The sequence below is a fragment of the Nicotiana sylvestris genome, chromosome 4 (assembly GCF_000393655.2).
Source record: "Nicotiana sylvestris chromosome 4, ASM39365v2, whole genome shotgun sequence".
Classification (NCBI taxonomy): domain Eukaryota; kingdom Viridiplantae; phylum Streptophyta; class Magnoliopsida; order Solanales; family Solanaceae; genus Nicotiana; species Nicotiana sylvestris.
In genome coordinates this window covers 100356944-100501122 of record NC_091060.1, presented here as the reverse complement: position 1 = coordinate 100501122, position 144179 = coordinate 100356944, and the positions used below count along the sequence as shown (strand labels likewise).

At 36.5% G+C, this 144179-nt stretch overlaps 10 protein-coding genes, 1 long non-coding RNA gene and 1 other non-coding gene across 18 annotated transcripts; 4 read left to right on the top strand and 8 right to left on the bottom strand.

Moving 5' to 3' along the window:
* Positions 1–5206: 5206 nt before the first annotated feature.
* LOC104235183 (uncharacterized) lies at positions 5207–6511 on the bottom strand. Its single transcript, XM_070173241.1, has 3 exons — positions 6431–6511; positions 5918–6133; positions 5207–5728 (listed from the first exon to the last, which is right to left on the bottom strand). Exons 1-3 carry the CDS (start codon positions 6509–6511, stop codon positions 5207–5209), a joined length of 819 nt encoding a protein of 272 aa, XP_070029342.1.
* Positions 6512–30540: 24029 nt separating this feature from the next.
* On the top strand, positions 30541–43292 carry LOC104235181 (origin of replication complex subunit 2-like). Its single transcript, XM_009788880.2, has 7 exons — positions 30541–30802; positions 33046–33193; positions 39712–39818; positions 39931–40063; positions 40781–41072; positions 42347–42574; positions 42691–43292. The coding sequence occupies exons 2-7, from the start codon at positions 33065–33067 to the stop codon at positions 42885–42887; spliced, it is 1086 nt and encodes a 361-aa protein (XP_009787182.1). The 5' UTR covers positions 30541–30802; positions 33046–33064; the 3' UTR covers positions 42888–43292.
* Positions 43293–44510: 1218 nt separating this feature from the next.
* Positions 44511–46552, top strand: LOC104235179 (uncharacterized). The gene is made up of 3 exons (XR_011406581.1): positions 44511–44936; positions 45719–45779; positions 46289–46552. It is a non-coding gene; the product is annotated as an uncharacterized lncRNA (long non-coding RNA).
* Positions 46553–48636: 2084 nt separating this feature from the next.
* On the top strand, positions 48637–51553 carry LOC104235176 (probable receptor-like protein kinase At1g11050). Its single transcript, XM_009788877.2, has one exon. The coding sequence runs from the start codon at positions 48813–48815 to the stop codon at positions 50676–50678; it is 1866 nt and encodes a 621-aa protein (XP_009787179.2). The 5' UTR covers positions 48637–48812; the 3' UTR covers positions 50679–51553.
* Positions 51554–52115: 562 nt separating this feature from the next.
* LOC104235175 (uncharacterized) lies at positions 52116–57426 on the bottom strand. The gene is made up of 5 exons (XM_009788876.2): positions 57220–57426; positions 55127–55285; positions 54504–54555; positions 54098–54164; positions 52116–52429 (listed from the first exon to the last, which is right to left on the bottom strand). Exons 2-5 carry the CDS (start codon positions 55280–55282, stop codon positions 52339–52341), a joined length of 366 nt encoding a protein of 121 aa, XP_009787178.1. The 5' UTR covers positions 55283–55285; positions 57220–57426; the 3' UTR covers positions 52116–52338.
* A 699-nt stretch (positions 57427–58125) lies between these two features.
* On the bottom strand, positions 58126–76787 carry LOC104235174 (protein translocase subunit SECA2, chloroplastic). 7 transcript variants are annotated; one of them, XR_011406876.1, is made up of 32 exons: positions 76531–76787; positions 76285–76419; positions 76122–76191; positions 75915–75979; positions 75522–75642; positions 75096–75187; positions 74801–74866; positions 74544–74608; positions 74387–74474; positions 73852–73917; positions 73649–73764; positions 73477–73567; positions 71623–71706; positions 71436–71528; positions 71172–71267; positions 70979–71064; positions 66817–66895; positions 66573–66686; positions 66386–66481; positions 66242–66305; positions 65795–66084; positions 64618–64673; positions 63890–64007; positions 63602–63682; positions 63330–63409; positions 60684–60738; positions 60521–60590; positions 60252–60441; positions 60042–60165; positions 59371–59445; positions 58751–59282; positions 58126–58666 (listed from the first exon to the last, which is right to left on the bottom strand). XR_011406876.1 is itself a non-coding variant. In XM_009788872.2 (32 exons), the coding sequence occupies exons 1-31, from the start codon at positions 76729–76731 to the stop codon at positions 59121–59123; spliced, it is 3189 nt and encodes a 1062-aa protein (XP_009787174.1). In that variant the 5' UTR covers positions 76732–76787; the 3' UTR covers positions 58126–58903; positions 59096–59120. The 7 variants fall into 7 exon arrangements, 6 of the variants coding, with proteins under 6 accessions (XP_009787174.1, XP_009787175.1, XP_070028233.1 ...); XM_009788872.2 differs by having other exon boundaries at positions 58126–58903; positions 59096–59282; XM_009788873.2 differs by having other exon boundaries at positions 58126–58903; positions 59111–59282.
* Positions 76788–89910: 13123 nt separating this feature from the next.
* LOC104235182 (uncharacterized) lies at positions 89911–91044 on the bottom strand. Its single transcript, XM_009788881.1, has one exon. It carries the CDS (start codon positions 91042–91044, stop codon positions 89911–89913), a length of 1134 nt encoding a protein of 377 aa, XP_009787183.1.
* Positions 91045–105078: 14034 nt separating this feature from the next.
* Positions 105079–110389, bottom strand: LOC104221239 (uncharacterized). The gene is made up of 7 exons (XM_009772258.2): positions 107883–110389; positions 107471–107526; positions 106751–107023; positions 106427–106663; positions 106127–106246; positions 105837–105965; positions 105079–105729 (listed from the first exon to the last, which is right to left on the bottom strand). The coding sequence occupies exons 1-7, from the start codon at positions 109624–109626 to the stop codon at positions 105706–105708; spliced, it is 2583 nt and encodes an 860-aa protein (XP_009770560.1). The 5' UTR covers positions 109627–110389; the 3' UTR covers positions 105079–105705.
* A 2223-nt stretch (positions 110390–112612) lies between these two features.
* LOC104221240 (ATP synthase small subunit 6, mitochondrial) lies at positions 112613–112967 on the bottom strand. The gene is made up of 2 exons (XM_009772259.2): positions 112765–112967; positions 112613–112659 (listed from the first exon to the last, which is right to left on the bottom strand). The coding sequence occupies exons 1-2, from the start codon at positions 112883–112885 to the stop codon at positions 112613–112615; spliced, it is 168 nt and encodes a 55-aa protein (XP_009770561.1). The 5' UTR covers positions 112886–112967.
* A 3454-nt stretch (positions 112968–116421) lies between these two features.
* On the top strand, positions 116422–116501 carry TRNAL-UAG (transfer RNA leucine (anticodon UAG)). Its single transcript has one exon. It is a non-coding gene; the product is annotated as a tRNA-Leu (tRNA).
* Positions 116502–116626: 125 nt separating this feature from the next.
* LOC104221241 (probable complex I intermediate-associated protein 30) lies at positions 116627–127013 on the bottom strand. Its single transcript, XM_009772260.2, has 8 exons — positions 126838–127013; positions 126642–126722; positions 124281–124394; positions 123684–123740; positions 120302–120393; positions 119362–119442; positions 117384–117482; positions 116627–117257 (listed from the first exon to the last, which is right to left on the bottom strand). Exons 2-8 carry the CDS (start codon positions 126691–126693, stop codon positions 117069–117071), a joined length of 684 nt encoding a protein of 227 aa, XP_009770562.1. The 5' UTR covers positions 126694–126722; positions 126838–127013; the 3' UTR covers positions 116627–117068.
* A 4674-nt stretch (positions 127014–131687) lies between these two features.
* On the bottom strand, positions 131688–132620 carry LOC138889897 (uncharacterized). Its single transcript, XM_070173240.1, has 2 exons — positions 132409–132620; positions 131688–132315 (listed from the first exon to the last, which is right to left on the bottom strand). The coding sequence occupies exons 1-2, from the start codon at positions 132618–132620 to the stop codon at positions 131688–131690; spliced, it is 840 nt and encodes a 279-aa protein (XP_070029341.1).
* Positions 132621–144179: the final 11559 nt, after the last annotated feature.

The window sequence follows — 144179 nt, the reverse complement described above, 5'->3', positions numbered from 1 at the left end:
ACTGAGAGGATCCTAGGGGGCACTAGAAGAGGGAGGCTTGGAAGATGAGGCAGCAATGGTTTTGAGAACCAGGTCCAGTGGGGCATTTGTAGATAGTTGTTCTTCAAGCAATTTTGTGCGAAGCTGATCATTTTCCTTTGTCAGACTGGCAACTTCTTTATTAATGGAATCGGGTCCTTTAACTACTTGATTGAGCTGAGTTTCCAGTATGGCATTTTGAGCCCTCAACCTTCTCATCTCTTCAGAAGCTGTGTTTTGAGCATTGATCAGTTGAGAAATGGTCGATATGCTTCCACCAACTCTTTCGACGCACTTACATTGTGGTTTTAGAGAAGGTTTGCTTGCGTGTGCCTACTCTGGGATTACCCAAGGGGACCTTGTAAAATCTGAACACTTGAGTGAGGAGAAAACCATATAGTAGCCCATGATTCCCACCTTTAAAGTTTGCCACCTTTTGCATATGATCTATTATGATTGCTGGCAGATTGATTGGGACAAACTCATCAAGCGCCTTCATTAAGACCATATCTGATTTTGTAGCAATGGATCGTCTTTGAGAACGAGGTAAGAGCACCTTATTGACCAGTTTAAAAAGAAGCTGATACTCAGGAAGCAATACCTTCTTATGCACTTGTTTCCTCTACTGAATAGCTTGCTCTTTCATGATAGCTCTCCTAAAGTTGACACCACAGACACCTTTGACTGAGGACATTCCTTCACATGGAATTCTGAGAAACTTTTCCAATGCTAAAGCATCGAGTACAATGTCTACTCCATTTACTAGTGCACAAATGTGATTCCCCTCAACGGTGAAGAGAGATGCGTAGAAATTTTGTACCGCATCTTCGTACACCAGAGGCATGCTCCCCTGAAACAAGTGCTCCCATTGCTGAAATTCCACTATCTCCAGAATTTTTCTCATACCGGCCATCTCTGAAATTGCTGGGTCAAATGTACGACCCCACAAAACCTTTTGAGTTTTTAATCTCTGCTACCAAAGACCACCATCACTGGGCATGGTCCTCAGAGGACCAGGTTCTCTAGTAGTTTCCCGTTTTTGTTTGTTATATCCTTCAACAAACTTTTCGTTCCAGCTTACTAGCCCCATAGTATCATCTTCAGACATGGCTTGCTCAACTGGACTCTTCTTAGACTTGTTGTTGCCCTTCACGGATGCACTATTTTGTTTCTCAATAGTTTCATCGAAAGCTTTATCCACAGACTTTTGAGCTTTTATAGATTTTTTCACTAAGGAACCAGGTTCCTTTGGATCATTTTTGTCAATCCCACTTACTGGAACACTCTTGTCAGTAACAAGTTCACCTTGATTCATCAACCTCTTTTTACTTGTCTTGACATTCCTCCTACTTTTCTGCAATGTAGACTCAAAACCCTCTTTCTGCTGTGACCTGATAGTGGGTGACTTGGAGGAGGATTCTAAGAGCTTAGGATGATCAGGAGGTGCAGAAGTAGGTTTGCCTAGAAGAGAATCAGGTTCTTCAGTAGGTTTTTCTAGGAACGTCTCATGAGCCAAAGACTCGAGGAGTACTATGGTTCTTACATCGCCGAGGAATGGAGTTTCTTCCCCCTGATACTCAGACGAGAGATATGCTCCTTCATTCATTAGACTCTCAACAACGATAGCCATGATGTTATGTGCTACTTCCTTTCCTAGTAACTCTGTGAGAGTCACTAAGTCCAAAATGGAGGAGTTCAGATACTGATCAGGATCATCCTCAGAGACCTTTGACACTTGAGAGGTGAAACACCCTGAGTGTTCTTTGATGAGATCAGAGGAATGACGAGATATAGAGTTTTCATTATATGGGAGAAAAAAGGGTTTGTCAAAAAAGGAAAGACTACAGGAAAAAAGGAGGAACCAAGTATGGATACAGTAGTATTGGAAGGATTGGAATAGTGAATCTCTGGGAATGATTTTAAGGATGATAGGGAAGTGGGAGTGGTGTTAATGGTGGGAGAAGGAAGCGATCATTCGATTGCCATTATAGGAGCATTTGGAAGACAAGTAGAGCGAGAGAGAGAGATGAAGAGAGGATCATAGCTATATAGAAGAGATGAAGGTTCGTGACTTGCTGTGAGGGAGAAAGAAAGTTTTATTGGAAAAGGGGATAATGATGAGAAGAGAGAGAAACGGGTTCTGAATAGTTCTGAAAACGGCGGTAGGTTTGTGGAAAAATGTTATTGTGCAGAGGGGATGAAGGGATTTGAAAGACAAGACATGACATGCAGACTTTGAAAAGTCGGATGATGTGGTAGTTGAGTTAATTTTGTTAATCATTTTTGAGAAGGCATGCAGAACAAGCACATTACTACTAACCAGTGGTACATGAACCTGATTCCTGATCATTTTTTTGAAAAATAAATTTTAGTAGCTCTTCTTTCGCAGTTCATAACTGTGCCTTTAGCTTCTATGATCGTCATGGGTGTTTACCTGCAATGGTATCGATGTGAGTTAGACTTTGCCAGAAAATACTTTAGCTAATTTTACCTGAAGGTTCTTTTCATAGCCAACTGATGGAGAATCAGGTTCTCAATTAGGTTTCAATAACCCCATCTTCACCTTGTTTCTTCCAAAATGTTCCCTCCTCAATGCTTTGGTGAGGATATCTGGAATTTGGTTTTTTGTGCCGCAGGACTTTTCCACAGATCAACCCTTTCTCCATATTGATCCTTAGAAGATAATTTTTCCCCTCAATATGCTTGGTCCTCTTGTTTTGAACTGGATAGAATGTATACCATCAGAAAATACCCCAAAATCTTCCAGTTGCTGCTTAATTCAAAGGGTTTGAGCATATCAGGATGCTGCCGCTACACATTCTGCTTTAGTTGTTGACGAAGCCATTGAGTTTTGCTTCCTTGTGCCCCGAGATATGAGACATGAACATGGCAAGTGAACCATTCCAGAAGTGTTTTTCCTGTCCACAAGAGAACCTGCATAGTTAACATCAGCATACCCAACAAGATTAAAACCGTCACCTGAGGGGTAATACAGGACCAGGTCCTGAGTTCCCTTAAGATATCTCAAACTTCCTTTGGCAACCTTCAAGTAGGATTCCTAAGGACTTGACTTTGGATTTTATTCTGGAGTGGAAATACAGAAGGGAAAAAAATTGATTTTTTTTTTGATTTTTTTTAATACTTGTCTAACTCTAGAATGAAAGGGAGTGATTAATTTATCAGATAGATGGGAGCTTTTGTGTTTCTAGTTTGGGACTGAGGTTTGATTGGTATGGGAACTTGGGAGGTTAATTTGATTTCCCTACACTCCTTGTTCTATTACTTGTAGAGTGCCATGAACTGCATTTCCACTCTTTCTTCAGCTTCAGTGGTAGTAAGTGAAGTACCAGGTTCCTTGTGAGAAGTGGAAGATGATGTTGCATTGTCTTTCACCTATCTCCTTCATCTTACTCATCATATCAGCCTCCCTATTTGAAACCTCTAATATTTCCCAAGAACCAGAGATGGTTCATTATATTGATAATCACTGTTTCCTCCTTGGTTAGATGAAAGTGTCTTATTGAATACCACATGAGCATTTCCTTCCACTTAGTGTGCCCTTTGTTGTAGACTTTGGGGCCTTTTCTTTGTGGGGAGTATCCTAAAAGGATTCCTTCATCGCCTTTTGCATTAAACTTCCCAAGTTAGTCCTTTCCGTTGTCGAGAACATAGCATTTTCAGTCAAGAAGGTTCTTAGATAAGTTGTCTTTGGTTTTCTTCCATTTGCTAGCTCATAGTGGGTTTTGATTCATGAGGGACCTGGTCGTACACCTGTTCACCAAGTAGAAAGCAGTATTTACTGCTTTTGCCCAGAAATTCTTCGCGATTCCATTGTCGATGAGCATTGTCTATGCCATGTTTTCCAGAGTTCTATTCTTTCTTTCAGCAACACCATTTTGCTTTGGAGTCCTTGGTGCTGAGAAGTTGTGTGTGATTCCATTTTTGTTACAAGCTCATCACATTTGGCGTTGTCACATTCAGTCCCATGGTCAGATCTGACGCATACTACCTTTAATTTTATCTTCACTTGGATCTTCTTGACAAAGGCCCTAAACACTTCGAAAGTCTCATCCTTGTTCTAAGAACCAGTGTCCAGGTGAATCTTGAATTTGACAGACCATGAACTAGGTACTTCTGAATCAATTTATTCAGAAGTGAGAAGCTTGCATGCCCCAATCTTCCACGCCAAAGTTCTGCGTCATTATTAATTGACCTCGAGCATCTCATATCACCAACTTGTAAAGATTCAAAGTCAGCAACGTAGATGTTCTTGTTTCTTTTGGCCACTAAGACCACTTTGCCAGTCACCAGATTGGTAAATGTGCACTCTTTTGATAAGAACTCTACTTTGTTTCCTTTATCGCAGATTTAAGAGACAGCAGACTGTACTTCAGGCCATCCACATAGTACACATTCTCAATTGAGTGATAGAGAGAATTCCAACTTTTCCAACACTGAGAATGTACCCTTTCCTTTTTCAATGGATACATTCCTTTCCTGCAGGGCTTTCAGTGAGAAGAAATCTATGGTGGTTCCAGTCATATGGTTTGAGCATCCACTGTCCTTGGTTCATTGCAGTCCGCTTCCTATTACCATTCCTTTTACATGCAAATTATGGGTTAGATTTAGGAACCCAAACTAGTTTGGGTCGCTTTTATGATAAAAGGGATGGATTATGGCTTTTCTAGTCCATACAGGCAATATTCGTTTCTTGCGACTGGTACCTAGTCCCTTGTTAGTAGTCACTTTGTCAGTAAACACTTTGTTTTTCTGAATTGATTGAACCCTGGCCTGACAATTTTCTATGAAGTGCCCATTGTTCCCACAGTGGGTACACAGCCAGTTATCAGGAACAGTGACGTACTTGTTGTGAGGGTTGTAAGAAGTTTTCTCCCTTTGGAACCCGATTCCCTGCCTGTTTCCACTATTATTCAAATACATGCCAGTCACAGCATCTAAGGATTAGGTCACTTTAGAGATTTCTCAAGATCAATTTTTACTTTCTCCAATTAAGCTTGAAGTTGCTGATTTTTCTCAAGTTCACCACATAGACTAGTTTTCACATCATTTAATTCATGTTCAATCTTGATGTGTGTCTCACTAGCTACTTCCTTCCCTTTCCCAAGACTCACAGTCCTATGTTCTCTATTGAGTCCCTCAATGGTTTCCTCTTGGTCAGTGATTATCACTAAAAATCATCCCTCTCATGCTCAGTAGCTGAAATTTTTTCTTCTAGAGTGTGTTTCTCATTACTGAGACCTTCTATTGTTTCCTTTAAGTCATCAACCGCTACCATCAGGTCATCTCTCTCATTTTCTACACTAGTTATCTTTTCATTTAGAGCTTCCTTTTCTTTTTCAAGATTAGTTATGGTCTCTTTAAGGTCCACTACACAGACCACCAGATCATCTCTAGATTGTTCAGCTTCTCCTAGTTCTATGGTCATGATCTCCTTATCATTATCAAGGCTATAATAAGCATCAATTAGAACATTTGCTAATGACCTTAATTTCTTAGAAGAGTAGAATTTCAGATTTCTCTGAACGTCCCTGAAATTTACCTCATCTTCTTTATCCTCATCAGACTGAGCCATCAGCACGAACAGTGAGTCATACTTTGTTGCTTCAGTTTCCACTGCCATCATGGAATTGTTTTTTGCATCTGGTTCCCTTTCTAATTCACTGGAGGAGTCTCCCCAATTAGAAAGAGCCTGCTTCATAATATTGTCAGCTGCACTTTTTCGATTGAATCATTTGTCTGGAACCAGGTTCCTTTTTGCTGCTTTGTCAGGATTTTGTTTGTATTGCTCCTATTTCACGAGTGGACAGTCTTTGATGAAATGCCCTGGCTTTCCGCACCTGTGACAGAGATCATTGTTCCTTGCCTTACTTGAACTGACCCTCTTTGGTATACCACCATTTCTTTGAACCATCTTTTGAAATCTTTTAGTAAGATAGGCCATATCACTATCTTTATCACTTGAGTCACTACTTTCAGCCTTGAGTACCAGGTTTTTTTCCTTCTTCGGCTCTCTCCTTTCACTGTCTTTCTTTCTTTTCATCTCGTATGTCTTCAGATTACTAATTAGATCCTTAGCTTCAGTGATGGCATTTACCTTACTTTCCCAAGAACCGGGTAGAACACTGAGGATTTTTCTTACAAGCTTGTTTCTAGGAATAACATCTCCAAGTGAATGAAGCTCATTTATGATGGAGGTGAATCTGGTGTGCATATCCTGTATAGACTCATCATCATTCATCCTAAAGAGCTCATACTTTGTGGTGAGCATGTCAATCTTGGACTATTTAACCTGAATAGTTCCTTCGTGTGCGGTTTGCAATGCTTCCTATATTTCTTTAGCAGTATCACAAGCTGAGACTCCATTGTACTCATCGGGTCTTATGCCACATACCAGGATTTTCTTGGCACGGTAGTTCTTTTCTACGGCTTTTCTATCAATATCGTTGTACTCTTTTCTGTCTTTCGGCGCCATTGGTCTAGTTTCTTCAAGCTTCTACATAGGAACATGTGGACCATCACAGATGATGTCCCACAGTTCTGAATCTTCGGCCATTATGCATGCAAGTCTTCCACCAGCTGTAGTATTAACCATTGAATCTATGAGGTCTGTAGGTTGATTCTCCTTTCTCAACGTTCGGTGGAGCAGCCATTGAGATCCTTTCTAGGTGTTAGCCTTTTAGAAAGAACCCGCTCTGATACCAATTGTTAGTTTGTATGAGTCCACCAAATAGTAGAGTACCTGGTCCTCTATGAGGTTAAGTTGAGAATGCTAATAAAATTGTAAGTAAAGAAGACAAGGGATTTTTACGTGGAAAATCCCATACAAGGGGATCAAAAAACCACGACCTACACTTGTAGACTTTTAACTTCACTAACTTGCAATCTCACTATTACAAGCCACTTGGTAATAACTCTATTACAAAGACTTCAACTAACTTGTGATGCTCTCATCACAAGCCACTTTGTGACTCTTCTAGTTATAAAGACTTTAAACTTATGACTAAACCTAGTCACAACATAAACTTAGAAGTTTACAGATTTTTGATTTTCCTAAGACAAAGCTTCTAAGAAATCAAGATAGGAGATACAAAGAAGAACAGATAACAAGATTACAACTCAGCTACGGATATACATAAACTCATTATGAAACTGATTCTTAGTGGAGTTGTCTTCTTGTTCTTAACACACACTAGTGACTTCAATGCCAGATGAACACTGTTATGCTTGAGAGAATATCACTGAATGCACACGAAAGTGTTGTGCCTTGTACCAGGTTGTTATACTACAAAAGACATCATAATGGTGATGTCAAATCTTGGCACACACTTCTTTCCAATGAGAAATGATTGCTGCATTGTCTGCTGCATTGTCGCATGTACAGTTGCATATAATCATTTTCTGCAGTTGCGTTCTAGATGTATAGTTGACTTGTACTTCTGTCATAGAACCCTAAGAGACCAGGTCCCTGTTGTGTTCCTCTTTGTACCAGTTGCAGATAGTCACTATCTGCAGTTACATTCTATTTGTATAGTTGACTTATACTTCTGTCGGATAACCCTAAGGGACCAAGTCCCTGTTGTGTTCCTCTTTGTGGTTGTTCACTCACTTGCTGGAGATCAGACTGAACATTGTTCATTTGAAGAGTATTCCAGGTGGGTGAGGTTCTTTATCTGGTTCTTGACAATAAGTTTGTTAGATCATCAAAACATAAGAAGCATAAGGCAAAGACATTGAAAACCCATCACATTTTTGCCATCCCACATAAAAGGTCGCATCGACCAAGCGCGTAAGAGCCTACGAACTAGCCTAACGAGCCCCAGGGCCATATCACGACTCTAAGGATTCCTACCAACTCAAAGACTAGTTCACCTGGCCAAATTCAAGACAGAAAGATATACAAAAGAAATAAAGCCACAAGGTTTTCTTTTATACACATATGCAAAAAAAAACACAATATCCATCTACAAATATGCTATGAAAATGCTACATGCAGATGGCAAAGTCTATGCCCCCACGGGGGATACGGCCTGCTTGCCTCATCTTCGCTTTCTTCAGTATCGGGCAAAAGTAACCGAGCATCACGCTCGTCCGCCCTCGCTCGCGCCAACTCTTTCGAAAGGGTGAAACCCCTAGCACGGATCTCCTCGAGGGTCTTTCTTCGAGATTTACAGCGAGCTTATTCTTCAATCCTCTCTTCGCGGTCGAGGATCCTTCTCAGCTCAGCTTCAGCATCGACAGTATCCTTTGAATAGATTGCCATCTCCTGGTCAGCCTTAGTTCGGCTCATTATAGCTTTAGTCCGAGCATCAACGATCTCAGCCCTGACCTTTGAAAGCTCGGACTCAAGCTTCGTAATCATTTTATCTGAATTGAAGCATTGTCACGAGCTAAGCTAAGTTGGGCCTCAAAAGCTGGAACTTTATCCAGAGCATCCTTCCTTTCTAAAGCCTGAGCCTCCGCCTGAGCTTTTAGCTCATCATGCCCACGCCTAGCCCGGCCAACTTCATCCTGAAGGCGTTCTAGGGCCTCCATACTTTTCTACAACTGAAATAAATAAAGCGTTAGCCTCGAAAACTAAAAGGCAGAATACATGCTCAATCGGAACGGAAAATTACCTACTTCTTCAAGTAGCTCTCATAATTCAAGCTCCGGCCCACCTCATACCGCAAGTATACCAACTCAACCTCCTTTTCATCACAAAGGAGCCTAAAGGATCTCTCCTCATCTAGAGCTTTCCGCAGCCTGGATTCATGACGAAGCATCCCCGACTTAAGCTTGTCGGAGGCCTGCAAAAGGAAACCCAATAAGAAAGGGAAGGCACGAAGCTCGAAAGGCCTGTGCCAAAACTCACCGCAAAGTGAAGCCGACAAGCTTTCTCGAAGGCCGAGCACACACCTGCCAATCCAGTTCCCTCAGCTCTAAAAGAGTCGACTCCGGTCGAGGCACGGTCACTCGGTGTATGCGACCCCGGGTTTCTAGTATCTCCTGAAGTACTGTCGACGAAAAAAGAAGGCGACAACAACGGAGAAACCCTTTTTCCAGAACCAGGAACCGCGGACGCGGCTCACTTGGATGATGCTTCCGCTCTGAAGCCCCGGTCCCATTTTGCCTTGCATTGAGCGTCGTTGCCCTGTAAAAGCATTTCTTACTTATTGTTGTCATTCTTTAGCCCGGGGGCTGGCAACCCTTCTCCCTCTCCAAAGGAGTGTGGCATAGCCTTAAAAGGCTCTCTGATGCCTACAACAGCAAGTTTAATACGCACAAAGGGAAAATGCCTCTCCAAATAAAGGAAGGGAGAGGAAAGAATAGCACAGCACTCACCATGATGTTTTACTTCCCATCTGCCCCAGGACAAAGCTCGCCACTTGCGCTCATCACAGGTTGAGTGGGTTGCCAACTTTCGGACCCAATGTGACAAATCAGGAAGGTCATTCGGTGCCCGTGAAACCACTGTAGAAAAAGAAAAGAGGGCACGATTACGAAACCAGTTTTCGCCATAGGCAAAACTGTGAAGGCACGAAATGCACCACTTACGTGTATAGTTCCATTCATCAGGGAATGGCATAAGCTCCACTGGGATAATGTCAGTGGTCCGCACTCGGACAAAGTGACTCATCCACTCCCGGTCTCCATCTTCCTCATCATCAACAATGAAGGGCGTGGTCGATCGGCATCATAAGGTTAGCAGACCTCGATGATGAAAGGGCCGATACAGCCTAATAAGATGATTGAGCGTAAATTCAAGCCCCGCCTTCTCCGCGAAAAATCTCACCATCAATATTGTTCGCCAAAATGACGGATGAATCTGCGCCAAGGTAACCCGATACTCTAAATAAAAGTCGAGCACAACTCTATCAAGGGGGCCTAGTGTGAAACGATATGTGTACACGTTCAAGAATCCATCGGCACAATCCGTGATGCCCTCACCCGGGGAAAGTATCTGTAACACTACATTTTCCCCCATACGCAGTCTTTTGTCACTAACCCAAGATGTTCTTCTCCTATCGAAGAAGCAATCTTTGAGGAATACTCTTGTTGGTCCTGAATGCCAGAGGCGGAGCTCTCCCCTCTCTGTCGGGCAGACCCCGATGCAGCAGTAATGGCTATGGCAAAACTAGAGAACTAAAGCGGGAATTTGTGCAAGTACATTAGAACTAAAATGATGAAAGGTTTGACACGGAAAAAGAAGGGCAACTACTTAAAATGGTGGGATCTCCAAAAAGGCAAAAATATCCTTGTATATATATGGAAAAAACGGCGATGATCCCCCTGCCTCAAAGCTAATTAAAAACACCTTTGCCAGTCCCAAGGTGGTACCCGACCTCGAGGATCTCCATCAAAAGGGAGTTAGGCTCTAAGAAGCCAAAAATACCTTCACTAATCCCGAGGTGGTACCCAACCTTGAGGACCTTAATCAGGCAAAAGTCAAGATCTAGGAAGCCAAAACAACCCTCGCCAGTCCCGAGGTGGTACCCGAACTCGAGGACCTTCATCAGAGAGAAGTCAAGCTCTAGGAAGCCAAAAAACACCTTGTCGGTCCTGAGGTGGTACCTATCCTCGAGGACCTTCATCAGAGAGAAGTCAGGCTCTAAAAGGCAAACGACGTCATCGTCAGTCCCTAGGTGGTACCCGACCTCGAGGACCTCCATCAAAAAAAAGTTCGGCTCCAAGGAAATAAGCACTTAAGCTCCACCCGTATGGGCTTGGCCCCGGGGTACCGTCTGAACTCGGACAAACACTCTTCCGGGATCTATCTACAGCGCCTTAAGGCTATCTACACTAAGTTCAAAGCAAGTTTTCAGGTGGCCCGAATTTGAGTGAACCTCCACTCGGGGACTTCCATCGAAAGTTCAAAGGCAGTCCCTACCCACGGGCCTCCGAACAAGTCTCCCCTCAAAGGTTACTGTGGAGCATAAGTGATGAATCACAGTTTCAAGACCCAAAGCGATACTTTCATTCGACTCGAAGTAAAGGTCCCGACGACCCAAGTTTAACGGCCCGATCTAGGCTCGATCCAAGGAATGATGAAGGACTCTACGAGAAGCCATACTGATCGATCAAAAATCGGGAAAAACCACTCACATATGGGCTCGATATTGGCACCAACCGGTAGATTCGTACATTCAGAATCTCTATAAATTTAAATAAAGAGGAATACAGCAAACATCGAAGACAAAATTGCAGAAACTTCATTGTATTCATAAAAAGATTTGGCTACAAAAGCCCACAAGGGGTCTTTATGTCTGATTACAATAGCCTGCAAAGGGTCCTTACTCAGAAACAAAGAAGCGAAAGGGTACACATATGGTAAAAGCCCAGAGCCTAGTCTACTCTTGAAGGTGCATCCTCGGCAGCAGCATCTTCGAGCACCGTCTCCTCGAGCATGCATCCTCGATGGTAATATCTTCGACCACCACCTCCTCTAGGTTCCCATCTCAATCCCACAGAGCAATATCTCTGAGGGAGAAGATGAAGAAGAGGAAAGTGGGAAGATAAAGAAGAGGAAAGTGATGCAGAAGAGGCAGAAAAAAGAGACATAGACCCTCGAAGCCAAAGGTTGAAGATTCGGCGGGCCTCAACCCCACTCGCACGGCCACTCCAAGTCCACCTTCCGGGACATTGTGCCGTGCAAGTTTAACAGCCAGTTGTGCTATTTTATCCCTTGGGAAAAAAACCCGAGGGATGAAGTGCCACACCAGGCCAGGGTAGGGGAGTGAGCAGCAGTGTATAGTCCGAACACTCTCCCGAGTAGTGGTGTAGAGTCCAAACGTCCTCCTAAGTCAAAACAGGTCGACCCCCTTATCTCATCACCTCGATCCAACGACGACAGCAGTAATAACCGTAAAAATAACAACAATAGCGACGAGATAGTATGATCTTTCTCGGCACAGGAAAGCCCAGGCAAAAGGCCATGGCATGGCTAATAAGAACGCCGCCATAAGACCTTAAGGTCAGAGACCCCAAACATGGCGGGTAGTAATGGATAAGGATAATGAGAAGAAAGGGATGGAAGAATGTTGAAAAGCACTTGAATAAAAAGATATTATTGAAATGCCCCCATTTATAGGGGATGATAGTGTGGCCAGCAATGCCATCAATGTCTTTGAAAGACGGATCGACAGGCGCACGGCAGTATTGTTGCTCTGAAGAATGGGAATCAGCAGCGCATTGAATGACGCTAAAAAGACAAGTCCATGAGATGCCTCGGTTATCGCGAAGGCTTACGTCACAAGTTGATACCATCAGTATGACGCCATCATAGGGAGACCGAAGAGTCGGATGTCAAAATCATTTCTTGTCGCTCCTCTCTAAGAAATGTGGGGACTATCTGTATACGGTGAAATCAGAGGTGCCAATTTCTCGTTGTTAAGGCATCTCGGAAGATCACCTCGAAGGCTCGAGACCACAGCCTGAGTACCCTCCCTCGAGGGTCATCGACACTCGAACTCAGGATAACGATGACCTTGGTAATGGAAGAAATGGGAAGCTCCCTAGGCACACAACTAGGACTGACAGAGCTTAGTGGACTACTCTAAGACCCGAATCAGGGTGTCATCCTGTTGTCACATCTTCGTATCTTTGTAATTAATGCTTGTTATACTATGATGGGATTCCCCTCCTATATAAAGGGGATCCTTGTCACTTTGTAAGGGGTTGTTGCTTCAGTTGCTCTATACGAAATATACAAGAACATTCTATTTGCTCTCTAACATATTCTCTTGATATTATTGCTTTCATTTATTATCTTCATATTTGTTCATAATTTATTGCTTATCATTGGCCATAAAGAGCCTCCGTTAATTTTATTATAACTATTAGTCACATTTCGACTACCTTCGATAGCTCACAGTCGAACTCCGGAATCGACCTCGAGCCCCCGAATCAACAAGCTCGAGGCCCCGATAATTGGCCTAACGGTTTGATTATCGCCCTATCCTTAGTTCTCATTTCATTTCTAAGTCTCGCATACATAGCATCAATTACTTAACAACTAGCATAAAAATAGATCACGTATTTTTAGAGTCCCATAATTAAATTAAATTTTTATTACCATTTTCACGGTAAATAATGGGTATGCGCGCGACACGCATATCTTAAGTCTAGTATTTTAAAAAGGAAAATTTTCATAAATCACTATCTTTTAGTAGTAATTAGCCATCTATAGATACCATTTGCTATATTACGGATTATAGATACTTTTTATGTGGTTATAAGATGTATTTGATGTATTTAAGCTATTGTATTCATGAACACATTAGCAAAAATAGGCGTGAATCATGGAAGTCCAGCTAATCAGTTGTTGCATTCGAGTGTATTTGACTATATTCATGGAGTGAAACATGAGGTTACGGCTGGACAGATTATTGTATTCGACTGTATTCACGGCGTGAAATGGGGGATTACACTGTTTTTAAAACGAAATGTGAATCAATTAACATAATAGATTCCTAATATGACTCAACAAACTCAATTATAACACACAAATTTTGTATTTTCAGTTATAAAAAAGATTTTCAACCGAAAAATACCCCAAAAACATAGCAATCTTCAGAGAAATTATATAATACATCTGAATACATAAATTATATTAATTAAAAAAGACTTATGAATACATTCATGGCATATAGAGAGACAGTAAATATAATAAAATATATAGAATACAGCGGGATACATTGAAATACAATGAGAAAAAAAGACAGTGAATACAATGAAATACATGGAATACAACGAGATACATTGAATTACAATGTAAAAAAAAAGACAATGAATACAATGAAATATATGAAAATACATTGAAATGTATTAACAGAAAATCAAGTTGTTCAACCCCAAACTCTATCGTCTTTGTTCAAGAACAAACCCTAATTTTCGGCGAATCCGCCGTTCACCGGAAGCCGGTAGTGAAAACGCACCGCTTTCGTGGAAATTTCACTCTGAGTTGTTTGGCAAGATGACTTCTTCCAATTCTGGTGAGATCATGCTTAACGAACTGCTGCTATATTTAATTGCACAAGCAAACATTAAGGAGAAATTCCATGGCTTTTTTGGTTTATCAATTCTATGTCAGTTGGTGTAAAGAATCAGTGCATCTATTATATGTCGACAGCTGCTGTTGTTGGTGAGAAACCAACCGGATTAAATGTTCCATAGATTTTAAACCGGCTGAAGCAGAGAGTGAACCTGCTCTAAAGTGGGCTTTGCACAAATCCGGTGGAAGGAGGAGGAGATCGAAAATTTTAATGGGATGGGGGAAGAGAATGGGATGTATCAAAGTAGAGAGAGAAAGAAAATAGTGTAACTGATTAGCGTATTTAGTGGCTTAGGGCTAGGAGGTAACCAAAATTAAATGTTTTTCTATAAACCTTAAAAGGTATCTATAGAATATAATTTTTTTAAAATGGTAGTTATTTAAAATAAATAAGGTGTTAACCTTTACTATAGGAGGTAAAAATCTCTTTTAAAAAAGTGGTCAACAAAATAGTGGTATGCCTTAGGCACACTTTGGAAAGGTTGGGCGTGTAAAATAATTTGTGTCTGTAAAAAATGTGTAACAGGAATTTGGTCCATACTTCAGGGGGTATGGTCCATAAATTCTGAATATTATTTAAATTATTTTTGAAAAGCTTATTTTTGTTAATATGGGTACACGCGCGACACACGTATTTTAAAACTAATTAAACTAATAAAGAGATCTCCAAGTTAATTAAAATTAAAGGATATTGCTAACTGAGACTTATTTACCTAAAATATTGCATATCTAACTAGTGAAATGAGATTTAAATCCTATTCTGACACTAATATTAGAGGTTGGATCATGCTGAGAGAGTTAAGTATGACCCCTTACTTGATCCAAGCAAATTTTGCATCGGTGATCATGACATATTTATTAATTTGAACCGTCCAAATTTGATCAAACTCGCCCTTTTATAGTCTAAGTTTATGTCCTTTTCTTTTATTTTTTATTTTTATTTTTTCAGCATTATAGAAGTGTGCTACACTCACTTTGCCACCTGAGTATTTGTGTCTAATAGATATAGTTGAAGTTGAGGTCAAGCATTCAATAGGAAATAATCTTAGCTGAGGTGTTAAAATAAAATTCATAGCCAACTTTAACGGGTCATATATGTATTTAGCCTATTATTTATCTTTTTATAATGGATGTTTACCTATAACAACATCATGCATCATTACACCGATATAATCTTCGTAAAATTATCTCTCTAAAGTTTAAACAATCTTATTCAAATATCTATAATAAATATATTATTTTATAAGTAGTAAAGAGTAATCTATTAACTATATCTTTTTGAAGAAATAACTTTAGTAGAATGTCACGACCCAAAAATCCCTCCGAAAGAATCGTGATGACACCTAGTCTCTAAACTAGGTAAGCCTAACGTTAACTGAGATAACATTTATATTTACTAACTTTAATTTAAATAACTCTTAACAATTTACAATTCCCAAAATCGGTGGTACAGGTCACAAGCCTTTCTAAGAGTAGTTATGCAAAATAAATACATCACTGCTCCGAAACAAAAGGAACAAATGGAAATAAGTACAAATGAAGGTGACTCCGAGGACTGCGAACGTTGTAGCAGGTTTACCTTGAGTCTCCACCGCAACGATCCGCACAGCTACTACCGATCAAATACCTGGATCTGTACACAAAAATGTACAGAAGTGTAGTATGAGCACACCACGGCGGTGCCTAGTAAGTATCAAGACTAACCTCGGTGGGGTAGTGACGAGGAACAGTCCAGACACCTACTGGTCAAATAAATTGAGCAGGATTTGATATAATAGAAACGACATAGTAATATCAACAACATGGAAAGAACAAACTACAATCAGTAGAAACAATAAAGAGAAATACGGGTGGAAACGAAAGATAACCAAATAAATTAACACCAACATAGCTGGAACACAGACAAGTAAAAATGTACTCAAACAAGGAAGGCGATGTCAGCTCAATAAATCATATCGTTTCCGATGCACAATTTCCAGCCATTCCAAACTCGATGTCTCATATCATAACCTCAATTACCAAACTTTTAGCACAACCCGGCACTTTGTGCCTACATATTTCTATCTCACTCAACAACGTTCTCATGTTACTCGGTTCATAGGGTCCATAACTAATGCAACTAAGATGTTCAAGGAGTCTGATTTACATAACATAAAGTAGAGTGCAGCTTCTAAACCGATTAGGAACTCAATAAGAAAAGATGAAGTTATTTCTAGAAATCATTTAAATAGAGAAAGTACCATTTTCAATTAAAGTACAATATCGAATGAATTATTACATTTAACAAGGAATTTAATAAATTAACTTAATAGAAATTCCATTTTTAAGTAAAATACAACCTCAGACAGTTTAAGGAAATTTAATTGAGTAACTAAATGAATTGAAGATGAAACAATTATTGAAATTTTAAAGTATTGAAAAATATGTATATAAATACGGTAAAGTATTGAAAAGACGATGGGTTTCCTTCACAAAGGATCATCGCGGTAAAGGAATCTGAACAGTTAAAATACTTGAATTGGTAACAATAAATAAGCATAGCAAACTGAAAGTGCACGGCCCAACCCTTCGTGCTTTTACTCTCGTTCTCACCATAAGAATCAATATTCACTTTTATTCTTTCTTGTTGCAGGCGTGCAACCCAATCCCATTTCAAATATTACTGTGGCGGCATATCACCCGATCTCATTTCATATATCACCGTGGTGGCGTGCCACCCGATCCCATTTTATATATCTTGTTGCAGGCGTGCAACCCGCTCCCATTTCATATATCTTGTTGCAGGCGTGCAACCCGCTCCTATTTCAAATATCACCGTGGCGGTGTGCCACCCGATCCCATTTACAAATCAACATCAATCATAAAAGAATCCCCGACAAGGGAACAAGAGTATAACAACAATATCTCGGCAAGGGAGACAAGATCTTAAACAACAACATCCCGGCAAGGAAAATAATATCATAAGCAATAACATCCTGACAAGAGAATTAACAAGTACATAATAAGGGTCACGAAAAAACCAATAAGCACGATAACCTCAACAAAACAACAAATCATAATAAGCACGTGATAACTACACCGGTAACCACAATAATTGGACATGTAACATATTTGCACGAAGTCATAGAGGAACTTACAATCAAGAAGTATCAAAATAATAAAGAAGACAATCACTTTAATTAAGGCAATTAATGGTCAATGTAATACGTAAGAATTAGAGGAAAGCTAGCAACGTCATATGGAGCATATAGAGGCAATTTAAGCAATTAGGAAACCCAATCATAACAAGATACTTTTCACATAAGGACCTAAGAACCCTAAAGGCAAATTTCCCACAAATAAGTCCGAGCACACGCTCATCACTTGCATGCATGGACTACAATTAGCATAGAAGACTCAATTTCTAAGGGGAAGTCCCCACACAAGGTTAGGCAAGATACTTACCTCGAAGACGACAAATTGATACTCTAAAATGCACTTCTCGGGTGAATAGACCTCCGGACAGCTCATATCTAACCAAAAACGACTTGAATACATCTAACAATGCAAGAGAAAACAATTCCAATTAACAAAACCATGATCCCTATACAATTTGCAAAAGTCAACAAAAGTCAACTCCATAGGCCCGCACCTCGGATCCCGACAAAATTTACAAAAACCGAATACTCATTCCGATACGAGTTCACTCATACAAAAAATATCTAATTCCGATACCATTTGGTCATTCAAATCATCATTTTACATTTTTGAAAGATTTCACAATTTTTCCCAAATTTTCCTTTAGATTCTCATGATTTTGATGTTAAATCTAAGATATAATCACAAAATATAGTTGGAAATTGATTAGAGATACTTACCCAATGATTTGGAGAAGTTTAGGTCTTTGAAAAATCGCCTATGAAGGTTTAGGATTTGAGAAAATTGAAAAATTGATGAAAATCCCGTCAAAAACCTTACTTAACAGGCCTCAGATGTCGCATTTGCAACCTATTGCGAACCCTTGCAAAATTTCGAACAAAGTAGGGCTAACAGAAGTCACATTGCGACCAAAAGTTCGCATTTGCGAACTGAGCATCGCAAAAACGATGAAAAAGTTCGCATTTGCGAATACACCAGGAACCAGCAATTTTCCCGACACAAAAATGAGCATAACTTCCTCATACGATATTCAAATTCGGTGATTATTTTTCCTATGACTTCGTAATTTCGATACAGATCTAATGGTTCAAACATAATTGAATTTGGATCTCATTTGCTCAATGTGGTATTATTTTTTCTTGAAGAAACGACGATGATGCATCCAAAAACAAGCGCAACATAGCCTAAACCTATCCAAAACTCACCCAAGCCCTCGGGGCTCCAAACCAAACATGCACACAAGTCTAAAAACATCATAAGGACTTACTCGTATGATCAAATCATCAAAATAACATCAAAAACTATGAATTTAACCTCAAAACTCATAATTTTCTAACTTTCCAACCGGACGTCCAAATCACGTCAAATCAATTCCGGTTCTCACCAAATTTCACAGATAGAAATTAAATATCATAACAAACTTGTACCAGGCTTCGGAACCAAAATACGGGCATGATACCAATGAGTTCAAACATTAATTCATTTATTTATGAGAGCAAATCATGTATAGCCACCCGCTGAAAACTTATAACAGTCGGTAGCCATAAAATTATACCATACATATTATAGCCCTAAACTAATTATAACGGCTAGCAATTGAAATTATAAAATACAACACTTCAAACAGAAACTATTGGTCATATCATTGGCCCAACACCTGAAAAGAAACCCACCAGCGATGTTATTCTCAACGAATATCCTATGTATTTTTAATTCGTTCATCCTTTAGTTTCTATTTCCTATGGTCTCACAAGCATTTCTGATTCGTCATGTGTTAATTTTTTCTTCTAATAAGTCGATAAAAAAATAACTCGAAGAAGAATTGGTGAAAATTTTATTTGGTAACTACCAAATTAAAGCATCGTCTATTTGTTGATCAGAAATAACTCCAGCAAAAATTAAATTATTTAATTTCATGGAACGATAGGAATATGTGCTATTAGAAAATAATTATAACAGGTCGACAAAATAGATTATTGCAAATGACTAAGTATTAGAAACTACTTAGTCAGTGTATACTGACTAAGTATATTCTATTACAATAATTTTACATGATACACTTATTGAATTGTAGAAGTTTTATGATTGTTCTTTCTCAGGTAAATGCATAACGTTGAAATATATACAAAATAGATTTTTACTATACAATTTAAATATAATGGACGTCACTATACAAAATAGTCTGTCACTATACAAAATATATTAGATAAACTGTCATTATACAAAATAGACTGTCACTATACAAAAAATATACAAAATAGACTATCATTATACAATTTATATACAATAGACCGTCACTATACAAAATATATACAAAATAGACTGTCATTATACAAAAAATATACTAAATAGACTGTCATTATACAAAATATGTATAAAATAGACTATCACTACATAAAAATATACAAAATAGACTATTACTATACAAAAAATATACAAAATAGACTGTCACTATACAAAATAGACTGTTACTATACAAAAATATACAAAATAGACTGTCACTATGCAAAAAATATACAAAAATAAACTGTTATTATACAAAAAATATACAAAATAGACATTTCGTATATGACCTGCATTACATATTTCATTCAATGCTTAGCTAATACTTATCATATCCAGAAGTACAAAATACAATTTAAAAAGGCAAAAAAGGGTTGCTCTATCACGTAAGGGAGGGTCGAACCTACGACCTTCAGCTTGGAAACAGACGCTCTATCCACTGAGCTACAGTCGCTTGTGTTGTAATGTTCATTCCTTTCGGCTACTATATGCAATATGTTTGGGTCGAAGGGCCATTTTCTATAAGTGGGCCAAAATATGGGCTATTAAAATTTTGAGGGGTTATAGAGGGTAGTTTTCTCTTTATTTATTTCCTTTAAAAACCAGCACAACAATTTTCTTCAAAAATTGTTTTCTAAGGCTAGGGACCTTGGAATTCAATTGCAGGAATACGTCTAAGTCCCATATTTTACCGTGGACCTCCCGGGATAGTCAAAACATAGATCCGGGTCCGTTTACCAAAAATGTTGTCCAAAGTCAACAAAAAACAAATTTTAAAACTAGAAATTATTATATTTTTCATATTTTCACATAAAAGCTTTCTGATTTCACGTCCAGACTGCACACGCAAGTCGATACACATAATATGAAGCTGCTTGTGACCTCAAACTGCCGAACCGAACGCAATTGCTCAAAACAATTAGTTGGGTCGTTACATAGAATTTGTAAGTTCCAACAAGAAGTCTGGAATGTCAAAAACTCTTGGTAACTTAGGGGTCGTTTGGTAGGAGGTATTAGAAAAGATAATGCAAACATTAGCTTTATGCATTATTAATACCTTGTTTGGTACATGTTTTCAACATGTGTATAGTATATTTGTATTAGTTATACATCATACTTGGTATTATCCTATGTATAAGTAATGCATAGAAAACCATGGCATTAGCAATACCAAGGCTATTCATGCATGCATTAGTATGGTTAAAGACAAAATTGTCCTTAAAATTCCTTAAAGCTAGAGAACATGGAGGGCCTTTTTTTCAATAATTATTTTTCTTAAAATTTATGCAATGCATTATAATTTTAATATACCACACCAAACAGCAGATAATGAATAATATCTGCATAACTAATGCTTGCATTACTAAGCCATGCATTACTAATACACCTTATTCCGCACTATTTTTATACACCCTACCAAACGACCCCTTAGAGTAAAAGAAATTAAATGATGAAGTCGGTGACTGTTTGTATTCTGGCATTTTCACATTTTCTAATTTATTAATATTGTATTAGATTTTTTAAATTTTTAATTGATAAAATATGAATATCATTTGAGATAATAAAATTAAATCATTTTATTATTTTTCAAAACATCTACAACTTGAAAAATGAGTTTTCAGTATTTTTTTCCGTTTATAGCAATGAAATAAGATTAAAGTGTCAAATATTGTTATAGTTATTATATAACAGTCAATTGTTAAAAATAGTAAAAATAATTGAACAAACAAAATAGTACTCTTTTCATTTCAATATAAATGACACACTTTCATTTTACCAACTTTACCTTTAATGAAAAGTTTTTATAGCCACACAAATATTATGACCTTACAAAGTTTTTGCCCATTAAGCTTTTAGGACCACATATTTCATAAGTCTTCTTTTTTCTTAAACTTGTGCCAAGTCAAACTAAATATTGAAAGTAATGGAATATATAAAAATGTTTCGTTGTACAAGTGTCCTTCAAACGGGCTCTTAATTAAAGGGTTATTATCAGTTTTAGCCCGCACCAGTGTCACGACCCGAATTCCCACTTTTGGGACCGTGATGGCGCCTAACATTTCACTAGCTAGGCAAGCCAACATTAGAGGATTTATAAGCCAATTTTAATCAATTTCAATAACAAGATCAATTAAGCCGAAATAAAACTAAAACTGAGTGCGGAATAACATAAAAGCCAATAATATCTAATAGAATCCGGATCTGAAGTCATAATTCACGAGCTTCTAGAATTTTTTTACAAACAGAGTCTGAAAGAAGTACAACTATCTCGAAAGAAAGAGCAGTAAATAGGGGAAATGGAAGGGGACTTCAAGGTCAACGGAGGGTAGAGGACTTGACGGACCACCTCAGAGGTCGGAAGAAGATTCTTAGAGACCACATCAACCTTTGCTGAAAGGGGTATAGGGGACAAGCAGGGCCAACAGATCTACCTCGAATCTCCAACTCAGCAAATGAGTTGTTATGCCTCACAATCAGCTGGGGCCAGTACCAAAGTATGCATAAGAAGTGCAGAGTATAGTATGAGTACAACCGACCCCATGTACTCTGTAAGTGTCGAGCCTAACCTCGACGAAGTAGTGACGAGGCTATGAAAAGACACCACATAAATAACTTGTGCAGATAACAATATACATGCAGGATAACAATAGATAAAGGCTAAACATGTACTATTGGGAGGGAACATGCAAAAAGGGTACAAGATATGATAATTACAGCAGGAAATGAAACCAGAATAGTCAATATGCCTTTAACCAGTAAAACGAATAAACACAATGAAGGAAACTGCACGGCATCACCCTTCGTGCTTTTACTCTCAACCTTACATTGAAATAATATTATAGCACAGCATCACCATTCGTGCTTCTACTCTCATTTTCATCATAAATAAATAGATATGGCATGACATCACCCTTCGTGCATTAACTCTTAAAATATGACAAGGTTTCACTCTTCGTGCATTAACTCTCACAATATGGCATGATATCCTTTGTACATTAACACTCAAATACGACACGACATCAACCTTCGTGCATTAACAATCTCGCTTACTATAAAACAATGAACATATAACAACAGGGAGATAGAATAACAAGAACAAGCCTTACGTCAACAAGGTTTCACAATACCAACCTCAACTTTAGAAACAATACTCAATTATCATAGAAATCCCATAAACGCGGAAAGAACGATCAATTTGATATGTAACTAGTTTAAGCATGGATAACATGATCAAAATAGGCAATAAATTACAGGGAACAAGTCTCACCCGCATGCTTTAACCCAACAACAATGCATAAGTACTTGTCACCTCACATATACGTTGTACCTAACATCTAAACATGTATCAAATAGGCAAACAAATCATAATTCCTCAAGTCAAGGTTAACCACGATATTTACCACGCTCCAAAGATCAACTCAAAGCTCAACCACAACTTTGCCTTTCAAACAAGCATCCGAACCAACAAAATCTAGCAAATTACCAACCAAACGATTCAAAATAAACCTTAGGAGCTACCCACGATTGCAAAACATTATTATTGAAAAAGTCAACAATAGCAAATCAGTCCCTTTGCCGTTAAATGCCCAGCCACTAACGGGTCTTTTAAAGACCAATTTTTTTTTCCTTAAAATTCCACAGCTTGACACGTGGCACATTAAATCACCCCTCTCCTTTAATATTTTTTACCCCCTTACTTATTTACCCACCCTCCCCAACCCTTTTAACATAGCCCATTTCTTTCACTCATCAAAATCATTCCCCCAATTTCCTCTCTGTTTCTAAGAAATGACGACTAGGATTTTTTCCACTGCAAACGATCGGCCATTTGAAGGGGAAATTGAAGTAGAGTTCGTCTGATTTCTAATATAACACAAAAAGGTATGTTCAATTTTATTCTTTCCTCTGTAATTAATTATTTTGGGGTAGGGTTTGGTCTACTTTGCAGTACATATGTGACTGGATTTCTATATTTATTGAGGGATATTTAATAGTAGTTTATTGATGCAAAGTTGTATTTTTCTATGATGTTATTGGAGTCATTGGTGTTTCTAGCTTAGGTGTTATCTTTATGTGGTTTCTTTATTCGATTTCTGTCATCTCCTTTTCAATACATAATATACTTTAATAGCTAATGTGGTCCATCTTTGTTTGTCTTTTTCCCCTCTTTTGCATGTGGCCTACCACTAAAGGATGATTGATAAAGTTGATATTATTTTCAATTATGAGGGTAATTGGGTACTTTCTCTTAAGTTGGTTTATAACAAGAACATGGTGCACATGTGGGCTAGGTTTGACTCGAAGTTAATGCTGTTTAGAAATATTTGTCAGGAGTTCACTTCAAAATTAGGGTTTTTTGGTGTTCAGCGATTGTTGGTAACAGGCCCTTCTGGTAGGTATTATATAGTTGAAAACGATGATGGTATTAGGGCTCTGCAGTGTCTTTTTATGTCAAAAGTTCAAAGAAATTCATTTTTTGCTGTTGATGAGTTTGATCTAACAGCCCTTGCACTAGACATTAAGTATCACACTTAAACTTATAGTGTAGATGTTGAAGCTGTCAGTGATTGTGAACATAGCAGTGATTCTTATGATTTTTCCGAATCTGATCATGACTATGATTGTGAATATATTGAGAGTATTAATATGCAAAAGAAGAGATTAGTGACAAATAATTTAGACAACTTCAAGGAATTGGAACTTGGGATGACATTTAAGGACATGCAAAAAGCTAGACAGTTTGTAAATTTCGATGCTATAGCAAACAAGAAGGGGCTGAGAGTTAAAAAAGTGACTCAACATGAACCAGATATGAGTGTGATGTTGGTTGCCCTTTTGTATGTCTTATATCAGAGGATGGTGGGACTATTGGGTTCAAAATCAAAACTTTGAACCCAAACCACAATTGTAATCCATGCTTCAAAAATAGGAGAGCTAGTGCAGCTACTTTACCTATATATTTTAAGAAAAAGTTACAAAATAATCCCAAGTATAAGGCAAAGGATATGAGAGGGGATATGGAGGATGATTTCAGTTTGAATGTCAGCAAGTCCATGCTTAAAAGGGCAAAAGGAATGATTCTTGAGAAGTTGGAGGGTAGCTTTGTAGATGAATACAATAGGCTTGAGGCATATGGGCAGGATATTAAGAAAACCAACCCTGAGAGTGATGTGATTATTAACATATCAAAGGATGCATTAGCTGAAGGGAAAAGAATATTCTAAAGGATGTACATATGCTTCCAAGCTGTGAAACATGGTTGGAAAGATGGCTTGAGACCACTAATAGGCTTGGATGGTACTTTCTTAAAGGGTAAATGCAAGGGTCAGCTACTAGTCGCTATGGGACAAGATTGTATGAACCATTCTATCCACTTGCTTGAGCAGTGGTGGACAAGGAGACTACCAGAACTTGGACCTGGTTTTGGAGCTCTTAAGAATGTCTTTGGACTTGAAAGATAGTGCTGGAGTGACCTTTATTTGCAATGGAAAAAACCCTAGTTGTTGTTTCTTAGTAACTGACAGGAAATTGCGGGGAATAATTTTGATGGGTGAAAGAAAGGAGTTATGTTAAAAGGGTTGGTAAATAAGTGGGTGAGGGGGGAGGGGCTAAAAATATTAAAAGGAGGGTGGTTTAATGTGCCACGTGTCAAGCTGTAGAATTTTAAGGGAAAAAAACTGGTCTTTAAAAGACCTATTAGTGTTAAAGGGTAGTAATAGGCTGAGCATTTAACGGCAAGGGGACTAATATGCTAGTTTGCAAACGGAGGTTATAAATGAGCCATTTCGAAGACCACAAGGGTATTATTGAGCATTTTCCCTATTTTAAATTGTGGTCTCCACTCCTTTTCTCTCTCACCCATGTGTCTGCTGACAATTCTATTTTACCCTCCTAACTATTTAGGGTTGGAAATTATTATCTCTTTCCTTTTGCCAAAAAATAAGTACAGTAATAAAATTATAAACTGCTGCGTCACAAAATGTTATAACTATCCCCTGTTTGGAGGAAAAGCTAATGTTATTGCATATATGGGCAAAGATAATACATGAATTTCTTGTAGTTTCCTTCTTTGAATCTTTTCGAATATCTTTGTTGCATAATACCAAGCCCTTTTCTTTATCCCTATGCATATGGCTATGGGAAGGAATCTCGTGAGAAATTTGTGGAGACGGATAATAATTTTTGTTTGGTGAGAACTAGCATATGCCACGTCTTTTCTTTATCATGTATCACATAAAGGGAGGAAAAAGAAATGGAGATGCATAGTTGATTGATCACGCCCAACTTTAGTTCTAAAAAGGATAAACGATCGTTGCAGATATAATTCACCGCTCATTTGATCACAATTTACTAGACATATTCTTCTGAACTACGCTAACTAGCACTAATTCACCGCTCACTAAGATTGCACCAAGGTTTCGTTATTCCTAGTCCCACTTTTAAACCATTCGTATTGATTCCTCATATACGTTAGGAGTGATGTTGTTCAATAATTACCTAAATATGTACCCTTTCCCAAGTAATACATACTAAATCGGCCCAGTCAATTGATGATCATTCAATCAAGAGCAATAAACACGGAGTTGAACAAGTAGAAAAATCCAACAGCTTAATTATATAAAAACATAATAAGAATTCATCCTACAAAAGGTTCCATCAAAATCCTAAATAACAAATTAGCTATTCATAATAGTATGCAAAACCACAATACTAGAATTCATAACCAATAATGAAAGTAGGAAGAAGAAAGTGCGAAACTCATAGAAGAATTCTCCGTCTTGCTCCTAGTGTGTTATTGACTCCTTAGGTCAAATCCCCTCTCAAAAACGTCATCCCCTCTTAGACATGCTTAGGGAATATTTATAAGTTAGGGTTGAAATCCTTGAGTCCAAATCCGGGTCGGAGTATTTTAATTCGCGCACTTTTGATCATCGTGTTATAGACCTCGTGAGGCCAGGCTTATAGCGCGGTCAGCCTGGCTACGGAGCTGGCTACGTCTGGCCTGTAGCGCGGTCAAGCTGGCTATGCTTGGTCTGTAGCACGGTTTGGGTACTTGGTATTTTTGTGCATTTTCTTCCTCTTTTTGTGCAACCTTCACTCATCTTTGTCTTCGATGCTCCTACACATAAAACAACATAATTTAGCTCAAACGTTGCCAAATATGAAATATCGATGCATGATCTCTTGTAATACTTCTTTGAGTATCTCTTCTTCTATTTATCTTAGTAGGCGTTTGGACATAAGAATCATAAAATTCGAAAAAATGGTGAAAAAGTTTTTCAAGTGAAAATGGTATTTGAAATTTAGAGTTGTGTTTTGACATAAATTTCAGTTTGAGTTGTATTTGAAGTTTTGTGAGTCATTTGAGTGAAAATTTTGAAAAACAGCTTTTTGCAGTTTTTCAAATTTTCGAAAATTTCCAAAATGTATTTTCAAGTGAAAATTAAAACTTTTATGAACAAACGCTGATTTCGAAAAAATGGAAAAAAAAAATGGAAAAATCTTCCATCAAATTTTATGTCCATACGGGCACTTATTCTGATGTGCCTTTCTCCATGAACTTGATGCTAGGTAGGTTAAAATTTCTATCAAGAAGCTCTGCCAACCATCGGAACCTCACTCCGAGGTGTATAGATTTGTCACACTTCCAGATATAGACAGAAAATTAAGTGCACGTGTGACACTTGACAACTTGCTCACGATCTTGCATGCCAAGTTAACCTAAAATATTACACTTAAGATCGTTAAGAAAATGGTAGATAAGAAAAGACAAGAGAAATTTGCCAAAGGAAACTTTTTATTGTAGAGAACTTGATTGTTTTACTTACAACAACAACAACAACAACAACAACAACAACCCAGTATAACCCCACTTGTGGGGTCTGGGGAGGGTAGTGTGTACGCAGACCTTACCCCTACCTTAGGGTAGAGAGGTTGTTTCCAATAGACCCTCAGCATCCTTCCCTCCAAGAACTCCCCACCTTGCTCTTGGAGTGACTCGAACTCACAACCTCTTGGTTGGAAGTGGAGGGTGCTTACTATCAGAGCAACCCACCTTGTCACGATTGTTTTACTTAGTGATTTACAAATGAATGCCCCCTATTTATACTAGTCACCTAGGGGTTAGTATGTAAATAATAATTGTTCCACGAGTTCTTCCATATTTACAAATAAGTACACCTTCTAGAAATTTTTATATGACTAGAATATCCTAAGGCTTTCTAAAGAGTATTCCTACCAAATCCATATATCCAAAGCTTTCCCAAGAAAACTCTCCCTATTTCTAGAATATTCCACCAAGAGCTAGTCTCTAACTTATGTAACCCTTACACATAGCAAGTATATGTGCCAAATGGATCCTATATGGCATGATGACATGGTGGATCATCACACTCTCCCCAACCCATTTATGCGCCGCCCTCGGCACAAAGCATTGACAAGTATGCGCGCACCTTGCCTTAGCATCGCTGGAGATCTTTGTCCATTAGCCATGATGTCCTATAAAGCGATTCACCTTCCCATGTCACAAGGTACTGGTCACATTTCTTCTTGCACCATATTTTACTTTGGATAGTTAGCAATGATGACCTCGATCCTCCGCCCATCGGATGCCTCTCCTTGCTCTTCGCCTGAATCTCCCCTGACTCGACCAAGTCTATTTGGTTGCCCTCCGTGGTCCCAGCCTTGCTATCAAGCTTGACCCTTATGCTTGGTGCATCATCTAAGTCTGATAATGTGCCATCACTTTGTAATTCACCATTCTCTTTAACTACGCCTGCCTACTTTTCTTGTTGCCGCCATGCTCCCTTTGAATGGCACTAAGATATGCCTTGAAATCATCCATTGCCAGCTTAGATTCTATCCGCATTCCCATTATGCATGCGGTCTCTCTTGTGTCATCCTTGTGTGCCTGCGCAAAGTTTCTGACTATTGCTGCAAGCTTCCCCAACTCTGGAATTCCCTCGCCCGATGCGGCCCTTTACAAAAGTAGCATGCTCCATTAGGCACGCACTCACCACTATTTCCCTTGTCATTGCCCTTGCACCCATGCCCGTTATGGGATGTCCCCCAACATTGCCCTCGTGTGCCTCAGCTATGACTTTCCCCTTGTCCTTGTCATGATCTCATCCACCCCACTCGGAGTTGTCCTCTTTGGACTTGGAAGACTCCATCTTGAAATCAACAAGTGAATCAACTACCGCTATGGCCTCGTCCACGTTGGCTACTTGATGTCTTCTTAACTCCTGCTTTGCCCAATTTTGAAACCCATCCATGAAGTAGAAGAGGGAATCCTCCTCGGAAAATGTCGGGATTTGCAACATCAAGGTAGTGAACTCGCGCACATACTCCCGAGGGGTGGCCGTCTGTCGAAGCTCCCTTAGCTTCCTCCTAGCCTCATACACCACATTCATCGGGTATAATTGCTTCTTCAACTCCTTCTTGAACTACTCCCGTGTCTCAATCTTGCATAACCCTTTCTCCATGTCGAGACACATCTGATGCCGCCACAATGTGGCAATCTTTGAGAGGTACAACACAACAATGTTGATTTTAGCCTAATCATCCCACACTTTGCTGTGATTGAAGTAGTTCTCCAAGTGCCAAAGGAAGTTCTCCACTTCTTGTGCGTACGAACACCTTTGAACATTGGTGTCTTGGGAGCCTCGATATCATTCTCCCTCATCACAATAATATTGTCGGCTCCCTCGGTCACACTAGCATCAACCTGCTCCTCGAGTGACTCTATCTTTACCTTCATAGCATCGATAGTACTCAATGCCTCCATGATTCTGCACTCCAAGGAAGTGATGATTTGCCTTAGCTCCATCTTAGTTTGTGTACGTCTCTCCAAGTTATTTCGGATACTCTCAATCTCCTCAAGAGTGTGCCCCTTAAGAACGCTAAGGGTGACCTCCACCTTCCCCAAACGTTGGCCAAAGACCTCCACAACGTCCATCCCCATGTTCATCTTTATCACCCACTCCATCAACGCTCGCCTCAGTTGCGGATGGTTCTTGGGATGTAAGCCCTTCGTTTGACAAAACCTCGGGCGACACCTTTTGGCTTTGTTGGTGGTATTCCTCTTTTTGTTACGACCCTTCTTACCAACAATGTCCTGGATGACGTTGGCTTGGGTGTTGGCATCGTTAATTTCTCTGTCGCTCGCCATTTCCTTAGTTGCAACATTTTCTTTGATACCATGTTGTCATGTCCTTAAACTAAGCGCACGTGCGGCACTTGACAACTTGTTCACAATTTTTCTATGCCAAATCAGTCTAAAATACTACACTTAAGATCGTTAAAGGAATGTTATATAAGAAAAGACAAGAGAAATTTGTCAAAGGAAACTTTTTATTGTAAAGAACTTGATTGTTTTACTTGATGATTTACAAATGAATGCTCCCTATTTATACTAGTCACATAGGGGCTAGTATGTAAATAATAATTGTTTCATTCCGCAAGTCCTTTCATATTTACAAATAAGTACACTCTCTAGATTTTTCTACATGACTAGAATATTGCAAGGCTTTCCAAAAGAGTCTTCCTACCAAATCCATAAATATCTAGAACTTTCCCAAGGAAACTCTCCATAGTTCTAGAATATTCTACTAAGAGGTAGTCTCTAACTTATGTAATCCTTACACATGACAAGTGTATGTGCTAAATGGATTCTATGTGGCATGATGACATGGTGAATCATCACACTGAGCTGTTTCTTTTACATGATTTTCACTTAATCTTTTTCTCCTTGTGTTTTATTTGATGTTGTAATGACTATTGTTCCACCATTGTGAAAATGGATTTATGTACTCAAATTTGTCAAAAGTATTGTTCCACCCTAAATTACAATAGCTAAACAAAAATACTAGTTATCTCAACTTAAGAGAAAGTATTAAAGAGAAACAAAATAGCTATACTAAAGAAATCTAAATATATATACTTACACCAAATAAGAAGAAAAAGTAATAAAGAGAAAAGAAAAATAAAAGAAAATAAATAGCTATTGTGATTTAGCCCTTAAAAGTGCAGCCGCAACTCTTTTCTTCTTCACACTAAACTACAGTCATTCACCATTTTTTACATTCATCTTCTCCACCCTTCAAAAACTACCATAGAAGTCTTCTTCCGTGTTCTCAATCATAATTCATAATAGTCACAGAACTTCAAAGAACTCTAGAGATTTGTTCAGGTTTACTATTTGAGGTATCATCCGAGGTTTACCGTCAAAGCTCCGGTTTTGGTCGTCGCTGTTTATTCTCAGTTCGATCATTGAGTTACAGAAGTTTTAGGGTTCATATACACCTATAAAAGGTCCATTTCTATCAACATATTAACCTTTCTTTCTTTTCCAGTTCGTTGAAGTTATTAATTTTGTCCTTAAGTATATACTGATTTTGGTGTTTATGCAAGTCATGGTGAGTTGCTTACTGATTTTCTATATTAAAATTAGTCTTTTATGATTTTGGGTGTGGAATCCTTCACTACATGATGGAAATCCGAGTGTTAACCGATATCAGTGGGGATGCTAAGATTGAAACGAGGACAATTAATAAGTTGTAGCTGTGAGGTTTACAGTATATGTGGGTGGAATTTGTTTGGTGAAATATTTAGTAGTATTAAATCCCTAAAGTCGCAGATGTTTCATGGCTTTAAGTCAATGGTCTTTGGTTGAATTCATAAGCCACATGTTTAGTTGTTCGTTTAAGTTAGTTACTTCGCTACTTTGTTTTTTTCTGTTTTAAGAAGGTTTGAGTTATTGCTGTAAGAATTAAGATGGGGTGATAGCATCAAAAATTTCCTTTGTGTAAAAATGGGCTAGTGATGGATTGCTAATAATGAGCCATTAGCTGATTTGGTTAAGCATTAGTTTAAGATACTAAAACTTGTTTTTTTACAAGTATTTTAAATTGTGTGAGAATTGATAATATCATTTAGTAGTTGTTCCATGGGCTTAAGATATATGTGGCAGTTGGAAAAGTAAGGAAAATTGGTGCCTTTTTATTGCTTTACATTTTTCATGAGTTTTCTGTTTTGGTATGACTTTATTCTATATTTTTAAAAGAAAAATCTGTTGATTGATGATATATTTGCAATGAATTTGTTGAACATGTGTTAAAAGCATGATTAGCCTTTTTGCCTTCCTAGGATAGGGGTAAAGTCTGTGTACACACTACTCTTCCCATACCCTAGTGGAACAAGCGACCCCCAACTGGTACCTTAGGCCTCGACTCTTCTTCCCTATGGTGTCTGACGTGACTGCCTGGAAGAAGATATTTGTGTTTATGCTAGTGAGAAATTATAGTGGGTATAGGAGATGAAAACGAGTGCTTCAATGGTGTTTATGAGGTTGCATTTTCATGGCTGTAAGGGTATAAAAATGGTGTCTTGGGAGTAGTTAGGACTGGTTTGTGTGAAGAAGAAAAGCTAAGTCATTCATGGAGAGCTATGGAGGAAGCTGCTTATGAAGACCCTTTTGATTGCGAGCTGCTTTATTTTTCCGTTGCTGCTGCTATAGTTCTGTGTAGAGAAGATGGTGAGTATTAAGTGAGGAGGAAGAGTGTATACTCTATGCTTTGAGGAAAGCTGCGGCTGCTCAAAACTTTAGCTGCTAGGATTTCCTAATTATTTCTTGCCCTCTCTGTCTATTCGCCCGTTGTTGAAATAAATTTTCAGTGTGTAAAACCTGCTTTTTTCATTATTAGAATAGATCTCATTTTGAATTTGAGGATTTCCAAGAGATCCTTTGAAGATTTAAGGTTTTAATTTCGGAATTCATGGATAATATTTTCCCACTTGAGCCGATTTTTTTTTGGTTGAGATTTTAGAAATACTGACTTTCCCGAAAAAAACAACAATTCAGATTCAAGAGCTTAGGAATGAATGACAATCTTGAATTTTTATGCATAGCAATAGGACTACCTTTACAAACTCTAGAATAAGAAGTATATAGAAGGAGAAGAGGATGAAATCAAACTCACCACTGCACGTTCGAGTACTTGGCTGAGAACAAACAACCACTGTTCTTTTTCTTCACCATCAATGTTCAGTTCTATGCGAATAAATACCCTAATGATGTTTTCCATTTATGCGGTGTTGGACCAACTATGGGCTTGGGCCTCGTTTTTTTTGCAACTTACTTGATTGCTTTCTTTCCTTTGCTTCCTTTTTTCTTTGCTTTTGAGATTTTTTTCATGGTACAACTTATTTAAAATTATTATCATAAATAATATCAGTTTTGGTTTATTTCAAAATACAGATTTATTTATAGCTAAAAGCATATTTCATAATTTTTAAAAATAAATACTCACCACAAATTAAGGGACCAGTATCTCTTTAGTAAATGTGGAAGAGAAATTAGGGATTGTGGTTTTTATTTTATGATTCAAAGAAAAGGTATCTGAATGAGAAAGAAGAGTGAAAAAGAAAAATAATCAGAAAGAAGATTGTGACGAGTTTAGTACCAACTTCCAAAAGGTTTTGATAAAACTTTGGAATTCAAAAACACACTTCTCTGAGATTGTGCTTGTTAACTGATTAGAGTCTTAGTGTTTCAGGTTCTCTAAATCGGAGGAAATGGATGCAAATGAGATTGAGGAAGAGGAGTTTGGGTTCTCAAGAAACTATTTTCTTGCTAAAGAAGTGGGCTCTTCACGCAAAAAGTCAGCTCGGAAGCTCTCTGAAATCGATCTTGTGGACGAAGAGGTCTGTGTTTGCCTTCTGATATCTCATGTGTTTATATTATTAGTTGCTAAATTTCAACCAAAGGTGGATTGTGAAGTACCGTTGCTCCCAGACAGGATTGCAACCTTATGTAGGGATACTTCTTTTCAGAAATTGTTTAATTGTATATATGTCTCGAATTGAGTTCACTTACTGCTGAAACATTGCATTTACACCTAAATTATAGCGCACAGGACTAGTGACCAAAGTATATGCATTTTTACCTTTTATCTTTAAGGGGTTACAGAAAGATGTTTAGCGGTTGAATTGACATTGTGTTTTTGGGGTTTTTGATAGACTCCATCTGATTGTTTCTTCTGTGATTTACTGTGGTTTGCAAATTTGGAAAATGTCTTTTGGTTGTTTGATAGACTGCCATTTGGATTGTTTCTTTTGTCATCTCCAAATAGTTAAAATTCCAAATCAATCATCTATTGTTGACTATTATTATATGTTACGGAGACTCTTCTTTTATAGTAAGTATATTGTATAGTTTACTTCCAGGCAAATTATACAATATAGTTTTTCTTGAGCTGAGGGTCTATCGAAAATAGTCTCTCCACCTCTCACAATGTAGGGATAATGTCTGCATACACCCACTCTCTCCAGACTCCACTCGTGGGAACACACTAGATATGTTGTTGTTGACTTTCGGGCAAAATGAGAAGAAATGGAGAAAAATAGTATTCCTTCATTTTTTCCTCGAATACCTTAGCTAGAACAAAAGCTGATTGTATGGCTCGTATAAGTGAATTGTTATTACATGATGTAATTTGAGAAAATTTTGTCCCATTTGTCCTATCCACTTTATTTTAGTCAATTCCATTTTAGCTAAAAGTACAATAGTAGTGGGGCACATCATCAAAAAAAAAATAATAGTAGTGGGGCAATTTATTTTTTATTTTTCACTATAACACATAATTTTCAACAACATACCCAGTGTGATCCCACTGGCGGGGTTTGAGGAGGGTGGGGAGTATGCAGACCTTACCCCAGCCTCGTGTGAGGTAGAGAGGCATAACACATAATTTTCAAGATAACAAATATAAATAGTTATTTGTCGAGTTCAGGGACAATGAGAAACTCCAAATCCAACAAATAATGAAAAGGTATTCAAGATATTTTCTTAAGATTGAAAACATACTAGTCCCCGTTAGAATTGTTTGCTTTCACATATTTGCAAGGATTTGAATTATAGAATCCTCAATACATAAATTTTTTAACATTTGAATGAAGCTAATAAATAACAATTACACAGAAAAATTGAAACTGAATTATTGCGAAACGTGTAAGAGATACTGATAGGAACCTTTACATGCAAATGGCCAGTTGTGTGTACAAATACATAAATGTAAAACCTTTTGCATTTGATTTGAGCCTTAGGAAATTCAGAGGTTAAACCCTGTGAGAAAGCACGGGAGAAAATATTATTATTTTAACAATAATACAATGAACCCTATATATATTACATATTCTACTCTTACTACATATGTTACTAAGACATATTCTATACCTACTACATATGGGACTAGTATATATTCTACTCCTACTGCATATGAGACTAAGATTATTTACACATAACTATCTAACACTCCCCCTCAAGCCGGTGCATATAAATCATATGTACCGAGCTTGTTACATATGTAACTAATACGAGAATCAGTGAGGGACTTGGTGGTGAAAAGATCTGCAAGCCGATCATTCGACTTCGCTACGAGTCATGCCAAACTCCTGGATAACTATGCTGAACTTACCAAACCACACTCGAGGAGACTGCTCTAGACCACAAAGTGACCGGCGCAAGTGACATACAAGGCCACTAGACTCCCCCTGAGCAACAAAACCAGGTGGTTGCTGATAAACATAAAGTGCATTGTTCACGATGGAAAAAATAGTTGTCAGCAGAATTTGTTGTAAATTTATATGGGTAGGCTCAGAATCACTGGACGAGTAGTTGTCCTGAAGAAGTTTTGTCAAAAAGTGACAGGAATGACTCATATGTGCCGGAAAAGTAACTGTAGCTCGTCGGAACCCCAGTTCTGGCGGAGCGTGGAGGCGCGCGAGTGACTTTTTGCCAGACCGATTGACTGGGGTTTTGTCTCCTGACTTTTCTTAAAAAGATGGTAGTGTTGGTTTTCGCACAACATTTATTGATGAGGAGATAACGCAAATCAATCTTGAGTCGTCAACCGGAAAAATGCACAGTGACTGAAATTTCTGTTCCGATGAGACTGGAATTTCTGGGGTTTGGTCGCACAAAGGTTTTAGATTTGATGGTGGTACGGGTATATGCACAGTATCACTGTAGCAGTGATGAACCCTAGGAACAAGATGAAGTTGCTGAAAAATTGCACGGCGATGAGATCTTTCTTCCCGGATGTCGTTAGAAGCTCTGATACCATGTGAAAAAGCACGGGAGAAAATATTACTATTTTAACATAATACAATGAGTCCTATATATATTACACATATTCTACTCCCACTACGTATGAGACTAGGACATATTCTACTCCTACTACGTATGAGACTAGGACATATTCTACTCCTACTACATATGGGACTAGGATATATTCTACTCCTACTACATATGGGACTAGGATTATTTACACATAACTATCTAACAAACCCAATGTTCAAAAACGAGAGCAAAATGAATAGAAACCCAGGTTAAAGGTAAAAGGAAGCATTCCTATCCCGTAATCACATAACTATACAATGTTGTCAGTTGACAATGTTGTAGCCTTTTATCTTTTGAAACAAAGAAATCCAAAAATAAAACACCCAGACTAATAGTAATCTTTCATGTTACTTTTTTGATCGATAACAATCCTTACACATTAAGTTACCACTCAGAATTCTCTGTTTTCCCTGTCATTGAGGTAGCTTCAGGTAAACTATGTAGAAAGAAAAATATAGTATTTGGCCGGTCAAGTGCTTTTAAAAAAAATTGATAAAGATTATCCAAAAGATGAAAGTAGCAGAAATGAGGATGTTGAAATGGATGTGCGGGCATACTAGGCTGGATAAAATTAGGGACGAAGATATTCGGGAGAAGGTGGGGGTGGCTCTCGTGGACGACAAGATGCGGGAAGCAAGACTTGAATGGTTAAGGCACGTGCAGAGGAGAAGCCTAGATGCCTCGGTTAGGAGGTGTGAGCGGTTGACTTTGGCGGGTATGAGAAGAGGTAGAGTGTGGCCTAAGAAGTATTGGGTAGAGTTGATTAGGCAGGACATGTTGCGACTTTAGATTTCCGAGGACATGATCCTTGATAGGAAGGTGTGGAGGTCGAGCACTAGGGTTGAAAATTAGGAGGTAGTTGAGCTTTTTTCTTCTTCTTCACTATTTTCTGTTTTTCATAGTATCGTACCATTATTACTGGTTATTGTTATTGTTTTTCCATCTAATTTCTCTTACGATGCTGATATTATTTTTCTGGCTTCTGTTGCTGTTATGAATCTATTGTCCCTTTTCGTCTTCTTGAGCCGAGGGTCTATCAGAAACAACCTTTACTCCTCCGGGGTAGGGATAAGGTCTGCGTACTCACTACCCTCCCTAGACCCCACTTGTGGAATTTTACCGGGTTGTTGTTGTCGCAGAAGCCAGTACCAAGACAGTACTGGTGCATAATACTAGGACCTTGCTGGGTATGAACCCTTTAAAACTGTAAGAATTCCAAAAACTGTAGCAGTACATTAATTACATCTATTTTTAAACTTGAAACATTCTCTTCCTTCCCCTCAAAACATCTTATGTTCCTCTCGAGCCAAGTACTCCACATTATCCATAAAGGTTATCCAGGCCTTCTTCTTTTCCTTGCTCGCTCTGCATATGCCAACTGCTCAAAGTCGTTCACTGTTTCACCCTCTTTTTTACATAAATAACACCAGCCACAAAAGTTAATACCTCTTCTCTGCTAGTTTTCTTGCGTAAGACATGCCTCATGTGCTGCCACCCAACTGAAACAAACTACTTTGGTTGGTGCTTTTTGTCTTCTACCCCATTTTCCATGGCCAGTCATTATAGTGGGAAGCCATGTTTTTTACAACTGATAGCTCGAGCTGACAGAAAAGCTGACATCCCTGCTGCCGCTCCATCTCAAAAAATCATTCTGAGAATCTATTGGTGAAACATTCCGAGTCATTTCCAGCAATCTGTTTATGCTTTCAGTATCCCAATCGTTGAAATTTCTCCTAAACTGAAAGATACAGGTGCTGTTGTCCCAACAGTCTGCTATGCTAGCATCTTTGTTCATCACTAGACTATATAAATCAGGAAAAGAATCAGGTAATGTATCATCCACAAGCCACCTGTCTTGCCAAACTTCAAATCTTCTTCCATCTCCGACACTTGGTCTGGTGTCTGCTTGGAATTCCTCCCACGTATTATTGATATGTTTCCACATTGCAGTGCCATGGGGAGATACTATGTGAGTTGTTCCCCATAATTCTGGAACCCATCTTTAGCCTTGATGACCTCCTTTCAGTGCTCTTTCTTTATGGAGCCTGATGTTCCTAACACCTCAAAAAAAAAAAAAATGGAGCCTGATGTTCCTAACACCCAAACTACCTCCCTCCTTGCCAGTGTTTAAAAAAGCGTCCGCTTCCTCGCTTTAAGCGAGAAGGTGCACGCTTCATATGGGTGAAGCGACTCAGGTATAAAAAAGCGACCGCTTCCCACTAAAAAGCGAGAAGCGATCAAGCGATGCGAAGGAAGCGATCGCTTCTATGTTTTAAAACAGACCCAGTCCTATTTTATTAAAAACGAAATCAGTTGTGTCTTTTATTAAACGAACAGCAACAGTAGCGACTAGGGTTTTAAGGCAGAGCATCTGATAGCATCGACTAGGGTTTTAAGGCAGAGCATCTGATAGCATCGACTAGGGTTCTTCTTCTTCTTCAAGTTCAAGTCTTCAACTAGGGTTCTTCTTCTTCTTCTTCTGTTTAAACGTCCAAATAGTAGCGAAATGCTGGCAAATTTTTTTTTACCTTCGGTGCTTTCTCAGAATTGATGCCATTCCTTGGGTTCTTCTTTCTCTGCCCAGTTTTTAATAGAGAATTACTGCCCTTCCTCTAATTTTTATATCCTTTATTTTTAGTTCTTATTTTATTTTAATTTAATTACTGCCCACTATATATTTTAATTTTATTTTTTTAAAATTCCGCTTCACTTCAAAAAAGCGAGCGCTTCGCTTCTCGCTTTAAGCGAAATGGGGTTGTCGTTTTTCCTCGCTTCACGCTCTTCACAACACTGCTCCTTGCAAATTCTGATCTTTTCTACTTTATCAAATGGAACTTCCTGTAAGGAGATTACCTTCCAATAAAATATTGCATCTGATCCTGTTTATATGCCCTTCCACCTTGGTTGGGATAGGTACCAATGACATTAAATAAGTCGGAATTCCATCAAGCTATTAATCAACGCCAATCTTCCACTAAAGGAAAAATATTGTCTTTTCCTTGAACATAATCTCTTCTCGCATTTTTTTTTCATTTACTCCTTCCTGTATACTGTTATCTCTATATTCTTCTCCTAGAGGTAGTCCCAAACAAGAGGTTGGAAAATTTTCTAAACTGCTCTTCCTTAGATTTATATGGAGTCCAGATAGTTCAAAAGCAATAACCATACCCTTCAGATGTAAAATCTGCTCCTTATCTGTATCTCAGGAACTTAAAATGTCATCAGCATACAATAGGGAGCCAGTTAAGTGATGGCTTGATGCAGATAAAGAGCAGTTAAGTGATTACCACAATTACCAGTAATTTCCACCCCTTTCCGCCAGTTAAGTGACACTGCTTTAGATATCATTCTGCTGAGACTTTCCATCACCATAATAAAAAGGTATGGTGACAAAGAATCACCCTATCTCAATCCACTTTGGGGAGGGAATAAAAACCAACTGGGAATCTATTCATTAAAATCGAGAATTTGTCAGTTGTCACACAATTTCGTCAATTTCATCCACCTACTCAAACTAAAGGGAAAATTCATTAGTAACTCAAAATGATCCAATAAAAAGGAACTTTGGACACTAAACGCTCTCTTCAAAGGATGAGCATAAGTTCAGCTTAACAGCTCCGAATACGCACAAGTATGTGCTGTGAACCACCTTCTGGATTTATCAGTAAGCAAAGAGGTTCGACAAAATTTATGATTTTTGTAATTAAGGAGAAAATAAGAGCTGACTTTTCATTTGATGCATTCCAAGAAGTGCATAAGGTATATTTACCAAAGAGATGAACTACTTCACGATGCAAGCCGTGACCATTCATGTGATAAAGCTATCAAGGAAATCCGTACTTGACCATTTAACAAAGGCAAGAAAGATGGAATCAACAAAGGGCTAGTGGACAATACCTTCAAAGATGAGGGATGATATGCATTTTCCATATTAAGCTGCCCCTTATACATGTTTTAATCTTTCCTGACCAATGCATAATGGATAAAGTTCCAGTTATGATTCTTCTTACTGAGAGTCCACAATGATGATTGTTGCATGCAGGAATTAAGAGAGGTGGCAACTAATATTGAGCCCAAACATGAGAAAGAAGTAAATGATTTGATCAATAGGTACAAAAGTTTGTATTCAGAATGGCTTTTCGTGCTAAGGTCAGTGTCCACGATATGCTTCTTGGATAAGTTTTTTATTTGCCTTGTATTCATTTGCCATCAAATGTAAACCTGGAAGGTTTTCCTTTCCAATCCTTTATTACTCTGATAGGTGTGGTTTTGCACTTTTGATGTATGGCTTTGGATCAAAGAAAGCTTTAATTGAAGATTTTGCCACAAGATCTTTAACTGAGTATTCTGTTGTTGTCGTCAATGGGTATCTCCAGTCAATAAATCTTAAACAGGTATTCACCCTATCATTTTCCTGTTCAAAAGTGCTGCTTGCTTGATACCTTTGTTTTAGAAAATAATTTTGGTTTAGAAAGTCTCAAAATCAGCATCTTCCATTTTGCAAATTTTCTGAAAAACAAAGTTTAGGCCCGTATTTTAGGGTTAGACAGATTACTACAAGAACACTGATCATGACAGGAGCTTTTGCTCATGGAGCTATGTTGTTTGGTTGCAAGCTTCCTACTTTAGTGCATCACATGCTCACTGACATGGATTTTTAAGTTAGCAGTAACAATTTTTGAAGTTTAGATGTTATCTGGTATATATCAAGGTAATCCCACTGGATTTTATGAGAGGGCAATAACTGAAGATATCACACTGGCAGGCACAATAAGATGGTTATGCCCAGACTTTAGTCTTAAAATGATTGAAATAGATTATTAGAGGTTGAAAATAAAGCTAAATGTTCCTTTTACTTGGTGTTATGGAAGCTATCAATAACTTAAAAACACAAATACTTTTTGAGTTCATTTGATTCCTGGTGCCTATAGTAATTTCCTTTTTTTAATTTAATATATTTCTTACTATCAACAATTATTACAGTTATTAGCACCCCCTCTTTTATGATATTATATGATAAGATCCGTGTGAAATGCACGATACCCGCGTTACTGGCACAAAATCATTCTAGTAACACTAAGAGATCTGCTATCATTGATCTTTTATTGCAGGTGGTGATAACACTAGCTGAGCTCCTTTGGGATCAACTAAAATTGCGACAAAAGACAACATCAAGAAATCTGTCTAAAAGCCAACAACCATTTAACCCCAGATCCATGGATGAGCTTCTTGCTTTTCTAGACAAACCAGATCTAGAAGATGAGTGTTTTGTTTGCATTGTTGTTCATAACATTGATGGTCCAGGGTTGCGTGATTCTGACAGCCAACACTGTCTTGCAAGTATTGCTGCTTGTTCTCATGTCCGTATGGTTGCTTCCATTGACCATGTCAATGCTCCTCTTTGTAAGTGTTTTCTGCAAACGCGTGTGTGAGCATGTATATGACATGTGCATAATAGATAGGGATGACAAGAGGCACGGGTGTAGTGCGGGTTCTGTCTTAACTTGCAAAACTTCAACCCGCCCGCTCCGCCCCACATAGCATTTTCATCCACGTCCACCCGCCCCGCACCCACACCCGCGTCGCCCCGCTTAATTTTTTCTTCTTTATTTTTCAGTTTATTTCTTTTTGATCTTTTGATTTTGGAATTTTCCGTCTCAAGTAAGGATTTAAGGTGGGTGCAACCGTAAACTGTTTTACTAGGTTTCTTTTTTCTTTTTCGGGCAATAGGCGAGAAGAAAAAAATAGCTAATAGGTTTTAAAGAACTATCACATGCTACTCACCATGTCTCAATTCCTCTGAATTTTTAGTATTTCCATTTGAGATGTTTAAAAATATATGACATTACTCTATCATTAACTTCTAAACAAGTAATTCACTATTTCAGTTATAGTGATAAAATGCATAAATCAAAACCACTGGCAAACATAAGTGATGAATTAAAGACACACAATTAATCAACATCAATGATGAGAATTGAGAGCTAACAACTACTAAAATGGCCAACAAAAGAATGTGCTAAAGTTTGCAAGTGAAGAAGCAGAAGGATGAGAAAGCTGATATTAATACTTACCCCCCAAAAAAATAGCTGATATATTAATCATGAGTGTGCAAATATGATATTGGGATTATATAGTACAACACTTGACTGTTGTAAGCATCAAAGCTCTTCTGTCAAGCCAGAGTCATTATTGCATGATTGCATCATCAGTATATGTTTCTAGCTTGGCCAAACCCGCACCAACAGCGGGGTCAATGCCCCGCAACCGCAAAAACTTTTTATTTTTATTTTTTTATAAATCAACCGCACAGGCCCAAACCCACACCACCCCGCACCCACACTGCCCCGTTGCCATCCCCAATAACAAAGGATGTCTAGAGGTGTAAGGGATTGTTTTGTGAAGTCTGTTTTCCGTAGCTTGCATGTATTGTGCCTTTTACTAATTTTACCTGTTTTAAGAATTACCAAGTATTGCTGCCTTTTGCTAATTGCTGCTTGACTGTAAATATATAGCACCTTAACTGTACCATCTGATGCTGAAATGTCAAGTTCTGGTCATTCCTTAGTATCTCTCTCAACACCTAGAACTCGAACTCTTATAGGAGTATTTATTATGTGCATGGCACATTGAAAAAAGTCTGATTTTTACTACGTTGGCTATGTCATATATATCAGTGTGGGACAAGAAGATGGTTCATACACAGTTTAACTGGTATTGGTCCCATGTTCCTACTTTTGCTCCATACAAGGTTGAAGCAATGTTTTTCCCTTTCATTCTCGCTCATGGGGGCACTGCTCAAAGTGTGAAGACAGCTTCAATTGTCTTACAGAGTCTGACACCAAATGCTCAAAATGTTTTTAAAGTTCTTGCGGAGCATCAATTGGCGCACTCTGATGAAGAAGGCAAGTTCTTTCATACGTTGGTCTCCCCATTTCTATTTCCGTTTCCATGTATGTTGAATGCAATTAGATCTATCTGCTATTAATCATTCATTCAAGTTGGACATTGTTCTTCTCAGGGATGCCAATCAATAATCTGTACACTACATGCCGAGAACGTTTCCTGGTGAGTAGTCAAGTTACTTTGAATTCACATCTGACAGAATTTAAGGACCATGAGTTGATCAAAACCAAAAGAAATTCGGATGGTCAAGATTGCTTGTATATTCCTCTTACAAATGAAGCCCTTCAGAAACTTATCGCAGAGATCATTTAATAGAGTTTCTATACGAGAGGGGAAATTACTAATTGGCAAGTTCTAGGCAGATGCATCTTTATGTATGGGAAAAATTTCATGTGCAGAAAAGTGCATCTACTCACTGCTTGTTAGTAAGTAGTACTAGCCTGGTTCTCCGCTGGCTGTCACATTGACATGTTAGGATATCTGTTAGTATGGAAAACCTATCAAGCATATTAAAGAGGGAGCAAGCTACAGAGTTCTCCTGGTTTCAGTTGTTTTACTAGATCCTCTTTTGTAAATGTTGTAACAGTAGTAATTTCTGTTAACCATCTTCTTATTTGAAGATTCAGCTTTGTAAAAAGGCCAATTACTTTGAATATAGTCTGCGTCTGAACATACTTGAAGCACTGTTTGATGTTTTATAGATTCTTGCTTCTTTAATTATCCAAGTAACTAAGGGTGAGACCTAGTGTTCAACGAAGTGGTTGAAACCATGGCATATCAGGGTTTAAATTCTAACATAGATAAAATACATTTGGTATTTACCTGTTCTGAGAAGAATTAACTGTTTGAGCCATAACATTGTCTGGGAGTAAAATGGGTATTACCTGCTCTAAAGAATGTTGGTAAAATGTACGTATTCAAACAGAATTCTAGGAAAGAAACTAGCTGGCTAATGTTTTTTCCTTTGTTGCTAGTATCCTCATAGATAAAATGATACAGATTATACCATGTGAATGAAATGTACGTTATTCTTTCAAGATGACTTAAATATTTCAAAAAAATCATTCAACAAACAAGAAAGTTCATCCCAAAAGTTATTGGATATTACGTAATAGTTTAAACTAACTAAGGTTATAACTTATATCTGTGTTAAATTATTGCGACTAAGTAATTAAATGCTTATTCCATAAGATTTATGCTCCTTCATGGCTTCATGCAATTGAGAATGGTACAAATTGTTAAATGAAAATAGAATATCATGCATGTTGATGTAAAATGCAACCAATTAAAGAATTGTTTGTGAGACGTGATAGTTTAGCGACTTTAATTTTCCTTGTGTTGGATGTTATATATGACATTGACATGCATGGTTTATTTTCTTTGGAGTGTTTAAATCTTCCTTAGTTTAAAACATTCTTCGGGCAGGCATGCATGTCTGCCTTGCTCAACAACAGATTACACTCTTCTCCCTCCCCACCTTGTAATTGCAAAACTTTGTTCCAGATTACAAGTAGGATAGCTACTACTTTCCGTCTTTTTTTTTGTGTGTAAATAATCCATCATCGCTTGAACATTGTGTAATACCCTATATTTAATAAGGATGTATTGGTCATTAGCAAATAATAATAATAATAATAATAACTAAAAGAAAAAAAAAGAGGGAGCAAATTACTAAAATAAAATAACTCAAAAAAAAAAAACAAATAAGTAAAAGCAAAAAGGGCCGAAGCCCATTTTGTCAAAACAAAAGAAAGGGCAAACCTTTGGTTGCTGCTACGTTGAAGCAGAAGCAGAAGCTTCAGTTTTGCCGAGAAAACAAAATTTCAAGAGGAAGAAGAAGAAGAAGAAGAAGAAGAAGAAGAAGAAGAAGAAGAAGAAGAAGAAGAAGAAGAAGAAGAAGAAGAAGAAGAAGAAGAAGAAGAAGAAGAAGAAGAGAGAAGAAGAAGAAGAAGAAGAAGAAGAAGAAGAAGAAGAAGAAGAAGAAGAAGAAGAAGAAGAAGAAGAAGAAGAAGAAGAAGAAGAAGAAGAAGAAGAAGAAGAAGAAGAAGAAATCTTAAATACGCACTGATTTTACGAGTAATATTCGAATTTTTCATCTGGGTTCTTTTCTTCTGGTAATTCTTTTTATCTCAGTTCATATATTTGAAGGGTTTCACAAGGTATAAGAAATTAAATACCAATAAGAACTATTCTGGGCAAATTAAGATCCAAACATGAACCCCGATGATTGGGTCTAAAATAGCTATGAATTAGCCTAAATAAGGAAATTAACATGAGATCGATATTATGTAATTATAGATTGATTGGAGGAATTTGTACGAGTTGCTTGAGGTGAAGCAGCTGTGTTTCGGCACGAGTACTGTGAGTAGTAATCTTACGCAATTTGTGTTTTCATAATTTGCATGATTTACTTATGATTTTTAATATGAATATGTTACTGATTATTTTGAGTTGCATGTGGGACAAGTCTTTTACTCGATATGATACCGAATTAGTTATTTGAGAAAATTACTGTTGCTTTAAATATTTTCGTTGTCACTAGATCTGTTTGACCGTTTCTTGAATTTACTGTTATCGAAAGGAAATTACATGATTTGATAAATACCGAAATGCCCTGTATTGTTTTAAATTATTTTCTATGAGTATATGCGGATTACAGAGACAAGTATAAATGGGAGTAGACATTGAAGGATCTTGTAGCTAACGACGGGTTCGTTAGACCTGGTGCACCTTGTATTTACCGATTACAGAGTACAACTATAGCCCTCGCTAGTGGGAAGGTAGAACTAGCATACTGTTACCGATTTCCCTCGAGTAGGGACTACCGTTATATTGGACTTCTTGCGAAGAAGTCCACAGTTATACTGATTACATGATTCGTTCATTGAAACCTCCCAAAATGTGAATATTGATATTATACAGTGGTTACCGAGCTTATTACTGAATTGTTAATTATATTTTACTACAAGAAAAGCGTGATAAGACTGAAAATTATTTATTGTTTCTGAAAGGGCATTTTTATGTTGTTTTCTGTTTGATATACTAGCATGTTTTCTGACTTGTCCCCAAATTTAAAAACGGATGTGGTTAAGTGTTATTACTCACTGAGCTAGCGATTCATTCCCCGCTAATTTTTTTTACAGAGACAATAGTTGACGCAGGCGAGGATCTCGTTAATTAGAGCGCACAGGTTGAGAATTCTTGGTGAGCCTCGCACTTGTTCGCGTGGGCGGAGATTTTTATTAATTGTTATGGTCTTTTCTTTGAATTCTTAGAATCGCTCCATGGTCATTCTTTTAGTGTCATGAGTATTATTTTGCTATTAGCCTTATGTTGAGTATCATTCTTTCTTATCAAAGTCAGAGATAAATTAGTATTTCTGGTTGTTAGTGGGTTGATTAGTAATGGTGAAGACTATTTTGGTTAATTGATAAGTTGTCGATTGTTGAATTGCTATTAGGATGTTTGGTTGCTAATTTGAGACAAGGAAAATTTTTGGGATAGTCTAAAAACAGGGGAAACTATGTCTGATTTTCTGTAAAATTACCGATGAGGCTTACTTGGGAGCACTTGCTCCTAAGCGCCGGTCACAATCCTAAATTGGGTCGTGACACATTGGCGAATCAGCCCTATACATACATAGGGGGAATAATTGTTTATATGATTTTTGCTGGTTTGTCTTTAAAGTTGTTTGGTCTGTGATGTGATTGCAGAGGATGGAGTCGTCGTTCGACAAATGAATGCTATATTATCTTGCAGCTATTTCGCTTGCCTCAGAGTTTTCCAATTGCTCTTTTCACTGGCCTCTACAGTTCAAAATTTTGTATACATGATAATACAGCATTTATTTTCTACTCTAGCTACACATTTGAGGAGCAAAGTGCAACACTAAATGTTGGTTTTTCCAATTCCTACCCAAGGAGTACTATTTATATTAGAATTTTTACCTCCTATAATAAAGGTTAACACCTTATTTATTTTAAATAAATACCATTTAAAAAAATTATATTTTATAGATACCTTTTAAGTAATGTTTATAGCAAAATATCTAATTTTGGTTACCTCCTACCTCTAAGCACTAAATATGCTATTCAGTTACACTATTTTTTTTCTCTCTCTACTTTGATCCATGTCATTCTCTTCCCCCATTCCCTGAAAACACGACTGAGAGCTCCGCTCGCCGATCTCACAACCAACGACCCCTTCTACTTCTTCAACACACCCTAGACCATGAGAACCCCAAAAACCAGCAGCATCCAACACCCCTAAGCAGCCGTCGCCAGTCCACCAGCTGCTCACCGCCGCCAGCCATCAGTCGCAGAAAAATCCAAGATCCAGCGACCCCCCCCCCCCGAACCTTTAAGCCTGAGCCACCCAAACTCCTTCTCCTCTTCACTCCCAAGCCTCCAGCCGTCGACCCTCTTCCACCAACAACACCACCGGCTAGAACACCCCGTCTCCAGCCACAGCAACCAACCGCTTCCCACCCCAAAAAAACCCTGTCACACGCCTGGACATAACAAACGCCAAAACAGGGCAAGAACCCCATTAACGACCAACACAAATAGCTAGTACAAGATTCGTAAAGTTTACGTTGCAACGCCGTTTCAAACGACAGTCTAGGTCCAAAAGCAATGTGACTTGACTCAATCATACCCAAAAACCTCCTCTCCGTTTCAATGTATTTTCAATGTATCACGTTGTATTTTCATGTATTTTATTGTATTCATTGTCTTTATTTCCATTGTAATTCAATGTATCTCGCTATATTCCATGTATTTCATTGTCTTTTTTTCATTGTATTTCAATGTGTCCCGTTGTATTTTATGTATTTCATTGTAGTCACTGTCTCGCTATATGTCATGAATGTATTCATATGTTTTTTTAATTAATATAATTTATGTATTCAGATGTATTATATAATTTCTCTGAAGATTGCTATGTTTTTTGGGGTATTTTTCGGTTGAGAATCTTTTTTATACAAGGAAATATAAAATTTATGTGTTATAATTGAGTTTGCTGAGTTATATTAGGAGTCTATTATGTTAATTGATTCACTTTCCGTTTAAAAACAGTGTAATCCCCTGTTTCATGCCGTGAATACAGTCGAATACAATAATCTGTCCAACTGTAATCTCATGTTTCACCCCATGAATACTGTTGAATACACTCGAATACAATAACTGATTAGCTAGACTTCCCTGATTCACGCCTATTTTTGCTACTGTATTCATGAATACAATAGCTTAAATACATCTAATACATCTTATAACAACATAAAACGTATCTACAATCCGTAATATAGGAAATGGTATATATAGATAGCTAATTACCACTAAAAGATAGTGCTTTATGAAAATTTCTCATTTATATTTAGAGCTTCTTACACTTTTAGCCCCATCAAAAATTATTTACATTTAGTAGCCGAAAAAATATATACAATTTGTATAATTTTTGTATATAATATATAAAATGTATATATACAATGAATATACAAAAAAAAAAATTAGCTGTTATTTTAAGAGTAGCTATACAGTGTCATTTTCCCTGCTATCTATTATTTAGTCCTTGTTGGGAATATGAGGTAAACAAATGATTATGTGAATCTGGAATATAAGTAGAAATACCACAACTAACCAAGACTTACATTATTAGATTTCCAAATTTCACATATTTAAATGTTTTCTTGTTAATACGGGTTGATTTGTTGAGGATGGACCTCTTCTATATGTGATATGTCTACAGCTTCATTATTGAATAAACGAGATCAAGAAGTTGGCATTACGCATGAAAGTAAAAGATTCTAACTATTAATACGAGTAACATTAAAATAAAAGAAAAAAGAAAAAAAAAGAAAGAGAGAGAGTAAAGATTAAACGAGGGAATCAAATTAGTTATACTTAAAATAAAGAAAGCATACCTGAGTTGATATGCAAACATCGAAAAGACTAAAGTAATTAAAATTGCAAAGAGATATTAGTCAAACTTCCAGATCTAGTTATGTTATTTATTACGTAATTCGATCGGGCTTCCCCTTAATCTAGAACTAGAACAGAGAGAAGCACTAGTGACATTTTCTTGACTATGACCAAATCAAGATTAAAAGTCCACCTAAAACTCTTTCACTTAAAACGTGCAAAATTGACCACATGAGCCAACCATTTTTGATCTCCTTTACTATATAACCCAAACTATAATTGGATAAAGGAACTCTTTGAGACAAATAAATATATAGCCATGAAACTCAACTCCAAATTTCTCTCTTACATGCTCTTCTTCATCTCATTTTCTTTTCCTTTCTCCTATGCTTTGAATTCTTCTTCATGTCCAATCAACTTTGATTACATAGAAACCTGTAAATGGGACACTTCTTTATGCACAGAAATGTCTTTAGAAAAGAGCTGTTGCCAAACTCTCCGTAGTCTCTTTGGAATAGGACTCGCTCAACACCTCAAAGAAACATCCATGTTTTATCTCCCAAACGAAAATGTTGTCGTTTCGTGCGTTTCAGACTTCAAAGCCAAGCTTTCTTCCATGTCCATTTCTCAATCTTTTGTCTCTCAATGCATGAATGAGACTAATGAATTCATCGTTAAGCCTTCGAGTTGTGGAGGGATTGTCACAATCAAAGATTGGATGGAAAAAGTTGGTCCGAATAGCCTACTTGACTCATCTTGTACTGGTGATCTTGGAGGGCTTACTAGGTGCAGTTTGTGTGTTGATGCTGGTTTGAAGATAAACAGTTATTTAGTATCATTGAATCCGAATTCGACTACGACTAATAGGTGCTTCTATTTCACTGTCCTTTATGCTGCTGCTATGGTTAATGAATTTGGACCTAAGGATCCAAGAACTGCTAGTTGTGTTCTTGCTTTGCCTTTGGCTAACAAGGCAAGGGGATCGCGCAATCTTAGTAGAGACACTCTGTTAAAATTGGTTTTCGGGTTTTTGGGTGCTTTCTTTGGGATTTTGGGTGCTATAAGTATTACTATTATTTACAAAAAATGGGATAAAAAGAGAACGCAAGATGCATTGCATCAAGGGTATGTGACTAGTGTTAGATCCCAAATTTTGCCTAACACTGGTGCTAAATGGTTTCAAGTAGGAGAGCTTGAACAAGCCACAAATGGATTCTCCCAAAGGAATATGATAGGCCAAGGAGGAAGTGGAACTGTCTATAAAGGGACCCTTTCTGATGGTACATTAATTGCTGTGAAGAAAATTATTGATATGGATTGTAAGGGTGATGAGGAGTTTATTAATGAAGCAGAGATTATAAGCAAGATTAGGCATAGAAATCTTCTTCCTTTAAGAGGTTTTTGTGTCACAAGTGATAATTTGAATGGCAAAGGGAGATATTTGGTGTATGATTTCATGCCAAATGGTAGCTTAGATGATCATCTATTCAATGCTGGAATGAAACGATTATCTTGGCCTCAACGAAAGAACATAATTATCGATGTGGCTAAAGGGCTTGCTTATTTGCATTATGGAATCAAACCTTCAATTTACCATCGCGATATAAAAGCCACGAATATACTCGTGGACATGGATATGAAGGCAAGAGTTGCAGATTTCGGATTAGCTAAGCAAAGCAAAGAAGGACAAACTCATCTTACAACAAGGGTGGCTGGCACATATGGATATCTAGCACCTGAATATGCGCTATATGGGCAGTTGACAGAGAAGAGCGATGTTTATAGCTTTGGCATCGTGATCCTCGAGATCATGAGTGGAAGGAGGGTTCTTGATGCGTCGAATTCTTCTGCATTGTTGATCACTGATTGGGCATGGACAATGGTCAAATCAAGAAATGCAGAAGGTGTTTTCGACGTGTCAATAAGGGAGGAAGGGCCAAAGAGAGTAATGGAGAGATTTGTTCATGTTGGTATACTTTGTGCTCATGTTATGGTAGCTCTAAGACCAACAATTGAAGATGCTTTGAAAATGCTTGAGGGTGACATTGACATTCCAAGATTACCTGATAGGCCACTGCCCCTTGGCTTTCAGTCATTTGAATCATATTCCTTACATAGTTATAGATTCAGAGATAGTTCAATTAGCAGCAGCAGTAACAGCTTATCAAGGTTTATACATACATAGAAAACTTATTTTTGACCGTATTGCTACCATGTGACCAGGAGGTCACGGTTCAAGCCGTGGAAATAGCCTCTTGCAGAAATGTAGGATAAAGTTGCATACAATACACCTTTATGGTCCGTCCCTTTCTCGGACCATACGCATAGGGGGAGCTTAGTGCACCGGCCTGTCCTTTATTGACGCAAGGAAAGTTCAATTGTAAGGGCTTTTGAAAGGTCAGAAAAATTGCACATATGCCAGACACAAGTTAAAAAATCAATTTTGCCCTTTTCTTGTCTTGGTCTTATTTTGACCTTTTCTTCCCCTCAATCCTCTTGTTTACTAGAATTATTTTCTTGTAAAAATTTGTACACAAATTAAAGCTAGAAAGGATTTGGTGGGCATTCTTTTGTGGGTTTCGTCTGCAAATAAGGTATTTAATCAGCGTTTGTGAAATTGAGAACAAAATTCCAACTTAAACTTAAAAGGGAACTACCAGTTATGTCCGCCGAACAATAATAACCACCCAGTATTATCTCACAAGTGGGGTCTTAGTTGGTCGAAGTTCAGAACATGTCTTTGACTAGTCCAGCTATAATGAACAACATGTTGATTCTTCTCCAGCTGCGACACCAGTCACCCCATGTGCAACCTTTGGCGGTGGCAAATCAAATGTTGGTGCTGGGGCGTACATTCACCGGAACTCTACACAAAGATCTCGCACACGCCATTTAATTTAGTTTCTCTTTTAAGCGAAGAACAGCACTTGTATTCTACTCATAAAAATGAAACTCTAGACCTACAATTTTTTCTTTTTTGTTAGAATAATGTGGGATCCGGTATGGGCGAGGCAAAAAGGGGCCCAATGCGATGTTACTTCCCTCTATTTCATTTTTTTTATAGGATCGACTCTCTTACATATTAGTCTATCGGAAACAACCTCCCTATCTTTATAAGGTAGTGGTAAGGTCTACGTACACACTACCCTCCCCAGACTCCTTTTATGGGAATACAGTGGGTTCGTTGTTGTTGTTGTTCTCTTACAGACCAAAAAAACAAGTTATAGGGTAAATGTGTAGAATAGTATTGAGTAAATGTTTGATCATTTAAAAGTTGCGTGAAGCTTAAAAGTGTTTTGATGTTTGATTTGTATGAATGGTAAAAGCATGACGAAACTTTAATATAATAGTAAAAGTTGCCAAGTTTTGAAACATTTAAAAGAGTTGACATAAATTTAGAAAGTGAGGGAGTAACGAATTGCTTTATTTTATAAAGCTATATGTGTTTTATAACAGATTTGCATTTTGCTTAATGTAATTGAGGGCCAGTTGCTCTCTTTTTCTTCATTCAATGTATTCTCTTTCAATTGCGTGTGAGGTTTCTTTATCATTGAGTGAGACTGAAATTGGATACCGTGTAAACACCACTACATTGGGGAATTTCACCACAAAACTCATCATGTCAACTTTTAAGTTGCTCAACAAAACTACTAAAATAATCAAGTCCAGTAAACCTACAAATTACCAAGATTGCAGTGAATAGAAAATCCTCATGATTTCGTTTAAAGTATCATTCTGCAAGTTCTCGTATAATTTGTCTCACTTCTTATAACATAATAACTATGAAAAGTGCAACCGTAAGCAAATGGCTCCAACCATCCAGGTCTTGGAGGCCAAAAATTACATTAGTACCTTTTGCCTCTAGATTCACTTCTAGAGACCATCAACCCTGAGAGTTTGTTCACCTCATAAAGCAATGCGGCTGAGAACAAGAAGCTGCATTAAGATCCAAAAACACCCAATCAGACCACGCAGTCAGTCCTGTATACATGTTCATGACAAGATGTGACATAACGAACCAATCAATGATCCAAATTCGCCACACCAAAATATTTGGCTCGTTAAAGTTACTACTCTAACAAAAATATATATATATATATATATATATATATATTAAGAGTACAGCATTCTGACAATAACATGTTCACAATTTATTACTGACTTTCCTATTAGATGCAACAGTCTGCTTGGTGATTCTCTACCATCTTTTATAACCAATCAAGTAGGCAAGCAGTAGAACCTGAGCTCTCCCTTTTAGAACAAATCTAAAGAAACAAAACTGCAAGATGCTTTGGTACACGGTTTATCAAGGAACCACTTACCCATGCTAAGCAGAGGCGGATGTAGTGTGTTAGTTATGGGTTCAATTGAACCCATAACTTTCGACGCGGAGTAGAAATTTATGTGTAAAAATTCATTAAAATTGCAAAAATAATAGATTTGAACCCATAACTTTAAAAATATAATGGGTTCAATGTTAAAAATCTTAAAAGTTGAACCCATAGAGTTTAAATCATGGATCCGCCTCTGATGCTAAGGAGGGATAGAGGGAAAAAAAGGAAAAAGAAAGAACCAATGGACAGACAGTGCAGCAGCAATTGACAGATCTATATGCAATGATAACATTCTTCTTTAATTCTTCAACAGGAAACTCAGGTTTTGATAATATAAAATGCGAACAACTGCCTTGAACCAGCAGAGGGTTTTGCTCAAGTTTTTAAACATAATGCAAATTTCTGTTTCCTTGTTAGGACTAAGCCGATAGGATTTGATTCCTTCCTTGTACTTTCTTGATTCCTCATTAAGAAAAGAGGTTTGTTTCCAGCTAATTAAAACAAATTGATAAGTACTTTCACAGCTAAGTTATTTACAGGAAGACAAGTAAGGTCAAAGTTCTCCAACCTTCCACCTCATTTTATATGAGTTTCTTTGGTTTGGGAGAAAAGCTTGGGGCTTGTTCGCCAGTATTTAAGCACGATTTGAAATTGCATATGCAATTAGAGATGGCAAGATGGGTAATCGGCTAAATAAATACTCCCTCCGCCCCAATTTATGTGGCGGTATTTGACTCGGCACAAAGTTTAAGAAAGAAAGGAAGACTTTTGAAACTCGTGGTCCAAAACAAGCCATAGATATTTGTGGTTGTAAATCATCTTATTAAGGGTTAAAGTAGGAAATTTAAAGTTAAACTGTTTCTAAATAAGGAAGTATACCATTCTTTTCGGGATAGACAAAAAAGGAAACTACGACACGTAAAATGGGACAGAGGGAGTAGTTGTGCATGTGGAATTGAATGACTAGCTTAACAACCCACTTATTACCCATATATTACGGTGATGGAATGCCAATTGATAGATTGGACATTTGTTCAGAAAGGAAGTCAAGCTTGACTCCGCTCATTAACCAATATACAAGCCTAAATTCTTTTGGATCAGCTGTTGATGAGAATGGCAGTCTGACATATGAAAGAAGAGAAGAGTAAAGAGAAAGGAAGGTGGAGATGATAGGTTAGCATCAAAACAGCAATACTGTAAGATCATTGAGGAATAGTAAACATAAATCTCTTTAATAGTGGTAACTAGATGGTAGCTTTTAGTTCATTACCATGTCGTGATGCAGACTCGATGAACAGTGCTAGCAGCAATAAGAGCAACTACCTCTGCAAGTATAACTGCAATGAAACAGACAAATAGAACAGATTAAAAAATTAATTCACCCATACAGCTGCTGTATCTCTTTACTAATGCAGGATATATGCTCCAGAAAACTTAGCATTAATCAGTTAACAAGTGACTTATACATATGGGATTGAATATTAAAATAAAGATGCTAAGGAAAATGTACAATAACTCCAATTCTACATCTAAGAAACTAAAATCTATTTTTACTTGAGCTTAGAATATCAAAGCACATGACAGCATAAGCAAGATGGATGTCAGAAAGTTATTTAGATCTTTAACAGAATTGATCGAAATATGACAATGGATAATTCAAAACATATCCCACTCACCAGCACCCCATCCACTCCTTACACCACATGTTTCTTGATAGTTTCCAATGAACTGCAGAGTAACACCAAGTCAAGCTCAATATCAGAATAGCTTGGTATAAACTGTTCTAGCAAAGCAACATGTGATACTTCAGTATGTGCAGCCATAAAATGCATGACAATCATGAGACTATGTAAAAAACGGTGAAGACTACGGTGGATCTAACAGCAAAATGATACAACAGGAAAGTGAATTGATCTCTAAAACGAAGATTTCTTCCACAAGATGTCAGGGAGGAAAGGTTACTTCTTAATTTCTTCCCTTCAAGTTTGGTCTCCCAACAGCTGAAAACAGAGAGCACATTGAAAATGTGTGCCATCAAGCTCACAGTCACAGTTTAGTATAAAGCTTGTATTTATATTCATAGCTTGTATCTGGTTAACTTGCTGGTGGAGAAAAAAGTAAGCTCCACATACATTTGCAAATGAATAGAACAATTTATACAAGAAGAGCACACATCAAAATGCATACAGCTATATTGTAGAGGAATACAGACATCGTAAATTTTAACAGAATTTGATAGACTGGTAATAGTTTAATTGATAACACAGCACTTCTTAATACGAGGAGTAATTTTTCTCACCGTTAGCAGCAAAATGAAGATGAGAGAACTAGTGAACCCTCCAAGAATGGTATACAATTCTGAAGATGCTAATTTCCCTCTATACACTTCTTGCAAAGAGAGTGTTGCGATGAACAGAAGAAAAGAATACAGCATCGAACTACCAGGTCCAGCCATGGACTTCAGGTGCACAAAAGAAAAAAACAATCAGACTGATGAATTGTTTGAAGGAAACACGTCAAAAGAAAAGAAAGAGGTAAGGGTAGCAGTGCTGTAGGAATCCAAAAATAAGCTCCAATTCATTTTTAACTTTCAAGGTATTATCAGGAAAGATTGACATCATGCGAGCTAGAAGCAACCTTAGAGAAAAGCATTGAATAGCACGACTCATTACATTAAACGATTAAAAATATAACAGACAACAATGTACATTAATCCTTATGTTTAAACTAACTTTTATGCTATGTTGCGCGGACTCTCCAAAATGCTACCACACCCGTGTCGGATCCTCCAAAAGTACACTACTTTTGGAGGATCCGGCACGCACCCAGAGATATTTTCTGAGAATCCGAGCAACACGGCTTTTATGGAATTAGTATACTAAGGAAATAGTCAACACAGGAGATGAACTGGTACTGGGTTATGTTCTCCACCCACAAGCAATGTCGTTGAAGTGCATATAATATATTGAAGCTGGGTGATATATTTGATTATCAGTAATTGGGTGATAATATTTGATTATCAGTAATTGAAAAGCTGTATACTGTTAAATACAAAAATGCACGGGAAAAACCACTTAGATGAAGAAGCTCTATCCCGCATTTGCATTTCCTTCACATCCAGCATTTTTGTCGATCATAAGCTTAGCACATTAATGACTACTTTGTGTACTCTCTTTGATTCTTAGTATGTGAGTAGAAGATAAAAGTTCACTAATTACTACACAAAATTAGTTTAGCGAGTAACCTGTAAACTATTATTCAACGTGAATAATTCTGATCAACAGAACATATGCTAAAAAGAATAGTTACCGATCAAAATAACAAAAGAGCATTTTGAATGGTTTCTAACAAATTGAAGCAGCCCTCTCCTCAGAATTATATTTCTTTAGTTTTAACAATGATTGCGGTCTGGGCTAATGTGCACACACTTCGACAAAACCATCAGGTACTTGCACCTCCCACCAACACAAGTTTCGAATAACTCTGCCTATCAAAGCTTAGGTAGATGGAAAGAATTTACTCAGTGTCGCCTCTGCTGGGATTCGAACCTTTGTTAAAGACATAAAACTTTTTGTCACTTCAACTCTTCGCTAGGTCATCCCCTCGGGGTTACCATCTCTTCACAATTCCGCTTAATTTTAGCCATATTAAATACCAAAGTAGAAAAAATTTCTAACATTGTCACTGATCAAGAAACAAAGTTCCAGCAAAAGGTGAAAACTGAAAAGCATAGAAAGGTGCCAACATTGTTGCAGCTTTAGTGAAGAAAGTGCGGCTAAACACCAAGCATAAAGTAACCCAACTTCAGGGCTTAAGGCGAACCTCAAGCAAGCCTATAACAAAGCTGATTTGTCCACATTAGAGGTACCCATATCATTTGCCACCAACCATTTTGTAACAAAACCATGTTAAAACCAGTTTTATGACATTAACTATCTCTGCTCCGTTCACATTTCAGCAATGCATTATACTGTATCATTGATCTTTAAACTTACTCTCTAAATGAACACAAATTTAACAACCAAAAAACTAGCCAAAACTGCTTCTAGGAAACAGAAACGACCATTTTCATAAACATCTTCACTACACTAAGATATAAGAATTATAAAGAACATCACTTTATCCAGTTTAGAGATAACCACTTTGTTTCCACAAAATCTTTTTCCCAAAACAGCATGACAAAGCACTAACTTCTTGAAATAAACCCTTACATGATCCAATTCAATGCTTGAACCCAGATACCAAACAACAATTACAAAGAGCTAGTAAAATTAAAAAGAAAGCCAGTTTTTCCTTTTCCTAGGTACATTGTAATACCTAATTAATTCAAAAATCATCCTGTAAAACTATAAAAAGGAACTGTAAGAGGATAAAGGGGTTTTGAGAGCTCACCAGAATGTAATTTGAGACTTGGGTTGTGAAACGAAGAGAGCACGCACAAAGTCGGATCGAGATTCGACCGGTTTAAGGAGAGGAGATTGGTAAGTGGAACTGAGCGATTTGTTGGGGGTGAATAAAAGGAAAAGAAGCAGCTCAACGGCGTCGTAAAGTGCTATAATTGTGAATAAATGAGGTACTCCGAAAATAAATTACATAAACTTTGGGTGAATTACTGAATTTTTTCTTAGTTTTGTACCATTTATGCCAAATACTTGAAGTGTAAATCTCTATTAAGTTTATAAGTTTAGGATTATTATACAAACTTAATTCAACCTCAACTTATTTGGGACTTAAGCAATTGTTATTGCATACAAACTTAATTCAACAATTCTTAAATTATTCGTTATTGCTTATTTCTCGTATATTTGATTTCTTTTATCCCTAGTCTCTACCTTCAAATAAATATTACTTACATAGATTTTTAATTTAACTGATATAAATAAGTGAAACTAACCTGGATTATCATAACGCTAAATTCAATTGAGGGGAGGAGCATCATTTCCTCTTTTCCCCTTTTCTTTTGAATTTAGTTGTCTTTTTTTATGTTACAGTTTATCTCAAAAGTCAACCTCGATTACACCTGGAACTATTCATATTTAAACTTCTTATTATCTAACTTTATCTTCAAACATGTAGATCGTATTTTAATTCACTCTAAAAATAAGTGAATTTAGAAGGGGGGGGGGGGGGGGGTTCCCTTTTCTATTTTCCACTGAGTTTTGTTTGTATTTTAGCTGAAAGATCATTCATACGCTAAATAATTAGGTGGATACTGTCTCTTAATATGCTCATTCTCGCCAATAAAAATCGAGTATGCAATTTTTTCCAGGTTAAAGTGACATTGTAACAACAGTAAACTGTATTCTGAACCTATTTTCGTAAACTAGAGAGTGAGGTAAATAACTTATAATATGTTAAAATACAATAATAGTGTAAATGTTATTTACAATGTCTCTGTATATAACTTACATTATTCCAATGTTACAAACATCTTCTGCGGCATATTTGAAGAGTAAGACCTGTCTCACTAATCATTTGTACTCAAATAAACAAAGAGGTTGAGCTCCAGGATCAACATCCAACATTTCTACATTTCAGATAAGCAACTCGAGCAATTAAAGCCCTGCGACTTATTGTTGCAATGACTCAGAATGATGCATAGTGTGACCATTTGTGATGGCTCATCCCTACTGCCTTCGGACGAACTGAAAGGCCTCTCTCTTCAACTCCCTCTACCCAATACAATTTTAGCAAAGCCAACGCTGTGCCAAAAAAATGAATCTCCGTAGTTTTTTATTCTGAATCTCCGTGGTCACATTTCTACAGTCCTAGCCTGTGCAGGTTGCTCAACATCCCTTATCTAAGCCGACTGATGTCATGTACTCAGGTGGTCCTCAAACTATTCAAGGTGCAAATTCAGATTATCCCTACTTCAAAAGACACAGTAACTTGAGACAAGGTTCGGGTATCACACAAATGCTACCTTAGCTTCTTAGAAGAGTTGACAGTCATATCAGCACATCAGCTTATGCCTCCACAAATCATGCCATTTGTACATCTTAGGTTGAGCTGAGCTGGAATAAGACGCGAAAATTCATCCCTCGGACTGGGAGGTGAATAATGAGAATCCAAGATCCTGTAGAGAAGTCATAACGCACATACCAATTAGCAACACAACCAACAATAAGCATGTCAACTCAAAAAACTAATTCTTGCCATCCCCGTTCTCCCAACCAGCTTTGCAGAAAAATAAGAGTATAGTAACAACAATATGAGGAGTGTCCCAGCCTAGCCGAGGAGCAAAGGGAGAGAAAACATGATAACCTACAATGAATAGAAACACCTGGACATAATTAAACATATAACTCGTGACTCTCCATTGGAGATGACCAATAGCACAGGAGGGACTCCACGGTAAGCCTCCTAGTTGCACTAAGCATTGAGATGAAAAATCTGCAACCATCGATCTTATACTCCTCGAGTGGATTTCTGTGCCCAAAACTCCTTACATTCACCTGTTCCAGAAACCCAGAGGGAGAATCAATATACGACTTCCAATCAAAGGAAAGCATAGTTTTTCAAACAGATAGGCAAATACCATACCGCTGAACTTAGTCGGTTCATGTTTATAAGATGATCCCTCCAGAAGCAATCCAATGTTTTCAGAAGTACTGCCCTCTAAATCCAAATAACATAAGGAATCAATTAAGAAAATAAGATTCTTTTTGAACTTAATGCATATGCACAAACTACACACCCAAACCCTCTATCATAATCTAATCCTATATGAAAGGTAATTATTATGCAATAAAAGATGGCATAAAATGATATCATAACCTAGTAAAAAGCAAAAGGATTTCAGGTCACTGGTATGGTCTTATTTAAATTTTAAACATTGAAAGGATTTAAATATCACCAACACCAAAGTTTGCTTCCTTTTTCCTCTTTTTCCCGATGATGACCGAGAAATCCCAGCGGGCTAGTGGAGCAAGGTTCAAAATTCGGTGGATAGTGGGGCCACCCCTTACCCTTCTCTACTTAAATACCAGGCAAAGCCTCCGGTAGGGTTCGAACCTGTGACGTGCGCTAAAACCACACATCACGGGTTGCACTCTTACCACTAGCCCTGGGGGCATTCCTTTTTCCTCTTTCTTTTAATGAAAAAGAACATACAATTGGATAATGACAAATCTGGCGTGCAAACTTGATATGATGGCATACCAATGATGAGGAATGCGCTTAGTAGCATGAGCAAATTGAAGAAAAACGATTACCTCTATTTCCTTCACGTACACAGCATCATATCCAGATTCTTGTATTACATCTAAATAGCTGGCAATGAGGAAATCTCCCAGGTACTTTCGAAGGAAATTAACCATCTCTCTGTACTTCCCATACCTAACACAGAAATCAGACATATATAATTAGAAGATTGAAATAAAGAAGTTTAAATCATTGAACTCATTGATGTAGATTGTCCATACTTCATTGAGTCATCGGAGCATATAGCCAACCAGCGTCTGAAAGAAGAGGTCTTTCCACGTACACCTCTAAAAGAATTTGGAGTTGAAGGCAAATTTGGAAGGGAAAAGTTGTCAATGGATACTGATTTCACCTTCTGAAGTTGTACAAGAGAATCTACTAATGCTTCCTCAGTAATCCCAGCAAATGAATCTACACATAATTTCACTGTCAAACTTTATGATGCAAACTTGCAAAATTCATTACTGGTTATACCATAATCCACTCTTACCATTCAATATCTCGCCTGCTACGTCTTTGAACTCCTTTAAGATTTTGTCCAAGCACCAGTTACTTGGGTGCTATGACATTTAGCAAAATAACATCAGTGAGAAAAAGAAAAACAATGCAACGCATCATAAAACTTGTCTACTTCAGAGAAGAAATCTAGCTACCTTTTGCGGATTAACATTCTTAAAGATAACATCATCCACCACTGCTTGCATGTATCTACATAGAATTGTAATGGTGGTGAGAAAATCTTGATCCTCGAAAGTATATGGGCTTAGCTGAAAAAACTTAATCCAGAACAACATGTGCACATGCAAAGAAATGAGTTTGCATCATGAATAAAACGATCTCTTATTAAAAGCCAAGTACACTGGTCACAGTGGACTAACAGAGGGATATAGGCTAGAACATATGATGTTTTCAACCGCTTCACCGTGTACAGATCCCAGAAATAATGGTCAAAAAATAAACCCACAGTATAAACCCACATTATAAAGACAAACTGCCAGAACCATCTGAAGCAGGATCCGAGACTGATTTTACTGGGACCTTTTGAACCAATCAAAGTAGTCGATGCATCATATTCACATAAATAATGTTTCAAGATACTGAGGAATTTCACCTCAAAATAGCAGAGTACATTTGGATAGTATATTGCATACACCAAGTTAAACATGGAATTAAAAGTCAAAAATGACTGAGGGAAGAGGATTTCGTTTTATTACGTGGCTTTTCACTTTGTAAAAGAATTATAACTAAAATTAGTTTTGGATAACCAACTCTGAAAGGACAAGTGATTAAAATCCCTGAGCAATATCAAAGAGCATTTATCCTTCAGATGAGAGTGAAATTGTTACCAGCATAAAGTAGTTATGATGCACAGGAAAGCAGGGTGGGCCATGCTGGATCCCATGACCAATATCTAACTTACTTTGCAGGTCACTTAAGGAAAATATTGTGCTTGATTATATAACAGAATTAATCAGAAAAGAGATGAGAGGAATCTAGAATATTGGGGAAAAAGAAACCAGAAAACAAAATATTAGAAAGGAGAAAAAAGAGCTCCTGAAGATAGAAATTTTGAAGTTACTTTAGATTTTTATAAAGTATTTATTCAACAATATCTTCAGCGATAAACGAACTGACGCAAGGTAAAAAAAATAGAATATTAAAATAAATAAGAAGAGAAAAAGGGGAATAAATAACTAATCACATCTCTGTCCACATTTACATTGTATTATTTCAGTTTTCAGCAAGGCCGAATACAAGAGAGCAAAAGGTGCCCTGGCTCAAACAAATTTCCCAAGTATTTGTTTTGGAACAAATCGTTCACTGCTGGGGAAGCCACGTAATGTTAACTGATGACAGAAACGCGGGTTAAATACTGTAAATTGGTTCAAAAACATCTCCGCTGGTTCAAATCCCGCTCGGCCCAATAATTTCCCAGTCTGCCGTGAGATGATATAACTTATTTGAGCTTCAAAAATACCCGGTTCGCAAAAGTAAACAGCAAACTAACCAAAATACCAAGGAAAAAAAAAAGATAAAACTGACAAAAAGCATCTTAATGACTTCATTCTGCAACCACAACATCTCAAGGAGTGTTATAGCATCATTGGTCAAATCATAAGATGCACTAGCATGAAAGTTTTAACGTGTAAAAAGATTGAAAAGAGTACAAGCTTCAAAAAGTCACATTATTGTTTTTCAAATAACTCTTTAACAAGATAGGGAAGATGACACGACAGATTGGCTACTTCCTCAAATTTCATGCAAATTCTGTCTTAACTCTTCCTTTTTCTCAAGACAGAATTTTAATAATTTTGTGCTGAGTAGAGTTGGGTCCATGAATCTAATATCCCATACTAAGCTTTAGGATCGTCAAATCACCGAGCCCACAAAATATCTGGCTGAGAAAGTCGGGCTATGAAATATATAAAAGAAAAAATGCTGCTAGTTGTACCCTGTTCCATACCTTCACTGAAGGGTATAAGTCATTGTGCAACACAAGTCTCTTATCAGCATCAAACAGGTCATGCTTTTATTTTACTTCAAATTCTAGCATAAAGTATTGATCCTTGATTTCCTAGAGATACTATCTAACTTATAAGACGAGGAATATCTTCACAACATTTGCTATACTTCTGCTGGTTCGCATTAACTAAAAAGACTTCATCTTGTTATTTGCTTATCAGCATTTTACAAAAGTATACTCCCTCTGTCACATAGTATCAGAAAAAAATGCCACATAGTATGCTGACTTGGTCAAAGCTATTTTGAATTTTGTAATGTCTCATAACAAAATGACAAAGTAATAAAATACATTAGAAGTAATTTTCTCCCTTCTAATTTGATAGACCTGGATCCGAGAAGAAAATCAGAGGAAGAGTTAAAAATCTCAAAAATGAGAAAACATGTGAAGCCATATGTTGACTTTTGCAATTTAGGATGATAAAATAGATACTGAAGTTGTAGTGCAGTGCAGAAAGTACTCTTTGTGTAACATTTTATTGCAGAGAAATGTGTTAAATTATTTATTTTGGAAAGAGGATATCATTTTAGAGCACAGAAAAAGATAACGCAAAACCTCTTTTGGATGGAGGGAGTATATTATCCGAGTCTTATAACTTTCCAATTACAGCATACTGTGTGGAGCAAAAGATTCGTGACGTTTCAAAAAGAAACTGACAAAAATAATGGGATGATATTCTAAATATGAAAACTCAGATACTTTTCATGACTGCAGATAGATGAGTTCGAACACAGATATTGATTCCGGCATTCAAATGACTGAGAATCAAGGGGCTCACTTGAAAATGTGCTCTGAACAACTCTCAAAATCTCCAGTTAAAATTAATTGCCGAAGATCGTAAACATGCTTTCTTTGAACCTGCGAAGGAGAAAAAGTAAAGCATATAATACAGCAAGAACGTGATCACGCAAAATCATTATTAAAAAATGAATTAGTAGACTTAATAGTAAAATGCACATATTCTTGAGTCAAAAGTAGGGGACAATATCCTAAAATGAGAAACGAAGACATCAAAACAGCAGAAGCTGAATCAGTACATGAGCTACATACCTCAAGGACTTCATCGAATTCTACTAGGCTCTTTCGTATTCCAAAAAAGTATTTCTCAGCATTGATTTGTAAACCCAAAAGCTGACAGTTAAGTAATGTTCCAACAATCATCGTTAGAAGCATGTCAGAGAAAGAAAAAAGAAGGAAGATATATCTTTGAAAAACAGAAATAACACTGAAACCAAACATATCAAAGCCACACTTATCCATATAAAGAACAAAACGGGAAAGACCCCAGCATACTAAATTACAGAGACAGAAACAAAGCAAACAGAGATTATTCAGCACCTGTTTAACTATTCCATGACCTTCTATTGGGATATCTTCATCATTTGTAATCCTGGATATAAGCTTCACTGCCCACTCAGTGTCAAAGTTAAATTTTTGAAACATCTCATCCTGCAAGCTGTAATAAATAAAAGTAGCTAGGATCAGCAATGGCATTTAAAGGATAACAGGTTAGTCACAGAATGTAGTAATCTTTTCACGAAAAGCTGAAATACACTTTTCAAACTTATACAAGAATTTTGATATTTCACCAAAACCAAGAATATTTTCAGCACACTAGAGGCGAGTAACGCCAAGAGTACAATTTAGAGTTTAGATAACTGCAGAAAAATATAATGCACATACACCATGTGCAATATGGAGAACTTTACCCTGAATTAGGAATCAAGAACACTGTGAAGGAGCTTTGCCTTTTTTACCTAAATTAATAAAGGCATAGAAAATTATGCTATTTTGGTGTTCTTTTATATGCAATAGTGCTTATAACTCACATAGCTGAACCACCAGCAACTGTTTATTTCAGAAACATACATATAGACATGTGTATGTACACGCGTGCGCACGCGCACACACATATATGTAAGTATCTTCTTACAAACAGAACAAAGATATAGTTAAGTTCTTCTTCTTCTTTTTTTATAAGGAAATCAGAAAGGATGGTTAAGTTATATTTTCTTCACGATAAAAGTATTGCAGAGGAAGGATTAAACTTAAATCTAGCATCTTACCTCACCATAAATCGTGTTGATCCAGGATCACCCTGCCTGCCAGCTCTACCACGAAGCTACAAGGCACAACTTATAGATCAATACCCAAAAGTTAAATCACAGAAACGAATTTGAAGAACATGCCATTATGAGTTGCATCACCCATTTTTACATTAAGCTGGTTCTACAGGTAATGATCCAAAAAGATAGAAATAAGTTCCTGGATGTCTACAGTAAAAGTTAGCTATTATGAAAGTTCAAGGTGGTACGAAACAAAATAAACTAAGAAAGTTTTCCCAACTTCACCAGCTAAATAAGGTGCAGTACTGCAGTAGAATACTTGCTAGACAAGGTATGAATTGTTTGACAGTGCATTTGTGCACATTAAGACAACTTTAAACTAGAAAGCTCCAGTACCAAATTCTAAGGTGCATATCATGCTGTAGTGGCATCAGTTACATAATTATCAAGGAGACAAAAGAAGACCGAATGAAGCAAGTAACACAATAGGGAGCTTTGTTTTGTAGGCAGACTACAGACATAGAATCAAATATTAAGCACCTACTGACCTTGGTGAATGACGGGCTTAACACCCCAAACAATATACTGTAGAAGTACTATATTTAGAAGGAAAGGAAGAGTCAAGCTCCCTCCCCTCTCCCCCCCTTCTCCCTCCCTCCAAAAAGGTCATAAAATTGCCCACTTCCAACACATGCGGAATTAACAAGACCATGAAAGACACAAAAAGTCTCTATGGAACTCGCACAGTAACTACAACGATAAGATTAGGCGGTCAAGCAAAATAACTGCTATACTCATAAGAATACGAAGTTGTCTAAGCATTCTTTCATTTTTCTGCAACATGAATAAGCATTTCAAGAGGCCAAAGGTTTACATTATTTTATTCTTATACTTTCTTGATACAAGTGTCAATTCAGTTTTTCCTCTTTGAAAGTCCTACAAAATTAAGAGCCCGTTTGGATTGGCTTAAAAAAAGTAGCTTTTCAACAGAAATAGCTTTTAAGCCAAAACGCAGTAAGTTGGGGTTGCCCAACTTATTGCTTTTAGCTTGTTTTAAGTAGTTTTTAACTTATTTTAAGCACTTTTTGACTTTGCCAAACACTGAAAAAAGCTAAAAGGAGCTTAAAAGCTTATTTGACCAGCCTAAAAGCCAATCCAAACACCCTCTAAAACTTACCTGGTTATCAATTCTCCTGGACTCATGCAGAGAAGTTCCAATGACGTGAAGACCCCCCAGCCTTTTCACTTCTAACCCTTCATTCAAACAGTGAGACACGCAGTCCTCAAGAACTGATACATAAGTTAGAGCAATGGATGGACCAAGAGGATAAAATTCTGACTGCTCATCAGCCTGCTTCTGTAGCTCTTTTATCTCCACTGACTGACTTAGCTCAATGGATTCAGATATCATTGACTTTGCCTCTTGATATGACCATTTCTTGCTCTCATTTTTGCTAACGTACTTAGCTATATAACCAATACAACAAACAGAAATCCACAAAGAGAAAGTAATCAGATAAAAAATGTCACTACATCAATATCAAGATGCTAAAGCTATAATCCACAGGGAGCTATCAGTTAAACTGATTTAGACTTGAGATTCTAGTTGATTAAAATTACTAACCCATCAGAGCCGCTTTAGCCAGCAAAGCCAATGATGACGGTCCAACTTTTATCTTTGACATAACCTACAAACGGAAATACTATCAGCAGAGGGGGAGACCAGTACTTGCTTCTCTATCTAATTGGGACAGAGTGCCAAAAGAACCTTTTGAGAATTGGATTCTCCATCAACATCAACTTCAGGAACATCTTGTGTCAGAAATGGAAGTATGCTATCCTCCAAAATTTCGTTCGCAAGCATCTTTATCATGTAAAAGCCATGAAAGTCATTCCAAATGCTAGGGCCTTAATATTAATGAGTAAAATGTTAAAGCACATGGATGTTAACTTGCCTTTGGATTCCCTCCCAGGATTATATCAGTACCCCTTCCTGCCATGTTAGTAGATATGGTGATTGCATATTTTCTCCCTGCTTGTGCAACAATATCAGCCTCCTTAGCAGCATACTGCAAGAATCACGAAAATATCAATCAAAAGCCAGCAAAATAAAATCACATGTAAAGATGTGGAAGCAGGATAATACCAAACCAAACTGAAATTTTGAGTTAAAGTAGAGCTCAAGAGTTCTGTACAAACCTTGGGACGAGCATTGAGGACATTGTGTGGAATTTTTCTTTCCTTCAGCAAGTCAGACAAGTATTCAGAATTTTCAACACTGCATTAGAATTAATATTAGTCAAAATATTGCATTAGAGACATTAGTTGTCAGCAAAGGTAATGTGAACAGAAATGAAATTCAAATTTAGATGGCTAACGGAGACCTAACAAATACAAAACTTTTTACAGTCCTACAGCATTCCAGTTCAGAGAAATTTCATAGGCTACTAGAGATAGATCCGCAAGCAGTCATATCTTAAATCGACAACAACAACAACAGTAATCCTAGTGTAATCCCACAAGTGGGGTATGGGGAGGGTAGTGTGTACAGAGACCTTACCCCTTGTGAAAGTAGAGAGGCCGTTTCTGAGGGACCCTCGACGCAAGCAGTCATATCTTGAAATTAAAATTAAGCAGATACTAGTTTCTCTAGAAAGATGATGGCATATACGTGTCAAAAAGAACTAACAGGTGAAGTTAATAACACCATTATTGCTTAATATCAGAACTTGTCGAGTAAACATCATTTGTAGTACCTGGTACGGAAACAGACAGACCTGAGAGAGTATGCTGCTTTTTAGCAAATTTAACAGAAGAATTTTCACCAACAAAAACTTACTATATATACCCCCCCCCCCCCCACCCAAAAAAAAAAAAGAAAAAAAAATCATAAAATAGAGAAAAAGAGGACAAAGTAAAACAGAGAAATTGATATTCAGTTTCTATAGTTGCTATATGCATATCCTTCTTTGTCAGGCTTTCCCTGTTTCCTTTATCCCCCCCCCTTTTTTCTTGCCGCTTGATTAAATATTCTGTCCTTTATTGGTCTTTGCTCCTGCTGATAGTCTAATGATGCTCACTGATTATTTTCCCTCTGTTATGCTTGTACACAGGAATAAGACAAATCAATCGCTCTCTCAAGTAGCATGTAGCAGGTACTTGTCTCTTGACTCCAGTTTTCACATTGAAATCAGATTGTCCTTTTCATCTGATAACATTAAAAAGGGAATATCTGTCAAAAGAGTCTAGGTGTGGTTCTTTCCTAGGTACAAATGCCCATACGAGAGTATTTACATCATCCATCATATACGGAAAATTTTACAATTAAAGTTTTTACCATATTATTATAGAAACAATTATAACCTAAAAATGCTTCACTAAGTAGCTCCACAAAAGAATATACATGTACATAGAGATATATGTGTGTGTGTCTCTGGGTACAGTGCTGTAATCAATGATTGTAGCATATGCGAAAGTCAATACGTAGGATAACAGTTTCATAACTTTAAAACAGTAAATCAAGCCTAAAAATGCTTCACAGAGTAGCTCCACAAAAGAATATATATGTACACACCAACATGGCTTGTGGTGGGCTATGTTGCTCGGACTCTCCGAAAATGTTGCCGGGTGCATGTCAGATCCTCCAAAAGTAATGTATTTTTGGAGGATCCAACACGGGTGCGGCAGCATTTTGGAGAGTCCGCGCGACATATGTGGTGGGATGGACAGAATCCCTCCACTCTTAACCAGAGATCTCGGGTTCGAGCCCTGAGTATGAAAAAAATTCTGTTAAGGAGCGCTTTCTCCTTAAATGGGCCTTACGCGGCGCGAATCCGGATATAGTCGGGCTCCAATGCGGGTACCGGATACCGAGTGAGTAAACCGAACCAATATATATATATATATACATATATATATATACTATATTAAAAGCACAAAGGCCTTTAGCGAAATATCGTTTGTCTTTTTTACCCTTTTAAATAGTTTTTACAATAGATAAAATAGTAATTTAGTTTTTATTCCTAATATTTAGGAATTTGAAATCAACTAAAATTTTCTCTTATTAAATCTTTACTTATTTTGAATTAAAATTATTGTCTTAATTATATTTGAACTACTATCCTTTTGTGTATGAACTATGTATTATGTAAGACTTTTGTGTATGTACATGTATATTCTCAGGAGAGACTTTCTCTGGGAAGGAAACAGCAGCTCCCACAAATACCATCTCGTCAAGTGGTCCAAAGTCACACAATCAAAAAGCAATGGAGGGCTGGGTATTAAAGACTTGGCCTCACACAACAAAAGTCTGCTCATGAAATGGCTATGGAGGTTCGGTACAGATGAGTCCAGCCTTTGGAAAGAAGTAATTCTTGCTAAACATGGTAGAAGGGACAACGGGAGAACAAATACATCTACGTCATCTCAAGGGGTTGGCCCCTGGCAGCACATCAGCAAGTTAGGAAATGAATTCTTTGAGCAAGTATCTTTCAGGGCTGGGAATGGTTTGAACATTAGTTTCTGGAAGGATAAATGGTTAAACAATATTCCACTCATGGAGATCTACCCAAATTTATTCCAAATTGCCCAAGATAAGAATTCCTCTATTGCTCAAAACAGATGTGGAAACAGTTGGAATGTATTATTCAGAAGATATGTTCAAGATTGGGAGTTAGATAGTGTATTAGAATTACTAGCTAGTTTGGAGAGGTGCACCATTGATGAAACCAAAGCTGACATACTAAGTTGGGGAGACAACAAACTTTTCACTATGAAGGAATGCTACCAGCTTTTAAGTTCTCAGAATCAGAAAATTGATTCCTGGCCTTGGAAGCAAATCTGGAAGACCAAAATGCCTACAAAGGTCATCTGCTTCAGCTGGATTGCTCTTAAGGAGGCATGTTTAACACAAGACAATCTCAACAGACGGGGTTTTAAATTGGTAAATAGATGCTATATGTGTCAAAGCAGCTCCGAGTCAGTCAGCCATCTGTTTTTGCATTGTAGAGTGGCCAACGAACTATGGAATATGTTCTATTCTCTCTTTGGCATTCAATGGGTCATGCCACAGCATGTTGGTGAAGCATATGCAAGCTGGAGCCTATGGAGAGTTGTAAAGAGCATCAAGAAAATCTTGGTGATGATCCCTGCAGTTATTTTTTGGTGCTTATGGAATGAAAGGAATCATAGATGTTTTGATGGAATCTCAACTCCAACTCACTCTCTTAAAGCTAGATGTCTGATTAACCTTTTTTGCGACTAACTTAACTCCTGTAATTAGCTTTGATCAATTTTTTGATTTTGCTAGTTCCCTGATGTTTTGATGTAAAGGGACTAACAAACTAGTATTTTTATGCTCTAGTGCTTTTGTTCTTTTGTAACTTTGCATCTTCTTGATGCCTTTTATTAATGAAACACCTTATTTCATCAAAAAAAAAAAAAAAAAGTTTCTCACGGCAATTTCTATATAAAAAATGTCTAGACATTCATTCTTCTCATAGGGAACTTATTCTTATAAGGGAAAACTTCAATAGATTGTAACTATGAAAAGTAAGAGATCTGTACTTAATTAAATATTTTTTAATTATTGAATGTAATTTTATAATATTGTTCAAAAATTAATTAAGAGAAATTATTGTTCGAATAGGAATGGAGTTAAAAAATTATCTATATTTTCTAAGTTATTTTAACAATACAAAGTCCCAATGTGAAAAAAAAAAATTAAAATCTTTGAATTAACAAAATAGAAAAAGAATCTAATTCAATTCTTTTTCAAAATCTTCATGTAAGTAAAATTATTTTTTAAGTTGATAAAACTCCTAAGGTACGTAAATTTATTTTCGCAAGAAGAGCACTAGCGGTGAAAGAAATTAAAAAATAAGGCAAAATTAGCTATGTCATAGTATTATTTGTTGCTTATTTTTGGTATTAGGTAACAAAAAACAATAATTTTTATCATATATTCCTACACAGGTCATCAAAAATCACAATAAAGTATATAAGGATTTTTACAGGGCAGTATTATTTATTTATGGAACTAGCCAAATTGGATCAACGTTTATCAATTTTAGGAACTTATATTTTCTTTTAATTTTTGTTCAATAGCTCAAACACATTATTTAATAATAATTACTTAATTTTTTAAGATCTTATATTCCCTTATATAGTGTATACGCGTACCCTAAGACTAGTATATATATATAGACACACACACAGATATATGTATATATGTTTGTCTGCATGCATATTTTCATAAGAAGTGCGTAATCAATCATTGTAGCATATGAGAGAGTCAGTACTTAGGGTAAAAGTTTCACAACTTTAAAGCAGTAAATCAAACCAAAAACATTAATGGAAGTACCTTGTGGTCCCCACTAAAACCGGACGACCCAATCGGAACATAAACTCAACTTCTTCACGAACATACTCCCATTTTCCTCGTGCAGTCTGAAGGCATAACAATAGAAAGCATGGAAAATTGAAATTAGAAATTTGTTACATATTCCTTTTCCTAAAACCTCACCAAACTTACTTAAGTATGATAAACATCTTACTGCAAAAGCTTGAATTGGTAAATCTTTACGAATGTTAGGCAAATTTGTGGGTACTTCAATTACTGGAATTTGAAACATCTTCAAGAACTCTTTTTCCTGCAGTGCACACGTATATAGGTGACAAGTATCCTAAGCATTGAAATTCAGAACTAAAACATAAACTATACCTGAAACAGTAAAAGTGACCCCACCTCAGTTTTTGCTAAGCATTGAAATTCAGTACTAAAACATAAACTATATTTGAAACTGTAAAAGTGACCCCACCTCAGTTTTTGCAGTCCCAGTCATCCCTGAGAGCCTTGGATAAAGCTTAAATAGCGACTGATATGTAATTTGTGCCACGACAACAGAATCAGCCTAACAAATGAATAGAGCGTGGACTTTTAATAAAGTTAAAATAATACTTAAGAAACAGTCAGAAAGGAGCAGTCAACAGTGGGAGATAGTATACCTGGATTTTAAGGCCTTCTTTAGCCTCCACGGCCTGATGGATTCCCTCAGACCATCGCCTTTTCTCTTCCACTCTTCCAGTCAACTGTAAAGTAATACCAAGAAACGAAATCAACGTCTGACATGCAACAAAAATATGTCCAAAGCTCCTCAAAATATAATCATTTTCACGGATCAGAATTTAGTCAAACTATAAGATAGCTTTAAGACCTAAAACACATGGAAGGAAATTGTCTGGAGAGACCTATAATCTCTTAGAATCCATGCAGACCTACCAAAAAGTAGGTGATAACAATTAGTTGGGATTATGTTTTACATGTTAGTACGTTCACTTCAGGTCCAATTAGCTAGGAGAATTTAGACTCGGCAAAGATTTGAGTAGAAAATATATAGAACTTCTAGTGCTAACAGTAAATATTTCCTTTTGTCAAATTTTATTTTATATAATATTGTACTGAGATGAGCCTAAACGGAACGACATGGTCAATGAGGATTCATATAACCGACCCTAACTTACTTGGGAGTACTACTGTACTAGTAAGAGTTGCACGAGAGTAGCTTTCACGCAGAATAGTAGGATATATAGTTACCACAACTAACCATCACCTAGCAAACTGCAAACTGCAAACTGGCTTGGCAGTGTGGAAATGATAGAGAAGCCCCCGAGCCCAGCAGCGTGAGCTTGTGACCCAAGTGGGGCATTAAAGTGATGGGTCAAAATACAATTTAAAGGCGGCTTAATTATAAATAAATAAAAAGATAGAGAAGCCACTCCGAAAGCTAAATTTAGAAATTTGAACTACAACAATATTTAATTTAGAAGTCGTTTTCGTTTCTGAATTCCACTCAACTTAGGGAAAATGTAATTCCAATATTGGTAATTGGCTACTTTCGTCCCTCCAAGTCCATTTTAACTTAAGAAATTACTGTTCTTTTCATCAAGGTTTCTGAAATTATATTGATATATAATATAAAGAAAGCAACCTTACACGATTACACTTTAGGTTAGGTGGTGAACTGAAAACTTGTTTCTGTTCCATGATCAGAGTGATCCGTGGCATTGGGTAACAGTGGTAGGAACTCAGGACTCAGGAGAATAATTCGTCTCTGATTTCCCAGTTCCTTCCTCTATCACTTAGAGACAGGTTTGTCACGCTGCTATAGCTAGTTAACCTGTCGTTCTGGTTTTTGACTGCTTCAAAGCACACATCCTAACCAAAAAATATTTCAATTTCTTGTAATTTGGGAAGTTCCAAACCTCCAATGGATAATTATCAGCTTCCTCTCAGAATACAACATGATTGCTTAGCTCTGTATGAAATGAGTAAAAAATCTCTCTCGTTGAAAGTTTTCTATTCTACCCAGCAAATTCTGCCCTAAAGTAGTTAGACAACACAAAGCCTCAAACCCAAACTAGTTAGGATCGGGAATATGATCCTCAATATCCATTGGCCCCATTTGGACTAACTGCAGTCCGATACTCAATATATCTGCCTAAATCGTCAGATCTATGAGAAGTGAAACCCTCAAAAATCCTACTGTCGACAGTTTCTCAATAACCCCAACTTGCTTGTATTGCTTGGGATTGGTGCATACTTGTAACAGAATTATTAACCCCTGGTCGAACGACAATCTTTACAAGAAAAATGCAGATAAGCATGTGATTATCATAAAACTGGCCATGCCATTATTCCTTCATGGTTAAAAAAACCCTAACAATTCTATCTTAAGGGTTAAACTGAATAGAACAAGGGAAAGAAAGTCGATGAAAAAAATGGCAATAAAATCATCAGTGACAACAAAAGAGACCAAGAATACAATCAAACTTTATGAGGGAGACTTCTACCGCAAGTACCTCATTGATTATAAGGGCCTTTCCATTTCTAACAATGTATTGGACATCACGCTTGTAAAACTCCTTGGCTTTTAAACCGTTAATTACGAATCTGCAGTGGTTGATGTAATAGTTAAAACAAAACTACGTTATACAACAAAGAAACGAACAGAACAACAAGGTAAATGTTTACCTGGCCCATGGATCATTCTCATCCCATAAGTCACAAGTTTCTAGGGCCATCTCAGCAAGTGCAATTCCCTCCTCAGTTAACTCCACAGAATTATCCTTAAGCTCTATGCTATAATGCTGAGATTACAAGTAAAGATCATTTAATGTGTAATGTCGCCACCGAGCTCAAGTTTTAAAGGGATAACTCAGAAACTTGAAACTCACAAGACCCTTAATAAGCAGCTCAGCTACTCTAGCAGCAACAGGGTAACGAGCAGCGTCTTTATTAGCCTGAGATAGAAGGCAAAAACAAATAAATCAAAGACAAACTCCACCCAAGGGTGTGGCTTAGTGGTCAATGAGTCGGGTCGAAAACCATGAGGTCTTATGTTCAAATCCCAGCATAGGCAAAAACACTAATGATTTCTTCCCACCTGTCCAAGACTTGGTGGACAAAGTTAATCATGGGAGATAGCAGGTATCCCATGGAATTTGTCGAGGTGCACGCAAGCTAGCCCGGACACCATGGTTATAAAAATATAAAAATAAAACTTAAAGGAAGAGTGCATTCAAAAATTCGAGAAGAGTAATAAAAGACAAACAAAAATAAAGAAGCAAACATGAACAGGAAACCGAAAATAATGACACACAGCCACCCAAAATTCATGCAGTTAATACTTTCCAGTAACATAAAGAAAATTCATTTATTTTGGATAATCAATAGTACTTTGTGAGAAGATAAGAAAACAATGAGGCATACCTCACCACTTATCAGCAATGGATTTCGTCCTTCATCGATGAGGACAGAATCAACTTCATCAACTATAGCAAAATGGAAGGGCTTTGGCCTGTTTGTACAAGGTAAATTTGAACCATCACACAGATCAACAAGAAAGAGAGAAAAGGTTAATGCGTACCATCTCATCACAAGTTGCTCATGGCTAGTGGCAAGATTATCTCGAAGATAGTCAAAACCAAGTTCCTGGGCCATTGGAAATAAGAAAAGGGAAAAGTGGAGAAAGGGAGGCAGGAGACATGCAGTCGTTAGGTCAGCTAAATCAATCATCAAAGGATGTCAGAAAGCTTTCAAGTGTTAAGCAACAAAGAGAAATGGAGAAGTATATATGACATAATATATATGCAAGTGAACAGCATGAAACTCACTACAACTTACTGAATTATTTGTGTATGTTATATCACAACTGTAATTAGATCTCCTCTCCTTGCTCTTCATCCCTCTCTGTTCATAGAAAGAATTACTAGAGTTGATTTATAACAGTGTGTCTAAAATCTTTATATAAAAGAAACGGTTTGTCTCTAGAATTAAAAAAGACCAAAGCCTTGAATTACACATAATTCTTGGAAAAACTGCTTGCAAAATAAAATTTTGGAAACCATATATCCTAGATACAGAAAAGAAAAGAAAAACATAACGCTGAAATAAAAGACAGTTGATTAAAGAAAATTACTTGGATAAGGCCAACAGAAAGACCTAGAAAACGGTGAACACGTCCCATCCACTCAGCATCACGTTGGGCTAAGTAATCATTCACTGTTACCACTGTCAACGAAGATGCCAAAAGAAAAATTAGTAAACGCCAACAATTCTTATTTTAGATTTGCAATCATGCTAATATTTGCCAGTTCTAATTAATTAGTGTATGTTTGAGGTAAAACCCCGCAGATAAATTCATGTCCTGAGTTGTTGATATTGAAGATTACTCAACAATCATCCATGAACACCATCCATAGTCCTGAAGATAAAGCAGGCAAAAGTGCCTTCTGAGAGAGTAGAAATGGATGGGGAAATATTTATATGTATGTGTGTGTATGATAAGTAGATAGACTGATTGACTCATACAAATATACATACAAACACACTCAACACAGCATACCATGAACACCCTCTCCGGTTAAGGCATTAAGATATGCTGCCAACGTGGACACCAAGGTTTTCCCTTCACCAGTCTTCATCTCTGCAATAGCCCCATCATGGAGAACTGATCCTCCAATAATCTAAGGTTTCCAATTAAATCATTATTGATCAATTAACATATGTAATATCTAGTTATTAGCAGAGGTAGTTTATTGTTGTATCTGTATGATTATATCAAACATCCATGTATAATATCATTACACATGACCACTCTCTGACAAGAACATCAAGATGATCTTTTGATGAAAATTAACAAAAAAGTACAAAAATATATTAGCTGTGAAATAAAGCAAATCAACATCCTTCAGAAGATGTTATGTTCATATAATCAAAATGGTCAAGAATTATACACCTGAACATCGAAATGGCGCATTCCCAGCTTCCTTTTTGCAGCTTCACGAACAACTGCAAATGCCTCTAGAGATAGAAATTGCAACGAACATGATCAAAAACAAGAACTTTAATTCTTTTGGCTTAAAGATTCACTGTTTACCTTATCAAAAAAAAGATTCAATCTTTAATAGCAAAAAAAGAAAAAAGCATATAAAAGTTGTCAGACCAGCTTGAATATGAGCTAGTGTCTCTCCTTCTCTCAAACGGCGACGAAACTCCACAGTTTTTGCACTCAACTATCAAAACAAAATACCAATAAAATTAAGAGGAAAAGACAAACTAAACTAGATTAACAAAAATGACAGTTGATTGTTGAGACAAAAACCAACCTGCTCACCAGAAAGATTCTGAATAAGGGGCTCAAAGGAATTAACAGAATTGACGAGGCTGTAATAATCTTTTACAACCCAATTATTCAAGCTAGTTAAACCACTCCAAGATTTTCTCACTCCGTTCACTGTTTCCTTTTTAAACAAACAAAACAGAAAAAAAATTAAGAATATCAAGCGAACAGAATTTTGAATTGAATGAAAGAATTCAAAGAATCGTAAAGAAGAGTATCATAAGTGCTGTACCATAAGAGAAGCAGAGACTACTGAAGAGAGAGTGAGACGGCGGCGAGTTTTGGAAGAAGGAGAAGGAAAAACAAGTAAAGGATATGTAGGGGACTTGGTGAAGAAGAGAGGAGTGAGTAGTAGAGGAGGGTGGTTCTTGCGGCGGTGCGGCCGGAATTGCAGCGGCAACACTGCGGTGGTGGAAGCTGCTGCTGCTGCCATTGTTGCACTGCTTTTGTTTCGGCTCTCGACTCAGCTAACGTTTATGCGTACTTCCGGTAAACTACAATCTTTATATTCGCATTTCGACATATAGTATAGAGTTTTAAATAGAAATAGATTGTAATGTTAAGTTAGTGTTTCCATATTGATTTGGTTGAAAAAATGAATTTTTGAAAATTGAGATAACAAATGATAATCTATATCTATCTATATTATTATAAAAGCACAAATACAATGTCGATTTATAAAAATAAATTATAATATTAAGCATAATATCTCATAATAAAAGGACATAACTGAAATTCTAGATATTAGTCTTATAATCCTATTAATTTTAGGACATAATACTAAGTTATGAATCCTACATGATTTTTAACTTAATTTGATAATTCAACTCATACAAATCTCGTAAACAGCTCCAACTTAAATCCAGGAATGCCAAATAATCAGTGGTGAAGGTCTTGAAGCAAGCCAACAAAGGTTTAATAAAATCAATTTTATCATCTTTGTATTTGTAATACATTACCACTCTATAATGTTCAATACCAAAAAAAATAAAAGTAATATTAAATGGACTGTATAAAGATCTAAAAGGGAAATATCATATCAATCTTTTACTCTTTGAAAATAAAATTTATGGTGGATAAAATATAATTAAGATTAAATATTCAAAACAAGAGATGAACTAATATTAAGATCTGAATCAACATAGTATAAATTATTTTTTTATGTTAAAATCAAATAATTAAATCTTTTAATTAATTATTTAGCAAGAGAATTCAATTCAATTATTTTTTAAATTCATCATATGAGTAAAATTCTTATTCAAGTTAAAAACATCTTAGGGTACATAAATTTATTTCATAAAAAGAGCATTAGAACACAAAGTAAAAAAGGTTAATATATTATTAAGAATCAAAATGTTATACAAGTGTCTGAGGAAGCACAATCAAAGCTAAATACTAAACAAGAACAAGCTTTCAAGACTATATTATAAAGAGTCGACTCTGCTATAACGGGATTATTCTTTGTAGATGCCTCCGATAGAATCGAAATAATACTTTTACGTCATGCATTACTTGAAAATATCATATCAAGAGGCATGACACTATTAGCAATAATAGCAAGTAGTGTACCAACAATGATTTTATTGCGAAGCCACCCAGTTTACATTTAATATACCACTTCAAACAACTTAAATTAACATTATAAATACATCAAAGCAGAGCATTGGTGCTAAATTTATAAGAAAAAAAAAATTAATAATATAGGATGAAGCACTTATGGCTAAGTGTCAAACGGAATTCTAGAGATATATTGGATATTAATGAACAGTTTGGCGAAAAATTAATTATTTGGGTGGTAATTTATGTCAAGTACTACCATTTTTTCCAATATCGACAAAAGCAAAGACTGTAAAAGCTAGCTTGCCAAAGTTATACTTCTGGCCTCAAATAAAAAAGATTAACTGACAAGAACTATAAAGTATGAACAAATCCAGTATTCAGTGTCTTCTTGCTTCGGGTCGGAAACAAATAAGAGCATCAAATAAAAGATGGTTAGGTTCTTCCTGAACACTTGGTTATAAATCCTAAAGGTAATCATATGCATTTAATAAGAGAATATTTCTATTATTAAATTAAAACGCAAGTTGTGCAAATCGCATGATAGAATTAGAAAAATATCTTAGTTAGCAGAAATTAATGAATACGTTGATCAACTAAATAAAAGGTTGATTGCAAAATTTTATAGCAAAAAAACAAAATATTTTTCTGTTTTTGACTCAGCAGAAAATGATACCGATAATTACCACCAAGAAGAATACTTAAGTACTTTAATATCTAACGGCCTTCTACTATACATGTTTATTGTCAAGTTCATTATTTCTTACGTATGTTAGTGTCACTGTATATATAATAGACTAAGTTGATCTTCCATTGTATATAGGTCGATTTTGAAGAAAAATATATCTGTCATGCTACTGAAAACTTAAAGGCGCCGAATAGCTTATGTAATAGCACACATATGGTATATAGAAGTTTGAACAATAACGTCATACATGCAAAATTATGATACTGGTCAATGTGCTTCTAAGTATATTCTTATCCCTCAATTCAACTTTCGTCTTCTGAAACTAAGGAATATTCTTTTAAATTTGTGTGAAAATAATTTTAGTATGTTTATATTTTGCAAATATAACAAATGAAGCACAAGAATAAACATCCTAAATATTGGACTATATTTACGATAATATATTTTTTTCCACGAATAACTGTATATTGTACTTTCAAGAGGGATATCAAGATCGACAACAAGAGTTCTGGTTAAGGCAGAGCAACCAAAATATTAGGAGGAAATATACACACAAAAATATTGTCCACAAAGAAGTGTTCGTTAAGATACCATCACATTAAATATTTTTAAATTATAATACATAACTATCTAATTAACATGACAAAACTGATCATTTGTGTAAGTTTTGATGATGTCCTTTTATTTTAAATTCATGTATTATGCTAATGTAATAATATATTTCGGCATTTAGATGATTGTTATATTATTATACATAAAAAATTTCTTATTAATTAAAATTTATTGTTCCTTCATATATATAAATGTTTAAATCATTACGTGTCATTATTAAAGTGCAACGCATGTTCATATATACTAGTTATTATAAAAGTACGAATAATTTATGATAAATATTTTACGACTAAAATATTTTCGAAATATCAACTGACTTTTATGCCCTTAAAAATTTAAAGTCTTTCTTTTATTATATAATTCCATATTGGATAAAAGTGTAAAATAAGAATTTCTCTCGTACTAGAATTTTGAAATTACCATCACTAGATACGGTTACTATATATACCTAATTTGTAATTGATTGTAATTAAGTGTTGACTTTAATCTTCTGTAAATAAAACTTTTTCCTTACAAAGTTTATATTTGATTTGCATAATTGGTGTTTGATATCATAAGTTTCTGCTAGCGATGGATGCCAAAGCCAATCCGCAGGAAAAATTTCATCTAAACTATATTTTTATTTTATATTTATAGCTACTGTTATTGAATTAGGCTTTTGTTGTTATTTTTTATTGATATTTTTTGTTTATCGTGTGCCCGTGAGAAATTCAATTCACTTACTTTTCGCCTTTTCTTCCTCGGTTTTAGATGCCAGCAGAAAGTTCGATAAATCAAAATAACAGATCATACAAAATAGATTGAGAGATTATCCGCTACAACAATTGGTTGAATTGCACAAACATTGACATCTAAGGTAATGAAAGAATTTATTTATTTTTTCCTTTATGTATTTGGCATCATTGGTTACTATTGTTTTTAGGCGGTTCTTTGCTTCGTCTAATTGATACATGGGCATAAAAATACCTTTGTAGAAGATGGATTCCTAGATAATCACATTCGATGCACCAAAATTATATATTGTATAACATATAACATGAAAAAGATCTAAATCTAAAGGAGGAGGCTTGTCGTACCTATAAATTGTGCTTATGTAGAAAACATTGATAATACAATGATAATTAGCAAACTTCTTAACGTTGGGTTGGAATACTTTTTATTAAGACGATAATTGTATCCTCTTGATTTTGACTTACATAACTAAATAGTATTAGTAGGAGATGCATTACTGATCACGTCCAACTACGCCTTATAAAAAGGACTAAGTGGTCGCTGCAAATATATAATTCGGTTCAGTCCGGAATCGAATCCCACAAGGAACTAACCTATTTACTACAACTTTTAACACTGCTAATGAATAGCCCAAACAATTTCCGGATACAAGATTTTTAATAGATAATGAGTAGAATTAAGTTAACTAATGAGAAACAATAATAAAACTAGCAATAATCAAGAATGGAGTTGAATTCAAAGGTAAAATGGTCTAAGGTTATTGATTTCCCCAATTGTCAGATTAATTCCTGACACGCTCGCTATATTCTCACCGTAATACTCTATAAGAATATGAGTTCTGGGTTACCGCAATTATCTCTCGATCAATTACGATAATTTACTAGCAGCATTCTCTCGAACTGCTCTAGTTGACAATTTATACAACTCAGAATTATCCCATCAAAGATTCGTTATCTCTAACCCTGCTTTTAAATTCAAGTAATTAATTTCTTAACTTACCCGAAAGTGGTGTTGTTCAACAACAATCTAGCCTAGTGTTCTTTCTCAAGCAACACAAGGTAACTAGACACGATTAATCAATGACCCTTTCAATTAATCACAAGAAAACACATAGTTGAACAATTATAGAATAAGAAACGGCTTAATTATATCAAAACGTAATCAAGATTTTATCCAATAATTGGTTCCATCAACCCTAGATTAAATATTTAGCTACTCATGGTAAAACAAGATAAAACCATAAAATCATTCATAATTCACAAAATAATGATAACAAAAAGAAGAATGAAAAACTCTGTTTGATCTTCTCACACTTGTTCTTGCCTCCAATTGAGTCTAAAAACAAGCTTAACCTTCACTTGGGCGAGTTTATACAGGGTTAGGATAAGTTTCCCACACTTTACACTTTAGCCCTTAAACTTTCTTGGCCTTCTCCAGATCGACCGCAGTCCGACCGTGGTCATTTTAGACTATCTGTTTTTCGCCTTTCTTTCACCACGTTCCAACCGCGGTCGCGGTGGACTATTGCCCAATTTTTCTTCGCCTTTTCTTGCTCGTTTTCATCCAGGCTCTTCTCGATTGGTCTTGAATCTACATATTTGACCCCAAAATACTCTATATCCTCCTCCTAACTCAGAGTAGCTCCTGTAAAGCATAAAAACCTCAATTAGAGCATTTTGTTATCATTTAGCACTTAAAGCATCAATAAAGTATGGTTAATTTAGAGCATAAATAGCATCTACATCGCATAATATAGGCTACTATCAACACCTCACACTTAAACTGTTGCTAGTCCTCTAGCAACAAAACCACACTCTATGGCCTAATCATCACTGGGTCACTTCCCTACTCCTTATACAAAGAATACTTCACATAGGTAGACTACCTTAGCGTAACATCCTAACCTCAAGAGTGGACTCTTTTTCTAGCCACGTAATGTCCTTAACCGGCTTTCATACTCTCAGTCAGAGGTCCAAACTTACCTTTCCTTCATGAATCACGTGCCTGCTCACCACAAAAGTGACTTGTGTCATGGTCATTATAATTCACACACCAAGGAGTTCAAATACGTAATATTTCACTCACCCTCAAAAATAAATTCTTATGCTACAAACAACGCACCATAGGCTTGCTCATAGTGTAATACTCGACTAATCGAGCTCATTTGGTCTAGAATCAAGTCGGCCTTTATTAGGTTGTAATGTTGGCTGTGGGACAGGTAGGATACACATGGGTATAGTGACCACACCTCCCTAAGAACTTCAATACATTTTTCTATTTTAAGCCCATACTTTTGTCAAACCTTCATTCCACCTTTACATCATTGAGTTAACCCCCCTACTTCTTTAAGCACACTTTCTCTTTTAAGAGTCACCACCATTTTGAGACTTATTCTTTTAAAAATTGTTCAGCTCAGTTTTTTTTATATCACTATCTTCTTAGTTCCACTCAAAAGGCCAACCAACCACCCCACACTTTAACTTTTCCATATTCAGTACAATTCAAGTGCTTCTAAGAGGTGATAGGGTTAAAAAAATAGATAATTCAAAACTTGGGTAAGGCTTGTACTGTGGTTGCCAAAAAAACAGGATTACAGGCTCAAAAGAGGTAAACTAGGATATATACAATCAGGTGGTTGAAAACATATATAGATAGGTTCAACAAAAAAACACCTATATCACTTTCCGAACCAATTAGGACTACTATTTCGCTTCGTACACATACAAGGCAAGTTCTAGGCATTGAGTATTAGCATAGAATACACAAAGCCTCACTCACACATGGCGCATGACTCAATTCAGTTAGGACCATCAGACAGTCTGCTCAAGGTGCTTAAGCCAACTCAAGAACACACAATTTAAGGCTCTATTGCTAGAGTCAACTAATGAGCCTAAGTATCACACTAAAGCAATCTCTACTCAAGGTACCATGGAGTTAAGGGATCCTATTTCTATTCTTTCCTCGCCCAAAATTCCTAAACTAAAAAAAAGAAGAAAAACAAACTAACTCCACCCGGTTTAAATGGAAACCCTTGGAAAAGAACTGTGGTTTAAAGAAAAACCAAGGGGGAGTTGATACACTACCTAACAGAAGAATTTTTTTTGTTCGACTTAAGCCCCTCAAGAGACCCGTCGAGAGGTGTCCGTCTTCGGGCCAAGTCGAAGTTAATTAACAGCAACCAAAAACACCAAACAAATTTATTCAATTGAACAACAACAACAACCATCCCCCACCCCATACTTTTTGGCATATCCCCATGTCAAGTAAATTAAAGTAGAGTAAGGTAAGGGGACTTCCCTGGTGCTCAGTACTGATCAGGGACGGTGCCAGGATCGAGGTGACACGCTCGTCCTAGCTCCCGGAGCCAGTCCATGATCTTTTTCTCTGACCTAGCATTTTGAGTAGCCAAAGTATCAACTCTAGCACTCACGTCACTGACCGAAGTGCGTAGGCCAGCCATATCCTGTTCCAAGGCAGTCATCCGGGTACTCCGGCGAGCTTGTGATGGGCCCACCTCATCAGCAATCTGCCCCGATGGAGCGACATCATGCATAGCTCCCTCATCACCATCATCGGCATCATCATCATCATCCGCCATAGCCTGCTCTTTTTCAACTGTGATTTTGCTAGCCTTGAATGGGGCTTTTAATGGCAACTTCCCATCTACTATGGGATTTTCAGGAACTCCTGAAGCACAACACATCTTGGTGACCAGGGAAGGGAAGTAGAACCCTTTGAGTATTTTCGGCGAGCGAATGAATATTTCATCCTGAATGAGTCGTGCCACATCAAAATCGTGGTGGGTTACAAAATAATAAATCGCTGCTGCTCTTGGCCCATTAACATCTGTAGTGTTGCTGGATGGCAGCAAACGGCTGTTGATGATTGTTAGCCAATACTTAGCTTCCCAAGTAAGAGATTGTGAGTTTAGGGTCACTCTCAGCTTTATGTATATTGGATCTCGGTCAGCCACACAGATTGTTTCAACAATTGGTTGCCACCAGACAGGTGGGCGTTGATAATCTTAGTAATAATCCGTCTCTCTAGTGAAGACCGACAACCTGTACACTCGGCGGATGGCCTCAAGAGACGCATCCACCAGGGTATTTCGTACCGTGACAACCCTATCAACATGGTCCGGGTAATTCGCATAAAATTCCCTTACCATCAGTACAATGCCCTCTTCCGGTTCATTAAAGAAGATGTCCAGCTGATGCCTCCTCAATTCTTCATAAATACTTGGGCATTAAACTCGCATGGCATGCCTGTCAATGTGTACTTCAGGCACCAGCTTCTTGGATGTCTTTGCATTAAACCTATCTTGCGCCGCTTTGGAGACAAACCGAGTGCGGTCAAACTGGCTCGAACTAGCCTGATCTCGAGCTCTGGATGAACCTCCTAGCCCACTAGCGGAGGAGCCTGTGGCACGTCTTTTCCTTGATTGATGCGTTGTACCTAACAAAACAAGGGCTACTATTAGTGAGAGACCGAGTTATGTGAACCCTGGGTAGTTACTCAGACTTCACCACCAACATGGTCACATTAGCCATTACAACTCAATTGGGGCAATTTCACAAGCACCTGGTGTGCATGGAACTATGATTTAACACACTTATCCCATGGAAGTACAAACTCTCCCCCCAAATCAACCACAATCACTTCACAATTCCACCCTACCACAATTAACTTCATACAACAATGCCATGCCTTTCGCTATTACAGTCTACACATTACCCCCTAAAAAAGAAGAAAAGAAGACAAAAAATTTAACTATAGATACTACAACAACTCAAACATTAAAATTGCAAAAGAGAATGGGAGAAGAAGAGAGAAAGAAATCATGACATACCTAGTTCTTGTAGAGTTGGAGTGTAATGGAGGTTAGAGAGGAGGGAGTCGGAAGTGGGGGGGGGTGAGAAATGGGTTTGTGAGAGATGTGAAGAAGAAGAAGGGGCGTGGGTTAGGGATTTAGAGTAAGAATGAGGAGTGGGGGAAGTGGGGGAGGGGGGTTAGGTTTAGAAGAGAAAAAAAAATAAAAATAAAAATAAAAAAAATAACAAAGTTAATTAGAACTTACCTGGGCGGGCAGAATAGTCGTAATTCACTGCGCCGACCCGCGTCCCGACCACGATCGCGGTGAAAAAAAGAAAAACAAAACAAAATAGTCGTGATTCATCGCGCCTGTGTCACAGTCCCATCGTGGTCGCGGTGGTCCAAAAACAGAATATGTCTAAATGCCGCGCCCGGGCCGCGGTCACGGTCACGGGCTTCCGAAAATTCTTACCTTTTTGGAGTTGGTTCTTGACCCCGACTTCTTCCAATATGCACCAATCTTGCCCTATACACTAATAAAAGGGTTAGTATCGTACACATCAAGTACAACATCAAAACAAAAAGGGAAACAAAAGAAAACATAGTTTTCCTCTCACGCAACGCCTGATTTAATGTTGCAGCATGACGCAGGCTTTGATTATCACTCCTCATTCGCGTACTGGGGCTCTTCCAAAGTTATTACCACTCTATCCCATTTTTCGTCGGCCATGCCAAGGTAATGTTTTAGCCTTTGCCCATTCACCGTGAACTTATTTGTCCCATCTTCTGATTCAATCTCCGCAGCTCCACTTAAGAACATTTGCAATACTCTGAAAGGTCCTGACCATCGGGACTTCAACTTACCCAAAAACAATCTTAATCTCGAGTTGTGTAACAACACTAGATCTTCAGGTTTGAAGTTTCGATCTAAGATGTGCTTATCATGCATTAGTTTCATCCTTTCCTTGTATAGTCTAGCACTCTCAAATGCCTGGAACCTGAATTCCTCGAGCTCATGTAGCCCGGTGATTCTGCTAGTGCGTGTGGTCTCCATATCCAAATTCAACTGGCCCAATGCCTAAAGTGCTTTATGTTCTAGCTCTACCGGAAGGTGGCATGTCTTTCCAAACACCAACTTGTACGGTGACATACCAATTAGAGTTTTGAATGTTGTGCGGTACGCCCATAATGCATCATCCAGCTTCTTCGCCCAATCGGTCCTTGTTGCATTCACTGTTTTTGTAAGGACACTTTTAATCTCCCTATTTGACAGTTCAACTTGCTCGATCGACTGTGGGTGATAAGGTGAGTCTAATTTGTGGCGAACACCATACTTTTCCAACAAGCGTGCGAATGCTCTATTACAAAAATGGGTTCCACCATCACTGATTATAGCTCTCGGGGTGCCAAAACGTGTGAAGATGTTTTTCTTTAGGAAACCTGTTGCCCCTTTTGCATCATTGGTCGGGAGAGCCACTACTTTGACCCACTTGGAGACATAGTCAACCGCTACCAATATATATTTGTTACCGTATGAGCTGACAAACAGCCCCATAAAGTCGATCCCCCACATGTCAAAAACCTTCACATCTTTGTAGTCATTGGTATCTTGATAATAGGCTAAATCTAGGTAATTTGGCGATTGTTCATGCTTCCACTTGATTATATTCCTATATCATAATATGGTTAATTGATGAAAAAGAGGCTCTAATTGTAAATTGTATACATTTCAGGTTGAGGAGCCCATGTGATGCTTTAAAAGTGTGATTGGAACCAATCTGGAGCAAGAAAGACTCCTCGGGGCTGAGTATGCTTGAAGACGAGGAAAAGAAACGATGAAACAGAAAACTGGACATACGTGCCCAGGTGCGCGCCCGTGCTACTTTTAGCGTCCAAGACATAATCCTCAGCCAACTAGCGCAGCTAGATGCGTGTCTAGCTGCACGCGCTAGTCCAAATTTCGGGAAGAATTTTTTAGGGGCAAAATTGGAAATTTGGAGGAAAACCCACTTAACCTATATAAAGTCAAGCTCACCCAAGGAAGTTTTATGAAGGTTTTCATAGTCTAGTACAAGAAATAGAGAGGCAAGAGGCAAGGAGGAGATTTGACCATCAAGTTCTTCTTTTCTTCTCTTTGTTTTGCTATTTGTGATGAAACTGAACCTATTTGTGATGAACACTAGTATGAGTGGCTAAAACCTATTGTTCTGGGGTCTTGGGTGAAACATGAATGTTGTTGTTTGAAGTTTAATTTGACAAAGCTGGTTTATCTTATTGGGTTGTTTATTTAATTCTGCTTTTAATTATTTTGTTGAGTAGCTAACAGTGAAATACTATCTACGAATCTTTAGTTGAACTCGAAAGTGGGAACTTTAGATTGCATATAGAATTAAATAGAGCAAGTTCTTGAACCCGGGCCTCGGGGAACATATTAGCAATTGGGATAGACATATACCCAATTGCCTTGTTTGGTTGAAATATGGGAATTGTAAATGCATTTTTGTTAATTTTAATTCTATAGACATATAGGCATTGAGTTAACTTGAATAGGTGAGTAAGAACTCGACAGATTCTTATGAGTAATATCAACCCTGTCAATCAATAACCCAGATAAATTGATTAGTCATTTTAAGCCAAGAACACAACACAATTGTTAATTAGCACGTGACCCTGGAATATCCTCTCCTACTGTTTGTTACTCGAAATTGTTATTTGTTTGGTTAATTGCTCTAGTTAGATTATTGCTTGGTAGTTAGGTAGTAAAACAATTACATCTCTATTTTGTGGAAAACCTCTTGAATAGACAAATTAATTTGAGTTTGAAGTAGTCAATAGTTAATCATAAGTCTTCGTGGGAACGATACTCTACTCACTACTCTATTACTTGACGATCACGTGCACTTGCATGAGTGTTTTTGGTCGCAACATATCTCGTGACGATGAGAAATGTTGCATGTCCTTTGGCATTCATCGCAACTTTTGACCCAAGTGTGGGCATCCTTGAAAAAGTTGGCCAATACAAACCCGATTCCAACACCTTAGCTGCTATCCGAATTCCTCAAAAGTGTCCACCATATGGTGAAGCATGGCAAGCCTGCAAAATAGCATCTTGATCGTTCTCGGGGATACACCTCCGGATCATGTTATCTACACATATTTTAAATAGTAGAGGTTCATCCCAATAATAATACCGACAATCGCGAAATAACTTTTTCTTTTGAATTGAAGAGAGTTCATAAGGTACAATACCGCTTGCTAAATAATTAGCAATATCAGCATACCATGAAGCCTCCTCCATTATCATAGCAAGTAACTTTTCATCTGGGAATGTCTCTATGATATATTCAACCTCCATTCTCTTTTTTGCTCCTTCCAACCTCGAGAGGTGATCTGCCATTTGATTGTCCGTCCCCTTTCTGTCACGAATTTCTGGATTGAATTCTTGTAGCAATAAAACTCAGCGAATCAAGCGTGGATTTGACTCCTTCTTTGCTATCAAGTACCTAATTGTTGCATGGTCAGTATAAACAATAACTTTTGAGCCAATTAAGTACAACCTGAATTTGTCGAAGGCAAACACTACAGCGAGCATTTCCTTTTTTGCGACAGTGTAATTAAGTTGTGCACTACTAAACGTCCTGCTTGCAAAGTAAATAGGGTGCATCATCTTGTCTTTTCATTGCCCTAAGACTGCTCTAATAGCATAGTCACTTGCATTGCACATGAGCTCGAACGGTTGCTCCTAGTTGGGTGCAACAATGATGGATGCAGTCACCAATCTATTCTTCAGCTCCTCAAATGCTAACCTGCAATCATTAGAAAACACAAAGGGCTAATCCTTTTCAAGGAGTATACATAAAGGGTTAGCAATCTTAGAGAAATCTTTTATGAATCGCCTATAGAACCCGACGTGCCCAAGGAAACTTCTCACTGCCTTGACCGAAGTAGGCGTTGGCAGCTTCTCAATTACGGCAACCTTAGCATGGTCAACCTTGATTCCTTTACTGGACACTCGATGCCCCAACACTATTCCTTCTTGTACCATAAAATGGCATTTCTCCCAATTCAGCACTAGATTTATCTCCACGCATCTTTTGAGCACTCTTCTTATGTTGTGAAGACAATCTTCGAATGAATCCCCCACCACGGAGAAATCATCCATAAACACCTCCATAATATCCTCAACCATGTCAGTGAAAATGGCTAGCATGCACCGCTGGAATGTAGCAGGTGTATTGCAAAGTCCAAAGGGCATTCTCCGAAAGGCAAAGATGCCATACAGACAAGTGAAGGACGTTTTCTCTCTATCTTCCAGGGCTATTGAGATCTAGTTATACCCCGAGTATCCGTTCAAGAAACAAAAGTGGGAGTGCCCAGCTAACCTGTCTACCATCTGGTCAATGAAAGGCAAGGGGAAATGGTCCTTCCGAGTGGTTGTGTTCAGTTTCCGGTAATCCATGCAAATTCGACATCCCGTGACCGTACGAGTCGAGATAAACTCATTATTCTCATTTTGTACGATCATCATTCCTCTTTTTTCGGCACACACTAAACATGGCTGACCCAATTGTTGTCAGAGATGGGGAAGATTACCCGTATCTAATCATTTGATCACTTTCTTCTTCACCACCTCTTTCATATTGGGGTTCAGCCTTTGTTGATGTTCTCTGGAAGGTTTATGCCCTTCTTCCAGGAGAATCTTGTGCATACAAAAAGCTGGGTTGATACCCTTTATGTCTGTCATGGTCCAACCAATGACAGTCTTATATTCCTATAGCACGTGTAAGAGTTGCTCTACCTGCACAGCTAGCAAAACAGATGATATCATAACAAGTAAAGTAGAATTAGGCCCTAAGAAAGCATACCTGTGGTGAGCTGGAAGCGGTTTTAGGTCCAACTGTAGTGGTTCCTTTATCGATGGTTTCGCAGGCGATGTTGTTCTTTCTTCTAAGTGTAAAGGCTCGAACAGGGGTTCCCTTGCCCAGAACCCTTGACCTTCGAGAGCCATGACCCACTATTCCAACTCCTCACCATCCATATTTTCCAGATTCATCAAGCAAGCTTCTAGCAAATCCTTGACATTAATAGTCTCATTCTCCTCTTGTTGTGTCACATCTACGACCTCCACTAATGAGCAATTTGCAAATTCGCTGGGTCTCCTCATAGATTGCTGAACATTGAATATGATTTCTTCATTGTTCAACCTCATTTTCAATCCCCAGTATCACAATCAATCAATGCTCTCACAGTGGCTAGAAACGGCCTGCCCAAAATGATTGGTATCTCTTCATCCACTTGACAGTCAATAATGACGAAGTCTGCAGGGAATAAAAATTTCCCCACTTGAACAAGCACATCATCAAGAATTCCAGTCGGTCTTTTCACTGTGCGATCAGCCAGTTGCAGCAACATTGAGGTCAGTTTAGCTCTGCCAATGCCCATTTTTGTGTAGATTGCCAAGGGCATCAAGTTTATGCTAGCTCTCAAATCACACAATGCTTTAGCGAAAGCATAACTCCCAATGGTGCATGGGATAGTGAAACTACCTGGATCAGACACCTTTTGAGCCATAGTTCTTGTCACTACCGCGCTGCAGGTCTGCGTTAGAGTTACAGTGGACAGGCCCTGGAAGTCAAATTTTCGCGACATCAGGTCCTTCATTATTTTTGCATACCCTGGCATTTCCCTTAAAGCATCCATCAGTGGAATATTTAGTTGAATTTGTTTGAACATTTCCATGAATTTCATGTATTGATCATCTTTCTTTTGCTTTGCCAACCTCTGAGGGAATGGTGCAGGAATCAAACTCTGCCTACTGCTTTGCGTCTTTTCTTTGCTGGAAGCTTTTTCTACTACCTGTTCTAGGAGTTGTTCCCCTTCCTTCTCCTTACCCTTGTCAACATGTGCTTGCTTGCTTACAACCTCGGTGAGCTCTGCCGACTCATCGATCTCTAATGTAACTGGAGCAGCTGGAGTAGTTGGCATTGTCTCTCTCCTGGATTGAGCAACTTCTTGCTCCCTGTCTAAATCTCTCCCATTCCTGAGACTCACTGCCATGAGATGATTCAGGTTCTGCTCCTTTGGATTAACGTTTGTATCTGTATGCAATGTTCCTTGTGGGCGATTGTTCAAGGCCATAGATAACTGTCCCAGTTGAGTTTCAATGCCTTTGATTGTTGAATCACGTGCAACTAACTTCTCTTGCATCTTTCCATTTGTCTCAATGAGTTGTTGCAGCATACCCCTGATTTCGATCATGTTACTATCATGCTGCTGATGAGGTGGTTGGTATGTTAATTGTTGCTGGTGTTGCTGATTATAGCCCTGTTGCCTTTGATAAGTCATGGCTTGGCCTTGTGGTCGTGCTCCTCCTGGATTGGGGTTGTGCTATGGTTGGTTCGGTTTGTACGGTTGGTTTGCTGTTGGTCCCCATTGCTGCCCACCTTGCCTCTGACCTCCAAAATTATTGACATAATTCATGTCTTCTCTGAATCCCTAGTTGTCATTCTCTCCACTCTACGAGCACACATATGACTGATTTATGCAAGGAGTGCACAAGCCTCCATTTGTGATATCCACAATGTGCACCTGTTTCGTACCCATCTCATCAATTTTCTTTGTCAACAAGCTCATCTAGGTCATAAGAGTGTCTATGTTTTCTGCATGTGTGTTATTGGGGTCAAGAGCGACAGAATACACTATTGGAGTGAGCGTTGTGTCTCTCGTCATCCAGCCTGAATTTTGAGACATCTTGTCAAGAAGAATCTTGCACTCTATGAAAGTTTTGCTCAAGAATGCACCCCCGATAGAAGCATCTACATTGGCCTTCAGACTGTCAGCCAAACCATATAGAATCTCTGTCCCAGCATCTGATTTGGAATGCCATGGTGAGGGCACTTCACCAACATGCCCTTAAGCATCTCCCAGGTCTTTTGCAAAGTCTCAGTCGATTTCTGCTTGAATTGCAATATCTCATCAATCTGCCTCGCAGTTTTGTTGGGTGGATAAAACTTGTTTAAGAACTGCTTGACTAGTTCCTCCCAAGTAGCAATGAAGTTTATTGGGAGCGAATTCAGCCAAGTTTGAGCCTTCCATGTTACTAAGAATGGGAAAAATAATAATTTGATTGCCTCAGGAGTCACATTCGACTGTCTTTGAGTGACACATATTGATAGGAAGTTCTTCAGATGTTGTTGTGGGTCTTCGATGTATGACCCGGAGAACAACCTTTTATTCTGCAATAGGTGCAACATGTTGTTGGTAACCTGGAATGTCTCCGCTTGTATCTGAGGAACCGCAATTGTTGTGGCCAGGTTGTCCGCAGTTGGTTGCGCCCAATCATAAAGAGCAGCTTCTGTCATAAGAGGTGCTACCACTCTAATGTTTGGGTCATCTCGATCATTCTTGTTGTTCCCATTGACAGGATCTACGTCACCCATTTCAATTTCAATTTGTTCGTTTTGTTGCAACTGTTTTCTCTTCCTGTTAGCCCAGTTCAATGTCCGGAATGCTTTCTCGGGATCTGAGAGTCCTTCAAAGAGTTCACCAGTTCTCGAAGAGCTTCTAGGCATGCACCTGATTTACAGAAGAGTTCAACCGTGAGAATTTCAATGGAAATATTTTTAACACCACGTAAAATTTATCTAAACTAATAATCCTAGCAATTCTTCAAAGTTGCAATAAATAACACCATTAGTTCCCCGACAACGACGCCAAAATTTGATCACGCCCAACTACGCCTTGTAAAAAGGACTAAGCGATCGCTGCAAATATATAATCCGGTTCAGTCCGGAGTCGAATCTCACAGGGAACTAACCTATTTACTACAACTTTTAACACTGCTAATGAATAGCCCAAATAATCCCCGGATGCAAGAGTTTAATAGATAATGAGTAGAATTAAGTTAACTAATGAGAAACAATAATAAAACTAGCAATAATCAAGAATGGAGTTGAATTCAAAGGTAAAATGGTCTAGGGTTATTGATTTCCCCAATTGTCGGATTAATTCCTGACATGTTCACTATAATCTCGCCGTAATACTCTATAAGAATATGAGTTCTGGGTTACCGCAATTATCTCTCTATCAATTACGATAATTTACTAGCAGTATTCTCTCGAACTGCTCTAGTTGACAATTTGTGCAACTCAGAATTATCCCATCAAAACTTCGTTATCTCTAACCCCGCTTTTAAATTCAAGTAATTTATTTCTTAACTTACCCGAAAGTGGTGGTGTTCAACAATAATCTAACCTAGTGTTCTTTCTCAAGCAACACAAGGTAACTAGACACGATTAATCAAGGGCCCTTTCAATTAATCATAGGAAAACACATAGTTGAACAGTTATAGAATAAGAAATGGCTTAATTATATCAAAACGTAATCAAGATTTCATCCAACAATTGGTTCCATCAACCCTAGATTAAATGTTTAGCTACTCATGGTAAAACAAGATAAAACCATAAAATCATTCATAATTCACAAAATAATGATAACAAGAAGAAGAATGAAAAACTCTAATGGTGTCTTGATCTTCTCACACTTGTTCTTGCCTCCAATTGAGTCTAAAAACAAGTTTAACCTTCACTTGGGCGAGTTTATTGAATTTATATAGGGTTAGGATAAGTTTCCCATGCTTTACACTTTAGCCCTTAAACTTTCATGGCCTTCTCTAGATCGACTGCGGTCGCGGGCCAACCACGGTCCGACCGCGGTCATTTTAGACTTTCTGTTTTTCGTCTTTCTTTCACCGCGTTCCAGCCGCGGCCCTACCGTGGTCGCGGTAGATTGTTGCCTAATTTTTCTTCGCCTTTTTTTGCTCGTTTTCATCCGAGCTCTTCTCGATTGGTCTTGTATCTACATGTTTGATCCCAAAACACTCTATATCCTCCTACTAACTCGGAGTAGCTCCTGCAAAGCATAAAAACCTCAATTAGAGCATTTTATTATAATTTAACACTTAAAACAATAAAGTATGGTCTAGAGCATAAATAACATTTACATCGCATAATATAGGCTACTATCAAGTACAATCTTTTTAGGTTAATCATTCACGTGTAGAATATAATTGATCAAGGGAGAATATTGACACAGAAAATTTGTGAGTTCTATCTATTTAATTGTCCTGGCATTCTTTGAAATTGAATAAGATAAGATTTAACTTATTTTCCTTTTCAAAAGTGCTAACCTAATAATTCATACAAGTCCATACTGAAAATAATTATTGCCGCCATCTCTACTCCTTTCGGAGACTTTTCTTGTATGAATTAGCTAAAAGAATGGTATTTTTTATATCCTCATATGATGCATGAAATGATCAACTCTTTTTTTGTAACAAGAATTAATCGTGTTTAATTTATCGTTTTTTCTATTTTCAGTTTTAAAACTTTACGTGCGAGGCACGTAATTATGTCTTAAACGTTAATGCCTAAAAATGTAAAAGCAATTCAAATATTGCAAAGTCCCAGTCAACATGACATTCTTAGAGTCAAATTTGTAAAGAAAAATTCGTTCATTCATTGTTTGAATGGAAATCAAATTCTATAATTATCATCTATAGTTCTATACTATAAATATTATAAAGTAGAAAAGTTGATTGTGGAACCAATACAAGTCAAATATTGGACATTTGACTTATTGAATGTGTGTCTGCGTCGGTCATGATTAGATTTTGCCATTTTGGAGACATGGATTTTTTTGTGAAATTTCTGAGCTCTAAATATATTAGATGTAGGGGTGTACAAAGGAAACCGACAAACCGCACCAACCCGATAATCCGAGTCAAACCGAGAAAAAAAACTCGACTATGGTTTGGTGTTGGAAAAAAAAATCCGACCTTAATTGGTTTGGTTTTAACTAAAGAAAGTCAACCGAAACCAAACCAACCCGACATTACATATATAGAAATTTTAGATATATTTAATATATAAATATACTTATTGTGATGTAATTTATAAATATTTCTTAAAATTTTTCATAATTTTATCTTTTAAGGTATTATTTCAAGGTTGGACTTAGAACGTACTTTTGAATGTTCCAATAAGTTTTATAGCCATTAATATTAGTAAATTAAATAATGCTGACAAAAGCCCAAACCAAAATCAAATCAATAGTAATGCTAATAAAAGACATTCAATTCAATACTACAAACGAGAATGTATTGAATATCTATTTTTTGTTTTGCAATAATTTAGATAAAAATGCATAACTTTTTTTTTAGCGTTTAGTCATGTAATTAATACTCCCTAATTAGTCTACTTATTTTAGCATGACTTAGTACTTTTAGATTATGTTTATTTTTATTATGACTTTTTAATTAGCAATATTTATATTACATAATTTTATTATTTTTATTGTTGAATATTTTAGGATGATGCCATGACACATCTCATATTTTATATTATTTTCTTATAAAATACTTTATATAGTTGTATCTTACTAGGATTAAAGAAATATTTGGAGCACAATTTATACCTTTCCAAAACTAAACAATTCATTCGAAGAAACAAACTTGATATTGGATACATTGGTAATATTAGGATCTAGCAAACAATTAAGAGTTTATGTTTATGGGTTCTTTTTCGTGGTAGGATACTAATTTTGATTGCTAATTATAAGATTCTCAAATTGAATAGGAATCCTAAGTTCTTTTTAAACATTTTGTGCTTTGATTTATTATAGTAAACGTATCGTACGGCAGCCCCCGTGGAGCAAACTAATCTCAAATTGTAATGCAAATTTACACGTAAAACTTTTATCCACGCTATGAATATTTAGTACGTACATAAATTTTTCTCAAGATTATTTAATTTGCCAGGATCAATAGTCGATGCAATGTCCAGAGGAGGTGAAGTTTGACTTTTACCTAAGTCAATTTGTTTAATTTGTTATTTTTTACCAATTTATGGCACATGAGCATGTACTAGAAATAAACCAATCAAAGAATTTTTTTGTTAAACTTCGATATATAGGAGACTTGGACGAACTTGTTTTAGGAAACTTAATATAGACTAACATCAATCGATTTTCTTTGATAAATTTGTAAAGGAATCAATTACTCATACTGAAGTAAAAATAAATAAATTAAAGAGCACAACCTCACAATTTTGTTATCATGTAAAATAAATCTTTATGTTAACTATATTAGCTAAGAAAAGCCGTCACAAAAATTATCAAATTATCAGTATCTAAATTATGTTTGGATACTGATTTGTTTGTCCCAATAGGACGATTAATATAAACGCTTCTTCAATTTTCTTTGCAAAGTACACGTTTTTCATTCTAATAATTTCGTAGTGGTTTTCAATATTTATTTACTCTTACTAATGATTACAATTTATCATGTTATTCTCTTTTATTATTATTATTATTATTATTATTATTATTATTATTATTGCTTCTTCTTTTTTTCCAGCATAATGATTTTGATATCCCATGTAGTCTAAGATATTCGCTAAGACAAAGAAACATAAGATTAGAAATGTTTTTATATCTGCTAAAGACCCCGGGAAGAAAACCTACATTAATTTGTTTTATTCCAAAATGTCAGGATCCGGAAACTATAAAACAATTTAGACCTATAAACCTATGTAACACTGCCTACAAAATCATTACAAAGATTATAGTTAATAGAATTAACCTCTACTCCCAAAGGTCATACATCCCACACAAACTAGCTTCCTAAAAGGGAGAAGAGCCTCTGATAATGCAATCATTGTGAACGAAGTAATGACCTACTTTAAGAGAACTAAAGGGAAGAAAGGAAAAATATTAATTAAAATAGATCTGGAAAAAACCTCCGACAAAATGGAATGGTCCTTCGTAAGGTTCTCACTAATCTCTTAATTTCCCCAAAGATCTGATAGACCTAATAATGTCTTGTATCTCTACCACTTCAACTTCAATCCTGATAAACGGGTCTAGTACGGATTTTTTTAGACCCACAAGGGGGATTAGGCAAGGGGACCCCCTATCCCCATACCTGTTCATAATCTGCATGGAAATGCTATCTAGGCTTATACACCATGAAATTGATTGCTGCAGATGGACCCCCATAAAAATGTCTAACAAAGGACACAACTGTCTCACCTGTTCTTTGCAGACGATCTAATCTTAATGGCAGAAGCCAACCAAAAAAAGCTGTAATTCAATAATAGACACCCTTAATAAATTCTGCAACTATTCGGGTCAATCTATTAATTTCCAAAAGTCAAGAGTTATATTTTCCAAAAATACCTCCTCCAGAAACAAGGAGTGTTTCAGTCAATGTTTGTCCATGAGACCCTCGAATGAAGTAGGGAAATACCTAGGATTCCCAATCCTGAACTCAAACCCATCCAAAAAAGATTTCCAACATATTATTGATAGCCTTAACAGTAGACTACAAAGATGGAAAGTAAATCTCCTGACTATAGCAGGAAGAACTACCCTAATAAAATTCACCCTTGCAGCAATCCCTAATCATGTCATGCAAATTTACAGCCTCCCAAAGCTACCCTTAAAATTATTGACACTATCCAAAGAAACTTCCTGTGGGGGAGTACCTCTGGAAAAAAAAGAAAATGCCATCTTATTAATTGGAACACAGTAACTAGGGATAAGAAGGAAGGAGGCCTGGTGCTATACAGAGCCAAATGGAAAAACCAATCATTCAATGCAACTCTTGCATAAAGATTTGCAAGGGAAAAATAATTTTTATGGGTAAAAGTCCTACAGAGTAGATATAGCATCAATAGGGACTCCTCCAGGTGGAAATACATAGAGAAAAAAGGAGGAACCCACACCTGAAAAAATATCTATATTGGAGGAGAAATCTGTATCCATTAACCTTTGGCGTAATACCTGATTATAGACTCAGGCCCCCTTCGATCCCTCATACATGGGCCCCTACTTCTCAATGAAATAAATCTCCCCCTTTACCATCCTAGAAGAAGGATCTTTCAACATCAATACCCTCTCCTTTGAGCTACTAGAAAACATTTGCAAGAAATTTTTTAGTACTTATGTAAAACAAAGCGAGCCGGCAGTCGACAAATTTACTTGGGAAAAAGGACCTAATGGATCCTTCTCTACTAAGGCTGCCTGAAAATTGTTAAAACTCAGTCGAAAGAGGAAGGAATCTGGACAGACTTTTCTTGGCTATGGAAGCTAGACACTCTGTCTGTGGATCGTTTTACTATGGCACAATTTGGGGACATCTCTCGTTCTGAGACTGTGAGGGTAGTCACACGTTTGGTTTATATTTATTTGTATGAACGTGTTAAGCATTTCAATTCATTGGTGTATTTTTTAAAAGAAATATTGTGCCTATCAATCTCATTTGAGTCCATCATAATATGTTGTTCTTTCTCTATTGGATTTTTGCCTTGTGTATGTCTAACCTATATTCTTTCGTTAAATATTATAATTACATGTCGTGACTATACGTTTTGGATACTTGTTCTGTTATTAAGTTTTATTACGTTGTTTAAGTAATTTTACAATTTTTAGCATAAATTTCAAAATATTTTGTTCCGGTGTTCTTAGATTATTATCACATTTTTATCACTGAGTTGGTTTGAAGTATATATTTTTTATTTTAAGGAATTGACTATTGAAATTCATAGATATCCAATAACAAGTAATTTTAGAATATTTATGCAATTGAGTGTTTAATACTTTTGGTAAGATATTTCGTGCATCACACGAACATAGAGACTAGTTATTATAAAAGCACGAATATTAGACGTTAAATGTTGAACGACAACAATATCCCCAAAATATTGGTTGACTTTTATGCCCTATAAAATTAAAATATGTCTTCAAAACGATAATTTCATATAGGATAAAATTGTAAAACTAGACTACAACGAATTTGCATAGAATCCTAATTGCTAGGCCTAAAGTGAATTGCATAAACTTCCTAACTCCATTGGAATCTAATTTTTCGATTATGCCCAATTGTTTTGGAGTGCCAATTCCAGATAGAAGAATATTTATTTTTTACATTCTCGATATTTTGATTTTAATTAATTGGACTCTTATGCCCATTAAAACTAAATTATTCTTTCAAACAATTGATTTTATTGTTGATAAAATTGTGATTTCAATAATTTATTTTGTTGACTTCAACTGCACATGAACTTTGAGTTCTACGGGAATATTTAGGACTTCAATATTATTTAGGAATGAAAACGTCGAAATCAAATTAATCACGTAAGTTTACTCACACAAAGAGTTCTAATGATTAAAAGAGCCTTTACCGAATTCTAGGCAAAAAGAGTTTACTCACATAATTTTCTTTTGTTTGATTAATATATTAGCGTACAATATTTATTGTATTTGTATATTATTATATACAATAACATTTTTGTCTGGTGAAGTTACCCCACTATTCTTTCTCATTGACCGTAACTTTAAAATATTTTTTTTCTTTTAATTAATAATATTATGAATATGCTTTTAATAAATCTTGAGCATATGTAAAATTTTGGCAAAAGTCCATCTCTGTAATAAATAAATTTTCTTCTTTAAAGGTATTAGATAATTACGAGTAACAAATTAGAGATAGATACTTATTATATGAGATAGAAATAGCTGATTGATAAAATTACACTTGAGTGAGGTAAATACCTGATGAATATGGTGTTCGCAAACACATACTGATTTGTTACTTTAAGTTGTTAATTGGACCTTTTCTCAGAAACAACTAATCTACTTTGACAAAAGCATATATATTTTGTCAGCATTAATATTTTTTTCTTTATTGTTATAAATGGCTTAGTTTTAAATATTTTTAGGACCCATTTATTAGTTATACTAAATATTATGAAATTCAATAATGTTAAATATTATTGAACTTCATAATATTCATGGACCTAAATTGTATCATACATATTCAGCAATACGTAGTTTTAGAATATTTACGCAATGCATTTTCTAATATTCGAAACAAGATATTTCATGCGACGCACGAATATAGAGACTAGTATCTATATTATATTAAAAGCACGAAGGCCCTTAGCGAAATGTCGTTCGCCTTTTTTACCCTTTAAATATAGAGTTTACATTAGACAAAATAGTCATTTTATTATTTTCATAATTTTTAAGGCCTTAGAATCAACTAAAATTATGTTTGTTTATTTATTTTGTTAGTTAAAGTAATGAAAGAAGTTCTCGAATTTTTGGCATTTGAAGTTTAAGTTTATATAGCACTTATTTACTTGCCATTTATATTTAGCATGTTAACCAAGTAAACTAATCAACTAAAAATATGTTTATTTTTTTTTTGTTAGTTAAAGTATGAAAGAAGTCCTCGAATTTTTGGTATTTGAAGTTTAAGTTTATTGGGCACTTATTTACTTGCCATTTATATTTAGCATATTAACCAAGTAAACTATCAATTGGTTTAGTCTTCGGTTACAATCCGGTACCTTATTGAATTGATACAATAATTAATGATTCGCATACCAGTGATTAATTCCTTGCTACTTAGTGCATTCTACTTTTTTTGCCCGGTAATTTACAAAAATAGGTAGGCTATATTAGTATGAGATATACTGAAAATAGAAAAAGATTTTTAACTAACACAGACTCTTTAATGCCAAGATTCAAAAGGATTCTAAGAAAATTCTGAAACAACCCAAATCCAAGTAATTCTACGAGTTTTTATCTCAAATATATAAACACGTGGTGGAACTCAAATATGATCGTTTAGAGGATATTAAAATTTCAAGTCATATAGTCATACATCAAGCGCCCAGTAGATGAATTTATTCACCTCTAGGATCTTTTTTTTTTTTTGCTTAAAATCCATCGGTATTTTTCTTTTCTATTTAATTTGTATCTTCTTTGCACTTTTGAATATCTTTTATCTATTGTGGTCATACGTTTACCGTCACCGTAAGTTCATTGCTTCAAGTGTTTTCTTATTTTGTCTGTAACCTGCTTTGTGTGATATGTTCTTTGTACGTTGTTTGATTTTGTGATTTTTCCTTAAACTGAAACAGGTTAAATTTTTTCTATATAATTACCATTATTTGTGTTGCTACTAAATTGTCGACATCACCCAAAAAAATGATGGTGAGACCAACTTTTCAAGTCGCTAATTTGGAGTTGGTTTTTTCTTCTTCTTATAGGATACAACTAAGCTATCTTGGAAATTAGGGAGAACAGAAAGATAAAATAATGAAGATTGTCTGGCATCTGCCATATCTTTTGATTTGTTTGCACAAACATCATAATATAATATGTTGAATTTAATTTCGAAATTTTTTTCAATCACATTGAGCCATTAATGTATAACTTCTTCATGTTTAACTCAATATACGTTGTTACCTTTATACTGGAATAGGACTAAATCCAGGAAGCAGTATTCATGTGGTCAGATTACATGATCAATATTTATCACAAAAGAAATAGAATACTACCGTACAAAAAAAAAAAACTTAAAGAATTTTTTTTAAAAAAAAAAGTAAAAGAAAAGCAGTTTGTAAAATCCACGTTAGTCTTCCCAAGAAGTTAGTATTTCTTCTTTAGTTTTATAATTTAGTTCAATTTGTTTTACAAGTTGATATTATTAGTAGTTACTTTTATTTTATTGTGATGTATCTAAATTGATAATGAATCATTGTCCTTCACTTATTAAAGCAAAGCTCTCCGCAAATAAATAATTAAGATGTTTTTCTTATTTCTTTTTCTTCTAACAATTTTGTAGGCACATCAAATATTTTATATATGCATATGAAGCAGTGAATATCAACATAAAGAATAAGATTAATGGTTCACCTTTCACATGCTTTCCTGATCTCATATAGTGAGACTTGAATACCATCTCATAGGACGTAATTTATATACTATACTATATTAAAAGTACGAAGACCCTTAGCGAAATGTCGTTCGCTATTTTTTTCCTCTGTAAGTGCATTTTAAGCTAGATGAAACTGTAAATATTAATAATGTATTTTTGTGGAAGAAAAAATGAAACTGTTTATGACCAAAAAAAAGGAAAAAGAAGAAGAGAATAAGTGAAATACGACTTCTTCAATTAATATCCATAACAAAAGGTGATTTTCGTAGGTTAAAAAAAGAAAAGAAGAAATAAAAGGAGGATAAGTAGGAAACATTTAATATCTCTACTAAAGAAAATCAAAATTTTGGTGGGTTCAAAAGGAAAAAATTAAGAGAATAAGTAGGAGATTTACTATAAATGAATATCCCTATTAACAAGCATTAGAAACGTTACCAATTTTCAATGACACTAGGGTTTAGTTTCTCTCAGTTAAAGATTTCATTATTACTCTAAGAGTCAATTTTTTTTGCCTTTTACCTTGTTGTCTTTCGTTGTTGATTTCTGTTTTAACTTGAAAAGACTCTTGCTTTGAATTCTCTTTTATGTCCTTTTTGTTTTGCCATATGACAAGTTTGATATTTTCATTAGGGTTGCTAAAGTCTTAACCGATTGATTGTGATTCAAACTCCTTTATTGCCTATTAGTGCTTTTGCTTTTATTTACCGTCTTCTTTTATGTTCTTAACTTGGTATTATCTAATATTTGTGTTTTCTTCCTCCAAGTTTTAGGTTGCCGATTCTAAATCTCATAAGCTTTTGGATCTTTTTAACGAACACAACAAAGTATATCGAGTATATTGAAGTAACTTGTTTTTTTTCCTCACCAAACGAGATATGAATTACGCCTTAGCATGTGAGTCCCTTAATATTTTTCATTTTACAGAATATTATTGTAACATTTGGCAGTTTTTCTTGGTTTAGTTTGTTGTTACTTTTGTTTTTGATGCTTTTATAGGATTTTGGAAGAATTATTTTTCGCCTAAGTCTTTTTCTTTTTACCATTCAATTCAATTTTTTAAGATAAAAGATTATGTTGGTTAATGCTTTGGGTTAAAAGAGGATTTACGTTTGAAAAAATATCTAAACACTAAAGTAGTCATATTATTTTATATTTATATACTGACATCACTATTACACATTATTCATATCATTTTATATTTATATATTATTTTATTAATACACGCAAAGTTCACGTGCAACGCACGTACACTAAAGCTAGTTATATTAAAAGCACGAAGGCCCTTAACAAAATGTCATTCGTCTTTTTTGTCCCTTAAAATTAGATTTCATATTGAACAAAATTGTAATTTAATAATTATGTTCCTAATATTTAGGAATTTAAAATCATCTAAAATTTTGATTATTAAATTTTTTCTTACTAGAACTATATAAAAACTCCTATATTTAGGAATTTAAAACTAATTAAGTTTCACCTTATATAAATATTCTCCTTATTTGAAAACAACTAAAATTAATTTTAGTTCATTGCATAAACAAGAAACGTACAAATATATATATTTGCACTTTTTAAAAAGTTGATACCTGTTTTTTTTTTTTTTTTTTTTTAATATTGAAACTAACTCCCATCAATATTTATTAGTTTTGGGGAGTCAAAGTTCCCACCATCCCTGCTAAATAAATTAACGTAAATATGCTATTAAATATTTTTTCAAAAGCACCATCAACTCAGTCATTCGAAGATAGTACACAATTTAATAGAGTAAAAGCGGAGCTATGATTTTCTAAAATATAATCAGAAAACTAAACAAAAAAGAGAAAGGAAAAACATGCTTAAAGCACGTTCATTTTACACTTAACTCAGACAATATCACCATGACTTTGTCATATGCCTTTGTAATTATAATTTTTTTGAGAAGCATAATTCTCATAACACAAAATTTATATGCAATTTATGTCGCAACCATGTCGATTAGTACTGATTTATCTATATTTGTATAATGATCTTTTTTTTAATATATATATTTTATGTTAAATAGAATTATCATTTAATCTTGTTTAACTATAAATCGTTCGATATTATATTTGAACAATTTTAATTTTCCACTCAAATACTAATATTTTCCTCTTCTTCGGGTTTTTTGCATAATATTTGAAAATTATACTCAACAATTATAACAAAATAATAATAATAATAATAATAATAATAATAATAATAATAATATAATTAAAAATCTAAAGAGAGAGAGAGAGAGAGTTATCTCTAATAATTAAAGATAATTCCAAAATCACAATAAGACATCTTTTTTTATATTGAGCTAGCTAAATAGAGTTAACATTTATCATTTTCAGGAACTTATATTTGTTTTTATTTGATCACTCAAACATATTATTTAGTAATACTTATGTAATTTTTAATGATTATTTTTATTAATATGGGTACACGAGCAAAGCACGTACCCTAAAGCTAGTAATTTTTAAAAGTTGAAATTATGTTTGAATATGCATTTCACTTGAAAAGAATTTGAAATTTTGTAAGTAGAAAAATTCAAAATTGTTTTTGAAATTTGAAGATTTTGTTAAATCTATAAATAAACAGATATTTGAAAATAAAATTTGTAAAAAAAAACTTCCAAATTTTATGACCAAGTGGAAGATACTATAATATCTTTTGTTGCTGATCAACATAAAATAAAAGGTTTAAAGATTAATCCTTTTAAGTATAGAAAGATTTCGTTTTTTTTATAACAAACTAAGAAGGAAAGAGTGTAATACAGGAAGTATAAAAGGTTCTAGTATTGTTTTGTTACAGCTTGTTTGGATGGTTGTTACATATCGTTTCATAATGTATCGTATTGTATTATATTGTACTGTATCATTTGATGAATATAATGTTTGGATAGATTATACCATTTGCCGTTGTTTGTTGATATCACGCACCATCTATATGAAGAATAAACTTGCAATATTATAAAGAAAAATTATGATACGGGATAAAATTGTTATATAAAAAGGTATGGTAAATGATAAAATAAAATTATTTAATAATAATGAAAGGTGAGATGAGAGAAAGAGACAAGGTAACAACGCGACCACACCAAATTGATAATTACATAAAGTGACACATTTTGTCATTACGTAACGACAGATTTAACGATACGATACAATAAAATTTAAATAACAATCAAAACAGTATTTAAAGTAACAATACGATACAATACAATAGCACAACCATCCAAACGAGCTTTTTGATTTTAGAGTTGATCCTGAATTTGGCTTTGAGCATAGCCTAGTTTATATTTGAAAGTCAAATTTGAAGGAATATAAAGCAATAACGTAATAGGTGTATTAGAACCCTTAAATTATCAATTCTTTTGCATTTTCCTTGTTGTTAGATTACTCTGATGTTACAATTTATGAATTATGAGATAGAAACTAACTGAAGAGATAAATTAGTTGGTTATAGGGTGTGTCTTATTCGGTTTAAACCGAAAGGAATTATCGAACCAACATCTTTTTTTCTTTTTTCTTTTTGACAGATGAAGTTCTATCAAAGAACTGTGGTATTTTTATTTGGATTCTCTGTTTAAAAGATAAAAGAAACTGCTAAAATAGATATTAGTATATCTTTTACACGCATGCAGTGAATTTTGTGATTTGTTTATACATATATATATCAGTTGAAAACTATACATTAATTAGATAAGCTGTAGTGTACACTCCTATCTAATTTGTCCTTCATATACATCTTTCTTCAGTCAAGAGTGCTAGTTGCTGCATCAGGCCATCAATCATTACGAAATCATCAAGCGGGCAGATTGTCATAATATACATTTATTTACAAAAGAAATGACAGTCTTTTTCTTGATATGGTAAACTGCCCAGGAATCAACATTGGTACATTTCCTTCTTTTATTATGACTCGAACCCCCAAACTCTTCGTTGAGGGGCGAAGTTTTCCTTCCACTAAGCTCCCTCTCACTTGTCCTAAAGAAATGACAGTCTTTTTCTTGATATGGTAAACTGCCCAGGAGGCAATATTGGTCCGTTTCCTTCTTTTATGACTCGAACCCCCCAAACTCTTCGTTGAGGGGCGAAGTTTTCCTTCCCCTAGGCTCCCTCACTTGTCCAAAAAAAAATGACAGTGGCTACTTGGTACAATCAGTTGCTCCTCGAAAGAAATAATTGATAAAACTGTCAAAAAAAAGTGCCTTCAAGAATTCATCTAACTGCAGAATAGTATACCTGAAAACATTTGATAAGCTAAATCAGGACTTCATGCTTGTCAAAGAAGCATTTAAATATGTTCACAGATAGCTTGTCCAATATAAAGAGCTTCAGTGTGGCTGTACCTTGATAACTCCATCAGCTTGTCCCCCAAAAAGCTTTCCTTGCCAGTAGAGTAGAGCCGTTACTACAGAATCACATGTAATAGATCCAAGTGGAATAGCAGACGATAGATCACCATCTCTGTATAGTTCCTATAAAGCAGCAGCTTAGGCTTATAAGCCACTACAATTTCAAGCACCATGAATTACAGTATAAAGATCAAGTGAAATCATCAACCAACTCCGATATGAGAGCCTTTGATGATACATGATTACAGCATACAAGCTGCTATTTTCACATGTTGTGTACATACCTTTACTTTTATCATCTTGTCCCAGCCGCCTGTAAACAACCATTTTCCCTTCTTGCAGGCAGAGAATATGGCGCCATCGTGTTCTTGTGCAGATTTCACCAGAATATCGTCAAACCAAATCTAATTGAATCAAAAAGCAGAAGGGTATCAAATAAAACATCAGCAAATTTTTCAATACACAATTACTACTAACTTGAATACTATTCCTTCTGTAGTATACATATATGGAGGTTGATGTTCATCAGTATCCTAACCTAATCAAAACAAGACTTTGTATCTGTGTTGGATTCACAACATTACCTTCGTCAAACCATTCTCATGAGCTGCAACGAGTACATTCTCATCAACAGCAAGACAAAAAACCGAGCAAACATTTCCTGGTGCTTCTTCCCCCAATACTGCCAACGGACAATGATCGCTAAGGCACCATAACCGTACAGTTCCGTCCCAACTACCACTGTAAAGAACCTCATCACATATTGCTAATGAAGATACAACTGATTTATGGCCATTCATAGTGCATGATAGACTGTAATCCTGGAAAGGAGATTGAGAAAGGGAAGCTGCGTTTCAGTTTCACTATCGAATAAACTAAATGACAATGAGAAAGTAACAGAAAATTGCCTGCAATGACCATGCTTTTATTGACTTGTCACCACTGCCAGTATATAGATATTGGCTTCCAGAGACAGCAAGGGCATGAATACCACTATAGCGCCAATCCTGTTGCTCCTGTAGTTTCTTTAATGGTTCTGCAGTTAATGGAGTGCTAGCTCGCCAAATGCAAATTGCCCCACCATTATCACCACTAATGCATAGTGGTTCTTCATAATCAACAAAAGCTACAGCCATAACTCTTTGCTCATGACCTTTGAATGAATGTACATGAGAATAGTCCTGTAAATTGTTGGGTAACTCAGGGAAGCTCCTGAAGAGATGGCAAAAGGGGGAAAATTTGATCTAGTACGCATGCAATATGCATGATGTCTCTGTCTTTTAGTGAAAGCCATGCCATAATATATTCTAATTGCAGATAAGGGAAAAAGATAAACCAAGATATATCATACTTTAAGATTCACCAAACTACTAGAGATATAAGTTGAGGCATTTTCATACAAAGCACAATTGAGACTTTAGCTCCAATTCCTAACAATATTTTGAGCCAAAAATTGAATGGACTATCTATAGGTCCACACTTGGGAAAATATTAGTGGAGCAAAGTATGAAATAAGACCAAAATCGATAGGTCATAAGCTAATTCCACAAAGGGGTCCAGCAAGGATATAGTTCAAACCCTGTTAACGATGGACCAAATTATACAAATAATAGCTTTAACAAGAGTACCTGCAAAGACCACACATTGACCATTTTGTCAAATGATGAGCTGAACAGAAAACCACCTGAAACAGAGGAAAAGAAAATGATGTTGACAAAAGCAAGCTCATCGGGAACAGGACAGAAAAAGGCACATAAAAATTTATAGAAGTAGTGAAACTGTCTATACTTTCTCTAAGCTTTATGCAGAGAAAAATCCACGCAAAACAATCATTAAAATCATCAAGTTGCAAAGAATTTGAACAGTGCAAAGGAGAAAACACATAAAACTAGTACCAAGAAGCTAGTATAAAAGTGCAACGAAGAGAACACGTAAAATAAGCTTGAAACGCATCAAGTACTTGAAAATGAATATCCAAGTTGCTCAAGAAAGATATATGTAGTGTTAAGATTTTCAAAGCGAAACAGGCAGCATTTGTACCTCCAATTACTAACCCTGTGATACAATTAAGATGTCCTTTAAGATCAATACATTTCACTTGACCCCCGGAGAGGCCCTCAACGACATCTTTATCAGCCCCTAATTTTTCAACACCATCAGCCTCCTCTTGGTTTGCATTTTCCACAACGCAAGTATCACTGGTGCACCTCGATGATTGGTTTCTAATCTTGTCGGCTGACTGACAAAGGTCTCCAAGAATTAGGCAATTACACATGTTTTCCTTTTCCATTTCCTGCTTTAAGTCTATTACCTCGTCAAGCTCAGATTTGATCACAAGAACCCTTAATGTTTTCCACAGTTCAGATGCAACTGGCCTATTTGCTGGATTATAATCCAAGCATGTAAACAGAATCTCCTTCACATTAATAAATTCTGACCCCATTCTCCATTCAATTAGAATCATAATCTTTTGCCTCCATTCCATGTACCATCTAACATAATCAACACCTTTTTCATCTCTGACTGCAGTAACCAGATAACTCAAATAATTCTGCATCTCTTCAGCGAATGGTTTATCAACCAGAAATGAAATAATTACACAAGCTAATGACCAAATATCAGAACCGTATCCAACATGATGCTTTGAGCTGCCTAAATTTATCACAGTATCATCCAGTTTCAGTAACTCAAACAATAGCTCTGGACTAACAAAAACACAATCTTCCACTATTTTATTTATCAATTTTACCATCAAATCTTCGCTAACAGTGCCAACAATAATCTCTATAAGCGTCTTGTGAACTCTCCTTCCCGTTGCCAATACCTCACTAATATCAACATAAACATGACCAAACTCGTCAAAACCAAAACAAGAAAGACCTAAATAACCCGGAAGCAATCCTCCCAAATGCAAATTGTTCACCGCTTGACAAACATCCGAACCAACTATTACTAACCCAGTATTACTGACCTTATCGTCACCATTCTTCTCAAGAATTGCATTCTTTAACACACTCACCTTCCTTAGCAAACTCCCACTAAATGTCTCGGAAACCATGTACACGCAATGATTATCCATATTATACCAAAATCCGTAAACCTTACACATTACATGAAGACCTAAACTTGATTTGATAATTGACTCTAACTCATTCCTCTCCCCTTCACTCAATCCATATAATACACTCATAACTTTCACTTCATAACTATATTCAAACTTCTTACAAGAACCCTTATTTAAGTCATCAAAATATCCAATTTCAAGAAGACTAACCTTTTCATTCTCTTTCAAAACACACCCCATACAAGAAATATTTTTCAAAACCTTCAAAACCTTCCCATAGCAAACAAAACAAAACCCGTTATTATCATCATCAGAACCATTTGATTCAATGATTATACTATCCTCTGGTAAAACCCATGTTCTCCAAGTTGAGTAAAACTCATGAGACCATAAATGGGGTTTGATAAAAATAGGATCTTTATCATATTTTTCGGTTGAAACATGGTTATTGGGAGTCTTTGAAGTGTTGGGGGTGGAGAAGCGCAAGAGATCAATGTTTTTGGGGAGACAGGAAATGGGGTTGGGCAGTTTCACAAGCTGAGTACAAGATGGGCAGCGGATTGTACAAGGAAAGGGGTTTTGTAGCTGAGTCAAGCAGTCTTCGCAGGCGGAGTGGCCGCAGGCGATTACACGAGGGACGGTTGAAACGTCGCCGTATTGTTGCAGACAAACTGGGCACTCCGGCAGCTCAAGTGTTGACTCTGCTTCATCCTCTGCCATTTTATTTGAGTTTTTGGAAGCTTACGGCGCAGGGAGTGAAGAGTGAGACAGACAAGAATCACAACATACGCAGATAAAACTAGGAACAAGAGAAATTGTCGAGCAAAATGATTAAAACGATGAAGTAGCCAAAACTTATTAAAAGGTAACAAGAAATGGTAACAGAACTTGCTGACGTCTTCTTCTTGCTTTGGTGCCATTGCTCTTTTCTGAAAACATTAAAATAATTGTTTATTTATCTAATTGATTTTCCTTTCTTTATAAATCGAACTTGGATTTAATGTTTATTAAGAAATTGGTTTCTAAAGCGACTTTGTATAAAGGTGAAATTCTTTCGAAAAATAAAAGAGGGGATATTACTACTATCATAAGAGAAAGATGAATTTTTGTATCAATTTTAATTAATACTTGTGTGAAAACGTTGATCGATTTGTGTGAATCGACATATACAGCCATCGATAAGAGCTTGAGAAAAAAGATGGATTAACCACAAATTAGAGGAGTGAAGAATTACGAGTGGTCGAAGTGAAGACTGAAAATTGTCGTAACTGAAGTAATGAATGAATTGCTAGTTTCTGAGATGACATTCCTTTGCAGTTTGTCCAATTTGTTTGCGACTTCATATATTGTCTTTGTTTAGTCTGGAGCAGCGGATTTTGTATGTCTATCGATGAGCAAACTTGGATAGCTTTCATCGTTTTCTAGCACTAGTGTAGATTTTGAAAATTTTAAATAATTAAAAAAGAGCTCAGATAGATATAAATTTTGAAAATGTTCGTCCCTTCTTTTTACCCTTTTAACACTACATTTGCAGTTCAGTACAAGGCAAAATAGAACCAACTTGAACTAGAATCAACCTATTCGGAAAGAATTGAAATTTTAATTTCTGTGTGAACCTTAGCCTTAGGCATCGGAATGATGATCTCACTTGTTAATTTCCAAGAAAAATTAGTTTGAGAATTTTCAAATCATGGTTGTTCTTGATATTTACTTTGCATGATTTAGCAGGGATGCATTAACAAAAAGAAAAAAAAACAAATTGATTTAGCAGGAGTAGATTTTCTTGTTAACACTTGGCAGTAAAAGAATAAAAGAACCTAGCAAGAAGAGTCGGAAGCAAAGAAATGTAGCCGTTTGAGATCATTAAATTAATTGTACCCATTGATGACATGGAGGTCTGCGAAGCAACAACAAAAGCAGATGGTAACTCAAACTTGCCTAACTTGTCCTGGCACTCGATTAAACCATTGACAGAAAAATCATGAATGAGCAACAGCGGTATGGGTGGCTATAATACTGGGATACATAGAAAAAAGACATCTTTATTAGGCACGAAACATTCAGAAAGTTTCAAAACACAGGTAAATCGTACACTTGAGGAGCCAGCTAAAAATTAATGCAAGATAAGCAGGACCAGCAAACAAACACGGGTTTCAGTTAATAGACAGCTCTCAAAGTTTATCCAACATGAGGCATTTTATGCAACATAAATTTATCTTTGACAGTCTAGAAAAGGAAGTAAACAGAAAGAAAAAGGGCTCTCTCTGGCAACGTAGCCTCCATCAGAAGAAGACTGAGCATATACAGAATCAACTGCAAGAAAGAAGAAATAACAAATTAGATTTTAGTGACTTCACAAGCAAATATGAGTAGACAAATGACTTCAAAAACAAAACCCATGCGAACGGATAGAACTGACTTCAATGCCACCTAGCAACTCTACTAGTATCTTATACAGGAACTTAAATGAGGTGAATGCAATTTCTTTCACAAATTAGGAAGAGAGTAGAATAATAATTGGTGATGATGCAACACCCCATAATATCCACTAGGAATTATTCCCCTCCCAATCTACTGTTAACAGAACAATTCTTTCATGTCCAAAATATTGAAAAGAAGAATATTCTTTAATGTATCCAGATTGGTTCAGACCTTAACAACAGCAACACTATCCCTTAATAAGGTCATTTTAGCAAACATAAAATCATAATTTCCAATTACTGAAAGATGTCTGTAACATCACCAAATAACTCTTTACGCCTATTCCCTGAGAAAACAATCCAAGGAGAAAGAAATGGTACAAGCAACACTACAGTACACATCAAATATCAGATGAGGTTCAAAGAAACATTAGTGTAACAGTTTGCACAGCGTGTACAAGAAGGGAGAAGAGGTAGTTATACAATCCACCCGATCTCTCGGAGTGGTTTAAGCCCTTGAAAAATTGATTAATAATATTAACAGCTAAATCAATTCATCAATTGTATTACCCATTCAGTCATATTCCTGAATCCTGAATGCATGGTACCTCCTTTTTTTAACCGGAAAATTTTCTGCTACTCAGACCACTACCCTCATTCAATACTTAACATCAGTTCTATAGCCTCCTCTCTATTATCCCAACATATCCCCCAACTTTCTACAACTTCCTTCAAAACTTTCATTTCTAGATACCAGAATATCATTACTTTTCCTATTTATTCTTTTCTACTATCCTGAAGGAATTAAGTCACAGTCCACTAAATAATCCTACACCTCAAACCCAGGATCACACTCTAGTATTTATCTCTGTTTTCTTGTCATACGGTGACAAGCTCACAAACCTAACAAGTCACAAGCCTTTTCTATAGAAGCACATTTTTAAAACATTCCTATTAAAACACAACTCTACTCTAAGCACCATAAACATTTCATCTTCTGTTTCCTCCCACCCATCGAACACAAAACCCTGTTTACTAGAAATGATATGAACAAAGGCTTAATCCCAGACTACGTCTAGCAAATTAGGGCTACTACAGAAACTAAGAAGCCCATAAAGCAAAGAACGTTGACCATTCAATTAACGAAGATACTAAAAACAAAAAAATAAGTACTATGATTTAACGAAGCTGCCAAGCAAGTCAATCGTAATAGACCACTCGTCGATTCATAATCCAACAGTCAATGTCCTAGATCTACAAAATCAAATCTCAAGATATTAATACACTTACTTCTTGTGCCTCATCGCAAATTTAGAGTTCTTCCTATCCTCCTCTGCAAAATCAGCCATTACGTAGATCAGAATCAGATTCCATTAATAAAAAAAATAGAGATTGAAACATATATGTATAAATTAATGGTAATACAGTAGGTGCTCACCTGTGAAACCGAGGGAGAGCTTGGTGATGATAGCGCCGGTGACGGCGAAGCCGACGAGGAATGGCCAGTTACGGCTCCATTCACGGCGGAAGAAGACCGGCCACGGATCGAATTGCCTCATTTTCTCCGAGTTAGGTTTTTTTTCAGTGCTCTGTGCTTGAGAGTGTTGTGATTGTAAATGGAAAATGGGTCTGCTGTATGGATTGCCTGTAGGGAGGTGTACTTATTGGATGGGCCAAAGGCCGAAGGTAAGTATGGCCCAATGATGGATGGGCCAGGGGCATTTGCATCTATACCCGCTTTTTGTGTAACGTTTTAATTTGTGCTCGCTTTGTAAAAAAAATTGCAAACGTACCCACTTTTTCGCATACGGGACTGAAGTAGCAAAGGCACACAAAACTTCAGCATTCTAGTAGCCGAGCCTGAAGTTCAGCTCTAGAGCTGAAGTTTTGTTTTGTAACTATCGAACTTCAGCTCTAGAGCTGAAGCTTTTGTTTGTAAACTTCACCTCTAGAGCTGAAGTTTTTGTTTGTAAGCTTCAGCTCTAGAGCTGAAGTTTTTGTGTTGTAACTGGGAAAGCAATCACTACTGTTTTTGGTGTTTCGCGGTTGATCAACTAGAAAGAAAAGAGAACTAAATAACTTCAGGTCTAGAGCTGAAGTTTTTGTTTTGTAACTGTCGAACTTCAGCTCTAGAGCTGAATTATTTTAGTTCTCTTTTCTTTTTAGTGTTTGTGTGTTCCAGTTCTTTTCTTTCTTCTTCAGCTTCTGCTTTTTTGTCTTTCGTTTTGTAATTTTAAACTCCAGTTATTTTTTGCTTACTGAATTATTAATACTCTTGAATTCAAATTTTATTTTAAATAAGTTCCCTTCTAAAACCTACCTGATAAAGATAAAGAACTATCAATATACAAGCGTATTCAGCATAAATTCTTATTATGAGTAGAACAACAACTTCAAAGGTATTATATTACAGAATACAGATGTACATTTAAAGCAAACATAAATTGTTTTAATGTGTGCTGAGCACCAAAAATAAATACGTAGTACATAAAAGGTAAAAGTTAGAAGGAGGAGGAGAAAGGGGAAGGAGGAGGAGAAAGGGGGCTGAAGTTATTTAAAAAGTGGGTACAAGTTAAAAGTTTTTAAAAAAATGGGTATAAGTTAAATGGGGGCGACCAAATAGGGCGCCCCGTGCAATTTTTACGATGGGCTACTGGACATGACACTAGGAACACAACTCGTATAAATAGCACGGGCTAACCAGTTTTCGGATTGGTCATTCAAAAATAGCCAACATTTGTAAAGTTAGTGAAAAATAACCACTATTTTACCGCAACACAGAAAGTTCCAGCATAATATACTAGAGATTGGTGCACATGTGTATGTACTGGAAATTTGCTGGAAGTTCCTATACAGGTGCATCGATCTCCAGCACATTATGCTGGAACTTCCCGTGTTGCGGCAAAATAGTGGCTATTTTTCACTAACTACGCTGACTATTTTTAATGACCAGTCCCAAAACTGGCTAGTCCGTGCTATTTTCACTCTGAATCTTCGTACAACTAATAGCATATTTGGCCAAGCTTATCGGAAATTAAAAAAAACACCTTTTTTATTAAATAAAAAAGTACCTATTTAGAAACTTGAGGTGTTTGATCAAAATTTTAGGAAAAAAATAAGTGCTTGTGAATAATCGCAGAAAAAATAACGTTTTTTTCTTCAAAAAACACTTTTGAAACTTTTAGGAAGCACAATTGCTACTCTAATTCTGGGGTATACAAATATCAATAGAATCTTTAGTTATTAAGATCTTAAAAAAGAAATAATTGCATTCGTTTCTAAGACGAAATCAAGATTTAATATTTATGGGTTCTAAATTTGTCGCAACACTCATAGTTCGTCTTAATTACTGAATTCACAATTAAATATTATACATATTTAATAAATTTTCTAATATAAATACAAAGTCTAAGCAAAAGTTATTTAGTTCGATTGAACATGTACCTAATAGGCTAGCTTCACCCTTGTCTACTTTATTGTTCATTTACCACTTTATACTATGTTGGACACTTCGAGAACTCTTAGTGGTCGTTTAGTTATTGGTTAGAGTTATGCAGGTATTAGATATACATATATTAGTTATGCAAGAACAAGTAATGCAAGTATTAGTTATACATGAATTGATTACGTGAGGATTGTTTTTTTGAATATTTGGTTTGTTATATTAGAAATTGATATACATTATATAAATTTCAAAGTAAAATACTTATTTATTGATTTTGTCTTTAATAATAGATTGAGAAGAGGAAGAGCCCAGCAGTGATGCATCAATATCTACATGCTTGCTCTCCGAAAAGTTTGATACAGATCAATCTATTGAAGGAAGCCTTTATGTGTAAAGTGATAGGGGTAAATTTGCTATTTCAATATTTTATCCATGTATTACTAATGCATGTATTAGTTATTCCATCTTCTATTCCTTATAAAATAATACACGGATTGACTCATAACTTATACATGTATTATTTATGTAGAATTGTAAAATAACAACCAAACATGATATATTAATTATGCTAAATTTTGTACAAAATAGCTAATGGCTACCAAACATTGTATAAGTTATATCGCCCCAATACATGAATAACTTTTATCCTGACCAACTAGCAAACGGCCTCTAAATAAATAAGTTCATTATTCAAGTTCTTGCGCTGTTGCGCATGTGATTATTACATAGTGTAGTCATCGTACATCACTTTTAGGAATCAATTTGAGTCCATGATTTTAAACCAAAATGATGCTATGAAGACGAGACGCGTATATAAGTTAGTATACATATCACCGAACTTCTTTTGGTTTGACTTGACAATATTGTCACACAATTACTTATTATGGTCAAACTGATCAACACCGTTCAAAATCGAATCGTATTTATTAACTGAACTACAATAATGACTTAATGACTTATTAATATCGAATTATTAGATTAATGGTTGTTGAATATATTAAAATTTTATAATTAATGATTTATCGAGCGGATTACTTAATTTTCTTATCAAATAAACCGTTAACCTTTTAAAAATTATTATATTTATATTTTTACCCATTATGAAGCAACTTCTTAGCAGCTTGAGCTTCAACGTCATTATGACTTGTTTTGGGGGTAGGAGTATGCGGATCTGGATAGTTTGATATCTTTCTGCTCAAATAAATCATTTAGCTTGGTAATTGAAGCAAATCTATATCCAGAATTTATGTTAACTGAATTTTATTAGTGGTTAAGGATCCTCTATTTATATTTTAGCTTGCTTATTGTATAAGAATTAAAGAAGAAGAAACTATCATTAACAATGAGAGCATCATTAGCGTACTGGAGTGTGATTGTGATTGTGATTGGATCGTCTATCTATTGTTTAATGTCTTACTTATTTATGTAATTTTTATTGTCTATTTGATTAGCCGATAAATCGCTAATTCGATACCAATCCGTCCAATATTTTACTGGGTGGCTAACGGATAGTACATTTACAAATTGCTAACCGATAAGACAAACCGTTAAATATAAATATTTACCCAATTTATCCGATAAACAGAACTGATTAGGTTTCTCGGTTTTATCTCAGAATGGAAGATATTTAGGGAGTCCAGTTTACCATATGACGGTTTGGCCGAGTGGTCTAAGGCGCCAGATTTAGGCTCTGGTCCGAAAGGGCGTGGGTTCAAATCCCACAGCCGTCATTTTTAACTGTGCATTTTTTCTGATAAAAATCATATGGTATTGAGAAGACATGCTGATTTAGCTATGAAATTGACAGATTTGGTGTCTATCTTGACATAAGGTATGTCTCTTTAGGCTGACATGATTTTGAATCGTAGATATCATTGTTATGCTAATAGGAATTTGCTTTGGTAGTTAACATTGTAAATTGAAATTAAATCTTGTAACAGTACAACCGATTCCAAGCCCATTGTTGAAATATTTGATTGCCAAACCTTGTAACAGACAAGGATATAATTATTAAACATATTAGTTGATAGCCTAGAGAAAAATTGAAGAGCCCCATTTATTACAAGAGAAAAATCTGATAATTTGAATTGGGTGTGTGGAGCCTGTAGTCACTGCATCTTAAGGTTTCACTCCTTTCCTCAGCTCAATTCTCTCTTTTCCTCCGAGGTACATAGAAAAAGAACCTGTATCTTCTCCATCTCTGAATGGCATTTCCACAATCTTGCTCAACTGGTGAGCGTGGATGCCCCAAACATCCCAGCCTACTTTAATAATTCTTTAAGATGTTCCACTTTTGCTTACTGCATCCGCAAGGCTTTGATCCAATCAACTTCCACTTGGAAATTACCAGGCCCAGACTTCGCACCTGGAACTCCACCTTCTGCGTTGACAGATAGAGACATGCCAAGAATTCGAGCTGGATTCATCTCCAACTTTGCATTTATCATGTTCCCTCTCCAAGTAGGTACATAACGAGTAAGTGGGATCTGCACAGCCAATAAAGCAATCTACATGTCAATATGTCATTCTCTTTCCACAAAGTGAACAAGTATTTTAATTTAACCTTCTGCAATGAGATATAGCTAAAAGGATGAAAGAAATGAAGAACTTACTTTTGCAATATACCAGTTTTCTTTTGGCACAAAAATGAATGCTTGCCATGAATTATCTTCATCTTGTCCAGGAGTATTGACCCAATTCTCTGTGTATATCTGCAGTTAGATTTGAGTGAGATAAGATTATTCCACAGTTCATCCACATACGAATAATGCTGTATTTTGTCCCGGGCCCGGGCCTTAGTGGGCCTAACGGGCCGGGCCTCGCGGTCCCGGGCTTCGTGGTCCCGGGCTCTGGCGGTCCCGGGCCTGGCGGTCCCGGTCTTTGTGGGCTCAATGGGTGGAACCGGCCCGTGACGGGCCTAAGCCCACATGGTCCTGTGCTTAACGTGCCGGGTTCGTGGGCTTCGCGGGCCTAGCGGGCTTTTTTTTTTTTTTTAAAGACAATTTCTTGTAGTATCATGGCTATATTAAAAATATATATGTAGTATATATGTATATCTAATTATTAAAGTGCTTGACGAAAAAGAAAATAACAAAACAATAGTAAAACACTAAATTGTCATGCATAATATATTTTCTTGTAGTATATTATATTGTATCTTATGTATATATATTCTCTTATATATTTTCTTTTAGTATATGTATTGTATCTTATGTATATATATTCGCATAATATATTTTCTTGTAGTATATATATTGTATCTTATGTATATATGTTCGCATAATATATTTTCTTGTAGTATATATATTGTATATTATGTATATATTGTAGCATAATATATTTTCTTTTAGTATATTATATTGTATCTTATGTATATATATTCTCTTATATATTTTCTTATAGTATATATATTGTATCTTATGTATATATATTCGCATAATATATTTTCTTGTAGTATATATATTGTATATTATGTATATATTGTAGCATAATATATTTTCTTGTAGTATATTATATTGTATCTTATGTATATATATTCTCTTATATATTTTCTTGTAGTATATATATTGTATCTTATGTATATATTGTAGCTTATAAATATATTTTCTTGTAGTATATATATTGTATATTATGTATATATTGTAGCTTATGTATATATATTCTCTTATATATTTTCTTGTAGTATATATATTGTATCTTATGTATATATATTCGCATAATATATTTTCTTTTAGTATATATATTGTATATTATGTATATATATTCGCATAATATATTGTCTTGTAGTATATATATTGTATATTATGTATATATTTTCGCATAATATATTTTCTTGTAGTATATTATATTGTATCTTATGTATATATATTCTCTTATATATTTTCTTGTAGTATATATATTGTATATTATGTATATATTGTAGCTTATAAATAATTCTAAGTATAGACAAAGAAATATTGCGAAAAGAAGCTCATGGGTAGAAGCAATAAATTTTATTACCAAAAAATGACATATCTTTCTTAGTCATCCTTCCCCCAATGGAATGAGCACAACAAGGTACTAATACCACCATTAGAAGGAAAAGAGAGATATTGAGAGATATTGATGAATTGGTGAATAAAAATGAAAGAATGAGGGGGTATTTATAGTTGAGAAATGGGGAAAAGTGTAATTATATAAAGTTTGGGGGCCAAATGGCCATTTTTTTAACTTAAAAAACGGTCATATTTTCAGCCCAAACGGCTAGATTTTAAATATGGCCGTTGGAGATTTTTTTTTTTTTTTTTTTGAAAAATAGCCGTTGGGCCCGCCAGGACCGGCCCAGGCCCGCCTGCCGGTCCCGGGCTCGTGGGCTCAACCATGAAGACCAGCCCGTGACGGGCTCAGGAGGCCCACCAAGACCGGCCCACCCAGGACCGGCCCACCAGGCCCGTTAGGACCGCGGGCCCGGTCCGGTTCAGGCCCGGCCCACCGAGCAGCCCTACATACGAATACCAGCAGCTCAATGAAAACATGGACATCCCAAGCATGAAAGCATCAAAATATAGATGTGCTTAAAAAATCACCAACTACAGACAAGACAGAACTTACAGTAGAAATATAACATCTTCCATCTCCTTTAAGTTTAAGAGCTATCGTGTCATATCCATCCAAATCAATGAAGCCATCAAACTGCAGGAAAAAGAAATCAGATGGAGAAGCCACTGACAGACAACAGACCATTTCCTCTATCTAGTAATATTATATTATTTGAAGGGGAGCCTTGTAAAGTTGCTGCCATGTGACCAGGAGGTCACGGGTTCGAGCCGTGGAAACAACCTCTTGCAGAAATGCAGGGTAAGGCTGCGACGATAGACCCTTGTGGTCCGGCCCTTCCCCGGACCCCGCGCATAGCGGGAGCTTAGTGCACCGGGCTGCCCTTTTAGTAATATTATATATTGTCTAGGCACATTCAAAATGATATGTGAATTATACTAATGGCATTAAGGCAAGGGGATTTTGTGAAGTTTCACCGGTAGTGCCTGATCTATGAGAAACACTAATCGCTCTTTTGATAGAGCCAATTAAAGAAAATAACAAAGGTTTCATTTCTACATATCATCGCATGGGACTGACAACCACAATCTATTGATTTGAGCAAATTAAAGTGAACAAAGCACTTTTGATTAGAAGACCTATCACAATCACAAAGGAAACAAAGATAACGTATGATTAACTGTTAGAGACGACCCAAGTACAAGATGTGCAGATGGCTCAAGTTGATCGAGATGCTGAACCCACCCATTATTTATCTACTTTGTTTTTCAGTTCCCATGTATTTTTTATTTTCTGATGTAAATATAAACAGTTTTTATTTTCTCAGTTTGGTTTTCCGAAAAGTCCTCTCATTCTCCCTCTCTATTCTCTCGGTGTTCTAGGGTTTTCTCATCTCTTTCTTCAATATCTCATCTTGCATCTGTTACTTTTCATTATCAAACAGCAAAAACAGGAGTTCAGAAAGCATTTATTTGGATGGTTAAGTAGCATTCACCTTTTTAGATCGCATTCCACAAAAGCCACTTCGAGTCATATTCCACTTTGATCCTTCCATGACATCCAAAGAGAGGTTTCCGGAGAAAACACCTGCCAGAAACACCAAAAACCTATATATATTCGATGTTCGAAATGTGAACCTCAAGAAAAGTAACACTATTATAGTAACATCTTTTGATATAATTTCAGAATTATTATCAAAAAAATTGACTACAATAGAAAAAAGGTTGAAGAAGAGACATAGGTGTGGCAGAAAAAAGAAATGATTTAGCTGAATTGTAGGTTCAGCGGAAGTCACAGAGGTCAATGGCTTTCTCCATATACACACCTAAGACCCCGGACAATGCTACTCCAATTATAGTGACAGCTGCATATAGATGAGATAAATCAATTAATTTTTCTCGACCATAAAGTTGGATAGGCTATAAGAACCCTTGGAATTTGATTATTTTTACATTGGTTGCTACTCATTACAATGCTCTTTCCTTATCGGGGACTTGGGACTGGTATGCTCTGCGGAGGGCGAGCTGAAGAGCGCAAGTCGAGCAAGACTAGTAGACTTCTAGGCTGGCAAGCTTCTGAAGAAGGGCTGCACATGTCACCTTAGGCGAATCCCACCTCGGATGGGGGAAGAAGGTGAAGAGCTTTATAAGGCATGACACAAGTTAACATAGTATGCGCGCTTTTGGGGCTCGATATGGCATAGCCCGAAGAGACAAATCCGTGCGGCCCTAGTCCCGAAGCAAGCAATACGTGCCATGGACTTGGGTCGTGACAAATATGGTATCAGAGCCGAGCTAAGTTGCTCGGACTCGGGTGTGGGTATCCGGTACGGGGACGGATCCGAGTATCGGATTCGGCAAAATCTAAATTTTAAGATTCGAGGGTGCAGATCCGGATATGTATACAGGTGCGGGGATTCTGCTAATAAAAAATAGAGCTATAAAAATATTGTAAATTTTGAGAGATATTATGTGAAAAACTTTCATGAATATTGTAGAATTCAATCTTTCATTCTCCAAGATGGACATTATTCTTTCACTCTCCTAAATCTGTTTTATTTTTGATTTTGAGAAATCAAAATCTCAATTTTTCTCCCAAATTTGTCAATAGACTCCGGTCAAAGTGCCCAAAGTCGGTTGATCGAATCCGGAACATATCCCACTCCTGTTCTCGTCCCCGTCTCGTAATCGTGACGGGGACGACACCAAAATCAAAGAGTGCGCAACTTAGGAGCCGAGTCTCCTTCAGTGCGATAGTGGGGCAAACCTCAGCGAGGACGTTGAGTTCTGGAGGAGGGGGGGATGAATGTGATTCCCATGACGGAGGGCGGGTCTAGGTTGGAAGCTTTTAAAAAAGGAGTGCACATGTCACCCTAGGCGAATCCCACATCGAAATGGGATAGGAAAGTGGAGCTTTCTAAAGCATGACACAAGTTCACACGGTACGCGCGCTTTTGGGGCTCGATGTGGCGTAGCCCGAAAAGACAAATCCGTACGGGCCTAAGACCAAAGCGGACAATACGTGCCTTGGGCTTGGGTCGTGACATGCTCTGCGAGTACAGGTAGAAATAGAAATATCATGCTTTAAATATTTTCCATCAGTTAGTTCATTGCACACCCTAGCAATTTCAGCAAGAGAATTAAGCCAATCTTCTTCCAAGCAGATGAATTGGCATAAAAAGACAGCAACGCAAAATGCAACATTGTCATCCCAACAAGCTAAGCATCAAATACTTTCAGTATCGTAGGAGCAATTAAAGCTTAATGTTTAAAGTCCCCCAGGTGGTGGTACACAATCAAATTATATACGTTTTGACATAGAAATTAACCAAAAGAAATTCAGACATGTAGAGAAGTCACTATGTCTCAATACCTTGATTAAATCTAAGATAAAGTTTCTAGACTTTAGCTTACTAAGACAGAAACTTCAAAATGCTCATCTGCTTACTTTAACTTTAGCATAGCTGGCAATGCATCCATAATTCTTTCCTGTGAGGAACTTGAGATTGTAAAAACTCTAATAGTTGCATCGCTCTTTTGGCTAAACATCACCTCCATTCATCAAAAAGGCTCAGATAGTTTTTTTTTTCAAGGCTCAGATGGTTGTGACCATTTTATTGTGGTATAGAGTCCAATTAATTTTTAAGTTGATGGTTTGAGAGCAGTATTGCATACAACTAGCAGTTTTTGCACTTAGACAAATGCCACTATAGGGCTCCGTAATTAACCGTTTGATTTGCCTTTCCTATCTAGTGAGAATTTACTACACTCACTATCTCGAACCAATATTGTTAAAGGCTCATTTACGCCCTGAAGCTAGCGGAGACTAAGGTTGGACACTTATCCTCGCTTAGGTGGCACTTAATAAGTAGAAGCATCAAAACAGTGACATGCACTTCTTGAGCTTTGTCAGTGCAAATGTGCAATAAATAGACAACAAATACAATTGGCAATTCAATATATAAATTTAACACAAATGTTCAGAATGATTTTTTTAGCATTTAGGAAAAAAAATAGAAATTTTAATGAAAACAATAATCACTAAAGAAATCTAAAGCTCATCTTTACATCTAATCAAAAATTTAAAATGCTTTTTAACTTGGTTGACATGATTTTTACTTCATATATTTCACACAATTATATTTTTTCAATTATCTGTCCAAATAATTTTTTTTCCATTTTATTATATATCTAGCTTTACATATATATTTTGTTGTTTATAACCGAAAAATCTCTGACGGCCAGAGGCGCACAGTTTCAAACTCAATAGATAATGAGCCCGCCCTCTACCGTTCTCTACTTAAATGTAAAGGATTTTGTCTACGGCAAGGTTCAAACTCGTGACGTGCGCCTAACCAATACATAAAATGCTATGCTCTAACTACTAAACTAATATACTTTTTTTCTTTGATAATTGATAATCTCCAAGGGCCAAAGGCACACGGTTCGAAACTTGGGCGGAGGGGGAGGGTCCCTCCCTCTACCCTTCTCCACTTAAATACTAGACTTGTGTCTGCAACAAGGTTCGAACTCGTAACATGCGCCTATCCCATACATTTCTTTGCTAAAAATTAACTCCTATTTGAACTGTAAAACTAATTGTCTGTTATGTTTTCAGGAAAAAAAAATCTACCAAAGAACTATACAGCTTTTGAAGGCATTTAAAGAGCACATGCAGAAAAGTAACCTAAAGATAAAGTGAGAGAAAAAAACCCTAAGGATTTTATAAGTGATTATGAACAATTAAAAGGGAAAAAGAAACTCCAACAGCATTTTATCTCTACATTGTTTCACTAGACCAAACAAATAACCAAATACCAAAAAAGGAAGAACAAAAAGGAAACAAAGAAGACATTATGCGCGGTTAAAATAATTTACCAACATTTGTTGATCCATTTCCAGTATCCTTAATCTCCAAAGCTGCTGAGGATAGACCTGACATATTATCATCAGGATATTTATTAGTCACTAACTCAATTTTTAATTTCAGTAAACATTTGGTCAAAGGAAGAAATTCCTCAGTGTCTATATGGTAGCTTGATTCTTGGAGACTGTAGTCATTGCTTGATTTTGTAACTGGTCCATTTCTTAGGCACTCTCCTTAAATACAATCATTTTGATGTACAATAAAACTAATATAAAATTATGAGTGCCTCACGTGATAAATGCTGATATGAAAGACTATCATATTGGGTAAAACCAAGCAACACAGGCTTCGTAATAAGATATTCAAGAAAATGGAACAATATGTTCTGTAACCCATCAAAAAAAGAAAAGAAAAGAACAATATGTTCTGTAGAGCTGAGAAAAAACCCTATGCAACATAAGGCCATGAAAGCTACAATTGAAGGAGAGTAATCAGGAAAACTAATTCCACTAATTCAACAGATTGGAATAATACCCAAAAAAAGCTCTGCTCAGCTATTACCAAGTACTGGTACTAACATGCAAGGGAAGTATATTAGGTTTGGATACCTCCATATTCTGAATCTGAGTATAAATGCCATTTCTTGAGCTCATCCTTTGAATTAAAGTTGAAAATGTATCTTTCACTTGGTGGAACTAGGTCTTCAATGTTCCACGTGAGTGCTACAAGTGAAGAAAGTTATTACCAACTGAAAGTTACTATAATTGATAGAAACAGAAGTAATAAAGAAAGAGCACCAGTTTTCTGACATGCTGATTCAAGAAAGATACATCGTTACATACTTAGCATAAGACTGATCAACAATAACAACAACAACAACGACCCAGTAAAATCTCACTCCCACTAGTGGGGGTCTGAGGAGGGTAGTGAGTACGCAAACCTTACACCTACCCCAAGGGAATAAAGAGGTTGTTTCCGAAAGACCCTCGGCTCAAGAAAACGAAAATAGACAATATACAAGTACCATCAACAGAGACCAGAAAATAGATGAAAAGCAATAGCCGGTAAATAGACCCCGCATTATGAAAAACGAAAGAGTAATGAGAACACAACATTAACCACTAGTTGTCTAAGACAAAAATCCTATCAGACTAGCCTCATATAGGTACAAAGTAGAAATAGACTAAACTAACTCCTAACTTACAACCCTAATACTCGACCTCCACAGCTTCCTATCAAGGGCCATGTTCTTCTCGTAAATCTGAAGCCACTTATGTCCTGTCTGATCACCTCTCCCCAATACTTCTTAAGTCGCCCTCTACCTCTTCTCGTGCCTTCCAAAGCCAGCCGCTCACACCTCCTTACCGGGGCATTTGGGCTTCTCCTATGTACGTGCCCAAACCATCTGAGTCTCGCTTCCCGCATCTTGTCATCAATGGGAACCACATCCACCTTCTCCCGAATATCATGATTCCTAATCTTATCAATCCTCGTGTGCGCGCACATCCACCTCAACATCCTCATTTCTGCTACTTTCATCTTCTGGATACGTGAGTTCTTAACTGGCCAAAACTCAGCCCCATACGTCATGGCCGGTGTAACATAAGACTAATCAACTACTAGCCAATATGAGGAAGCTAGATAGGGATCATCACAAACCCCAAAAGATAATACAAACACCATCATGAACTAACGAAGCAAGAAGTAGGAGGAAAAACACAAGAACATGACAAGGCAAGTTAATTAATCTCTGTAGCTAAGCACGTCAAAGGAGTTGTGCAGCTCAAAAAGGTTCTCTAGGCTCCCGTTCTTCTTCCTTTTACATCATTGGCAAAATGCTGTCAAAAACTCCTAGGTCAGTCATTTTTATCTTTAAACCTCATTCAACTCCTGTTATACATAGAAGTCTCTCCACAATACACGTGAAAGGACATCCAGAGAGATATCTAAGTTTCTAAAGGTGATAGGAATTCTCACCCATCACCTAGCCATTTTAACAACTTATGTTGACTGATCTGTGAGAAATGGTAAACTAAAAGAAAGCATGACCATTTTAACTGTCAGGCAACCAAGAAAAGACTTTGAAGAAAAAATCCATACATTTCAAAGTGGCCTAACTAGCTGAAACTAAAATGACTTCCAAAAGCATTAACCTGTTAAAATAACTGAACAACCAGAGTCTGAAACGGGCTTGCCTTTTCAATTCACATCTACGAGTGAGGATTTCTCTATCCCTTGCTCGCTTCAATTGGACCCTGACAACTTAGGAAAGAATGATGGCTCGCTAACAAGGCCCCTAAATGACCGCTCAGAGTCTCAGACGGCCTACATATTTTTTCCTCCAATTTGTCACTTGCTCGTCCCTCTCTCATGAAAATGGTCTCTCCTCTTGCAGCGGTTTAGACTCAAATCTATAGTCAGTTGCTAAAAGGATTCCCATTCAAGCATTCTCATTAAATGTCAAAGCTGCCTTTTTTTTTTAAACATAAAAATAATATGGTGAATGCAATTAACCAAGATGTATCTTAAGTGCAGCACATATAAGGTTTTTTTGTGGCACTTAGGTGAATTTGAAGGAGAAGTGTTGACGAGTTAGCTGGGATTTCATTTGTAACTGACTGTAGATATCAATCAAGATTCTTAGTTGCTCTATCTGTTGTATAAATACCAATCCATATCAATTAAACTCATTCTTTGGCTGCCAATTTAGATTCCCTTAGCTCATTCGTTAGTTCATAGCCTAGTCATTTCGAAGTTCTCACTGCTTTTGGTATTTTCTGCGAGTTTTTCACTTGTGATTCTGCATTTTTGCATCACAAGCTGGGATAAATATATATTCCGTCTCGTGTCAACTAAGAGGATAACGAAATGGACGAACATCAAATCCTAGGAGTATTTGGTAACAAGAAATAGAAATGAAAAGCATCTGCTAAAACTAGAAAGGAATCAGGTCGGTAATGGTGAAATACCTCTTCTAGTAGCATTCAGCGATGCTTGCAATAGCGAGCGAAACCTTGACATATCCAACTTCCCTTACCCTACGAAAACTCCTGCAACATTGAATTGAAAATTCATTCACATTTCAGAACAGAACAACGAAAAGAAAGAGCATTGAATTAAAGCCTTAGATGCTTGAAGTAGAAACAGAAGGTTTTCCGAGCACACCAAAAAAATAAAAAAATGATTTTGACAGATATCGATCACTGATCTCCGGGAATGCTCTCCGACAATCGGCGACTGGTGGTCACTTCTGCTAGTACTCCTGACGGGGTTTTACAAAGAAGAGAACAAAAGAGAAGCTCTTCTTTTTCTTTTTCTTTTTCGATATTAACATTTTCTTTAGGAAGCCAACCGTTAATTTTAAGGATTAGTACTAAAAGTGTTTATTTTGCCTAGATAAAACTCCTGTTATAAAATATAACCCAAAATAACAATATAGAACAGGCAAAACAAACTAAGAGATATAGATAGAAAGAGAGGAAGATAGATTCTTATTTCTTCTTTAATTGTGTGTATTTTCCTATCTATTACAAGGCCTTTATATAGGCATAAAAAGTGAAGAAAATATGTCATGGAATATGTCATTGAACATACAAAATACGTCATTGAATATATCATTAAGCATTTGAGATGAAGATCATGGAAGAAGAGTAGACATCCACCATAATGTGATATTTATCATAACACTCCCCCTTGGATGTCCAAAGATAATGTGCCTCGTTAAAACCTTATTAGGAAAAAAAACTCTATGAAAAAAAAATCCTAGTGAAGGAAAAAGAGTACACATGTTTAGAAATACGCCTTTTGGTTGCCTCGTTAAAAACCATGCAAGGAAAACCCTGTGGGACAAAACCTTGTAAGGGAAAAAAAGTACAACGCGTATTAACTACCCCTGATGAGAGCATCAACTCACATCCTTGAGTCTTCGCATCCCAATTTGTACACCAATTTCTTGAAGGTTGATGTTGGTAGAGATTTGGTGAACAAATCAGCCATATTATCACTTGAACGAATTTGTTGTACATTGATATCACCATTCTTTTGAAGATCATGTGTAAAAAATAACTTTGGGGAAATGTGTTTTGTCCTATCTCCTTTTATGAATCCTCCCTTCAATTGGGCTATGCATGTTGCATTGTCTTCATTCAAAATTGTGGGTAGTTTTTCACACTTCAAACCACATTTGTCTCGGATAAGATGTATTATAGACCTCAACCAAATACATTCTCGACTTGCTTCATGAATAGCAATTATCTCAGCATGATTAGAAGAAGTAGACACGATTGATTGCTTAGTCGATCGCCAAGATATAGCAGTGCCGCCACATGTAAACACATAACCTATTTGAGATCGAGCCTTATGCGGGTCAGATAAATACCCAGCATCGACATAACCAACAAGATCGGGATTGTAATCATTGCCATAAAATAAGCCCATATCGGTAGTCCCTTTTAGATATCGCAATATGTGTTTGATCTCATTCCAGTGTCTCCTTGTAGGAGCAGAGCTATATCTTGCTAAGACATTAACCGAAAAAGTTATGTCAGGCCTTGTAATGTTAGCAAGATACAATAGTGCACCAATTGCACTAAGATATGGTACTTCAGGACCAAGAAGCTCTTCATTCTTTTCTTGAGGTCGAAACGGGTCCTTATTCACATCAAGTGATCGAACAATCATCGGAGTACTTAATGGATGTGCTACATCCATGTAAAATTGTTTCAATACCTTTTTAATGTAGGCAGATTGATGAACAAAAATCCCATTTGTCAAATGTTCAATTTGCAAACCGAGACATAATTTTGTCTTTCCGAGATCTTTCGTCTCGAATTCCTTCTTTAAATAATCAGTTGCCTTTTGGAATTCTGTAGGAGTTCCAATAAGGTTTATGTCATCAACATATACGGCAAGTACAACAAATTCCAATGTTGTTTTCTTTATAAAAACACATGGACAAATGACATCATTTATATAACCCTTCTTTAATAAATACTCACTAAGACAGTTATACCACATTCTTCCTGATTGCTTTAGACCATACAAAGACCTTTGCAATTTGATTGAAAATGTTTCCCGGGAATTTAAATTCTGTGCGTTAGGCATTTTAAATCCCTTGGGAATTTTCATGTATATCTCATTATCAAGTGAGCCGTAAAGGTAGGCTGTAACTACATCCATTAAATGCATATGAAGCTTTTCATGGACAACAAAACTAATGAGATAACGGAATGTTATAGCATCCATAACAGGAGAATATGTCTCTTCATAATCGACACCAGGCCTTTGTGAAAATCCTTGTGCAACAAGGCGTGCCTTATATCTTTGTACCTTATTTTTCTCATTCCTTTTGCGTACAAAGACCCATTTGTAGCCAACAGGCTTAACACCATTAGGTGTTTGGACTACAGGCCCAAAAACTTCACGTTTTGCAAGTGAACTTAACTCTAATTGGATTGCTTCTTGCCATTTTGGCCAATCAAGTCTTTGTCGACATTCTCCAACAGATTGAGGTTCAAGATCCTCACTTTTTTGCATAATGCTAGATGCAACATTATATGCAAAGATGTAATCTGCCACTATATCCATTCGATTCAAATTTGTCTCAATATCGATTGGATTTATTGATAGTTTCTTATTTTCTTGAGTCTCAGGCTCATTGATTTCCTTATGAATCTCAGGATTGGTTAAATCGTGAATTTCTTTATGAGACTCTTTCGTAGTGTCATCTTGATCATTTGTTTTTCTTTTTCTAGGATTTCGATCCTTAGAACCTAATGGTCTGCCACGTTTTAGGCGTGCTTTTGACTCATTAGCTATGACACTAGAAGATTGTTCAATAGGGACATCAATACGGATTGGAACATTCTCTGCAAGGATATGTGATTTTGTTATCCTTTTCAAATCCGTAAATGCATCTGGCATTTGATTTGCTATTTTCTGCAAATGGATAATCTTTTGCACCTCTGTGTCACAAATAGATGCACGCGGATCAAGATGAGACAATGATGTATTTTTCCACAAAATTTCATGTTTTGTTTCACTAATTTCTCCCCCTAATTTTGGGAAAAATGCCTCATCGAATCGACAATCTGCAAAACGAGCAGCGAACAAATCTCCCGTTAATGTTTCAAGGTAACGAATAATGGAGGGTGATTCAAACCCAACATATATTCCTAACCTTCTTTGGGGACCCATCTTGGTGTGATATGGGGGTGCTACAGGCACATATACAGCGCATCCAAAAATTCTTAGATGAGATATATTAGGTTCATGACCCAAAACTAATTGCAACGGGGAATATTTGTGATAATTTGTCGGTCTGAGACGAATTAGCATTGCTGCATGTAAAATGGCATGACCCCAAACAGAAGTGGGCAACTTCGTTTTCATGAGTAACGGTCTTGCTATCAATTGCACACGTTTAATTAAAGACTCTGCAAGGCCATTTTGAGTGTGAACATGAGCTACAGGATGTTCCACTTTTATCCCAATTGATAAGCAATAATCATTAAATGCTTGGGATGAAAACTCAGCAGCATTATCAAGTCTAATAGACTTAATTGGATTATCGGGAAATTGTGCCCGTAATCGGATTATTTGTGCCATTAATTTTGCAAACGCGAGGTTGCGAGATGACAATAGGCATACATGAGACCATTTAGAGGATGCATCTATTAAGACCATAAAATATCTAAACGACCCACTAGGTGGGTGAATATGTCCACAAATGTTCCCTTATATACGTTCTAAAAACGCAGGGGACTCAATCTCAACCTTTGTTGGTGATGGTCTTATAATTAACTTGCCTTGATAACAAGAAGTGCAAGAAAACTCATTATTTAAAAGAATTTTTCAAATTCTTTAATGGATGCCCATTTGAGTTTTCTATGATTCGTCTAATCATAATTGATCCAGGATGGCCCAATCGATCATACCAAAGTACAAAAGTATTGTAAGCAGTAACCTTTTGGTTTAAGGTAGAATGTGCCTCAATTGCACTAATTTTTGTCCAATACAGGCCACAAGATAAAGATGGGAACTTCTCAATAATTCTTTTCTGGCCAGAGACATTCTTGGTAACGATGAGATATTCCATATTATTCTCATCTATTGTCTCAATATGAAATCCATTTTTGCGGATATTTTTAAAACTCAACAAGTTCCTCTTGGACTTGGAGGAGAACATTGCATTCTCAATGATAATTATTGTTCTCATAGGCAGAGTTATAGTAGCTCTTCCAGAGCCTTCAATTAGATTACTACTACCAGAAATTGTAGTAATATCTGCCTTACACATACTTAAATGAGAGAAATATTTCTTCTCTTTGAATATTGTATGTGTCGTACATGAATCAATTAAGCAAATATTTTTATAATTGAACTTTGATCCAAGTTTGCTTTGAAAGATATCCATATTTGCTTCCCATAGTTTGACATACAAAAGAAGTATATGAATAAATATTAGTATTTTTAGAGAAAAATGGAAAAGAAATAAAGTTAAACCAATAATTCAATAGTAGCCTTTAATGCATTTTCTGGCAAATTCTAATTATTATACAAATAATTACGCAAAAAATAATACAAGTACACATATGACTAATACAACTACAACAAATTTATTTACATGTATAAATTATTTGCATTTTCCTACACATTGTATGAAACATAATTGATCCGTGTAAGAAAAGAACATACTCATAAAATAAATTGAGGGTGAAGTAACTAAAGTAACTAAAGTTATTCCAGGGTGCTTGTAAACCTTTTCTTAAAGAGAATTAAAGCAATGTATAGGAAAGTTAAAATCGTTAAAAGATCACTGAGACTAGAATACTAATTAATAGGATATTACTCATTGTTTGTGAAATTTATAAAATTTCGGAAATAAAAATATTCTTAAGAACTACATAAGAAGAATTATAGAGTGCAATAAAAATTACGAGATGTTTATTCATTACATACTATGACTAGAAAAGCATAAAAATTAAATTGCTCAATCATCTCTAACCACAGATCCATCACCGATCAAGTGGTTTATTTTTTTCATCAGGGTGCTCAAAAAAATCTGCCACATCCAAGTGGGTGATGTCAAATTCATTATCATAGACAAGATTGGCTTCAAAGCCTTTATTCTTCATAGATGCTTGATAAAGCTCAACCAAATGTTTTGGTATGCGATAAATTTTTGCCCAATGCCCTTTTCCACCGCAACGATAGCATTTAGTTTCTGAACCCTCTGCATTTCGCTTCTCATCTTTACCTTTCCATTTTTGGAAGTTATTTTTCGGTGGAGGATGATTAACACCAGAAAAATTTCTTCCTTGGACATGGCCACGACCACGACCGCGACCACGACCACGAATATGGCCACGACCCTTTCCACGATTAGCATAATGGGAATACACCTCATCCTCTTTAGGCAATGGTGTAGACCCAGTGGGTCGATTTTCATGATTTCTCATAAGCAATTCATTGTTTCGTTCAGCCACAAGTAGAAGAGAAATCAACTGAGAGTACTTTGTGAAGCCTTTCTCTCGGTACTGCTGTTGTAAGACCATATTGGAAGCATGAAACGTTGTAAACGTTTTTTCAAGCATATCATAGTCACTGATATTATCTCCACAGAGTTTCAATTTGGAAGTAATTCTAAACATAGCAGAATTATATTCAGAAACAGACTTAAAGTCTTGGAGCCTAAGATGAGCCCAATCATATCGTGCTTGTGGAAGAGTGACCAACTTTAAGTTGTCATATCTTTCCTTTAAACCATTCCACAAAACAAATGGATCTTTCACTGTGAGATATTCAATTTTCAACCCTTCATCAAGGTGATGGCGCAAGAAAATCAAGGCCTTAGCACAATCTTGTGTAGATGCTTTATCTTTATCTTTAATGGCGTCTCCAAGACCCATTGCATCTAAATGGATTTCAGCATCCAATACCCATGTCATATAGCTCTTGCCCGAAATTTCAAGGGCAACGAACTTTCTTTTCATAATATCAAACATTTAAAAAAATACAAATTTGAGAAAAATTATACCTTAATTTTCTCAAAGATCTTCTTGAGATGGTAGAGCCTCGTGCTGATAACGTGTTATAAAATATAACCCAAAATAACAATATAGAACAAGCAAAACAAACTAAGAGATATAGATAGAAAGAGAGGAAGAGAGATTCTTATTTCTTCTTCAATTGTGTGTATTTTCCTATCTTTTACAAGGCCTTTATATATGTATAAAAAGTGAAGAAAATATGTCATTGAACATATAAAATATGTCATTGAATATGTCATTAAGCATTTGAGATGAAGATCATGGAAGAAGAGTAGATATCCACCATAATGTGATATTTATCATAACACCTCCCCATTTTTCCAAATTCTTACTTAGATGGAAGACACGTGATATAAGTTAAAATTAATGGTTGAGGTTACATTAACCAAAGAAAGTTCTAACCATGATTAGACTAGCAAATATGTCCTTATCAATTTATGAATGTATACGACTAAAATCGGATAGTCTGATTTTATGATCACTATGACACTCCATAGCCCGTCTCCACAAAGCTTGAGGCACAGCTCGAGGTTCGATCCCGAGGGTTCTCTATGTTCGACCTCGGGGCAGTGCAAATCGGTGGCTATGATGGACAAGCGGAAAATTTCCAAGGCACGCGGTTAGAGCTGACCAGGTCTACAAGAATAGTACCAGTTTGTACCATGACATTAAAAGGTTGTACCAGCCGCATATCATTGTAATAAATGTACCTGTACTATGTTGGGATTCCCCCTCCTATATAAAGGGGACCCTTATCATTTTGTAAGACAGAGATTATCCAATACAAGAACAAGAACATTCTCTGCTCCTCAACTTAAACATATTTTGTGGTCGCTCATTTGATTTTGTTGCTTACATTTATTGTGTTTTATTGTTTGTTCTTCATTTATTACTCATCATTGATCATAAATAGCCACCATCAAGGCCCTCAGAGCTGTTAGTTCTTCATCGACCATCCCCAGTCAGGCACTTTATCTCGACCTCGAGGGCCAGCGTAGGCCAGCTCGAGACCTCGATTTATGGCTATTCGGTTTACATAACATATTGACCTTGAGCTCTTATCTCATTCCCCTAACTCACACTTAGCATTTATCACTTAACAACTAGCATTAAAATAAATCACGTATTTTTAGAACCACAAAATTAAATTTAATTATAATTACCATTTTCAAGGTAAACAGTTTGGCGCCCACCGTGGGGCTAAAAATAATAGTGATTGTTTTAGTGCTGGTTTATTGAAAACATAAATTATTTTTCACACTTTTTCTTGTCCAAAAATCTTTGATTTCAGGTCAAAATGTCTAACTCAGTGAATGCACATGAAAACAACGGTCCTGAGGACCATGGAGAGAATGGTGTAGCTGTTCCAGGCGCCGGTGTACCACTGCGAAACCCTGAGTACGCACCAGAGAAACGCCCAACACATCGATATAAGCTCCCATACTAACGGGAGTATATGCCAAGAAAACCAACAAGAAGCTCAGAGAAACCCAACTCGAGAGGAACGAGAGGTTAGCCTTCACCTCATTTTTTAGATGTTGCAGGCACAACAGCTGGCGATTACTCAACTGCAAAGCCACCAAAAAACTCCAAGCACAGCAGCACCGGAAATGGCTCCTCGAGTCGAACAGGTACCGGAAAGATCGAGCAACAACGGGTCAGCAGCCGACCCCGCTATTATGAAGATGCTCGAGGACCTCACAAAGAGGATTGAATCGGGCGAAAAGAAGATAGAAGCTAATGACAAAAAGGTGGAGACCTACAATTCAAGGGTCGATCAGATCCCGAGCGCACCCCCGATTCTGAAGGGTGTAGATTCAAAGAAATTCGTACAAAAGCCATTCCCATCGAGTGTTGCTCCAAAGCCTATCCCAAAGAAATTTAGAATGCCCAATCTCCCGAAGTACAACGGAACCTCGGACCCCAATAAGCATATCACTGATTACACTTGTGTTGTAAAGGGAAATGACCTGAAGGACGAAGAGATTGAATCCGTCTTGTTAAAAAAATTCGGAGAAACACTTTCAAAAGAGGCCATGATGTGGTGTCACAACCTATCCCCGAATTCGATAGACTCATTTGCCATGCTGGCATATTCTTTTATAAAGGCACATGCAGGTGCCATCAAGGTTGCCACAAGGAAATCCGACGTCTTCAAAATCAAATAGAGAGAAAACGAGATGCTATGGGAATTTGTATCTCGCTTTCAAATGTAGCGAATGGAATTACCACCAGTCTCCGATGACTGGGCAGTGCAGGCCTTCACCCAAGGTTTGAACGAACAAAGCTCGATAGATTCGAAGCAGCTAAAGCAGAACTTGGTTGAATATCCCGTCGTGACTTGGGAGGATGTCCACAACCGGTATCAATCAAATATTATGGTCGAAGACGACTAACTGGGAGTCCCCTCGGGCTCAGTATATCCTAGCAGGATCCTGACAAAGGAACCAAGGCCAAATAAGGAAATGTACCAACCCTACACTGAAGATCGAAGAAACGCCTAAGGCGTAACATACCCCGAAACCACCGAAGGGCAGATCAAGGTCAGAATCCTCGGGGACTCGTGAGTAGAGCCGGATTCTACAGACACGCATGACCGACAGAAGCACCCCGATTATCTGAGTACAACTTCTACATTGATATTTCGGACATCGTATCCGCCATAGGTAAAATCAAAGACACCAGGTGGCCAAAACCCATACTATCAGATCCGTCGCAAAGGAACCCTAACCTAGTGTGCGAATTTCACGGCACACACGGTCATAGGACCGAAGATTGCAGACAGCTCCGAGAAGAAGTAGTCCGACTAATCAACAAAAGGGATTGTCGGTGATCGAACATATGTATCTCGAGATCGGCTCGCACCGACCCGACTCGACTTTGAAGTCAGCACTAGTTGGGCAACTCGAAGGAACGAACATAGTCAAAGCAGGCTCCAGTGTCTTTTCCTCAGTAGCAGCAGATGGAACGTTTTCCTCTTCAGTTGGTCTCGAAGCAGAGGGAGCTTCTTTTTGGGGAATAGACTCTGAGGTCTTCGCCATTTTTTGTGGAAAGTTAAGGGAAAAGAATAAGTTAAAAAGATGTGATAAAACAAATTTTGAGATGAAGAACAAAAGTTCTTATAAAGAGATTTCAGAATAATCAGAAAATTGGTATTTGAAGATATAGAAATTTCTAGTGTACGAAGGCAGAGGTTTTGAAAGTAAAGTTTGAATGAGATAATGTGGAGGTATTTATAGTTACCAGCAACTGGCGAACATTTAATGCCATTAAAAGATGTGACTAACGAAATGTTTCGTCAGTTTTGTCATTTCTGGCGAGGAGAATCAGGACAAAGATCGAGGGCTCATATCGTTTACTCTCCGAAAAACATGGGGACTATCTGTATACAATTGAAATTGAGCTCGTTTATTGTATGAAAGATCGAGACTGAAACGAGATGGGTTGGAGATCGACCCTGGGTTCCTTCGAGTCAAGGTATAAAGTTAACATACATCTTCAAGATCATCGAGCCCATAACTCCAGAACCAACCACGACTCCGATCAGGCTCGAGAAAATACTATCGGACCGAATAACGGAAGGCCAAAATATCCATAACGGTACAATGTCACGGCGGAAATCTCAGCGCATATCAACGAGAGGCTGACTAATTAGCTAATCATAAGATTTCTTACTTTTTGCAGAAATTGTATCTAAAGTAGGACTCCCCTACTATATAAAGGGAGTCTGATTACTTGTAGCACACATTGTAACATACACCAAAAGTCAATACACTATTATTTCTAGTTCTTATTATCTTGCAATTCTGTGCTGACATCGATTGCGGCAATTTATGGCTCGAAGGTGATCAACCTTCAAGGCTAACACTGTTCAACTTGTGTGGTTTTCATTCATTTTTCTGTCATTGATTTCAATATTAATTTGTTTTCTCAATTTGTTTCAAATTATATTACGTATCCTTAAAATTGCGTATAAATTTAATTGTTATCCGATTTTGAGGGTAAATAACTTCATTGTTACTTCTACAAGATTTTCACATCAGGAAGGGTCTAAGAGAGCCTCCGTCAGTCCGCTCTTGAATGAGAATTGGTTTGGATTAGTTTTTGATCGACTAATCCATAAACCAATCAATAGAAAAGAATACGTCGAGGTTGATAAATCAACTTTCTAATTATCTTAGTACCATTGATGCTTTTATTTGTAATATTCTAAGTTTCTAATCGATGATTGATGCATGTTTTTTATACTTTACTTCGACTTCGATCACCTTAAATTCAGCAAAGTAGTAGAATAGCGGGCCAATAGGTTTTTTGTCCCTTTACAAACTTTTTTTTAATTAAAGCCAAACACCCAGGATTTCATCCCCCGTGGTGTTGGGGGGTTTGGCTGGACCCCTACCATGTCTATTATATAAACAAAAGTGTACTCCGAGGGGGACATAAACCTTACCTCGTGAATACTTTCCTACCTTAAGAGACAAAAAGTCTATGGGCAAAAATACATATTAGACCATTTCCTCTCACTATACACCTAATTAACTTACAAAAAAGTTGAATTTTTCATATCTAATTCTAAAGGACGGGACCTACCACATATCCATGAAGAAAGGGCCTTTGGCCGCCTTTGGAACTGTCTAAAATCAGTATATACACTGCCTTCGTTAGCTGTGGTGGCCTCTTTAATGAACCAATCTGCCACTTGATTTGCTTCATGAAGGCAGTGGTTAACAGGTGCCCTGCAGATATCCAGAGTATCCAATAGTTTCTCGGCCTCTTGTTTCAGCATGTTGTTGCTTAGATTTTTGGTCTACAGCATGTCACAGATCATTCTCGAGTCAGTTTCCACAATGAAGTTCAATATTCCTTTGTTTTTGCACCACTCACACCCATACTCGATAGTTTTCAATTCTGCTTCACTGATGCTATTACAGGGGATAGGCATCGAGAAATCCATGACAAAGCCTCCCTCTTCATCCCTAAGAATACCCCCAATCCCTGCTTTCCCATTCTGTTTGTTAAGGCTTCCATCAGTATTTAGCTTTAGAAACCCACTGGGAGGCACCTCCCATAAAACACTCATTCCATATAGGGATGAGTTTCAGATGTTCAATCATCTCACAATTTTTGTACCAGTGAGAGTGGGTGTTAATAGAGGGGTACTTCTTGTTGATCGCAACGTTAATATTCCAAATAATTTGGGACTTCATCTTGTAAAGAACAAATTTTTTACCTTCTCCAAACTTGCAAGATGTATAACTTTTCCATAACTCCCAGGATATAGTGATAGGAATAATGTGAAGGATATTTATGGACCATATTCTTTGGTTTTCTCTGCCACCATTGAGTGAGAACACTACTAATGGAAGCAGTTTGATGCCGAATTCCCATAGGATTTCCAAAGATTTCCCATAGATGCCTTGTGGCCTCAATATCAATGAAAACATGATGCAAACTTTCGAATTGTGGGCTGTTACAACAATTGCATCTTGACGCACGTTGATTGCCAAACTTTCTAATGGTGTCATCAAAGGGGAGCTTTTTTTGGATCATTCTCCAAAGAAGGAATGACATTTTGAAGGGGATACAATCATGCCATACTTTGCTCACAAGGGGATTTCTCTGGTTGATAGTTCTAACAATGTGGTAGGCCGATGCATTAGAATAATGCCCATTCTCAGTGAGCTTCCAAATGGCTTGGTCATTATTGTTCTGCTTCCCTTTAGATATGGTGTCGATATGATGAACAATATGGATTGGCAGGAGTTGCTCCAATTTGTGCGTATTCCACTCCCCATTCCTGAAAAAATGAGAAATTGGAAGCTTCAGAAATGTTAGTGTGATTGACCTTAGAAAGTAGTTCTTTACCTATCCAATTGTCCCACCAAAAACTGCATTTGCCTATATTAATATTCCAAATGATATTATTTCAGCAATGTCTCTCGCATGAAGAAAAGCTTTCCAAGAATGTGAATTTCCATAACCAATATAGCCTTGTTAACAAGATGAGATCTACTACCGTATTTAGCTTTTAGGTAGTCCGCCCATAAAGAAGGACATGTTTTGAACCTCCACCATCTCTTAATATTGCAAATTTCATTGATGTCTTACATTCTTCTAATTCTGATACCACCCCCCTCCTTAGGTACACAAAGGTTTTTCCAAGAACTCCAATGAAACTTATTTTTGTCACCAGTGGAACACCAAAGGAATCTTGCAAGGTGCTTTTCAATCAGATTAATCGTAGTTTTGGGGGGTTCATGGATGAGAGGGTGTATAATGGGAGGGACTGTAATACATTCTTAATAATGACCACTTTACCTCCGTAGGATAGCAATCTCCCTTGCCAGCCACTCATTCTTTTAACAATTTTAGCAACCATCTCCTCAAAGTAACAAATCTTCTTCCCTCCAACATATATAGGGCACCCTAGATAATTGATAGGAAACTGTTTATCCATGAACTTAGTGACTTCTCTGATTCTGTTGATTCTTCTGGCTTTGGTATTTGAAGCAGCTATGAAGAAGCTTTTTTTTTTGCATTGAGCTTCTGACCAAATGCCTTTTCATATTTGTGAATCTGTTCCATGATCTATCTAATTGTCTTATTGTTTCCAGCTAAGAAAATGATGTCGTCTGCATAAGCAAGGTGGTTAATCTTAGTCCTTTTATTTGGCATGGTGAATGGAGTGAATTTTTCATTCTCATGGAGCTTGTTGAGCATTATAGTCAACACTTCTGATCCCAATATAAATAATGACAGAGATAGAGGGTCTCCCTGTTTCAACCCTTGGGAGGAGGAAAAGAAACCATTCCTAGTGCCATTTAAAATGATGGAATACCAAACATTGGATAAGATCATCTGAGTCATGTTGATCCATTTCTCAGAGAATCCAAACTTTCTCATCACATCATTGATGAACTCCCAGGACATTTGTTCTAGTTGTTGATATCCTGGATGATTTCCTGAGCAAGGAGGACATTTTCCGTGATCAATCTATCCTTGACAAAACCTCTTTGATTATTAGAGATCAACTTAGGCAAAAGCGGGTTTAGCCTTCTCGAAAGAATTTTGGAAACAATTTTGTTAGAGACATTGCTAAGACTAATAGGTTTCAATGAAATCAAAGCTTCTCGACATTCTATGAGGGTATCCCCCCAATTTCTCCTTCGGGTTCATGATAATGTTGAAATCACCCCCAACACACCATGGGCCATTGATGATTGAGTGTGTGTCTTCAAGACTTGTCCAAAGATCCTTTCTTTCCCTAGATGTACATTTGGCATACACCACTATAATGTTGAGTTCGTTGTTTAGAACGCTATGAGTGAGTTTCATAGTGAGTTGTTGCTCTTCGTTAGCAATGATAACAGAATGGTAATCCTGGTTCTAGAAACACCAAATATGCCCATTCATATTAGCTTGGCAATGTTGAAATCCCAAATATCTCATGTAACCTTCAATCTTCTTCTTGTCGATGAAAGGTTCCATGATGGCTACAAAGTCAATGTTATTGATGTGACAAAGCTTTTTCAGTCTTGGTAAGGCCTTTTTAGTCCTCACCCCCCTTATATTCCATATTATTGCATTAATCATGGAAATATGAGGGAGAGGATTAACTTTGACTCCTTCCCCTGGAGGAAGGATGTATTTTATCTTTGTTCTTTCCGGTCTTTCTATTTTTGCTTCTGCCTCTCTTAACAGGGGAGATACCATGCCTGTTGGTAAGCCCTTTTAAGTGAGCTTCAGCCGGGTCCTCAAGTTTCTTATTGAGAGTTTGATTACTATTATCGGAGCTAGACTCATTAGCATTCTCAGTTTCTTCCTCGATCATGTTACACTGTTCTTGTAATTTCTTTTCTTCAATGTTGTATCCACCAAGGTCTACCACTACTTGGATTCCAGGGTGTTTATTGATTTCTGAAGGTAGGGCCTCTGATTTTGAATTAGAGTTACCTTGATTTCTGCTTGTTTCTCTCATGTTCACACTCCCCGAGTCATGGCATTGCGTTTTTGAGTTGTTTCCGATCTTATCAGATTCGAGCTGTTGGTCATCCTCCCTGTTGTTATTGATATCTTTACCATGGATAGGGTAGCTTTCATAAACCTTCTCAATACTGTCCGGGTTGACATTGGGTGACCCTATTTAATTGTTTGCTATATTCTTAGAACCGTTATTCTCTATTACTCCTAATTCATTCAAAGTTTCTTCCATGGCAGCATTGGTGGCAGTCATTTTACCTCCCATAGTATTTTTTAGTGGTGTCTTTCTTCTTCTTTTTCACCACAGGTTTGAACATTACAGAGCTTTTCTTTTTGGGCATCACTTTCTTCTTCTTTTTTCTGTTTTCCTTTTTGTTTTGATCATAGGCAGAGTTAGGTTGTTCCATTGGAGCTTCAATATTGGTTTGTTGTATGTTGCTGACTTGAGCACCATTGAGATTTCTTTCCTTCATTTGTTCCTTGTCATTTCTGTTCTGAATCTGTTTCTCCTCATTAACTTTGTGCAATTTCTTTTTTCTGTTTCTTTTAGTGTTAGGAACCTGCCAAGAACCTGCCAATTCCCCTCCATATTGCCAGCATCAATATCTTGTTCATGTGTATCATTGATAACTTCTCTTTGTTTCTCCTTATCTGCTTCCCTTGCTTCTTCTTTCTTTTTCTCGTTTTCCTCTCACTTCTTTTTTTTCAACAATCCAACAGTTAATCAGAGAATGTCATATCTTTCTGCAGTGTTTACAATATTTAGGGACATTCTCTCGCTCGATTTTTTGAACATAGCCATTAATAGGCATGTTCCCATCTTCAGCACCCACAAAAACAGAGGTAGGCAGGGGTTTAAGAAGATCAACTTCCACACGCACTTTAGCCATACTCGGCCTTGTTTTAGATCGTGTAGCAATATCCAGTTCTAGTGGTGTTCCTGCCGGGCCTATGACTTGCTTGGCATATTGCCAAGTATGCATATGGAAGGGGAGTTCAGGTAACAAAGCCCAAACAATTACAATCGGCAAATCTTCATCTGACTTAAAATTCGGCATCCATTTCTGTATTCACATTTGATTGCCTCCAATCTCCACAACCCTTTTGAATCTTGTCGTATCAAAATCTTCATCAGATGTGAAGTCTAAGAACACGTTATAATTATCATAAACACCAATTTTGACTGTTACTTTCAAGGCGATTTTCTCAGAGAATTGAGCCCTAATTTTTTCAATTTGAGGTCTGATTTTCATAAATCTCCCAATCAAGGTTCGCTTACATTCCTTCGCCATTACACCATAGTAGTCTTTAGCCTTGAAAATCACTGCTTGCATTCCATTGTGGTAGTTCTTCTCGCGATTACTGCTTCTTGCTCTTGAAGATTTGGGGTCGGGGCAAAGTTGTGGGTTGTAGTCACAGCTGCAACATAAAGCTTTTTCCCTTGCTGGGGTAGCTTCACCGCATCAGGGGGGTCGTTTTGGTGTTCCAGAAGTGCCGCCTGGCCACTGTCTGGGGCCTCCATGAGGTGGCACGTGTTATTCACACTATTAGAGAGAAATAGCCGTTGGGAGAATTAGATTTTAGAGAGAAAAAGTTTTTGTTTTTGCTCACTTCTTAATTTTTCTCTCTAAAGTGCCACTTAGGATTTAGAACGTTGTTTAGGAGAGAAACAAACATGTTTTTGATTTTATGATCCTACGTCTTTTTTTACATATGAGAAATTTACTTTTATACGTAAGAGATCTGTTTTTTTTATACATAAGAGATCTAAAAAGGTCATTTTCTTAAACTTAAAATTGTAAAGGGGTATAATGTACGAATAACACTAGAATAGCCTCCATCTCCGGCAAATCTCAAAATATGTATGTGTTATTATTTTAATTCCAGCATTATTAGCTACATCAAATATTAGTGTTACAAAAAAAGAAGAGAAAACGACCCTCTATAGCCCCTCAAAATTTTAATAGCCCATGTTTTGTACCACTTACAAAAAATGTCCCTTCGGCCCAAACATATTGCATATAGTAGCCGAAAGGAATGAGCATAACAACACAAGTGTCTGTAGCTCAGTGGATAGGGTGTGTATTTCCTAAGTTGAAGGTCGCAGGTTCAATCCCTACCTGACGCGATAGAGCAACCCTTTTTTGCCTTTTTAAATTGTATCTTGTACTTGTGGATCTAATAATATTAGCTAAGAATTGAATGAAATATATAATGCATGTCATATACGAAATGTCTATTTTGTATATTTTTTGTATAATAACATTCTATTTTTGTATATTTTTTGCATAGTGACAGTCTATTTTGTATAGTTTTTGTCTATTTTGTATAGTGATAGTCTATTTTGTATATTTTTTGTATAGTAACAGTCTATTTTGTATAGTGACAATCTATTTTGTATATTTTTTGTATAGTAACAGTCAATTTTGTATATTTTTGTATAGTGACAATCTCTTTTGTATATATTTTTGTATGGTGACAATCTCTTTTGTATATATTTTGTATAGTGACAGTTTATTTTGTATATTGTATATATAATGACAGTATATTTTTGTATATCTATTGTATATAAATTGTATAATGATAGTCTATTTTGTATAATTTTTGTATAGTGACAGTCTATTTGTATATATTTTAACTTTATGCATGGTTATCTCCTCTCATCTTCCTCTCATTAAGAGACCAGCCACCAGCATCCATGGCCACACAGTTGCCGAAAATGGTAACAAGATCTCCGGAGTTTTAAAGTTTCAGGCAAAGATCTTCAAAATATTAATTTCATATTCACAGAAACTATAAGAGAAAATCAGGAAAAGAAGACAAGGTCATGAGATTTGTGGTTGGCGGAGTTGCTTCTTCAACAACGAGGACACCGACATCCATGGCCTCACAGTCGCCGAAAATGGTAACCACAATATTATAAAAATAGTAAAATTGTGAATCAATCAATTAATTATGTCACAAAACACAAACTAATGAAGATTTAGAAAAACCACCACAAAATTGAAATTGAAAAAAAAAAGCACAGATCATCAGATCCAACATAATATTCTTCAAAATACAACATTCTCATAGCTCATCAGCATTTCAAATGTGTGGTCCACAACACGATACATGCTTTCTTATCCATAATAGATCTGGGATCATAAGTTTGCGATGACAATAAATTGGGGTCATAGCATATTTGTATTCGAAACCCATATAGAGCCCAAAATCATGAAATGCAAACAAGAATTAAAATATAAGATGAAAATTACAATGACTTTCAGATTTTCGAGAACCGAATAAAGGATCCAAACCCCGAAATACAAGAAAAGGGAGACGAGAGAAACCAAAGAGGCTTTTTAAAGAGAGAGAGAGAGAAAAGCGTCCATGGAACCACAGCCATGAGTTACTGGCGTGAGAGAGAAGAAGAAAGATAGCAAGGAAGAAAAATAGAGATGGGAGGCGACGGCTAGCACTTGTCATTATTTTTAG

What these genes read in the sequence shown, in the direction of transcription:
- LOC104235183 (XM_070173241.1), bottom strand. Translation starts at nt 6,511, where the DNA reads ATGGCGCCGAAAGACAGAAAAGAGTACAACGATATTGATAGAAAAGCC. An exon ending in ACCGTGCCAAGAAAATCCTG is followed by an intron (nt 6,134 to 6,430) that starts GTATGTGGCATA and finishes TGGGAAAGTAAG; the next exon opens with GTAAATGCCATCACTGAAGC. An exon ending in ATGGTGGTATACCAAAGAGG is followed by an intron (nt 5,729 to 5,917) that starts GTCAGTTCAAGT and finishes ATTATGAAGCAG; the next exon opens with GCTCTTTCTAATTGGGGAGA.
- LOC104235181 (XM_009788880.2), top strand. Translation starts at nt 33,065, where the DNA reads ATGGATGCAAATGAGATTGAGGAAGAGGAGTTTGGGTTCTCAAGAAAC. An exon ending in AGTCAATAAATCTTAAACAG is followed by an intron (nt 40,064 to 40,780) that starts GTATTCACCCTA and finishes CTTTTATTGCAG; the next exon opens with GTGGTGATAACACTAGCTGA. An exon ending in GGCGCACTCTGATGAAGAAG is followed by an intron (nt 42,575 to 42,690) that starts GCAAGTTCTTTC and finishes TGTTCTTCTCAG; the next exon opens with GGATGCCAATCAATAATCTG.
- LOC104235176 (XM_009788877.2), top strand. Translation starts at nt 48,813, where the DNA reads ATGAAACTCAACTCCAAATTTCTCTCTTACATGCTCTTCTTCATCTCA.
- LOC104235175 (XM_009788876.2), bottom strand. Translation starts at nt 55,282, where the DNA reads ATGGCTGGACCTGGTAGTTCGATGCTGTATTCTTTTCTTCTGTTCATC. An exon ending in TCTTCATTTTGCTGCTAACG is followed by an intron (nt 54,556 to 55,126) that starts GTGAGAAAAATT and finishes GTTACTCTGCAG; the next exon opens with TTCATTGGAAACTATCAAGA. An exon ending in AAGGAGTGGATGGGGTGCTG is followed by an intron (nt 54,165 to 54,503) that starts GTGAGTGGGATA and finishes GTTTCATTGCAG; the next exon opens with TTATACTTGCAGAGGTAGTT.
- LOC104235174 (XM_070172132.1), bottom strand. Translation starts at nt 76,731, where the DNA reads ATGGCAGCAGCAGCAGCTTCCACCACCGCAGTGTTGCCGCTGCAATTC. An exon ending in CATTGCTGATAAGTGGTGAG is followed by an intron (nt 73,918 to 74,386) that starts GTATGCCTCATT and finishes CTTCTATCTCAG; the next exon opens with GCTAATAAAGACGCTGCTCG. An exon ending in GTCATGGAATAGTTAAACAG is followed by an intron (nt 63,683 to 63,889) that starts GTGCTGAATAAT and finishes CTTAACTGTCAG; the next exon opens with CTTTTGGGTTTACAAATCAA.
- LOC104235182 (XM_009788881.1), bottom strand. Translation starts at nt 91,044, where the DNA reads ATGACTTATCAAAGGCAACAGGGCTATAATCAGCAACACCAGCAACAA.
- LOC104221239 (XM_009772258.2), bottom strand. Translation starts at nt 109,626, where the DNA reads ATGGCAGAGGATGAAGCAGAGTCAACACTTGAGCTGCCGGAGTGCCCA. An exon ending in TCAATGTGTGGTCTTTGCAG is followed by an intron (nt 107,024 to 107,470) that starts GTACTCTTGTTA and finishes AACAATTTACAG; the next exon opens with GACTATTCTCATGTACATTC. An exon ending in ACAAGATGATAAAAGTAAAG is followed by an intron (nt 105,966 to 106,126) that starts GTATGTACACAA and finishes GCTGCTTTATAG; the next exon opens with GAACTATACAGAGATGGTGA.
- LOC104221240 (XM_009772259.2), bottom strand. Translation starts at nt 112,885, where the DNA reads ATGAGGCAATTCGATCCGTGGCCGGTCTTCTTCCGCCGTGAATGGAGC. An exon ending in GCTCTCCCTCGGTTTCACAG is followed by an intron (nt 112,660 to 112,764) that starts GTGAGCACCTAC and finishes CTGATTTTGCAG; the next exon opens with AGGAGGATAGGAAGAACTCT.
- LOC104221241 (XM_009772260.2), bottom strand. Translation starts at nt 126,693, where the DNA reads ATGTCAAGGTTTCGCTCGCTATTGCAAGCATCGCTGAATGCTACTAGA. An exon ending in AAATGGATCAACAAATGTTG is followed by an intron (nt 120,394 to 123,683) that starts GTAAATTATTTT and finishes TGTTTCTGGCAG; the next exon opens with GTGTTTTCTCCGGAAACCTC. An exon ending in GTGGAATGCGATCTAAAAAG is followed by an intron (nt 119,443 to 120,301) that starts GTGAATGCTACT and finishes TTTTTCCTGCAG; the next exon opens with TTTGATGGCTTCATTGATTT.
- LOC138889897 (XM_070173240.1), bottom strand. Translation starts at nt 132,620, where the DNA reads ATGACATGGGTATTGGATGCTGAAATCCATTTAGATGCAATGGGTCTT. An exon ending in GAAAGATATGACAACTTAAA is followed by an intron (nt 132,316 to 132,408) that starts GTTGGTCACTCT and finishes TGCTATGTTTAG; the next exon opens with AATTACTTCCAAATTGAAAC.